At 38.3% G+C, this 132,991-nt stretch overlaps 2 protein-coding genes across 2 annotated transcripts; one reads left to right on the plus strand and one right to left on the minus strand.

The window, feature by feature from the left end:
• Positions 1-67,134: 67,134 nt before the first annotated feature.
• On the minus strand, positions 67,135-80,265 carry ANGPTL5 (angiopoietin like 5). Its single transcript, XM_084500093.1, has 8 exons — positions 80,111-80,265; positions 78,213-78,360; positions 77,086-77,189; positions 75,415-75,508; positions 74,396-74,496; positions 69,798-69,918; positions 68,562-68,747; positions 67,135-67,983 (listed from the first exon to the last, which is right to left on the minus strand). The coding sequence occupies exons 1-8, from the start codon at positions 80,207-80,209 to the stop codon at positions 67,664-67,666; spliced, it is 1,173 nt and encodes a 390-aa protein (XP_084356219.1). The 5' UTR covers positions 80,210-80,265; the 3' UTR covers positions 67,135-67,663.
• A 3,434-nt stretch (positions 80,266-83,699) lies between these two features.
• On the plus strand, positions 83,700-121,390 carry CEP126 (centrosomal protein 126). Its single transcript, XM_084506630.1, has 12 exons — positions 83,700-83,811; positions 84,783-84,908; positions 93,604-93,749; positions 95,121-95,226; positions 101,142-101,340; positions 109,881-111,666; positions 114,245-114,406; positions 115,055-115,176; positions 115,486-115,573; positions 116,092-116,301; positions 118,996-119,060; positions 120,975-121,390. The coding sequence occupies exons 1-12, from the start codon at positions 83,729-83,731 to the stop codon at positions 121,080-121,082; spliced, it is 3,201 nt and encodes a 1,066-aa protein (XP_084362756.1). The 5' UTR covers positions 83,700-83,728; the 3' UTR covers positions 121,083-121,390.
• Positions 121,391-132,991: the final 11,601 nt, after the last annotated feature.

The raw sequence follows: 132,991 nt of genomic DNA on the forward strand, positions 1-132,991 counted from the left end.
CAAGTCCAGTTGGAGGCCAGTCACTAGTGGCGTCCCCCAGGGCTCGGTGCTGGGGCCGGTCCTCTTTAATATCTTCATCGATGATCTGGACGAGGGCATCGAGTGCACCCTCAGTAAGTTCGCAGATGACACCAAGTTAGGTGCGTGTGTCGATCTGCTTGAGGGTAGGAAAGCTCTGCAGGAGGATCTGGATAGGCTGCACCGATGGGCTGAGGTCAACTGCATGAAGTTTAACAAGGCCAAGTGCCGGGTCCTGCACCTGGGGCGCAATAACCCCAAGCAGAGCTACAGGCTGGGAGAGGAATGGTTGGAGAGCTGCCAGGCAGAGAAGGACCTGGGAGTGATGGTGGACAGTCGGCTGAATATGAGCCAGCAGTGTGCTCAGGTGGCCAAGAAGGCCAGCGGCATCCTGGCTTGTATTAGGAACAGCGTGACCAGCAGGGCTAGGGAGGTGATCGTCCCCCTGTACTCAGCTCTGGTGAGGCCGCACCTCGAGTACTGTGTTCAGTTTTGGGCCCCTCGCTACAAGAAGGACATCGAGGTGCTTGAGCGGGTCCAGAGAAGGGCGACGAAGCTGGTGAGGGGCCTGGAGAACAAGTCCTACGAGGAGCGGCTGAGGGAGCTGGGCTTGTTCAGCCTGGAGAAGAGGAGGCTCAGGGGTGACCTTATCGCTCTTTTTAGGTACCTCAAGGGAGGCTGTAGCGAGGTGGGGGTTGGCCTGTTCTCCCACGTGCCTGGTGACAGGACAAGGGGGAATGGGCTTAAGTTGAGCCAGGGGAGTTTTAGGTTAGATGTTAGGAAGAACTTCTTTACAGAAAGGGTTGTGAGGCATTGGAACAGGCTGCCCAGGGAAGTGGTGGAGTCACCATCCCTGGAAGTCTTCAAAAGACACTTAGATGTAGAGCTTAGGGATATGGTTTAGTGGAGGGCTGTTAGCGTTAGGTTGGAGGTTGGACTCGATGACCTTGAGGTCTCTTCCAACCTAGAAAATTCTGTGATTCTGTGATTCTGTGATTCTGTGAGATCTCCCCTGAGCCTCCAAGTCTCCATATTGAACACCCAACTCTCTCAGCCCCTCCTCACAGGAGAGATGCTCCAGTCCCTCCATCATCTTGGTGGCCCTCCACTGTATATTTCCAGTATATCCACATTTCTCTTGTACTGGGAGGCCCAGAAATGGACACAGTGCTCCACATGCAGCCTCACCAATACTAAGTAGAGAGAAAGGATCACCTCTTTTGACCTGCCTTTGCCTAATGTAGGCAAGAACACCATTAGCCTTCTTCGTGGCAAGGGCACATTTCTGACTCGTGTTCAATTTGGTGTCTACCAGGACACCCAGGTTCTCTGCAGAGCTATTTTTGTGAGAAGCAACATTGTGTTTTTGCAGTGGACAATGTGAATGTAGAATGTTGTTTTTGCAGTGTAAAATTCCACTGAACTTGCATATTCAAAAGTGATCATGCATGCATTACAATGGCATAGCAGTGGGGAGAACATTGAGCAGATAAGGGGAAGGTTCCACTGTCCCAAAATAAGGAAGATGGCTAAGAAAAACATTATGAGCAGTGTAAAATCAGTAAAATAAATAAATAAATAAAAAATCACAGGCCCTCTAGTCACAAGAGAAGGAAGAAAGAAAGAAAAAGGAAAAGGAGAAATTAATGGTTGGTCAAATAAAATTGTACATACATGGTAAAATAATAAGTGTTGAGTAGTTTGTGAACCTGTAGTACCCAGCCAATGAGGAAAGAGGAAGAATCAAGTGTCGTGTAATAGGAAATATACAGTTATGAAATACTTTTACTGTGTGCTCCTATTTGCTGGGAGCCTGCCACTGCAATCACAAATAAAATAGCTTTACAGATTTTCTTGTTGTCCTTGACATACCTGGCTAGATTAAATTCTTACTGGCCTTTCCTAATTCAATCCCTTGCTGTTGGGACAATGTCTTTGTATTCCTCCCAGGTTACCTGTCCTTGCTTCCACCCTTTGTAGGTTTCTTTTTTGTGTTTGAGTTTGGCCACAAGCTCCTTGTTCATCCGTGTAGGCCTCCCAGCATTTTTGCTTGACTTCCTCTGTGTTGGGATGCTTTGCTCTTGATCTTGAAGGAAGTGATACTTGAATATTACCCAGCTTTCTTCATCCCTTTTTCCCTCCAGGGCTTTATCCCTCAGAACTCTACCAAGCAGATCACTGAAGAGGAGAAAGACTGCTCTCCTGAAGTCCAGGTTTGTGATCTTGCTTTGCACCCTCCTCACTGCTCTAAGGATCCTGAACTCCATCATAGTACGTTAATATGTTATCTTACCATCTTAAAATTTTTCTCCTGTAAACCTGTTGGTAAAGAAAACAGTCAAGTATTGCTTACTCTCAAACTTAACACTGGTAAGTTAATTTAGTCTATAGAAAGTCCTTACTTACAGTAATTTAAGATTTAAATTATGTGGTCTTGAAGAAAAATAGATCTGTATTTGAGGAATCATAGTATTCCACTTGTTATTACAGCATAAAAATACAATTCTGTGCCAAAAAAATAATTATTAAAGTAAAAATAAGTAAACTGTGTTAACTACTTGTGAATTTATTTAATATTACCATTTTAAGCAATTTGAATACTATATAAAATATAGGCAATCAAATACAAAGCCGACAGGTCCTAGCCCATGGTACATAGCACTTACTGCAATCTGGACTGCTTATAATTTTTGTAGTTCTAGATGTCTCCCTAATGAAATTGTAATCAGTTGTAAAAACTGGCTGTTGGCCAATTCACTGAGCAATTTCTTTTCAGGGACTCATGATTACCTTGTACTTTCCAGCACTAGAAGGTCACTGGTTGTCTTTAATCATTTAATTTCTAATTCAGTTTTGTTTTGTCCTTTATCTCTTTCTCATCACTGTTGTATATGAGAATTTCCTTTCCTTTCCCTGGTGCAATTTTTCATTGTATGCTGAATTAGACATGGACTTATATCTTCTTTTCAACCCCTTGACATTTGTGATACATGAAGAAAGGCTAAGCAAAACATGTCTGTCTTACATAGTAGGCTCAGTCACAGAATCACAGAATCACAGAATTTCTAGGTTGGAAGAGACCTCAAGATCATCGAGTCCAACCTCTGACCTAACGCTAGCAGTCCCCACTAAACTATATCCCTAAGCTCTACATCTAAACGTCTTTTAAAGACTTCCAGGGATGGTGACTCAACCACTTCCCTGGGCAGCCTGTTCCAATGTCTAACAACCCTTTCTGTGAAGAAGTTCTTCCTAACATCCAACCTAAAACTCCCCTGGTGCAACTTTAGCCCATTCCCCCTTGTCCTGTCACCAGGCACGTGGGAGAATAGACCAACCCCCACCTCGCTACAGCCTCCTTTAAGGTATCTGTAAAGAGCAATAAGGTCGCCCCTGAGCCTCCTCTTCTCCAGGCTGAACAAGCCCAGCTCCCTCAGCCGCTCCTCGTAGGACTTGTTCTCCAGGCCCCTCACCAGCTTCGTCGCCCTTCTCTGGACCCGCTCAAGCACCTCGATGTCCTTCTTGTAGCAAGGGGCCCAAAACTGAACACAGTACTCCAGGTGCGGCCTCACCAGAGCCGAGTACAGGGGGACGATCACTTCCCTAGCCCTGCTGGTCACACTGTTAAATGTTCACTGTCAATGTTCAATGAGTGAACAACATTTTTCAGGATTTAAGTCATAAAACCTGCTTAGTATTTCAGCACAAAGTCCCTGACACACCTGCAGAGGTCACTAATGTGAGAGCCTGCTGTGTCAATTCAGAATGAAGAGATTATTGTGATAGCAGATATAGCTTGTTCTGAATACATAATATGTAATCTTACATCATCCTGTTGTTATGTGTGAGTCTGATCAACAAAGTAGACCCTGAGGGACATGCTTGACATCCAAGGTTGCTAAAAAAAAAAAAAATGTATTCTTGATAAATTCAGCCTGCTTTTTTAAAGATGTTCTCTATAGCCAGCTCTACTCAGTCCTTGCTTTAAGCAATTGTCTTAGTAGGTTGCAGTCAGCTTCTTCACACACAGTGATCCACTGGATTTCTCTCTCAGTTTTAGACTTCTATTGCTACACTATTTCCAGTAAGTCCTTGCCTTAAATGTTGCATATTACTCTCCCTTTCTCCACATCCAGCCTCTTAATAAGTCAAATTCCCACTACACAACTGTGGTAATATCAATGCAGTTTATCTGCTCCTGTCAAAAATCCCCTTTCCTCTGTGTCACTCAAGACTTGCTGTCAGTTCTTCCACTGTCTCTTTCTCAGTTATTCCACTGAAATATTTAGTTATTGGACACTACTAATGAATCAATAAAAATATTTTCAAATCCCCCAAATTGACTGAAAATGCATGTGCTTCATGGTAACATAATCTTACTGCCTTAATCTTACTTCCCTTATTCACTAAAACTTCTCTCACTGAGATTTTATGCCTAAAATGATGGTGCAAGCTTTTAGGAATGGAGATTTCTTTAGGCAAGGAACTACACTATTTTCAAAGGCAAGGAAAGGTGATGAAAGGTGATGAAAGGTGAGGGGAGGAGAAGGGAAGGGAAGGGAAGGGAAGGGAAGGGAAGGGAAGGGAAGGGAAGGGAAGGGAAGGGAAGGGAAGGGAAGGGAAGGGAAGGGAAGGGAAGGGAAGGGAAGGGAAGGGAAGGGAAGGGAAGGGAAGGGAAGGGAAGGGAAGGGAAGGGAAGGGAAGGGAAGGGAAGGGAAGGGAAGGGAAGGGAAGGGAAGGGAAGGGAAGGGAAGGGAAGGGAAGGGAAGGGAAGGGAAGGGAAGGGAAATATATATATTGTAATTTGTATTTCCTTTATGACATGTCTGGAAAGATTCGTATTACCATTGTGGGATGAGGGAGGAGAAGTGATGTACTGCATTAAGTTGATATAAGGACCTGGCTCTCCTTTACTTGTGAGTCACAAAACTCATACAGCAGTGACTTGAGACTGAATCTAAGGTCCATGTGGAATCAGTCAGGCAATAGAAATATTTAGCCAGCTTTAACTGAACCATATTCTGCATGAGAAAAGATTTATAGAGCAAATGCAGCATATGTTGAGCTATAATTAGTTCCTCAACTGTTGGGCATCTTTCTGAGAGAGCTGCTACAATCTATAGTGCGATAGAGTACAGAGCATAATGTAATCACAGATTATTCTTGAATTTACACCATACTCAGTGAGTTTCAGGGCAAACAAGGTGAACATCTGGTAGCAGAGACAAGTATCAATGAACTTAGCACTGTATTTTGACTCATGCAGCTGTCCTAGCTAGCTGCATTAAAAGCTTTTGTTACTCCTGATGTCTGCAACGTATGTGTAAGAGTCTGTGGGAAAAAAATAAGTCTCACATCATTTGCAAGCTCTCTTCCTCTCATAAAATATGTATTCATTCAAGCTAAAAATACAGCTTCGTAAGTCACGTTCACATGACCTATGTACTGAGAATGTGCTCATGACAACAAAGTAGTAAATGTACTAGAGGGACTGACAAAGCAGTGATACCTGGCTCTACACCGATCATGGTCCCCTTTGACAAAAGATCTTTGTTTCCCTGTGAATACTTCTAATATTTTGCCCTAGGAACTGAAGAAATAAATTTTCTTTCTATTCCTTGAAAGTGTGATGGATTTCAGTTTGATCCAGGTTATGTGTTTCCTGCTGCCTCACTAAAAGTTAATGAACTTGCACAGTATGTATGTCAGCAAATAATGTGGAGGACAAATATAGTATGATTTATGTACATTGGACCCTTGTACTGATTTTGTGCAGAAGGACAAGATTAATCATATTAGCATTTTTCTTCTTCCCCAGACAGTGGAGGAATGTGTAACATAGTTTTGAATATACTGACCAGAGAAAAACAAATTGTTTTGTCTTCCACCATGATCTGGGTCTTCTTGATAGTACCATGTACTACAGAATGAGTTTTATCCCAGCCATTGCCTAGAGCAATGATTTTGCAGGGACTTATGGTTGGACAGCTGGGAAACCCATTCCTGATGTGCCAAAAAACTGCTCTAAGTTTGGCTGTTTAGATTTTGAACAAGAGATGAGAACGAAACAATCTTAAAAGTCTACTATTTAGAGCTTTCATCTCCCTACCAGTATGGGATTGATTTTAACTGCAGAATATTTTGTCCATCCTGGCTGTAAATGAGACACTTCACTGAGCTGTAGGCTATAGTATCCTGACTACAGTATTCTGATTATATTATTCTTATTTGTGATTGAAATGATTCCTATGTCTGGAGTTAGCAGCCTCCATAGCAGCTTTCTGCTATCCTGAAACATCTACTTATACATATAAAATAATATATTATTTGTACGTCAGTATGCATCAGTGGCTCCAAATCATTAGTCAGGAACTACAGCTGTAGGAATTGTACAAACTCATAGAGATAAAATGGGGTCCCTGAGTTTGCATTCTAAATCTAGGAAAGTTGTAATAACTATATATATATATATGTAATATATATATAATCATGTTTTATTACAATATATTATATATCATATATATATATAAACAACTACATATATATATGTATTACATATATATATATGTAACTACATATATATATATGTAATAACACATATATATAAGTATATATATGTATAGTTACAGACACGGTCAGGCAAAACATTTGTGATGTTATCTTCTTTAAAAAATCTTGGCACTTTTAACAAATGCCAGTCAGACACCCTACCAGCATGCAAACACCGAAGTTTTCTTAAAGTGTGCCTTATTGATATGGGATCTTAACTTCTTCAGATAAGGCGTTGATTTCCAGGTAAGATGCAGTCTTTAGTAATCAGAAGTTTTACAGCTGAAATTCAAGCTGCATGGAATTTTACTTGGGACTGAGGTATTAACGGCCTTGTTTAATAAATGCCTCTCTTGTGTGCAAGTCAGTGTAATTCCATATGTTAAAAATAGAAAATTACTTTTTGGGGACTACTATTGCTGTGATAAATATCCTTTAAAATCAGTGTGAATTTGTGCTTAGTACGTGCCTTTCTGAACTGCATGATACTTATGGTCCTGGGAAGAGGATTTTAATATCAACAAACAGGAAAATTGTCACAAAGGCAAGAGTCAGGCAGCACGTAGCCTCATTTCAGGAAACTTAGTAATGGTTGAGAGTTGCTATATGTAGCTGGGTTGCTATTGGAGTACTAGGCTTAAAACAGTGTGTTTTGTTAACAAAACCAGTATTAATTTCCTGTTTCATCTTTACTAATAGGCAAGCTAAAGCAAAATACAAATGCCAAGCTCTCACGTCTTTCCATGAAAAAAATACCTTTTGAAAGTCAACCAGGTTCATGGATGCAAGCAATAGTGAATTGTCCCATTGGACCTGTAGGCACTCCCCTTAAAGCATTTGGTAACGTGAATTCCCTGTGAGCACACAGGTGATTAAGCCAATGGCCAAAGCCACCCACAATACTAGAACTGAACAAGTATTCCTTCTGAGGTTTTATCACTTCTTGGAGGGAACTAACATTATATTTATAGCACAGCTGAGAGCAAGGTTCTAGGATACCATATTTGAAAAAAGTCATTACATGACCTTGTGCTACGTTTCCTGTCAATTAAGTCTCAAAACATATTATTCATTACTGTGAAATATGCTCCAAAACAGAAAGTTAAGTCTTTTGAATCAAGACTATTTATAGCTAATTACTGTGCTGCTCTGGTTTTTAAGTCTTTCTTGTCTTTGTGTTAATTTCCTGTTTATATGAGAATTCATCATTCTTTTCTACCATACATAACTTGATTCTCTGTAATGATTCACTTTTACACAGGATCATCATAAACATTTTTATATCTTGTTACCTGTACTGAGCAGTCACTTCTTCATTGTAATTTAAATCAGAATTATAGAATATCATTTTGATTTGAACCATTTTATGTGAAACATTTAATATTTAACTCTGCCATTCACTGATTGTATGTTGAACACTGCCAGTCTCAGGGATCTACCTAAATTAGTATAGAATTCTTTTATCTAGAAACAAAATAAATTAGGCAATTCTCAGGTAACCCAAAGCCATTGTTTTATCAAGTCTCATGTCAAATTAAAAAACAAGCAGAAGAAATTAGAAGCCAAATCTACATAGTCTGAAAGGTAGGGAAAAAGTGACTGAGAAGCAAAGTCATGGCAACCAGACTAAAATATTTCTAAACAACCAGTCTGTTCAATCTGATTTTCTCTTCTTTTTAATAGTTTTTAGAACAGGCTACACAGGTGTAAAGCTGGCAATGAGAGAGACAATATGAATGAAGGATGGGGATGAGTGGATAAGCTCTTGGATGATGCCAACTTCTACTTCAGGCGACTGGATAAAATGCAAGAGAGAAGGTATTGTAAATTAACTCTGAACGTATGGACAAGATGGGACTTGTAGATGAGCCTATCCTTAAGACTGATGTGTGGATGAGAAGGAAAGATACACCTGTAATCCAATAATGTGAATGATACCACTTTATAAACATAACAATGCGCAGAAGACTCTCCAGGCTCAGGGGAACAGAGAATGCTTTCAACAGCATGTGTTTCACAGGCATCCAAACTCATGTTTTGAATTAGTGACGTAATTTATTAATTTTAGTTCTGATTCATAATCAAGTGTATCAATGGAAGAGGCAAATAAATGTAATGTACTTGGCTAGAAATATATGAAACAATGTTAACCACTCCTTTTGCAATAAACCAATGGAAACAAACACTAAATAACTGTTCCTCTATAAAATAATGTGCATGTGTTCATGTATGTTTATGTGTGTGACTATGGCAAGCAGAGTTATAAGCATAATTTGGTATAATTTGTTGAAAGAATGAAGAAAAAGGTTTACAGATTGAAAAGAAAAAGATGCTTGAGAACTTTCAGTAAGTGCAAAGTCATACTTCTTTTGAGGTATTTTAATTCTTTACATTAATTTAATTCTGGTGACTAGTTAGCTTAATGATCACAACAATAAACAGTGTTTAATCTTAGAAAATTCATCCATATTGGGAAATCTGTGTAGTGGCTTGCTGGATGACACCAAGGAACCAAATCCCAGCACTGGGATGCACTCCAGCACCCCAGTTGTCTAGGCATTAATGGCTGAACTGCTACTTGAAGAATTAGTTGCAGGTGAAGAACTGCTGAATAACTGTTTTGCACTGTGTTTGCTTGTGTGACATATACCTTATTACCTGCAAAAGAATCTAATGAATAATTGCAAATTTCAAACTTCAGGTTTTTACAAGATGTTATTCACAATTTGCCTATTCAGTTTATGTTGAGTGATGAATGCTTGAAACAACACATGCAGTCATAAACAGTATAAGTCAAACCCCCTCGCATTTCAGACTTTTCTAGCTGTATGTCTCTTTTACTCATTACTTTTGACTATTCACTAAATTTCTAACAATCAATTTAATCAGAAAATTACCAACTACAATAGATCTGTATTAGCTCCAGCAATTATTGTGATTACTGGTAATAATCAGGAACATGCCCTGGCAATTTCTGATGGTTCTGGTTGCCAGGTAGGTCAGGAGCACCATGAGAACAGCTTCTCAAACTGCATTTTGAACCTTCCCTTTCTTGTTGTCTCTAGTAAACAAGAAGCACAGAGGTAAGCAAAACAAGTCAGAAAAGAACATGAGGATTTTTTTCAAGACTTAAAAAAGTTTTGGTTTAAGTCTGATGTGAAAGTTCATGAGACTTATCCAAAACATTTCCACCCTATTAATAGCCTTGGTTTAATATAGGCACGGAGCAAAGACACTGTGAAAACTTCCCAAATAAATCTGTTAATGCACTTCATTTGGGGGTTTCATAATTGCTTGATTAGTTCTAGAACCTCTTCAGAAGCCAAACTGTATTATGCAAAATTTAAAGTCTTCTAAACTTGGTTTACGGCAGTGCTGGATAAGATGTTTCCAACAAGAAACAGTGAGAAACAAGAAACAGTAAGAAAGCGAAGATATCAACTCAGTTCTATACCAGATTAGTATTGTTTTATTCACAAGACCAATTCACATGGGTGCAGTGCTAGTGAGTCTTTCTAACCTTTGGAGAATTCTAGAAAAATTACCACAGGAAGGTCATTTTTCAAGTGTGGCCTTAGCTTTGGAAGCTGCAGATGGTGCTACAGAGCTATGAACTCTTTCAAAATCTAGCTTAAAGGAAGAATCAAATTACTTGTAAAATTATCAGGCATCACCCGTCATGCAGTTGCCTTGTGACTGATATCACTCTTGGTCTCAGTTTTTCAGACATAGTAACATAAAGATCATTGCACTGTCACGCTTTGTAGTGAAAGTTACTGGTTTTGGCAACAGCAAAGTAGATGTTGAATGTTTTTTTTTAGCACCAGAGTATGCCTATGAGACATTTTGAGTTTTTGGCATATTCTGAACAGGGATGAAATGGTTTGAAATTTATGAGAGGTTTTAACTCTTCTGTTCCCAAATTAGCAACATTTTACTCTGAACTTTTGTGTGTTTTTTTTTTTTTTTTTTCCAAGTGTTCAATCTTTTAAGAGGGTAAATAAGTTCATTGGCTTTCCACTTATATTAAAATACTTTGAAAATTTCATTGATTTCACTGCTAAGTGCAAAGTTTTCTTTAGCCCTCCTACCAATCAGAAGAAATAAAATAGGATTTCAGTTAACGTTCACAGGCATAGGCAGGTGATGCTTCTGGGAAGGGACCAGAGAACCTGTGGCACAAGGAGGACAGTCAGAACAGGAGGAGACACAGGCACCCACCAAGACCCAGGGTGGGGAAAAAGGATACCCAAGGTGCAGAGTTTGTGGGGTCAACCACAAAAAGGGAAGGGCATGTGGAGGAACTATGTAATAATAATTTTGCTTTGGACATGAACTTAAATTTAGGACAATCTGGTAAAGGCTCTTCCAGTGCCTAACTTTCTGATTACTACTGGAAATGATAATAGATATATATTTTTTTCAGTGATTACTTTCAGTGCCAAAAAAATAAGGGATGAATAATAAACTTAAAATTTGTAAGGCCCTCAGTGACAGATGCTCAAAATGTGTCTCCTGGGGAGATATGATTTGAATGACCTTGACCTACAGTAGTCATATTTTAGCAATGTCCAGGAAAATGTTGTTACTCACAGAAAAGAGACATCTGAAACACACTGCCATGACATACAAATAAAACCTTGCTGCAAAGGGTCTCATATTAGGTATAGGAACCCAGAATGTGCTTTCATTCAATGCAAAACTCCGCTTCATGATCTCAGTTGAAAAATAACTGAATTTTTGTTTAACTAAAAAGGCGAATCAATCCCCAGATTCCAACATGTGCTGGAATGCTTTGCTAAACCGTGTTTTAACTATTAATACTGTTACATTGGATAAATATAAGTATAAATATACATGTACATATACATATAATCAAAACTGTAAGAAAGTTAAACAAACTAGCCTTGATTTCAGGGATAAGGTATAATAAAGCCATCAAAAATCACAAATAATAGTTGTGATGATAGGGATACAAACAGGCTTTTCCCTGGTATTTTGCATAATAGGCAGAACACTAGGAATACTAAATAAATCAAGGTCAGTGAAGTATTCAAAGCTTAAACATTAGAACAGGCTAACAGAAATTTAGAACTTGGAAGTGTATTGTAACAATCACAGAATGATTTCAAATGTTGGTACATCACTAAATTCTGAATTCTGCAGTTACTGTCATCGGGGAGTCCCAGTTAAAAATAACATCTTACTTAGCAGTTCAGTGTAATACAATCTCTGCAAGTAAGATGAAGGACTTGTAAAGTCAGCCAAGATTAGACTGCCCATATGTAACCTGCCCATAGGTGCTGACACCCTTGCTTGGGGATGTACCAACTGGTCACCTCCTCAGAGCTGGATGCTTGGAAGGGGAGGTAGATTTTCCTATGTACTCTGTCAAAAGTGGGGGGCACCACCAGGTGAGCATACAAAGGAATGCACCCCAAATGTAAACTCTTCCCTTGTTTGCTCTTGGGGAGCTCCATAAAGGCCACTGAGTTTTCATTGGCCCCAGAGGTCCTATCATGTTAGCATAATAAAAGATCATTGAGCATCCACAAAGAGCATCTTTAGGAAAATTGGAGAAAGAAAATTCCCAAGGCCTGGGAATCTGTTCAGTACTAAAAGTTATTTCCTTCCTACCATATAACTTCATACCATTTTTTCTAGTGTGGGAGGATACATTTGAAGAGACAATTTCTCAGTGATGTGGCAGCTCATTTTAAGGTTGGACTAGAACACAGGGATGTGAGAGGCTTGATGGAGGAAGAACCAAGAGGTGGAAACAGCCTTCACATCCAAACCTAACTATTGCAGGGACATTTCTAGGAGGGAATAATTAGGAAAAACTAAATTAATTTCAGAGAAAAGTGTGTGTTTACTTGTGGTGTCCTTCATCCTCGGATTTAGGTCCAAGAACTAGCTATAAGCTTATCTGATCATTCCTCACATCTAATTTCATGGACCTGTCACACTAGGGCAGGAATAAACACCAGTCATAGTAAGGAGTTTTTAAAATCCTAGAGTCTTGAAATAGGAAAAATATCTTCAAATTAAAGTGTTATAACTTCCAGGAAAGAAGCCAGTTATTTCAAGAGCAGATTAGAAATTATTTTCTGCAGAACAGAACAATTAGTGGAGTTACCAAATTCTGCCCTCTGCTTGAGTAATCAGATCTGTCTATATTCTCTAGCAAACATCAATTCACAGAATGTAATGCAACATTTATTTGGAACACAGTTCTGTTTGCTCTGGCTTTTTGATTGTTTCACAGTCAAGAGTAACAGAAAATAGATTCCCTATAATTAATTGTTCTTCAGTAAGGAGAAAAAAATAAATATATTGTACGTAAAAGCTTTTAAGCTGTAGTTTCTCGTGACAACACTCATCTTGTTTTCTAAAGCAATTTGGTCTTTGCAAGAGACTGCAGGCAAAATCTGGGCCATTGGGTAGTGGTGCTATGTAACATAAGGGATTCAAACAGATATGTAAGATCAATATGAGCAACTCTGAAAACACAAACTTTTTATTCCCACATGGAGCTCATTAGAACACACACTGAAATCCGCTTCCCCAATATTGATTTTAGTACTAACATATAATTTGATAAAAGGCAAGAAATGAATAGAGTAGGAAGAGGAAGAAACACCACAGTCTCTATCTCAGAGTATGTCAGAAGTGGCCAAATTCTGGAATTTCTATTCTGTGTGGCCATTTAGTTCTTTGGTGTTGCCTTTTAACAGAAATTGAAATTAAATGTCAAAAACTCCCATGAGGCTAAATTTCTAGAAGAGTTCACCTCAGAAATGTTGAATATTATCTGAAATTTCATTTCAATACAGACAAAAGAGTCTTTTCACTAAAGTTTTCCATGACAAATCCTAATATAAAAGTCAACATGATAAAGCCAGAACAAAGCACTTCATCTTTATCACAACACTCCATTAAGACCCTACTCACAACTATGCCAGCTATGAGAACTGACAGTTCCTGCAATAGTGTGACTTAATCTGATCTTTGCTTTTCAAATAGAAAAGTTTTTGTAGGTTTTAATAAAATAATATATTCATATCAAGATTCTCAAACATTCTCAGACATTAGTTCCTAAATTTGAAGGACTGGGTAAACATTTAAAAGTATTTTTAGAAGCATTTATTACTGTCCACAGAAGATTAATGTATCTTTTTTTTTTTTTTTTTCTGTTTGTGGTTAGTTTTCCTGTTTTTTTGTGTGTGTTTTTTTGTTTGTTTGTTTTGTGATTTTTATTTTTTTTTTCCTCTCAAAAAATGTTGTATGATAAAAGCCGGTATCCCTTCAGTCCCATAGAGCTCTACAGCAAAGCAGAGGCAGCTAGTGGACACTGCAGTTCAAGCAACAGTTTCTGGGCTCTGCTTTGAGATCCTGTACATTTTCTGGGAACTTTAACTGAGATTGTCAAGGGACGGCTGGGAGCCCTCCAAGGAACAGCAGGGTGCCTGCTTCTGCCAGGAAAGGTTGGCTGCAACTGCCCATAAGCTTTCAGAGATGGAGGAGGCCAGCAGCCAGTGCAGCATTGGAGTAATGAGGGCTCAGGAGCCCCAGCCCCAGATGCATTGTGTGGGATCTGCAGTGCTTCCGCTTACTGGGTTGGGAAATTGAGATTTCCACAACACTGCAGTCTGGTAGCTGGTGAACTCTGGCTCCTGCTCTGCCTGCAGATCTGCAGTTACAGAAGAGTTTCAGTGGAGCAGAGGAGGGTCAGGAGCCATATCCAGCACAGCTCCATTGGACTGAACCCAAGCTACATGGGAGTACCAGGATGAAGTAGCGAGTGATGGGCTGGTGAGAGATTCTCTATGGCAAGGGAAGTGAGACCCAACCTGTCACCTAGGCAGGTTTTCTGCTTGCTGGTGGTGTAGATCCGGGACATTGTTAGAGGTTGCTAAGGCTGTTAGACAGTTGTTACACAGCAACTCTCTGCTGCTCCTCCACATGGGCACTGATGGTATGGCCAGGAGTGGCTGATACACCAGATGGATGTGCTGTCAGTCAGAGGGACCTCAACAGGTTGGGAGAACGGGCCATTAGGGACCTCGCAAAGTTCTATAAAGGGACATGCCAAATCTTGTACATGGGAAAGCCAACTAGAGGCAAACTGCCTGGAAAACAGCTCTAGGTCCTGGGGGTCCTGGTAGACACCAGGTTGACCATCCATCAATATGCCCTTGCTATAAAGAAGGCCAACAGCCTTCTGGGCTGCATTAGTTAGAGTATTGCCAGCCTGTTGAGGGGTTTGACACTTCTCCCCTGCTCATCTCAGGTGAGACACACCTGGAGTACTGTGCCTGGTGCTGGGTTTCTCAGTGCAAGAGAAACATGGGCATACTTGAGGGAGTTTAGAAATGAACCACAAAGGTGATTAGGGGCTTGGAACATTTCACATACAAGGAAAGGCTGAGAGAGCTGGGACTGTTCAAGCTGAAGAAGAGAAATTCAGGGGATCTTCGTAATGGATATAAATATCAGATGGTGTGAGTAAAGAAAACAGAGCCAGATTCTTCTCAGTGGTGTCCAGAGACAAGAAGCAATGGGAACTGAAATAAGGGAAATTCCATTTAAACTTAAGAAAAAGCTTTTTTACTGTGAGGGTGATCAGATTCTGGGACAGTTTGACCAGAGAGGTCTGAAGTCTTCCTCATTGGGGATATTGAAAACCTAATTGGACAAGGCCATTTAGCCAGAAAAAGCTGACACTGAGCAGCTTTGAGCAGGGTGGTTGGGTTTAGGTGATCTCCAGAGGTACCTGCAAATCTAAGCTATTCTATATATCAGATGAAATTACTTTCAGTTTAGAATTGTGCCTTTGTGATTGCAATAATAATGTTTTGTAAGAAAGAAACCACATATACTGTCAAATAATTTCTAAGTGAATTTTTTAGTCAGCTTTCTATCACTTAACACTGTATCAGTGCCATCTCCTTCTCCTTGCTATCTCCACCCTATTCACTGCCAGACAACGTGTTTGATTTTTTCTGAATTACTGAATATTAAATGAGATGAAAATAGAATCCAATTTGAATAAAATAGGAAAAATACCATAATTTAATAGGAAGATTTAAAGTGATTCAAGTAAATTCTAAGATAACTATATATTTTATTCCTTTTATGAAATTAATCCAGTATCAACCTTTTGGCCCTGCTTGAGCAGAGGGTTTGGACCAGAGATCTATTCTAATTAGAATCCATTCTAAAGTGGATCTGTCCAGAGATACACTTTAATCTCAGCTATTCTGTGATTCTGTGAATGTGTCTCTTAGACATGATTTTTGCTTGGTTTGGTATTTTTTTTATGGAAGAGGAAAAAAGTGGCCTGACTAATATTTGTTTCATTTCCATAGTTTTTTTCTGACTTTTTTCATTTCCTGTACCTTGCATACATTATGGGTCATTTCTGTTCAAAAATCATATGTTTAAAAGGCAGAATTAATATACTAACCGTATTTTTATTTAAGACACTATTGGATGTCTTGCTCCATGGTGCAGATGAAGAAGTAACACCAAGCATTGATACAGCTGTTGCAGTAGAATGAAAACCTAAAACAAGGTAGTAAACAGCAAAAGGGAAAAAGGATGAAGTAGAAGGCTTGTGTGACACCAGGGATTATATTCACACTACAAATTACAGCTCATGCTTTGATCTTTCAATTTAAACCACTGCAGCCACTTTTCTGAATACCAATTGGCAAACATTGTTTTAGGCATAAAAGGTAATTTCACAGAATCACAGAATCACAGAATTTCCTAGGTTGGAAGAGACCTCAAGGTCATCGAGTCCAACCTCCAACCTAACGCTAACAGCCCTCCACTAAACCATATCCCTAAGCTCTACATCTAAACGTCTTTTGAAGACTTCCAGGGATGGTGACTCCACCACTTCCCTGGGCAGCCTGTTCCAGTGTTTCCTCTATAATATGCAAATGTCGGTATTGAGGCCAAAAAAAGGTCTGTCTAGGCAAGGATCCTCATTCTTTTCCTAGTCCTCTTCTGCTGTTAGAAAAAAAGCAGCTTATTAACATACAATTCTTCACTCTAATACTCTCCTGACTCATTTCTCATCTAAATTTAGACAAACACAACAAAGATGTGTACATCTGAGATAGTCACTTTGGGAATCCCACCATATGGAAAATGCATTTGGTGAAACTTGCCTGACCTACTTCAAGCATCACTATCAAAATGAGATGAATCATGCTCTAAAAATATTTACTTCTTCTTTGGCTACAGAGGGAACCAAGCAAGATTAACTCAGATATAAATGTCTTTGTAAGAGACAGATTAAGGTCTCTGAGATTAATCCCATTCAAAATGCCTGTAGTCAAACTTGGATTTGGGGTTTTAAAATAAAGAGGTATGGGCTAGGTCTCAGACCCATTCTCAGACCCACACCTGATGTAGCTATATTCCCAGGGAGCAGAAAACTTGTGATACTGAGATGTGTTCAGCAAAGTGGGAATGGCAACAGCAAAGCAGTGACAAGAAACAGTGATAGAAACAGCGGTCAGAAGCATAAAAGGAGCAGCAAGAGGGTAGCAGGCAAAGCAAGTAGTTTCAGAACAAGCTATTGAACTAACTAGGAGCTGGGCAATAAGCACGTAATGCGGCATAATCAGGGAATAAGGGCTGCATCTTCAACCACATCAGTAAATCTCAGTTGAAGGAATACTGTTATCAACATTTCCTTCAGTTGCAGGAATACTGTTATCAACATTTCCTAAAGACTTGTCCTTACCTCTTTAAACTCCATCAGTTGCTTTTCCAATATGCTTTTCTTCACATATATAAAAGAGGACCTTGATCTTCCTTAAGGCCTTTGTTTAAAAATATTATCTCTTTGTGACTGCTGTTCCCTCTGAAGCACCCCGGAAGGTGCAATTTAGTGTCTGAGATGGAGCATGGGCTGAAGTTGTTTTAAGCTTTTAATGGAAATCATTAGAAATTGAACCTATCCTTTTCTTACTGGTTAAACACATTTGACAGAAGGGTCAGGTCAGACCAAGATTGATTGGTGCTTCCAGCAAGGAAATTGTACAAAACAGCTTCACTCTGTACAGCATCTTTCATGCAAAACAAAGCAGAAATACCTTTAAAAGCAAGAGAGTATAATAGAATGATTGCTCTTAATGAAACCCAACAAAATCATCATCAAAAGCAAAACTAAACAAGGACAAAGCTAAGAAAATAATTATAAGAATCAAAACAAATTAAGAACAGGAAGGAACAAGAAAACCTGGTAGGTTATTTCAAAACAAGAAAAAAAAATGCATCTAGGCAGTCGTAGCATCAATATTTCACATTAATTTACTTAGCAAAATGAGACTGCAGCCTCCAGACTCTTTTTCTCAGATAGAATTTGAAATTCTAGCTGCCTTATGGTAAAATAGATTTGGTAAAATAAAGCTACAGAGGGTAAAACAAAACTCGGTTTTCTCAAGAAAACATGGTGCTACCAACCTCCTGTGACACTCTAAAGTTGGTTCTTATTTAAGCTCAATGAGCAAAAATCTAGTGTATCAATGAGAATCCTTATAACAAAATGTAACATTCTCATGATGAAGGTCCTCTGTCATCACTGTTCAAAATTTGGGGCTGGAAACGTCAGTCATCATAAAAAAAAAAAAAAAAAAAAAAAAAAAAAAAAATGCTGTAGATCAAACTTCCTTCTAATAACACAGGCTTTTCTAATCCCTCTTCCCACAGTTCTGCTTTCAAGACTTAGACCTTTCTTTCTGCAGGCCTTAGGGAAAATCACGTGAATCCAGACTCTTTGTCATAGATGCATTGTTTTTTGTCCAAAAAATAACTGTTTTTTAACTTCCAGCTGTTCTTATCCCACAGTCATACCCTCTGCTGTCAAAATAGTTTAATCTACAGTGACTGTTGATGTTACTTTACACTCAAATAAGGAGAAAAAACAACACCAACAACAACAAAGATAAAGAAAGGCAAGGCAAGGCAAGGCAAGGCAAGGCAAGGAAAGGAAAGGGTGCAGTCTACCACAGTAGTTCTGGAGTAATGAACCTCAGGTTGGAAAAAAAGAATTGTACACATTTTTTTTATGCCTTAAGTATACAAGTGTCTTAATTTTAGAATGAAGTATTGCAATATTGCTCTATTACAATTTTTGAATCAAAATAACTTCAAAGACCATTTACTATGCTAATATTTATTGCTGGTTTTCAAGATAGGTCATGAACAAGTGCACTGAACTTTAAAAGCAATCATGACAAATTATTTAAAGTAGAGATGCCAAGTGTCTTGACATCCAGACCACATGGCATTTACAAACAAAGACAGTGAGACAGAGTAGAATTGCTCCCTTGAGTAATATGGTCTTTGTTTCCACGACCTATGATGATCCTCTTGCTCAAGCGTGCCATACATTTCCTTTCTATGTGAAACACTACTATTTCCAGTTCATAAAATGATTTAAAAGGTCACTATCAAAGACTGGCTGCTCCAAGTGTTCTAAAATTCACAGGCTTACTCAGATTCTGTTGAAATTTTCTGTGGCCTATGACATAGGGATTAATGATGCTGAAATGGAGTCACTTGAAAAACTCACTTCCAGAGAACATGCTCTCCACTTGCTCCCAAAGCAGGCCAGTAAAAGTTCAACAAGTTCTCCTGGCTTATTTACTTGGAGCTTAAAAAATGGCCCAGATCAACAGTGCTCCATATTTTTCAGGGAATAAGGCAAGTATAAATAAGAATCTAACATTTTCTCAACAAAGGCAACACTTTTATTTGGAAGAACTGTGCCAAACAGGACTAAAACTTGTCTTCTTTCAAACCCAGAGTTTCCTCCAGACAAATATTTCTACATTTCAAAGTCTCTTCACCTCTCATGGCTACTTTTAAGCCTTGCACTTAAGAGACCATGGAGCAGAGTATGATGCCCTAAAGCCACCTAAATATCACTTCAGCACATTTGACAAAACTCAGCACTGAAATTTAGCAAATATCCTTCCCCAGGATATAAAGAGAGTTATCTTTAATCCCAAATACATATGGGTAAAAATGCAGGGAACACTGGTTAGACACCTCATCGTGAAGGACCCTCACCACCAGTTACTTCCCATCTCAAGCCTGGGACACAGGAGAGATTTCTGCAGTGTCATGAACTGCTGCTCATCAGCTGACCCACAGTCATGAATCATGTTTATATTCTCAGTCTTAGGAAAACACAAGGTGATGCACGCTGATGAAATGAGTTGAACCTAGTCCACATTATCTCACATTTGCAAGGAGCTGAAACCACCCATGCAGTCAGACATCGCTACTCCGTGATGCACAATAGTGTGTTAAGTCACGAAATCCTGATGGCTCAGACACGTTAAGGTCCAGCTAAGACAATCTTCTCTAGGCTACCTCTCCTCATTTGATACAGCTGCCTGAGAAAATTCAACACCACCAAACTGCACACATTATTACCAATTATTCCAGTGGCTCCCCATTTCTGTGGCTTTGGCAAGTATCTGAACCTTCTGCTATGCCAATCACAGAGTGGATTACTAAAGGTTTCTGGTTTATCTTGTATCTATATTCAGACAGTTTTCCAAATAATTTATGAATAGTTAATACCCAAAAAGAATAACTAAGTGGTTTCTGAAAGAGGAGATATCTATTTATCAACATTACAAAGTCCAATGGGCCAGTTCTCCACAGAATTTATTTGTATAATGTTTTTTCACTCCTTTTTACCCCAGTTATTTTATGTGGGAAACATTAAATGATTATTCTGTGATGAAATGAAAGGTAGCCAGAGTTCTTTACCTGAGATGTAGCAAACTAACAGCTGAGTTTAACGGCAAGGCATGTGCTAAGGTATGCCAACCCTACCTAAATGTCGAAGCCTAAATACCGACCACATCACAATACCCCATAACAATCCTAGGAAATTTAGGCCAACATTGGAGGCCAACATTGTACCTTTTAAGTCACTCTCTGTCTCTTGGTCATTGAGATGGATAAGCAAAACTGTAAATTGGTTAATGGAGAAGCCTTCATTAGCAAACTACATACAAACCATTAAAATGAAACAGGTGGCACTAAGGAGGATCCAGAAGGATGTAGGGCTTATATCCATCCTGGCCACTCATTGGCTCTTGTTACATTCTGGAAAGACTGGTGATGACATGTTGGTAATGACTGACAGAAGCCCTTCTCTGACCTTTTCCCAAACTAATGATGTTTTCACAAAGAGGCAATAGCAGTTATTTTCTGTTACATGAGAATTTATTATATCATACCATAGAATATTATTCTTCCTAAGTGAAGCTGGAATGAAATCAGAGGAAAAGAAATCTCATCCACTTGACAGACTAAAATCCTGCATTTGTTAAAAATAAACATGGTTTGAGTGGTAGGGACATTGTGTCTGTCTTCAGCCTCACATTTAGCTGCAGATTGTGAGCAGTGAAAGATCTGATGATCTGATGATCTGATGATTTTCTCATAAATTCTCCTCTCAGAGAGAAGTTCAAAATGAACTCTGTGGTTTCTACCTAACAGACAGATTCTAAAAACTGAAGACATTTGTAAGCATTTTTTCCTGAGATACTATGAGAGTTTCCGTATGCACAAGCAGTGATATTAATGCAAGTGCATAAGTTTTACTCAGCAGCTATGAAGTGTGACTGTTCTACAACTTTATACTGGGTCTTGCTGAACTACCAACTAGACTCAAGGCAGGCCAAACTGTGCTAAATTGAAGAGGAAAAGACTGACTAGAAAATCAGCTCCAAAGATCAAAATGTAACACTTGATTCCAACTTAAAAAAAAAAAAAAAAAAAAAAACAGACTTGCCCATTGCTGTTAGTTTCTTTTAATTGAAGAAAAAATTCTCTGTTTATGTTTTTGCTTCCCCAACAGCATTGCCTCTGCATGAAAAAAGACATTGATATGGTAATTCACAGCAGTCATTTGTATCTTTAGAACATCTGACAATGTAAGTTGTGCTTCATACTTCAGAAGTGTAGAATCAACAAAAGAAAAACTTAGAATGTGAAATGAGATAGAAAAAAAAATAGGGAAATTTTGGTGGAAAAACTAATGGGGATAAAATCATGTTCTGCTTCTGTCTCCTGGTGGTTTTGTTTCATAATTGTTTCATTGACATGTCTTCCTTACAGGAAAGAAAAAGAAAACAAAAAAAAAAAAAAAAAAGAAAAGAAAAAAAAAAGAAAAAGAAAAAGAAAAAGAAAAGAAAAAGAAAAAGAAAAAGAAAAAGAAAAAGAAAAAGAAAAAGAAAAAGAAAAAGAAAAAGAAAAAGAAAAAGAAAAAGAAAAAGAAAAAGAAAAAGAAAAAGAAAAAGAAAAAGAAAAAGAAAAAGAAAAAGAAAAAGAAAAAGAAAAAAAAAGAAAAAAAAAACTCTGCTTCTAAGTCTAATTATTTTCATTACAATAGTTAGTATATTCTACAAAGAAAATTTGCTACAAAGTTAAATATTTAGACGAAACATTAAATTCCAAGCAAAACTTTCTACTGTCCAAAACTGATGACATTTTTAAATCTGGCTAATGGAACCATTGAGAATTTTCAGGATAGTTTCAGATATGATTCAAATTTCTCAAAATTTGTTGTGAAGTAAGACAGTGATTTCCCCCCAGTCCTTAATATGTAACTTCATTAACAGTATTCTTGCTGCATTTCTATCGTTACTTTATTAATTGATGTTCTTTACATGGTACTTTTTCTAACAGATGATTTGAAAGAGAGTATTTCACAATGGAGCTGATTTGTCTTCATTTACATTTCTGTAAAGATAACCATTGATTTCTGGAGTGATATCATATTCATTATTACAAATAAGGGCAAAATCAGACTTCTTTCCAAGTCTTATTTGGGCTTGTAACAAGTTCCATGGAAGTGGTTTTATCAAACACTTTCTTTATCACAGTAATTAATTTGAAGTGACTTTAACAATGTTATAGTATTTCAAATCAGAGCAGCTGGCTGTAGTCATCATTAGGGCTGTGAAAAACTCAGTTTTTTCAGTTTGCAAAGGATCTTATGTTTTATGTTTTAAGTGTCATGTTTTGTTTTACATTGGCTGAAGTTTAACATTGGAATTTAAGGTCAAGCTAACTGAAAAATTTTCAAATGTTTGACTGCTCAGTATTGAACATGTTGGAGCTAAAATGGAGTTGGTCTGACTCCTTAAAACAAGCTTCTTAAAACTTTGTATATATCACCTTTGAGTAGTACAGATTCTTTGATTTAGACAAACTTTAGTTCCACCTCTGCACATGAAATGTGAAAATGTATTGAGTTCAATTGCCATGCCATTTATACCTTTTTTCCCCATGTAATGGAAGTACTAATTAAACTGATATGAGCAACTCAGTTATGGCTTTTGAGTTTTGTTATAAAACCTATTTGGAGAGTGAATTTTGCCATATTTTTGCCATATTTTTTCTTCTCTTTCAGACAGAAAGAGAAGAAAAAATGTTCTACCCACTTTCCAGCTTGAGCAATTATAAATTCATTGTTTTCAATGGTCTTATATCTAAGTCCTTTGTGTAAGAAAACCAGACTCTCCCCCCACCCCCCCCAAAAAAAAAAAAAAAAAAAAAAAAAAAAAAAAAAAAAACCACCAAGGAGGTTTTAAAACCCAGGCTTGTTGCTATTTTAAGATTTTGTACCTTGCAAATAGATTTCTTTTTTCCTTGAAATTGCAAACAGACTGTTTATTCAAAACTTTCCAACAGCAATTTAAAAAATCCCTGTACCTACCTTCCTGTAGAATAACCAGTTCTTAGGAATAGAGCACAAAGCAGCACATAAGTGCATCCCCTTCTGGGCATCCTGTATTCTGCAAGGCCAAAATGATTTTCTATGTTCAGAACAATTTGTCAATATTTTGAGGGATCAACCCAAAACTAGTAGATTTTTTTCAGTTTCTTTGATCAAGCTTCCAAACAATATTTAGAAAATTTGGAGAGAGACCCTCCATGTTCAATGTAATATGGAAATGGTCGTGGGAAGCAAAAGCTGATTGCTATCTAATCTGTCACATAGCTTTTCAAACTCTATTTTTAGTCTTTTATCAAAAGGAGGGTGTCCCTAAGTACCTTCTCAGGAAATGGAGTTACAATGCTAAGGTAATAAATCATCTATACAGATGTAAAATAAATGTATATCGTAATTCAATGCATTCCATTACTAATTTTATTAGATTTAATATTGTCTGACATGGTTGACTCAGCAGACATTAAAAAAATGTTCAATACAGGCACATGGGAATGTGAGTGGTCTGTCCACTGAGCTTTAACTCAAAAGTATACATAAGAAATCTGACTTTCTAAGTCAGTTTCTAAGTCAGTTTTCTAAGTGCAAAATGGAAAACTTTCAACTACTACCTTAAAAACCATCTCAATGACAACATATTTCCTAACCTCCTAAGTGATGAAGAAAAAGGCAAGAGCAAAGACCTCATCACCCAGTTTTTGTTTTGCTTTCTTTTATGAAGACTAACCCTTTCTCTAGTTTTAAAAGAGAATGATGAGAACTTATTTCTGGAGAAGGTCTTGGCCTGTAGTTCTCAGGCAGGCTCTGGGGATGAACACAGAGACTACTTGCCCCTGCCCTCCTTTGAGCCCTGTGCCTGTCCTTGGTGGGCACTGGGACCAGGGGTGCTTCAGGCACTGAGTCCTATGCTAAGACTTCACCAAAACTAAAAAACAGTGTGGTACAATGGAAGCAGGTTGGTAGGCAGGCACGCCTGGTTCCAAGGTCCCTATGTGCATGATAGATTCAGACAGGGAAGTTGAACTCCAGACTGGAACTAGTCTGGCCCTGGAAATTTAATACCCCTCAGTGGTCAGACTGCATTGTATGTGGTCTTGGAGCCTATCTCCCAGTTTAATTTTCTCCAGAAAGAACTGTGTCTGTGTGCTGCGAGACCAAACCACAACATGAACAGCAGCACTGTAATTATGGAACATCGGGATTCACTTCTGAAGTGCACTCCCAGCCTAAATTGAGAAGCTAGCATAGATGCAGTCTGGGATGCTCAGCCTCCTGCACTGGAAAGAGACTTGGTGCTGCATATAACATTACTAATATAAAGACAGAGAGTCCAGCAGCCTGAAAACAGCAGTATGTGGGGATCAGAAATCTGATAACAATGAGCTCACAGAGTTTTACCAAAAGCAATTTGCTTTTGGCCTTAAGTTAGGTATGCACCAACCAAAATCAGCTGGCGTATGTTACTAGACTACAGCACTAAGCAGTCACAGTGATCGCTCCCGACCTCACGTTGTGTGAACCAGTGGATTATACTCTTTGTAAGCCAGACAGAATCCATTTGGCAGAAACAAGATAATATCAACAAAAATAACTCAACTCAGAGGTTATCAGAAGCTTTTAGTGTTCAACATCACCATGAAGCTAGTGCGTGTTTGAAACAATCCGCTGACTGCGTCCTACTTTTTTCTCTTTCCTTCATTACCTTGGGAAGCCCTTTTCCAGGCAGTGTTCAGCAGTAAAGGCCATCACTTGCTATTACTATTTAGAAATTAAATCCTTCTCTGACAACTCAGCCTGCTGGAAAAAGCCAGCTTTTGCTTTCTTACTGCACCACTAAATGAACTAAATTAACTTCCAGAAAGGGCACAGGGCTCACTCTCCTGCATATTTCAGTTGCTGGCTGTCAACTGGGAGTTGCAAGTGCTCGGTTAAAAGATGTCAGATAATTTTGGCTTCTCAGGTACCTTGAAATGAAAATCTTTTTAAAAGCTATATAGTGCCTCATCTCTAAACAGACAGCTGAATACTCCAGCTACCGCCTTAGAGCATGGAGGGTGAAGGAGAAGAACAGCTTGTGTGCAAAAGGAGCTGGGCAGATATCTTTAAACTAGCACAGAAGGACTGGTCTGTGGAGATCCAGCTACAGGCTCGCTGTGCTTAGGTAGCACTTACTGTTAACACTGGGTCTTGGCATATATATTTAGCTTGATTGCAATTATTTTGCACAGCCGTGGCTACACTACACCCAGCCTCTCTCAGCTCATACTAAGCCACGTTGGGTGCCTTCACACGCTGTTCTTAGATGTGGTTTGCACTTGGTGCAATTGCAATGTCTGCAAGGGGTCCTCTGCTCATCTACAACACACATGGGCCATGTCTCAGCACTTCTCTTCTGTGCACACTCATCAACGCGCGAAAGCTGTGCAATTGTGCACCTCTGCTTTGAGAGGGCAGAGAGAGCACTGACCTCATTGCAGTGTCACCCCACATACTGTCACCAGCTCAGCTTTGACCACTGGCCCTCTGGAATCACTCCTGGCCTCTGATGCCAAGACCTCACATCAGCAGTGTAAACACAAAACTGAAATTTTCCAGCTGCCCACTAGACACTCTTTTTTACTGCCAAACCTAGCAATATGTTCTAGATGCATGCACACACAAATGCTATGACTATGGTCCTGCTCTCACCAAAACTAATGAAAGTTAACTTAATTTACATCAGAGGAGGCTGTACTCAATTCCTTATCAGAGAAAAATGGAAGGAGTGAACACAAAAGAGATACAATGCGCTTGCTAATGTACCCAGTACTGGCAGCAATACTAAAGCACTACCCATACGATACCACTTACAGCCAGGCAATCACTACACTCTGGGGACCCCAACACTCAGCATAGCATTAGAGCCCTCATTAGCAGCAATGAGATTTCATGCACACCCCCTACAAGTCCCGTTTGACGCACTGACAGTAAATATCAAGCCAACACGCTTGTGCACGTACCCATTAATGCAGTTAAAACTCAATGCAATGAACGCCTGATAACAGGTTTAGTACTTTGAATTAGCTTACAGGAAATGCAAGCTGGTAAAGCCAAGGCATTATTTCAAGCTTGTTATTTTAAACAAAGTTGAAAATAATTACATTTGCTTTTTGCCAGTTTATTCGAGGCTACAGATTTACTTCACACCAGCATCCAGTACTTTTGATCCTTCAGCAGTGGATTCACCTTCCGTTGGTGTTAGAAAAACAGAGCTGGAGACAAAGAAAGAGACCCCATGGCAGGAGAAAAGCTTTTAGCCTGAGGCATACAGCACTGAGGCACACAGCAATAGAAATGCTGACCTCAGAGCCAACCTGATGGTTGAAGCAGCTGAGGACAGAGCTGGCACTCAGTGACATTGAGTCTCAGCTCACAGCATTTCTCCAAGTTTTCCTCTCATCTCTGTATCAATTCACCTTCAGCTGCAGATCCAATTGAAGACTCTGTAGGAATCCACCCTCAGAGAGATCCCGTCCAGAAGAATGCAGGTTTATTACAGAATCACACAGAATCACAGAATTTCTAGGTTGGAAGAGACCTCAAGATCATCGAGTCCAACCTCTGACCTAACGCTAGCAGTCCCCACTAAACTATATCCCTAAGATTGTCCCAGAGGTTTCGTACTGGTGTGGACTCAAGCAAGCAGCACTTCTGTGGCTCCAGATGTGACACTGAGAGTGTGGCTACATCCAGGTCCCTGCCATCCCCTCCCCGCTGAAGGTGGCTGTACCTACAGCTTCCCTCAAAAAAGGGGTCCAGGTGGGTGTTTCCCAGTCTATTCAGTCAGAATAATCCAGACCCTTCATTAAAGTGTTTAAAAAAGTTATGTCTGAAGAAGAATGCAGGGAACATAGATTAATTTTTCTCCTTCAGGAAAAATTGTACTGTCTGTAAACTTCAGCAGGAGGACAGACATTGTGAACCCATGAAGCTGTTTGCTTAGTGAACAGCTCCCCACAGCCCTGTATTCTCTTCTTATAGGCATTGCTGTTCCAGTATAAAATGTTTTTTCTTAGAGGTTTATCACTTCCGGCTGCAGGAAGATTACTCCTTTAGATTAGCTTGTGTCATTCCACTGAGACAAACAATTTAAATATAGAAAAGTTCTCAGCAACCACTGCCTCTTCTTCAAATAATGAGTAAAGATCAGAGATATGCACTCTCCAGCTTCCTATGGCTAAGGCTTCAGCAGGGCAAAGACACATCAAAATGGAGTACCAGTAAAGGAACAGCTCTTTAAGGTACACATGCTCCTGTTTTACCGTTTTTCTTTTAGTATATGACAAATTTCTTCCTCTGCCTATTAATATGTTAATTTTCTTTGCTAATTGTTTACATCAAAATGTTGGATATGAAATATGAGAGTATAGAAAATTAGAAGCTAAATCAAATTATATGTCTCCGCATATTTGTGTTTTTCTTTGTCTGGATTTTTTGTATGTTATGTTCACCATTTGATTCTCAGGATACTAAGGCAGCTTTTAGTGTAGCGTATTGAAAGAGTTGTAAAATATGGAGCCAGTAATTTCCAACTGAGATGAGTTAATAACTAATAAAACAACAACCTACATATTTCTCAGCTAAAGATCTCAAAGCACTCAGATAAGCACGTAAAGCGTCACAGGCCTTTAGAAAACAAGTTATAGCTAAGAAAATTGAGTTATGAAAAGATGGCATGACTGAAATACAGCAATAGTGAAACTGAGAAAGACCTGATTCCTGTCAAATTTTACAGTTTTCAAGGGCAAGAGTCTATATAGATATATATTTGAGAGATACAGGTCAAAGGTAAGACAACTGTTTAACAAAAAAATTCATGGACTTCCATCATCTGGGAACAAAGAGCATCTTTTTTATTCCTGTAGTACAATCTGTGCATTTTTCTTTCCACATTATCTACTTCAAAAATGTACTGAGATGTTTCATGCCAGTTGCATTGCCATGCAATAGGTGTCTTTAAAAGGCAGGGGATGCCTCAAAAATACTTAATTTTGCTAGTATCAAACATGATGAACAATTTTTGCCACTAATGAATTCACTGAGCACTTAAAGTCTTCACGTTCCTTATGGAGGAGTGTTAAAGACTGGGGGCTTGTCTTTATGCCTTACATCTCCTATCATGGAAGGTTTTTCTTGCAATTTGCTAGTCATAAATAAATATTTTAGCCTGAACTGCAAAGTGATATCAGTTTTCTGACCCTAATGACCAATTATTTAGCTGAGTTCTGTTCAGCCACATACTCTACCATGTGCCTCCCTCTCTGTAACTCAGATGTTCAATGAATTTTCTGCCTCAGAGTTGTAGGTTCAGTTCATTATACCATGGAACTAATTTGAAAGTATTGGAAACTAAGTATTCTTTAGAATTTCATATACCTTTTAAAAATCATTTACCAGAGAAAAATATTACAGACATCAAAGAAAGATGTAGAGGCCTAAAGGAGATTTCTCTTTCATAGCAGTTTCTGAAACTTTTTGCTTCTATCTGTGAAGTCTGAGATCTTTTCTCTAAGATCTTTCTCACATCTCCTTGATATGAAGAAAAAGGCTGGACGTTATTCTCCATTCCTGCTGAAGATGGATGACTATGTGGCAATGACTACTCAATTCATAGGAACTGGGAATATACACCTGGGTCTGTTAAGCAGCTAGAAAGCAAAAGATCTGGTTTCTGGTGCCTACGTCCAGATCCTTTACAATTACACATTCCTTAGATAGAATGTTTACATAGCTCAGGTAAAAATGATTAAGAACAGCATTCACATGCATAGTTGAATAAATACCATGTCACTTGCTACAGAGGAGCACAAGTGTCATGGCCAACTTCAGCAGAGAGGGTGGAAAATATCTGTTTGTAGCCTAGATGGTAGCATTGTGGTTATTATCTCATGTAAGGTTATCATCTCATGAGGTTATTATCTCATGTAAGGCAGAAAGATGATCTTATGCTTAGGGCTTTGAATTCAGGACTAGATGAGTGTTCTCAGTGCTATAAAAGATAGACACCACCAGTGTCAAAAACGTATTTTCTAAGAAGCAGCCCTAGTGGATCAAGACATTCAGGAGATCCAACTCTTCATAGAGACTTACTGCAGGAGAGGTGAATTCTACTCCTGTACATCTGCATCAATTCATGGCCAGAGCTGCCCCAGCTAAACAGTTCATGGCTTTATGGGCTAACAGGGAATAGACTTGAAATAAAAAGGTGTTCTTCTTCATTAGCTCTAGATAAATCCCAACTAAGTTGTCTAGTTCAGGTGTAGTAGCAAAAACCTGATATTTAAAGTTCTGTGAGACAAATCCAAGTAATAACTTTGCACTTAAGTACCTCAATTACGTTATTAAATGGCCACATTCTCTGTTGAATTAAGTCCTTGGAGGATTAAGCTAGCTGCATCCTGTGCTGATTTGAAACATTGAAATTAATGAGTCTAGAGAGATTGAGAATTAGTCTTACCATTAATGTTCTTTGTGTTTATTATCAGTTCTAATAAAATCAGATTTATTGCAATTGCTGAGCAACTTCAGCAGTCGTACCACAGACACTGCAAAATTATGCAAGTGGAAATGTTGCCATAAAATACAGGCAAATACCATTAGCACCTTCTGAAAAAGCAAACAAAAAAAAAATAGATGCAATCCTAATAATATTTATGCATGTGTGGGAAGAAACATTCAGGTTTCTTTGTTTGTAAAATATTACAAAAGATTTCTGAGCTGTGATTGCAGTCCATCAGATGCAAGGTAAGATCCAATAAAAGTGAAAATAAAATTTCACCAGTTCAACATAAAAATCATCTCTTCTGCAAAATGTTGGTAATGGTGAGATAAAATGGATGTATTTTTCTATTTACAAACAGCAAAGAAAAGCTGAAGTTCACCCTTGTAATGGCTTTCTCGAGGAACACATAGTATGGAGCAATAATGGGAGAAGTATGGCTGGTGCTTCACAGAGATCTCAGCAGGTCATCACACTCTTCCCATCTAACCTTAGAGGGTCCAAGATCATAATAAAAATTCTCAAACACTTTCATCAGAGAAATCCTGAAATAAAAATCTGAGAAAATATCTTAATTGTTTGCATATTGTTGCAATTGAATATGTGTATATATCTACAAATTAGAGACTGCTGTGATGGGAGTGTTCAGAAGACTGATAAATAAGTCTGCATTACAGAACCATGAAGCTGAATCCACAGTCAGCACTAATTGCTATGGTCCTTGGTGATCCTAGTTACCTAGGCAGAGGTAATCAAGCCTTAAAGCTCCTTCATAAGGGAGGTTGGACCTGAAATAGACCTCATACTTCTCTCCTGTTGTCCTCAAATCTGAGATTTCCTTTTGTAAATTTTCAGTCTCTGGATGTTTCCTAGGCCTTTTACCCTTGTTCCTGAAGTACATATGGGCTATGTGATGTTTTGATGGCGTTATATTCCAGACTATAGCTGGTACCTTATTTTACAATTTAGCTGTGTTTTTTTTTTTTTTTTTTTTTTTGTTTTTGCTTGCTTGCTAAACTGCATCTTCTTGTCTTAAAGCAAAAACAGTCTTGTCAGATCTTACTATTGCCCTTCCCCTGTGATCAGCAGGTGACCAGTAGGTGACCATCAGCTACTTATTCATAGTTCTCAGGCCTCTCTTTTTAACCTGTGCCCATGCTTTCAAGGTCTCCACTGCTACCCCATGCTTCAGCTTCACACCGTGACTGGAGACACCCAGCACCATGTTCCAGTTCAGACAGCAAGCTCTCACCACAAGTTGGTAACAACCCTAGGCTGGGGCTTGTTCAGTTAGCATACAACAATTAAGCATAAGGTACAATGACTTTAACTGGGTCACTGTGTACAAAAATATTCATTTATTGGTTACCAGTTATTTATATTAATTTGTTTATGACTGAGTTCAAAGCAAGTTAATACTAAGTCCTTCTCAGCCTATTTCTACTTTGTGGGTACAAAAATCTGCGCTTAGGCTTCATTGTTGAGGTTGAACCATGAACAGTCAACAGGTCCTGCTGCTTTCCATGGTCTCCATGGGAGCAGTGGGTGGTTCTGCAGAGAAATGGCCCATTATTCATTCAGAATTAAACCCTTGTGCCCATTAGAGAGGAAAGAGTGATGTTTGTGGAGCATATGTTTCACTTTAAAAAATACTAGCTCCCAGCAGTCTTGTTGACATAATCCAAACTAATAAGCAAATGGGCTTCAGGGCAGCAGTTGTACCCAACAAACCTGCTCCCCAGGAAGTGCATTAGAAATAGGAAGGGACATGTCAGACAAAATGGGAAACAGCCACAGTCTGTGATAATGTAATTTTCTTTTTTGTACAAATCCAAATTGTTTTCAAACATACTTACCTTTTCTTATTATCAAATAACAACAATTTACTCTGGAGTGCAGGAGTTTCCTTGAGAAGGAACTATTAAAGCAATTTGATGGTCTTCTGATCTCTTCCAATCCCTTACTAATGATGATACTGGTTGCTATTGTGCTTGCTCATTTGTTTGCTAGTTCAAGGATTGTGTGACCATTAGTCTAAAACTTTTTCCCCTAGGAACAATCCCATGTTCCAGGGAAATGGCACTGGGTTGTTTCTCACTGACTGAAAATGAAGTGCCAAATTTCCTTCTCACCCTCTTAGGCCCCAGTGGGCCAGGCATGTAAAGAGAGCCATGCTGGTGCTTTTTTCTGCTGTAATGCATCAGGGAGAGCAGGTGAGGCTGCAGGATGAAGCCCTTTTTATATACTTCATATGTGAGAAGCTGCACACTAAACACTGTGAAAGCACTCTTGAGCTGCTTCTATGGATTTGAAAAAGTATTTGGGGCCTTCAGTGTAATGCTAAAGATGTAAAGAATTAATTAAATTGATTTAAATCAACACTGATTAAAGCTACTGCATCACTACTCGTGCAAGGTATTCCACCAGTGATGTGAAATGTGTAGAGCAGCAAATAACAGAAAATGTTTATATCTGCATCTGGTGCCCATCTGAAGAGCTGTCCTGCTGGGTGTATTCATGCAAGTCATTGGCTTCCAGGAAGAATATTGCATCACCATCTGGTTCAGAAGTTAGAAAAAAATGTCAACAATGACAGGATTCTGAATTATGCAGTGCAAGTTTTTTGTCTGTAAAAACTTCCTTAGAGTAAAATGAAAAATGTTTTGCTCCTCTGTTAATTGTGATGCTCTGTGTTGCTAGTAGGGAAGAGATTTTAAGAAAAGTGGATACGTACAGCTTCTGGTAGTTTTTTTCTTTTATACTTAAGGTTACACAACAATAAAAAGAGATGAATAAAAGTGGGAAGAGTAAACCTGCAATATTGACCTAATTTTGTGTTTATTTGATACTAAACTACTCATACAGAAAAATGTTTACATTTATGCTTTTAAAATCTCTTAATGTACTTGCTAATATTTGCATTTATTTTGTTTTAAAGACTGTAAATTATGGACTGTGTTAAACACTTCCTGTTAGGCCCACTTCTTAAAACTTTTGTGAATGCAAGTTGCAAGTTATAATATAAGTAGGAAATCAATATGAATACAAGACTTGCTGAGGACATCATTTCCTTCTACACACACACACACACACACACACTAAATAAATAAATAAATAAATAAATATTTCTTTAATAAAGACGTAAAAAAAAAAAAAAAAAAAAAAGAGAGAGAGAGAGAGAAAAATCTGCTACAGAATAATCTCTAGTTTTAGTAAATCTTAAATGAAAATTGTACACCAAAAAAATCTTTTTTTTTTTTTTAATGAAATACATTTTTTGGCCTTTTTTTAGAAATTCCAACTTGCTTCACCAGGAGCACATTTCTAGGAACTTATTCTTTGTGTGTTCTGTTTGTCACTATTTCTGTAGTCTGGTAATTACACCAGTTCAATAATCATTTGTGGTGTTAAGTAATTACCTTTCAAGTACTTTTACAGTCATTTGAATTTCAACACATGTATTCTGGATTGGTCTGAGTTAAAGTTAAAACAACTTTTTTACAACTGGATATTTTCAAGTAATTTATATGGAAATATAAGCATAATATACATATATAAGTGCAGTCCACTTCAGCATCCAAACTAGAACTTCTGAGGTCCCTTCCAACCACAACCATCTGTGATTCTGTGTTTTTTTCTTGCTAAAGTGAATCATCTTAGAACTTTGATCATGATTCTACCAATTTTCAACGTTACACTGCTGTAACTATATTTAAACTCTTCATGATTTACAGAAACCTATGTGAAAGACAGTCCAGAAATAGTATTTGTAGAAAATCATATCAAAGTAGTAATAATACAGCTGGTTATATAATGCCACACTCTAGAAAGATAAAGAAAGCATTTTATTTCATTTTTCTGGCCTCACACCAAAATAGTACAGGTATTTCCTACTGTCACATAAGTTCTGGATGTCAGAAATTATGCTGGGAAACAAACTGCATCTCAGAGAGCAGCTGAGGGCTGGCACACAGCTGTTTGTCACTAATATAATGAATCACCCTCTAGAGATTTGCATAGGGGAAATTAATAGACTAATATGTCAACTTTGTATAACATCAATAGAGGTCATTTGGAGATTGCTCCCTGTAATTTCTTCCCTGAACAAAAATGACAATTCACGTTGCTATGGAAGTATCACATAGTTCACTGTTTTTCCCAGCTTTGACCAACAAGTTTAAGTAACCAGAAATTTTGAATGTATGTTACTGATATGGAGAAGAGTTCTAACTGTATCAAGATAAACTGATCCTTCAAGACTTACCAAGTGACAATCAATTGCTTTCATTTGCTTTTGGAATGGGACCCCAAATTTCACTCCATCTTTGAGTAGGTCACGAAGTTACATCACTTGTCATCAGTCATCCTTTGCAAAAGTCCAAGAAGTCAACCTTCATAAAGGTCTAATGAGTTTTTCAAAAGATGAGAGTCATTTTTTGTCAATTGTGGGCAGCAAAAGTATAAAAAATCAACTCCTTTAAAGTCCAGTAGACCTTATTGGCCAAAAATCCTCAGCATATGGGGAAGAGGATTTATGAGAGTGAAGAAAAAGGCTCTCTGATCTATTTCCCCATATATCACTACCAACATTTTTATCAGTACAGTGGCAGTGCATTAGTTAGGGTTGGGATAAAGTGTTTGCTGCAGAGAAACATGCCTGTAGAAACTCATCAGAAGCCCTTCTAAGTGGAATCCTCACATGTTATCTGAATCATTCTCAGGGAGGCAAGCATGAGGATGGGACATATCAAACAACAGCTCCAGCACTGGAAAAATATACAAATTCTCTTTGAAGTTATTGGTCTGCTAACTGTAGGGAACAGAGAAAGCACCTCGAATTGTACCAGCCTCCAGGCTGTTTTAAAGCACATTAGACTTCATCTTCCAGTGCCCATCTTCAACTATAAGAGATGAATTTTTGAGATTTGCATTTCAATATAATAAGTCATGTAAATTTTACTCAGCTTTGTAGTCTTAAAAGAGATTTCATGATGGGTGACCAACCAAAGTGTCTTTTCTTCATGTAGCTGAGAACTTAAAACACTGATATTTGCCTGAACTTCTAGCACATCTACTCTCCACATAGTACCAAAAGTCCCTTCAGTAGTGTGCAGAGATTTTTATTATGAACTTGCAAGGACATTTTCAGAAAGTGGTAACACAGAAAGACTCCTCCAAGAAGCAGAAGAGTGGGAAGAAGACTTGAAACTTATGGTTGTCCACAAACTGAGATAACACTCCTACTATCAAACTGCAATAGCAATGATCACTCAATACTTAATGCTCCATACCTCCCCTTTTCTTATTTTCCTCCACATCATCCATCATTCTCCACTTTCACTATTACAGTCCAAAAGTTCTGTCCCCATGTTATACAATCATGTGAATGTGTGCATGAATGAATCAAAACATTAAAGAAACCAATCTCAAAAATAATCTTTAAAGAACTCCAGTGGTAAAATCCCCCAAAGCTGGCTCCCACTGTTTCAGCTCTAAGCATTTCCGTCTTTCACTTACTCAGTTAATCACGCATCTTATAATTTCCACATTAATCCCCAACTTCTTCCATTTAATGAATAATTTCCATGGTGACTGTCTGTCATATTCTATGCTTATGTCCAGATAGATTAAATATCACTTCTTTTACATAGTTAATAATTATTCTTTTCAAATAAAGATACTGAGTTAATGATGTACAGTGGACCTTTGGTAAATCCATGTATCATTTTGAACCATTTTCTACTCATTTGTATTACTTTGATAGTTATTTCCCTTGATTTGTGTTCTTAAGTCCATATATATTGATAACAGATTGAAAAGGTAGCAAATATTTAATCAACAAGACAAAAAGGAAAATTCTAACTTGAGTTAGTAACACAGGTAAGGAGAGAAAAAATCTTTTATGGAAGTCTTAAGAACTAAAGACTGGGTGTAAATGGAGTGGAGTCTATAAAGAATGCAAAAAAAAATCCCATCTGATTATGAAATAAAACTATGGTTAAAGTAGCCAGGAAGTGTGGGGATAAAGGAAGAAAGAAAAGGAAAAAATAGGGTTTCTGAGAAATGAGGATGAACAGGTAATAAATAATCTCATCATGTTCCCAAAATAACTACTTACATAGAGTTACAAAGTTTAGCTTGGGGGCAAAATCAGGTTATCCAGCGGGAATGAGAAGAAGAAAACAGAAATTACCAAACCTAAGGTAAAAGCAAATTTCAGCATTCGCTTAGTGGATTCTAACTGTATAAACAAGGTCATCTTTCTCAAACATGATCACTGGAACAAGCTGAGTATATTGCTATTGAAAGCAATGCAAAAATATTGGAAACTAAAAGAAAGCACATGGTAGGGACTGAAAGCAGAATTTTACTGGGATGGAAACACCCTAAAAGCCATCCCTTTTCCTGAATCTGCTGAGGTATTTTTCTTGGGGAGTCGGCAATAGGGGGCAGGAGCAAAACCAGGATGCTTGCTGTCTCTGGGGAAACCCCAACCTGCCAGGCTTAGAAGTCAAGCTTTCTCTTCTATCTGTCTCTGGCCCCATGAATCTTTCAATCCTCTTTGAACAGTGGCCCAGCCACTTCCGAGCAAGAGATTTTGCCAAAGGAATGAAGGGTATGCAGCAGTGAAGCTAGACATCTCTCAGGACTTACTTATGAGATTCATCATAATACTGTTCTACACGGTGATCTTACAAAGAATGTGAGTAAATAATAGGAGATAGCATACATTCACATGATCTTTACAGAAGCTAATTAACAAGAACAACTGTAGTAATAGAGAGACATAATAATGATAATCATAATAATTAAATTATTATTGTAACAGATGTCAGATTTGTATCATTCGTGAATACACACACACAGAGTTTACTTCTAATTCCTGTGTGTACGGTTGATTTTTATACTATGTCAGTATTATTTAAACATTTACACTAGAGATTTTTCCCACAGCTTGCCTCCATTTCCTGTTTGAAAACTGGTGACCTTAAATACCAAGAAGCCCTTTAAATAGCTCGTGGCGGGTGACACAAGCTCATGTTTTTATTTTTAATGAGAAAAGAAGCATATCTAACAAGGACCTATTCATGCAATATGAATCACAGGGGTAGAAATGTTCCAGTTTACCAACAACATAAAAGGAAGTTTATATTTTCTTTTGAAGTTCCAGCAAACAAAATCTCATGTTAAGAAAGTACATGTCTTTTTTATTGTGCCGGGAAACACATGTAGTTACATAATCTAACTCCAGTATGTCAAAATCTGATCTCAGTTCTATACATCCCCTTTATGTCACCTGCTAGAGCTCAAAATCTCTGGATAGAACATATCACGGCTTGCTTTTTGCTTTAGTCTCTATTGAAAAATCATTCACAATTTTCCCAACTTTATTTCCTTAATGCAAACAACTAATAAGCATTTCTATGCTAGTGTCTGCCTATGGAATGAGTTCTCCTAACTGATGTTCTTAATAGTCTTGCCAAACAAATGGAAAGCAGAATCTTGACTCAACAGGCAGCCACACCAATCTTACATCAATGTCTCTTCTTTGAAATTGTTGGTGTGAAGCCAGTTTAGTAGCAATTGAAAATCACAGAAATGACCAATTGTATTCCCATCATTAGACTATGCTATGGATCAAATGGTGCCACCAACATGTGTGGAAAGTGAGAAACTGCTATGCAACTGTCTCCTTAGTAGTGAATTCAGCAAAGTGGCCTGACTTTCCACTGTTCAAACAGTGACAAAATCAAAACAGTAGAGTTTTTTTATTAAAATGCCAGTGACCAGGCAAACTAACTACACATACCATCTTGCCTGTGCCCACACTGGTATCAGACACCAGACTGATGTTCCAGTAGTGCTTAATGATGGAAAAATGGGACAGGAACATGTTCAGTGATGTTACAGTTTGCCTGAAGAGGACCATTGCCCCCATCATAGTAAAGGGGAACAGGACAAATGACTCTCAGTTGAACATGAAATGGTTGCCCTAAGATCACCTGTCACACTGTGACTAAGGTATCATGTGCCAGCAAGAGGGATATGTTGTAATCAGAAAAAAAAAAAAAAAAAAAAAAAAAAAAAAAAAAAAAAAAGGAAAAATATGCTGCATGTAATAAAAGTGTAGTGAAATTTCTTGTTCTCACAGTCCTCCTGCACCCACTCTGTCCTTTCCTCATCTTCCTTACAAACCTTTTCCCTTTCTTTGTTTAGGACAAATAACAAATATCAGACAAATTCCTGTCTGTTTTTAGGCCTCAGAAGTGGTGTCATTAGGAGGTGGGTCACTCAGATTTTCTTTTACACCCTTTTCTCCTCCTCCAGACAGAATTGTCCATCTAGGCAGCCACAGCACACTGCTCTGCCTTTTGTGTCCTTCCCAAGGCCTGCCCTAGCTGGGTGGACCTGCTAAACAGCCTTTACATCATGTGCTCTTTTGGCAAGTCAGTAGAAAATAATTTTCATCTGATTAAATTCTCTCATTCTCCATTATGTATTTTACACAAAGTGCTAGAGGAAAGTGTTTTTTCTATTTTATTTCAAAAGCATACTAACTGATGACACATGAGATGGAAAGAGGCCAAGCCAGCACCCACTGATATGACAATCCATGGTGTCATACATAGGACAGTGACACTAATGCCATAGACATGAGTTATCATGTCTATGGCATTACAAGGCTTACAATGGTCTTACAACATCTTAGCTTGCAAGGCTTACAAGTTCTTACAGTGGTATTACACTATTATTTTTACACCATTAGCTCATATATAGCTGCTAGTTCTAGGCAGTGTATCCTGTTCTGCAATGTTGGTGCTCAGCTCTTCTTTGTGAGTGCATGGCATTTCACTGTCCATACCTCAGTTGGCTTGCCAGTCTTCCCCCTTATTCTGTCTCTGTCCTTCTAAAATTTCAAAACCTGTTGGTCAAATTCAAATTCAACAGCAGTAACAGTCTCACAGGTATAACAATTTTAATCAGCCAGGGAAATAAATCTTATTAGAACTCTCATTTCTGTGATAATAAGTTCTAATTGGAGCTTATTTGAATATATTAGGCCTTCTTGGAGCTTTCTATAATTCCCATTTCTCTCTGTTGAATGAATGACTACAGGCTTGGTGCCTCTTACAACTCTGAGAATTCACACAGGAGCTCAGCCTCCATGCACAATTTTGCATCACTTTCAGCATGCATGGAATGACCTTTTAATTTAAATCTATGCATAATATCCAAAATCTGCCAGTAAGCTGAATGAGGAGCTAGGATTTAACCAAATTGCATGTCTCCCACTCTTTGGGGCAAAATTTGGTCTGATGATCCAGTGGTAAATGCATGATGGTGAGTCTGGAAAAAAAATAATAATCCTGATTTCTTGTCATTACCAGAAGTTCCTAATGAGATGGTAGGTGAATCACTAAGGGCCATGGTCAAACTGCTTCAATTCACAAAACTGATTTCCTAGTTGTTTGGCTCTAGTTGGTTGGATAGCTTTTACAGATACCCAGTAGATGATACTAAGAGCAGATATTTAAGAGAAAATTAGAAAGTTAAGCTTACCAAATATATATATATATTTATATATATATATTTTTGTGGTTCAACTTACCAATTTCTAAACTGTAGACAACAGCATTCATCTGTTTTAAAGGTATGAGAAAATATATTAACAACTCCAAGGCATTCAGATGTTGTCCTGGCAAGGAGGGCCATATAAATGCCAACAAACCATGAATAGTATTCCCAGTATTAGTCAGTAACAATGACTTAGTTTGATTCACTTATTTTTCTTCTGCATTATAATCTCCCATTCTGACACTAAAAATCAAAAAAAAAAAAAAAAAAAAAAAAAAAAAAAAAAGATAAAAAAGAGCTAATATGTTTGCTGTTCTAACATCGGTCTTTCATATTTGGGACAGAAAGACTATTGTCAATTTCTTATATTTTATGTGTATAAAGTAGCTTCTGTGTATCACTTCCAGCATTATGTGAAGCTACTCTTTCCAGAGGAAACAAAAGAAAGCATGCTGCTTGTATAAATCTTAAAATAATTCACCATAAATCAGAATAGTTATTATTATACAGAGTTAGAAATTGCCCAGTTTACTGGGTATCAGTCTTTGTAAAATTACACTATTGCTACTCTTGTCAGTAAGTGAAAATAAAGCTCTTTTGTACTAACTCAGTATGTTCAGGAACTACTTATCAAGAAATGGAGCCTCATTAAGGTGTTGACCAAATTCACAAATAGAGTTTTTCATTATTATGATGAAACTGAACAATGGTCAATCCAATATCATTTATTGGTTAAGTAAAATTTATAAAAGTGTGAGATCATCAGGCTTACCCAAGAGTTTAGAACAAGTTTAGAACAATCTTGTGCAAGTGACCTTGTAAAGCAAAAAACAAGTAAACCAGACATGAACTGGAAAGAAAATTCCATTTCATCAGAGCACACAAAAAAAAAAAAAAAAAAAAATCTCAAGACATTACCAGTAATCAAATCCTACAACTCCCAGAGGGTCAATAAAACTTTCTTAAACTTTTAGCAGCTTAGCCAGTAAAAACTCCAAGGGTTGATCTCCTCTTAAATTCCTGTAAAACCAACAAAGTTCAGAATCATGCCATGTGTACTTCCACAGCATACACAAACAAATCGTTACAGCAGATCTATCAAGCACAGGATAGTTTCAGATGTTTGCTCCGCCTACTGTGCATCCCAATGTTAGGCAGGGCAAAGTTTGGATCTTGGATTTATTTTCATGGAAACAACTCAAAACCCCCTTGTTGAACATCGCACTGCTCTAAAAGTGCTACCAATGCATTTACTGGGGACTTGGTACCCTGCCCTTACAAGAACTGACTTAGATTCTTACACAAGGAGTAGGAATTTTCAATTGGGGTTATGCAGCTGAACAAACACTAAATTCAAGTTTACGTATATGTTTATCACTGCTCTTCCTTTAAATAAGTTACCAGACTGAGTGAAATCACCCATAAAGGATGCAACTAAAAACTAAATACTGTCTGGCCCCACCGAATATTGTCTATGTTGTCCCATTATGCAGCAACAGAAAAGTAATCAAATGATGTAGAAAGTTGTTCCCAAAACTATTTAAATGGCAAGGCTCACGTTAATAGAGTTAGTCATCAAAGATCTGATAAGGGTTCATGCTCCTGCTGTGTGTGGTGATGATGTGGGGCCATAACCAACTTGGAACTATAAGACCCTGGGCAGCCTGAATCTGTTCCACAGTGCTCCTGAATGGTCTCATCCATGCTTAGAGATGCTTATTGTTGATTGCGGTAGCTTGGGTTGATTTGGTGGTAGAACAGAGAAGTACCCAACGCTGCACAGAAAACAGAAGAGGTAAACAATTGCATCCCCGCATCAATTTACTGATATGAGGAGGACAAAGACACTCACAAGCAGGAACCTTTATAGGTTCCAGATGTAATGAACTAAATGTTATTGAACATTATTAAAGCAACAAGTCAGCAGAATCACTCCTAGACTAAATGTGGATTTGCCATCCATCTATGTTACACACATGGTATCACAATGCTGAAGCAATTCACATAAATCATTTATCTTTAGATTAAGACAAAAATCCCCTTTTCACATTCCTGCTCCAAGTCTATTAAAGCCAGTCCGTTATGCTAAGATCCTATCTCTCTGTACAAAGAATGTTTTATATCAGTGAAATGTTAAATGACGTTCCTTTCTTCAGTGGCTACTGTGTTCCAGCTCATTTCTAGCACTTGCTTGGAAGCCATGTGGCTGTCATAGCTTTGTTGCAAGGCCTGGCCTAGAGGAAATTGTACTCCTCTCATCTCCTACAGAAATGCCCTTGCAATTCCACATCTTTATTGCAAATATTTTCTTTAATGAAGCATAATCCAGTATGAATAAATAAATGTGTTATAAATTTACTTGGGACTTTTACAATCATCTTTCCTACACTTTCCCATTTCGCTTTATGTCCTCCATAAAGGAGGACCACTCACATGTCTTGTCTGGTCTCCATTATCTGATTTACCATACTTCTGGACTGCATGTGATCTTTTACATCTGGCAATAGTGGCAACCCAGGTACACAGACTTACACAGGGCACAACTGGAGGATGACAATCCTTATTATTATCACTGCCATATGCAGCAGATATTCAAAGCAGGAACACATTCTTGGATGAATGAGTTCGAACTGAAACAAAAGCCTTAATGAAGTATGAAATGTTGCCTTTGAGTATATATCATCAAACCTAATCATTTGTGTATGAGCCAAGGTAGTGGAAAATATCACCTTGATGCCTCTCAGGCTGGAAAGTGAAGCTTATTTTCAAGAGCTCTCTAATCACTTGAGTTGCCCTATAAAAAGCACCTGCCACTGGGAAAACAAAGTATGAGCTAATTTTCTACAGTTCAAACAACGAAAGTGCCCAAATCAGAGATGTGATTTCAAGCTGTGACTCCCAGTCTTATATGGAAGAAGGTGAAATGTTCAAGTTTTCCCATTTTCCACCCCTATGTTCAACAACCCTTCCTTGTGATATACACCAAATGCAGATACAGATCTGATGCCAATACCAATGCAAGGTGAGTAGCATGTTATTTCTGTCTAGCATTAGTATTAGGGCTTTTCAAACCTTCCTTTGGCTTTGATACATGCACTTTCTGACAGTTTCAGAGTGCTCATGCAGTTGTCCTGACTCCCTTCCTCCTTGCCCATGGTCCCCCCTCACTAAATGCACTGCAGGAAAGAAGCAGCAGGGCTGGGCCAGTGATGTTCATTATAATAATAATAATGAATGGATGTTTATTATAATAATAAATCATTTATTGACTGCCAATTTGATTATGCCTGACTAACCTAAGATAAGATATTCATGAGTGGTAGCTAAAAGGTAATTTTCTTGTTTTCTGGATACCTGACAAGCAGCCCCGGGGTCAATTTTCTTGAGGTACCAAGCCTTTCCATCTGTGTTGTATAATATGAAGCATATTTTGAAAAGTCTCCATATTTAGAAGATATCGCTGTGTGCCTCAGTTCCCAAGATGCACAATGGGGATAAAAACAGCCCTTCTTCTCACTGTGTTTTTTGTGAAAATAAATTAGTATGTTAGAAAGTCTTGTACTCCACACAATGATTGCCATAGAAACACCACAAGGAAAGGATTGGTTTTATTTTCAGAGAAGCATATAGTAAATAAAGGGCTAGGCCATAGCTTGAACAATGGACATTAAAATAAATAAAATAAAATAAAATAAAATAAAATAAAATAAAATAAAATAAAATAAAATAAAATAAAATAAAATAAAATAAAATAAAATAAAATAAAATAAAATAAAATAAAATACTGGCCAGTGTAACACAGTCCATCTTGTGCACTGAATGAGGAAGCGTACCTCTGTAAAAAAAAATATGTGATCACATCATGAACATTTACATGCGCACATGTTTTAAAGTGTTTTGCTCTATAAATTCCCCACTCTTTGATCACTGGAAAAAGTTATTTATCTCTTGCATACCTGTGTAAAGAAGTTTGTGTGCTATCTGTAAGAATACTTCATAAAATCTTTGCATTAATAACTTCTAACATTAAAAACTACCTGCTTTTTTCCCATTTTAGATCACTGCTGTTAGTACACCAAAAGCTTCCTCTGCTGGAGCTCATGTGCAATGGCATTCCTGTTTTCATGCATCAGCTCTGCTTCTTTTCAGGTGAGTTCTAAACACAAATCTTCTGTATGTTTTTTTTGTTTTGTTTTGTTTTGTTTTGTTTTGTTTTCCTATAACATTTGAATAGTCAAATGGAGAAATGAACATCACAATTTTTCTGTTTCACCAATCCTTCAATTAGGTTGTGTTATTTGTTTGAGTTAAGAATGAAACACATGAGGAGTAAGTATCTTCAAGGCACCACTGGCATTTCAGGAAATCAGTGTTAGATGGGAAATCTTTAACAGAATCCTCTGTTCACGTCATCTTACTGTCTGGGGAGTTCTGGGATCTGATGACAGCTTTTGTTCAAGTAAATTAGTGAACAAATTCAAGCTTTTATTTACTGCAGGCATAGATCTGGTGGACAAGGCAGAACAACCCCTCAGGGAAAAATGACAATGTCAGGAAACTCCATCCCGGGTGTGTAAAGTCAAATAAGAACTCATAAGGAATATTATCCCAGCCTCAATAATTTACAAAATCGCAGCTTGTTTATCGCACAAAACATATGTAAGAGAAGTATAACACGGTGTCACTTAACTCAGTGTGTGACAAACTACAGTTAACCATTTCCATGGCAATGCATGCTTGGCAGCTAAGTTTTGATTTCAGAGACAAAATTTGTTTGTTTCTTTTTTGCTCTTATCTAACCACAACTATAAAAAAATCTTCTCCTGCCTTCATGCACTGGCATCCTCTCCACTTTTGCTACAGATTCAAACTTCTTTACCTCACCTTCTTAATTCTTCAAGGATGATGGTGTCTGTAGCCTGGTCTGCCTCATCCTCCACCTCTCTCCATCTCTACCTTCCACTCACTCCTCTCCTCAACCACCTCTGCTCCTCCTCCTCTCCTTTGCACCTGTTTTCTGCCAACAGATCACCAACAGTTTTTTTTCCTTTCTACCCTCTATAAAAGAGATGGGCTTTTGTTTGGTAACAACACTCAGCCAATTGCTACTGAGTACAGCTAATTTTCCTGGAGCAGAAAAGCACATGCAGGTCTATCTTGCTACTGCTGTGCTTTTGCTACCTCTTAAACAACTGCCAGTTTCCTCTATGCCTAACACTGGCTCCCACTCCACATGCTGGCAGAAATTTTCAGGTTTCCTGTGGGATCTGAAGCTTCTGAAGAGCTGCTGAAGACTCCAGCTGAAAAACTCACAAATAAACAGAAACTGAGACAGCAAACAAGCTTCCAGTAGCTTCAAAAATGGTATTTTACCAAAGAAAAATGTTGGTCAGGAAACTTCTGACCAGTTCCACTAAATTCACTTATTCATTTCCCCAGCTGTAAAATAAATTATTTTTCATTTCTCCAGGAACAATGTAGAGAAGTTCAGCTAAGAAGCAAACACCTTGAAAAGCTTTCAGTATTTCTGGAGAAAATAGTTGCATAGATGTGGAAAATCAGAAACAAGGAGATATATTGTTACCTCAAGGATTTAATCAACTCGTTATGCTCACAGCCATAAAGGACTCAAATGACAGATACTTTGTAGAACTGCCCTGAAAAGTTTACATTGCCTTTTTTTTTTTTTTAATCTAATGAACTGGAAATTTTCCACCAATCAGACTCTACAAAAAAGCCTTATATAATTTATAAATATACCTGGTGCAAAAGGATCAGCTGAGATCTGCCTACCTATTCACAATAATAATCACATATTTCTATAGCAGACCTGATTCCAGAATAATACGGACCATTATCAGCTACAAAAACAACCATGGTCTACTCTCAATGAAAATGTTTTTTTGAAGGTTCTTTTTCAAAAACTAAATAAAAACTAAATAAAATAGAAGTCTTTCAATCTAAGATTACACACCACAGTGCACTGCAAGGTTCTCTACTTTTCCAGTCAGGAAGCATATTTAATGTGTTTTTGTTTGTTTGTTTGTTTGTTTTTTGTTTGTTGTTGTTGTTGTTTTGTTTTTGTTTGGGTGGGGTGGGGGGGGGGTTCTCTCTTTCCCAGGAGGATTTTCAGAAGAGCTACATGGCTAAACTCCATTTGTCCACAATTACAAGTTTTCAGGAGCATCCTGTGATATGAGAGCTCACAAACACGCATCACTTACATCTCCAGGAATTTTCCTACAACAAGGAGACTGAGTAGGGATACAGGAGTCCTCTTCCTTTAGGTAAGTGGGCTTGCTCCATTACGCCTGGAAAAAGTTAGGTATCAGCACCATCTGAAAACCAAAAACATCATCTAAAGAGGTACCTAATTTAGGTACAGGAACTACTGGAGTTACTGGGAACTCGAGACCAGGGATATGCTTTCAGGATCACCAGGAAAGCCAGAGGAAAGGCCTGACTCTCAATGCACAGTGAGCCTGCACAAACTGATGGCACGATATGCAACAGGGACTAATTTGGGGCATTTATTTTCTCAAAGGCCAATGAATACTAAGCAAAACACACCTATGTCTCTGTCAACCTAGATTTTTTTCCAGTAATTCTAATCAGAAATGGTACATACTTAGTTTGATGCAGTGATGCATATTTGCAAGCTTTCCTCGCTTGTAGCTGGCTTCTGAAAAAGTTGAATCCAGAATTTGAGTGCTTCCTTCATTGAAAAAGCAAATTTGTAAATAATCACAAAAGCTTCTGCTGCTGTTGGCATTAATTACATCTATTAATATAGTCATAAATACAGTGGCTCTCCTCAGTAACTTTGTAAGTAGTGATGTAGGAAAAGACAGAGATTTTGTAATGAAGAGCACCAACTAGTCAATAAAACTATATTTGATTATCTGTGAATTCACTGTGGAATTTTCCTGTCCTTTTATATGTTCTTTCCTTACAGCCCAGAAAATAAAATAACCTGAGGCTTTCCTCATCTTAAATGTTATCCACAACTCACCAAATCAAAGTTTGTCATATACATTTTTCAAAGGCAACAGAAATATATGGCCATCTAGGTTTAAAATTGTTACATACCTACTTCAGTGAATGAACTTAATCACAGCTAATTCAACTCAATAGTATTTCAGGGAAGAGCATAAAAAGGTTTCACTCTATAACAAAGCAGAAATACACTCTATAAATGCAATTGAAGAGAATGTCTTGCACCAATATGTTAAATACTAAATTTAATTAAAGATTTCACCTAAAAAATCTTTAGCTTGATTGTCTAATCTTGACTCCTAAACTAAGACTTCAGCTTGGATTCAGGTAAGCATTTAATTAAGGTAACATGCAAGTACTTTAGGTTGGGGTGCCCAAGCTGCAGGAGGCAATGGTAGGGCCCTGGGTGGGCAGAGGGGAGATCCATTCCAAGGCCCAGATAGAGAAAGTTCAGGTGTCCCCAGACTCCCTATATAGATGTATCCAATTAAAGGAATGTATGGCTCCCCAGGTACATACCTTCCTCTGTCAGAGCCCAAAGCATGCCCAAAAAGCTGCCTCTCTGGCTGTGGTTAATATCCTGATTTCACTCAAGTTTCCATTTCCTTTTAGGAGATTTGGGCTGCAACAGCAATACAGCAAAAACACTTAAGAGTTACCATATCATACACTTACTCCCCCTCTTTTTCTTTTTCTTTTTCTTATTTTTTTTTCTTTTTGTTCTGCATTAAAGGTGAAGAGAAAATCTTAGCTCAATCAGAGAAATTAACAGCAAGCAGGATAGATTAAAATCTAAAATTATAGCCATTTTGTCTCAAGACAATAACATAAAAAGTGTTATTTATTGATCTCTCCAATTAATTTTTATATGTGTAAATGAAGGGGTTACATTTTGAGTGCAGTTGGCTTCGGGCTTTGAGTATTTTCTATGGTTAAATAACATTTGTCACAGAAATTAAACTGAGGCAACATGACGAAATTTCCACCTGTAGTTATAGCAAAATAAGTAGACAAAGTTTTTGAACTAGCTCTTTTTTAGTGTTTATTTATCTGTCATTTCCAGCACATTTCATATCCATCTCCAGTTTTCTTAGTGGTATGGAAAACAAGGCCTAAAGCTATTCCTTTTATTCTTTTAAAAAATGTAACTTCAATTTAGGTGTTAATATCCTATCAATTGAGACTGTTCCCCCTGCTATCCTGGCTTGATATCTTCAGATTTTGCACACAAATTATGATGTTTTGCCAGGCTTGAAAATGCTGCAGGTGTTACTATGCCCACCACAGCAGAGGACGATTGCTTTTCTAGTCTGAGACAGACCTCCCTTCACAGAGCCTCCACCCCACATCCCATCCCACACCTGTGCTGCTCTATCTCCTAGTCCCACTGTCCCCTAGTGTTGGGGACGCTGCTGAGAAATGATATGATTCAGTGGAGATGGCTTTATAAAGCTTCTTTGACTTGTGTTGCATCTTCCTGTGATGACTATTATAAATAAGTATTACATGGGAAAATAAATTAGTAGAATCCTCCCGGTCATGCCAATGCAAAATGGCCTTAAAACCTCTCCATAATCACAGACTAATGGGAATGATGCTAAAAGGAGTTAAGACAGGCTAACTGGGAACACTTTTGAGAAAAATTCTCATTTAAAAAAAAAAAAAAAAAAAAAAAAAGAGCTATCACTGAGGAAAAAAATACAGATTTACTGGGGTAAAGATACACAGATAAAATCTAAATTGAATTAGTATTTCTCCTGTTCCTCTGGGTTTTATGTTTTCAATTTCATTTTAAAATCCTACTGTGGTTAGGAATGGACTGCTTTTCCATCTTGAATTTACTTGGTCTAGTCCAGTGGACATCCTGGAAGCAGACCTCTCCCTAGTTCTTACAAAGACTTATAAACTTCTCCCCAGACATTCACCTTTCACTTGGGATTAGGGATGGGATTAGGTTACTGATCTTTACCCCTTCCAGTTGGTTTAGAAACTTTCTCCCCTTTGCTTTAAAGTCCCCAAGATCTCAGCTTGTCTGCTCTATTACTGGGACCTTGAGGGTTTGTAGAAGCAGCCAGGCTGTACGCACTGACATCTCCTCATTCAGCTTTTGCATGCATGCAGAAGAGGATCCAAAAGAAGCATTCTCATTTCCTACATCTGTGGAGGAGCTCAGGGAGAAGGAACAAGCCCTTGGGCAGCTGGGGAGGGCAAATTCCTTGTGCAGCATCCCCACACCTTGTATCTTCACCCTGGAATCCAGCACCGAGTCCTCCAAGGGAGCATCCCTGCTCAGGAGCAATGTCTGCAGCAGACAGTGGCACACAGCCCTGCAGTAATAATCCCTGTCATACCTAACCCTGCAAGGATGCATCAACCTTCAGTCATCAGCCTTCCAGTCTCCATGCACTGATGCTTGGCATCTGCACGCAGGCTTGTCCAATAGCTCTTCAAGGGTCGTGAGACTGGACCTTACATGATGATTTTGTTTCGAAGAGAAACCTCTGAATTAAAAGAAGTTTCTTGAGAAGATGGCAAAATGATAAAGACTTGCACATGATTAAACCCACACTGATTTACAAAAAAAAAAAAAAAAAAAAAAAAAAAAAAGATTTCCAAACTAGAAAGGTTATAAGTAAAAGGACTCAAGCATCTCTCTCACACATATTTAGAGGTGGATTAAGCGTATTTTACCCCAACATGCCTATCATTACTGTGTGGGTCCGGACAGACCATGGGGAATTGTTCTGCTGGAAGGGTACATGCCCCATGGAGGACACTACTTCACAAATCCAAGCCCGAGAGCAAAGCCACCCCCAGACCTACCCCAGCTTGTCAGCAGTCAGTGGTTGCTTGTTATACACCATGGAAAAAGCACCATTTTGTGCAGGAGGTCAGACTTGAAATTCTTTTGAAAAATCTCTAAGTAGAAGGTGGTTAAAAATGATAAGCATTAATCACTCATTCATTGTCATTAGTATGAAGGAGTTATTTCTGCCTCTGCCTTCTAATTACTAATTAAAACGGACAGAAAGGAAGTGGGGGGAAATCATTTAAGCATCTAAAAAGACATTAGCAAATGGACATAAAGCAAAACTTAACCAAAAATGTCTGAACAATTAGATAGCTGGATTACTTCAAATATTTCACCCGAAAAAATAGAGTATCCCTTTTCTTCTTGATTGCAATTTTCTATCAAGAAAAAAGGTTATTAAAACTGTAATATCTCATATGCTTTGTGTCAAAATATTCTTTTATATTACTTGGACCTTTTCAGCTTTGGTGCGGTGGTCTGCTCAATTCTGTTCTATTTATTTCTCTACGTGGACTATCAGTCTATGTAGTCGGATCACAATTAAATCAGAGCACTAGAAAGGTTTGCAATATACATAGACTTGCAGGACTTTATTGAATATTATGAGGCAAAAACAGTTTTAAACATAAAAAGGAATCTACTGTCATAGGCAGAAAACATGCAAAATGAATGCTTTTTTAAAGAAACTTTCATTTCTGAGTTCTCAATTTCATAGCTTGTATTTACTTTTGCTTACCAAAAATGTAGAAGAAAAAAATAGTTTCAATTTCATACCTGCTCATTGGAGAAAACTAATTGATGTTATTGACATTTTTATCTGCAGCTATTTGCCACAAAATAGCTGAGACCTAGAAACCACTGCTGTATTTTAACATGTATCATGGTTTCCCAATCCCTGGTTCATTTTAACAGCTTTGTCAGAAGTTTGCTGTGAACTGATTGTTGAAAGAAAATATGAAAATAAACTACAATCTGGAAGGATAAGGGGAAAATAGAAAACAAAGACAGGAAGAAATTATTTCATTAAGAAAATGTTTTCTTGTGTCCATTTATAAATTTATAATTGCAATATTCACAGCAGTTATGAGACAACTTCCTAAAAGTGACCTCTGCTTGCACTGGCAATTAAACTGCTTCCTTATTTGCCATTCAAAGGCGGAAAGAACATATCAGCTGCTTCCTAAATTCCTAGCTCCTGTAAATGTACAGAAGCTTTTGCATAAGCCCAGAGCTGGCAGCCTGAGCTGTACTGTAACACTAATGAAAATTAAGAGACTGTTGTCTCAGAATAACATGTCCAAGTGTCCATTTATGGGAACTTGCACAGTCAAACACACCAGAAACAAAGGTGACTCTGAGAAGTGCTATCAAGAGGCCTGACCAAACCCTGACACAGCTGCAGTTGGCAGCATCTGGACAGTGTTCTCCTGCAGGCTTGGCCATGTGGTCAGCACGCAGAGATCCAAGCACACCCAACTGCTCTGCACACCTGCACAGCACTGCTCTTCGCACAAGCTGCTGACTTCCAACATAGAAGGCAGGCTAGAACTGGAACACTGAAACAGGGACCTACGGTTTGTACGTGGTCTGGAGAAAGAGTCCTGAGCAGGGAGAGGGGTCACTTTCTCCATCTGTACAGACACATGGCTGCATGGTGGCCCCTGAAGTCCTGGTCTGACAGCTGCTCTGACCTGGTCACAGCATGCTGTACTGCCCACCTAGGAAACACCATGTAATACTTTTCCATGAAAACTTAGTGCACAAGGGGAAGAAGTGTATGGCATGCACCCAGGCACGAGAAGAGTTATGCAGAAGAGGAATTAAGCCACTGTCAGACTTACCTGTCCTAGAACTGTTTGTCTGAGTCTTTCTTGTGTCATTTTGCTCAGCTCATAACTCATAGGTAAATTTCGGGACTGTCTACAATGGCCATCGCCACAATGAGTGGCAGAGGGTCAATGAGATGAACTTTGAGGTTATTGGACTGCCTGGCTTGTCCAGGGGTTCTGCTTGGGCTCTTAGAAAGTTTGGGGTAACTTTATTGTTTTCTTGGTATTTTTTTTTTGTTTTTCTTTTTGTTTGTTTGTTTGTTTTGTTTTGTTTTGTTTTTGTGTGTGTGTGTGTTTCGTTTGTTTGTTTGTTTTGGGGGGGAGTAGTTTGTTTTGTTGTTGCTTTTTCCCCTGTTTTATCTGTCAGATTGCCTACAGAAAACCATGAATTTCTTCCCAGTCATTCTAGCACCTGCCCTAAAGACCCATTGCCCATCCAGAAGATCGTAATAGATGTCTCCATGCCATCCTGTGGATGTACCCTAGGAAGTTGCCTTTGCAACCCTGGTTACCACAGTTTGAACACAGTGCAGATATCCAGCGCAACTACACTTTTGTTTTCTGTTTTACTGCTTAGCACCGGATGTCTGCACTGTACCATGTGCAGAGAATTCAATGTGGTCACTTTTAAGAGTGGAAATTTATCACCACGAGCCCCTCATAAAGCACCCCTAAATTATCTCAGACTGCATAGAGGAAATATAAAATAAATAAATAAATAAATAAATAAATAACCACAGTAAAATAAAGGGAAATGCATAAAAAACACAACACGTAGGAGCTGTGAGGTCAGTGTGAGCTATAGGGGTTTCCTGACGGCAGAGCACAAACACAGGGAGCCCAGCACGGGCTGCCCTTCCTACCACCACCAGCTGTGGTGTGAAAACAGTAACTTCCATGCAAACTGGGCTGAGGTGCAGTCAGGTGAGGACAGCTGATGTAAAAGCTGGAAGATAGCGTGTAAAAAAAATAAATAAATAATTCTTATAAAGCGGAACGAGGGAGGCTGGGAGGTACAACATCTCCCCTGGCTCCCTGAGAAAGACCGTCCCGGCGAGTCGCCGCGGAGCTGCCTCCGAGAGGGGACGGGGAGGGGACGAGGCCGGTCCCGGCCCCCCCTGGCGGCCTCGTCCCCTCCCCGTCCCCTCACGGCGACATGTCCTCGGTGCTTTGTCGCCCCCTGCCGGGTGGCACCGAGCAATGTTGCCATGGCAGCGCCTGCAGCCCGCCCGGCCATGTCTGTGGCGCTGCCCCTGGGCGAGGAGCGCGGCATAGCGGGTGTCTGTGCTCTGCCTGTGCCGGGTTAGGTTGAAATTAACCACGGAGGCTGAGCTGAGCAGGGAGAGAGCAGCTCCCCCCACATAAATCCATAAAACCCCGGGGGAGAGAACAGCCCCCCCAAAAAATCCATGCAACCCCCCGGGCCTGGTCATCCCCTTGGCTTTCACCAAGTTTGAGTCTGTCCCCTCAGGATTTGAACATCAAGTGGAATGTAGGTGCTTGGCAGTTTTCTGTCGCTGGCAAAAGGAAGAGGTGTACCTGGGAAAACTTTTCAGGTTTTGGATTATTTTTTTTTTCTTTTCTTTTCTTGCCTGAAAGCTGAGCCTGGTGATTGCTTCTGTGGGCTTGATTTTGTTACAGACCTGTCTGTGTGCCACCTTTCAAGGACAGTCTTTGGAAAAAAAAAAAAAAAAAAAAAAAAAAAAAAGTAAAAACATCAGACCACATATGCCTGGAGAAACGCTCAGGCGATGGAGAAAAACACGTGGAAAATAAATGCAGTCAAGACAGTTTTGTAGTGATCTTACCAGGCACCTCTTTCATTGAGCCTTACAATAGAAATGCCTGGGTATGTCTTCACACGTGATCACTATACACATACATACACAGACACACAGCTAAAATTCAAAATCTTGAAGCAAAGAAAGTTTAATGGAAGGACTACTCATTTAATTACATGAGTTATGTCTTTATGAAATGCTACACACAATAGAGAGCTTTGCAGTGTTCCATGTGAGGATTTGTTAGAGCCTGTTGTAAAGTAAGAATTAAACTTTTGATTGATGACTAATCACAGAACGTAGGAAAATCAACTGCATCCATTGAGAGCCCAAGATGTACTTTTTCCCTCAATTTTAATACATTTTACAATGAGCTGCAAAACAAAGTACAGCCTGTCTTTATTGATCAGCACATGCGGTGGATCAATACCCAGCCTGGAAGTTGGTGTGCATGTTTCCAGTATCCATTTTATAAATAACTTCTGGTCTCCATACAGTCATGCAAACACAAATCACATGGAGCAGCTCTCCTACACCGATGGATTATCCCTGCTGGTTGCCAGGCTAGTACTGAGACCCACACAGGGAATGCTCCAGAAGGAGTGCTGCAAAACAAAGCTAATGTCACCGCAAAAATTTCTGATTCACTGGATCTAAATATAAAATCATGTTTATTCTTCACTGTTAGGTGCATTACAGTGGCTGCATGTAGAAGGATCCACATCAGAAGTAGAATTGGCATATATGTAACACAGAAACAGAGTATCAGGAATTGGAGGGGACCCACAAGGACCATCGAGTCCAACTCCTGGCTCTACACAGGACCACCCCAAAATCAGACCACATGTCTGAGAGTATAGCCCAAACACTTCTTGAACTCCAGCAGACTCAGTGCCATGACCAAGTCCCTCGGGAGCCTGTTCCAGTGCCCAGCCGCCTTCTTGGTGAAGAACCTTTTCCTAACACCCAGCCTGACCCTTCCTAATTAAAAATGGCTGAATGCAGTTTGCCAGATGGAAGCTCATCTCCAGGAACGGCAACAAATACATCTATGGCAGCATTTCTGGTATGAACCACCACGGTGGAGACTGAAAGAGACAACAGATCATGGATCTCATGGGATCTCAAGGGGAGGCAGAGCATTACTTCCTTGATGACCTGGTTCATTCTGGCATGCCCTGTCAGACGTCACTGACAAAATTATTTCTAACTTCTTTTCTGCCATTGCTAACAGTCAGGCCTCTCTTTCTGGGAAAGGTTCAGGTATTGCAAGCCAGCTGAGGTGTCCCTGGGTATCCTGCCTGGCATATACTCCAGCTCCAGAGCAGCCAGTGTCTACGATGAAATTTGTGTGGGACACTTTGTGTGCAATGATATTTCCAATAGCTCCAATGCTTCTGCATAGGCAGATTAATCCCTTTCTAAAGGTTGCCATGTTCACAGGACTTGATTTGTCCTGCTAAGCTCTAGGTACCCTCCAGAGCTCAGGTAAGAAGCGCAGGTTTTCTTTGCTCCCTGTGCAATCAACAGGGACAGTATGACTTTCCTCAGGGCAATTTAAAATCTGGATCAATCTGTTAATATGCATGTCTTTTGCTGATAAGATGGGGAGCACTGAGTAGCTGAACTCCCTAGTTGAAAGTCTCAGCATGTGAGAATTTATTATTTTATTTTCCAGTGATGAGGCCAATGTAAAAACCTGGCTGCTTAGATAGCTGCCTAAGCAATGTACACAAATTCAGAAAGTAAGCTGTAAGGATTTCAGGGCACCTGCAGATGGAAACCTCTGCATAAGCACAGGCTTGGTACCAGAGGAGCACTGCTTGGATGCAGATTCCTTATTTTACTGACTTATCACTAACACAAAACAGAATCATAGAATGGTTTGGGTTGGAAGGGACCTTAAAGATCACCTAATTCCAACTCCCCTGCCATGAGCATGGACATCTCCCACTAGAGCAAAATAACCTTGGTCTGTACAGAATCATGAGCTGTAAGTAATATTATTTGATCCTGATGTATCCAAATTTATACTAAGGCTAGCTTTCAGATCTTTGCATGTGGAAAGTATTGGTTTATTTCTCTCTTCTGCATCTTATCTGCAATGTTTTTCAAGTCATCATATTTCCCACTAACCTAATTAAAGTTAAGCTTAAAAATGCTGCCTGTTTTTATTATATTGGGGGAGCAAATAAATACACAGCAGAGAATGATCTTACTATTTTCTGTATCATTTTTTCTGCTATAAAAGACTAAGACTAAGTGTTAGGGCTAGCCTCATCATACCACAGTTCTGAGCAAAAATGTCATGATTTTATTCTCTGTTTTAATCTTGGAAAAACTAGTGTTTTTTTATTCTATGATCTCCAGTTCATTATATGTAATGACTGTGTGTTTATTATATCTCACTTCTTAGGGAATTCATTCTTTTTGCTTACAAGGAGAAAGACCCAAACTTCAAGACTTTCTTACCTACCACAATCCCTGAATGCCACTTACAGTTTTATTTTTATTTCTCTCAGACAAGGACCTTCCATGACAGCTTTCACAAATGTGTTTCAGTCAAGCCACAGAATGTGGTGACTTGGCTGCTTTGGTCTCTTCCATTTGTATTTAATTATAAATTGCTCAGTGTGCACAGTTACCCTTCGAACTCTCCCTACTTTCATTGATTTCAGATCAAAAAAAACATTGGCTTTGTGGTCCTTGATTTTTCTCCCTCACCACGTGTTCTTGTTGTGTCTGCAGTATCTTACTTATGTCATTGCTTTCTGGTCAAGAATTTCACTTATTCCAAGAAAGTGTTTGACAACATTGATGCCTACTTCTCCTTTTGGAAGTTGATTCTTCATTAGAGGTCTTTTTTCCACTGCAAGTCAAAAATGTCCACGACTCTACTATGCACTGAGCACCACACCCCAAGCACAGCTCAGAGATGTACCTGGCCTCGCATCACATCTTAGACTTGGCCTGCAGTGACTGTTTCAGATGCTTCAGGAATCAATGTGAGATGAGAGCAGTTAAAGAGTGACTTCTCACTCATACCTACCCACTTTCTTTAAGTCTGGTATTTAGGAACCTCCTGAACTGGATATTACATTTGGAGTTTGCGTCATGTTTAGCAGTACCTAAAGGGTCATGATTACGTCTCTTCTCATCTTGAACACACTTGTATTTTTGGCATTCACAATATATGATGGTAATATCCTACATTTAATCACAGATTATAACGAAAGGATTTCCTGTTTGTATAGAGGCAACTGTTATCAGATTAGACTGGGAGCCACTTAACAAGGATTCCTCGTCCCTGTGCCAATAATGGTTAATCACAGATTTCCTTCTTATAATTTTGTTTTTCTAACCTAGAAAAAGTGTCTTTAGTTTACCTAATATTTCAGTTGCTCTTGTCACTCTTGTTTGTACTTTCTTCTTACCCTACTGTGACCTTTCATAACTGGAGTGGCCAGAACTGTATGAATGCAGTGTTCAAGATGCAGGCACACCATTTAAATCTGCATTATTTCTTCATCACATAAACTCTTTGTTAGGATTCTTGCTGTTGATGCGCTTGAGAAGTTATTATTTATTCTTTTTCCTTTAGCGTGTTTCTCCCGAAAGTTGTTTTTAAACATAAAGCTACAAATGATTGAGCCAAACCACTAAGAGTTGTATTCCATTCAATTTTCATCCATGCAACACAACTTCAACTTTTATTTGTTATTGGAATCTCCCCTGAAATTTCAAAACAATTCAAAGAGGATACCAGTGCCATGTTCTTTATCTGCAACTGGAGCATGCTTTCAGCAGTGGAAATGATCCTGCCAAAGAAGGAGGATGTTATTAAACACTTGTTTTCTGCCTATATTCTATTTTGCAGCATCTAGCAAGTTCAAAGCAGATGTTACCCATCTTTCAAAATATACTTGTCTGGGACTGTGTTGCATTTCTACATATTATAAACTGCAGAGTCAACAGAAAATTAGCCTAATTTCTCAAGACTCATGTCAAAGTATTCCATGGCACATAGCCCTTTTTTTTATTATTTTTTTTCCCCACAGTTCTAATATCTTTATTCAGACCAGCAAAATGCTAGCAGACAGCATGCATTCTTTCCTTCTTCATCACGTCAATCTCATTTATATCACAGGAGCTGGAAACAACTTGTCAGGGTCATTAAAGAGGTGCAAAGCCTCTGCACAGTTGTTTACTAAATGTCTGCTTTAGCTGTTTAAGTCTGAACTTTCTCCTTTGTGCACTGGAGTCTCTTAAAGTTTCAAAAGCATCTATAACCAGGGAAGGTTTGCAATGTTCTCTTTTCTCTTTTTTACCTATTCTAACACTGGTATATTTTTTATTCTCTTACTATCGTCTTTATAGTCTTACTCTTGAATATCTTTCATCTGTGGGAATTCTGTGATTATCCCTCTCACCCATTTATCAACTTTCTTGTGTGACATTTCAACTACCACTATGGGAATATTCTATACTATAACTTTTTATGCACATAAATCTTTCCTTAAGTTTGAACGCTGACTCAATTACTGAATCATGACTAGACATGGACTGGTAATACTCATCATCAGAAGCCAATTATAATTTTCCTTTGTAGAACAGAAACACATAATTGGTTTAAGATATGGTTTTACGAAACCTAATTCTGCCTACCACTGGGAGTGAAATCACCTAATGTAGCTCATCACTGTATTTTTCAAAATCCAGCTATGGATCCAACTATCAGCTCAGAAAGTATTATTTTCTACCACTTTTTAAGAGATTCATTAAGCATTTTGTTAATGGCATAGCTGATCATGGTAGCAACTATCTTCTGCCTAACAGATCAGTGGTTAGAGCAGCCACCAAATGGGACATCTGATTTTAGGCAGACAGAAATACAGCAGAACTGTGTCCTTATCTACCAGACTAATGTCTTACTGAAAACAATCTCTACTCCTAATGTGGAAACCTGGAGTTACACTTTCATCAGGAACCCAAGTGTCAGCAACTTGGGAAAAAAACACATAAAACAGAGAATTCAGGTGTGCCTATCTAAAATAAACTTCATTTATACTCTAAGTAGCAAGCAAGCCTTTCTCCTGTGAGCCAAGGTCTTTCATAGACGGTGTCCTTGTCCCTTGATTCTTATCATCAAGACTGTTGAGTGCCTGTTTTCAAAAAAAAAAAAAAAATACACCCTAGAGCTTATGGCCAAGGTAACCTGCTATATACAGTGATCTGTTTTAAACTCTAAACTTGAAACTGATCTATACCCCTACTTAATGGCAAAATATTTTAGACACTGAAAACTGTAATCTGTTATGCAAGCAAGGAGCATGTTCTTCCACTTTGATTATCATTTTTTTATGAAATATAAATGTATCCACCCAAAAGGGAAAGAATTACTGTTTTAATGAAGGCACAAATATCTCTCCTTTTTTTTTTTTTTTTTTTTTTTTTTTTCCTGTGTTGTCAAAGAAGGGAATAAAACATTGGAACTGTCTCCATAGGAGTTCAAAAGGTGGACCTCTGGTAAGTAGAAGACACTTTTATACTGAGGTGCTGGTTGAATGCCTCAGGAGATTTCCCAGAGGGGTTCTAGAAACTACAGTTCGGGAATACTGGAAACACAGCAGGACATGGCCAGTCCTGGGCAACCTGCTTTATGTGATCCTGCTTGCACAGATGATTTTGAGAGTTCCCTTCCAACTTCAGCAATTCTGTAATTCTGTGATCTCTCTCCATTGATTTGAAAAACAAAACAAAACAAAACAAAACAAAACAATTTTTTTTATTTTTGTATTTTTTTTTATTGTATTCATGAATTTATGTATTTATGAATATTGAATACAATATTCATTGTATTTTTTTTTTATAGCATTGTATGCTCTAGGCTTATTGTTTTGCCATTGTCCCATTACTGAGATGAGAGTCATCTCTCAACTTTGGAAGAAGGGAAGAAATAAAATTTTATGAAGAAGTTGCAAGGCACTAGTTTTAAGTTTGAGGAGAATGATCCTATTCTGTTGCATTCCCAGGAAACTTATTCACTCTACTATTATGGCAGGAAAAGCTGACGTGTATTTCTCTATGCATTATAGACTTCTTGCAGAAACTTGACTTTATGAAGGAAAAATTTGTTATTGTTTGCTGTTGGTCTATAGTTCTGTAACCAGGATGATGTCACCACCTTAGTAACAAACAATTGCACTGCAGTGAGCTTGGAGAGTTTCTTACATCAGATTTAGTATGTATATATGCAGAGCCAGATTTTTCTCCAGAAAAGGGAGCAATCAATTCTTAAAAAAGTAGAGGTCTTGTAGCGGAAATATAGTAATGCACTCTGGCCCAAGTCTGTGCTCTGTTATATTACTTGCTATTGAATAAATAAATAATCTTCAGAGAGCTTTAGAATATAGATAAATACCCCAAAATGCACACAGATATCTGTCCATTTCACAGTACAAGAAGTAGTGAAAGCATGGAAGTCCAGCATGGATGGATGTGGAGTTCCTGACTGAGCTCAAACACAAAAACGAAGGACCCAGAAGGTGGAAGCAGAAACAAGCTCTTTGAGAAGAACAAAAAGACATTGCCTCCAGTTGTCCAGTAGAATTTGCAAAGCCAAAGCTCAGCTGAAGGTGAAACTAGCAAGGGAGATGAATGTCAACAAGAAAAGGTTTTATGAATACACTGACAGCTAAAGAAAGGCAAGGAGAAGGTTGACCCATTGCTCAAGGGACAGAGGATCTCATAACCAGGGACATGAGAAAGATTGAGGTACCTGACGCCTTTTTTGCCTGTTTTTGCTGAGCCTTGTCCTTTGGCTTCCTTGGTCCCCCAAGCCTACCAGCAGAGTCTATGGGAGTGAAGCAGCACCCACAGCAGAAGAACAGAGAATTAACTTAACCCAGTTCAGACATATACAAGAAGACAGAGGCAGTCCAGATAGGACAATAGGCAGCAAACACAAGCTGGAACATGGGAAATTCCAATCAGATGTTAGGAAAACAAATCCACCATGTGGGTGGGCAAATGCTTGAACATATTGCCTGGAGAGTTTGTTTCGTATTTGGAATAGAGGAGTCTATGAGCAACCTGATCTAATTAGATATGCTGTTAGCAGGGACTTGGACTAAGTGAGCTTCATAAATCATCAATGATTCTTCAATGACCTGTACCTCATTTTATAACCCCATATAATGAAAACATCTGTCTCTGAGTTATTTACATGGATCATGGCAAAATGCAACTAGAACAGCTAGAACAGATCTATAGTGAAGGCACCCAGAAAAAAAAAAAAAAAAAAAAAAAAACATCAAAATGTATTGAATGCCATGCATGCACATACACAAATTTTCTTAAGGACATAAGCTTTTTTTTTTTTTTTTTTTCCCGTATTTGTAAAGCCTGAATGGAGTCTAGTTCCTTATACTGACCCAGCAACATCATCTGACCACAGCTACTGATGCCTATTAAAGGTTTCTGTTAAAGGCAAAGGCAGATAAAAAACATCATCTTCTGGGGCTGTTATTTCTGGATGACTTGTACAAAGCAGGATCACTATTTTCTCAGAAGATCAAGACAAATCAGGACTGCCTCTGTTTTATTGGATCATCCACCAGCTTTGGCTGGGGAAAATGAGAGCCCATGCTTATTAGGTTAGCTGTGGGCTTAATTTGTGCACTTTTACATAACTAGGAAAAGGAAACAGCTCTACAGACACCAATCACTGAACAGTTTCCATATGAAGCTGAGGTTACAGAACTGGGCATTTACAGGATGAAGTGTATTTAATATATTGCATATATATTAAATATAATATATATATTCAATATATATAAGCTATATTTGCAGCCTTCAGTAAAAGAATAGTGGGCTTGGACATTCAGAACAAGCAGAAGTGTCAAGGATCATGCTGCCAACATTTGCAGAACACCCAACACAATAAATTTCAAGCAAGAGTTCTTGATTCTTGAGATGGTAGTTTAAATAAATGCATATTAATTGTGTATTATATTAGTGATCCCTAAATAACTAGAAAAAATTATGTAAATTGTTGAATGCAACCAACTAAAATTTAGAATCAAGCTATGCATCAAAGTTTCCAACTTACAACTTGGAGTACTGTATGATGCACATAAACACCATATTTTTAGTGAAGCATAAATACAGTATATATAATGTTAGCATATTTTTTCTGTAGATGTGGTCTGTAACAGAGACCGCTAATAAAACCAAAATGTTTATTCAAGTTAATGAAACACGGCTGATTATAAAGTTTTAAATTAATACCAGAATTTACAGTTAAAAAAGAGAGGGAAAAAAAAAAAAAAAAAAAAAAAAAGTAATCTAATAGTTTAGAGGATCTTTTACTGTCCGATTAAGGTCTTTCCAAGTGGAAAGTAAAATGCCTTTGGTTGTACTGTTTTGTTATTTCCAGATGTCTAATACACTAAACCCTGCACTGCCACGTCAGTAGTACTCAGGCTATGGAAACCATGTTGTCATTTGTTTATATTACTGTAGCATCATAAACTGGGTCAAATCATTTGAGTTCACCAAACTAAGATTTACAAATTGAAGACATACTCTTGGAAAAAGAAAACAAAAGAAATGCTGTTTCATAACATCAGAGATTACTTGTCCTTTAAAGACGATTTTTCATAGTCTGGAGTATCATTCCTGGAATAGATATTAAATGTCATTTAACCAAGCTCCTTTTTATTTGGAGCACTCAATCAGTTTCTTTAAATGTGCTACACCATACAGGTTCCTTATTTAGTTGAAACAAGTCTGTTTGGGTAGTAAGTGGCTCATTACTAAGTCCTAAATATATGTTGACAAAAATCTTATGTATGGGTTTGGAAACCACAGGTTGTAAATACTGAACACAAGGCCCCAAAATCAGTTGAATGTCCTTGTAAATTCTCTGTACTTAAGGAAAACAATTATTTGTTTTCACGGTTGTTTTATTCTAAGAGAGGAAATAGAATAAATCTGAAGGCAGTAGACATCTATCACACAGAAAATATTCTATTGTCATTGCTGCATTTCAGATTTGCACCAGGCAATTTGCCAAGTCATTTCTGGCACTCTGCTTTTCTAAGCATAAACTGAACTCTAAAGCAAAAACAGGCTATACCAATACCAATATACTACATTTCAGCACACTCACATGTTGATGGACTATGAGAATCCCATGCTCAAAAACTTTTTATCAAAAACTTATTCAGATCTTCTCAGCTGCTAGACTCCATGAAAGGAATGAAAATCATTACATGCTATTAATTATTATCTGATTAATTGCTGTAGACATCAGAGAAGCAATAAGTGTGATCATGACTAATTGATAATATGGGAAATACAAGAGGAGAAAATCATAACAATCTATTTTCATGTCTGTTTTTTAATCTGAAAAAGGACTAAAACATTGTCTCTCTTTTGCTGCCTGAATTGTGCCTGCATGATTTTAAAGTGTTAAAATGTAAGTAGTATTTGTAAATTGGACATCATTCTGTTTACAGATTACATTGCAGATCCTACTCCTACAGCTCAACACAAGTCAAGCCTGGAGTAAAATTGAATCATTTTATCTACTGTGCTGATTTTGGTGGGTATAGAGTTAATTTCTTCATAGTAGATTTTATGGTGCTATGTTTTGGGTTTGTGGCCAAAACAGTGTCGATAACACACTAATATTTCAGCTATTGCTGAACAGTGCTTACACAGCATTAAGGCTTTTCCTGCTTCTCACCCAGCCCCAACAGGGAGCAGGCTGTGGGTGGGCAAGAGGCTGTGAGGGGGCACAGCAAGGACAGCTGACCCAGACTGGCCAAAGGGATTTCCCATATCATATGGCATCATAACAGATGGGGAAGGGGAGATATTCAGAGTTATGGTGTTTGTCTTCTCAACTGTTCAGTGTGATGAGACCTGCTTTCCTGGACATGACTGAACATCTGCTTGCCAGTGGGAAGCAGTGAAAGAATTTCCTGTTTTGCTTTGCTTGCACATGCAGCTTTTACTTTATCTATTAAACTGTCTGTCTCATTTTAAATATTCTGATTCTCTTCCCCATCCCATTGTGGGGGAGTGAACAAGTGTCTGTGTGGAGCTTAGCTGCCGAATGGGGTTAACCCAAAACATTTACAAAGAGAAGAAATTCTAACCTACAGAGAACACACTGCCTGCCTGTGACCTTGCTAATAAAACAGTATTCAGTGGTATTAAAGCATATTTGCTGAGCACAATACAGACTCTACAAATTGTCTTGGAAATGTTTTTATCTTCTGAGGAATGGTAAATATTCTCTTGCTCCCCCAGTACAGATTTTGAGTTTTTTGTTGTTGTTGTTGTTGTTGTTGTTGTTTTGGTTTGTTTTTTTTTTGGTGCAGTTTTACAATATGACATAGATTCAGTTTTCACTGTCTGTTTGTGAGAATGATCTTTCAAGCTTCAGCTACCTCTTCAGGCTCATCTCCTCTGTGATTTATTACTACCAGCTAATCTAAGAAATGTAGACAAAGGAGAAACTAAACTTGGTAATTAAATATGGTAATATCTGCAAACACAGGTCTACTGTCTTCATTTACCACCTTCATTTCTAAGCAGGACATCTTATAAATTCAAAAGGAGTCTCAGGGTGTCCATAGACTCTAGCACTATACTTAGCACCCAGATTTCACAGAATCACAGAATCACAGAATTTCTAGGTTGGAAGAGACCTCAAAATCATCAAGTCCAACCTCTGACCCAACACGAACAAGTCCTCCACTAAACCATATCCCTAAGCTGTACATCTAAACGTCTTTTAAAAACCTCCAGGGATGGTGACTCAACCACTTCCCTGGGCAGCCTGTTCCAATGCCTAACAACCCTTTCAGTAAAGAAGTTCTTCCTAACATCCAACCTAAAACTCCCCTGGTGCAACTTAAGCCCATTCCCCCTCATCCTGTCACCAGGCACATGGGAGAACAGACCAACCCCCACCTCGCTACAGCCTCCTTTAAGGTACCTGTAGAGAGTGATAAGGTCGCCCCTGAGCCTCCTCTTCTCCAGGCTGACCAAACCCAGCTCCCTCAGCTGCTCCTCATAAGACTTGTTCTACAGATCCCTCACCAGCTTCATCACCCTTCTCTGGACTCTTTCAAGCACCTCGATGTCCTTCTTGTAGTGAGGGGCCCAAAACTGAACTACTTAGACTAGATTTCCTACTTACACTCTTTCTTTCTTCTCACGAGCCTGGACCTAGTTGTCAGCACACAGGTCCTACTTTCAAATTTTCAGGCTTTCATCAATACCAAAATTTCATCAATGTCAAATCTGTCCGCGGCCATTCTCCACTAGGCTTGTTGTACTGCAGCGTGGGGACTCTTTCTGACATAACAGCCCTAACAGAGTAACAACATCCAGGCTTGCAGCCAGAGTTCTTACTCTTTAAGCAGTGACATATTCCTCTAATGCTTGTTAATCTTAATGTGGAAGCTGTTTCATTTTAGTATCTGCCTTTATAGGTCTGCTGGGTCCACATTGTTGTTAGAAAGAGATTGTTTTCCTGATAAACCTGGAGTGGAAGGGAGCAATAAAGAAGGTGTACATGCCCTCTTACCACCTCTATCTCCGAAGACTACAGGAAGTATATTAGGTACTGCAAGGAATTATTCAGACTCTTACATCCTCTCTAATCCTCATCACACCCCCCGCAGGGTCTGACAACAAAATACCCCGTGCTCAGAGAGTTCAGTCTCTGCAAGGAGTGTCAGATACCCTCACTCCCACAATCCCTCTTCAGGGCCTGTGATACTTTTCCTCAAGCTACTTCCAACCATGCTTCTGCTACAGGGCTCCATTACTATAAGGACAGTCCTCAGTTTCTCTCCAGCAAAGACTAACCTCCTTCTGCTCTTAGAAACTTTTTAGCTCCAATTGTTTAAGACTAGTCAGGCACAAAAGACAAAGAAAAAACTCTTCTCTCCCTTGACTTTGTAGCATTACATAAAACCTAGCAGAAGCTTCATTTCTTCCTATAACTGCATATAATTTTGGAAAGTTCTAAAACATGGTAGTTCAAACCTGAGAGTGGTCCCTCACAAAAGGTAAGTAGTCAGGCAAAAATACGAGGAGGCCTGGGAGGATAAGCAAGGAGCTCCTGGCCAAGAAGGAAGCACAGAGAGAGTGGAATCAAGGATGGGTAACATTGGAGGAACACAGAAACATTATTCAAGTGCCCAGGGATTAAGTTAGGAAAGCTAAAGCTTATTGAATTGAATCTGGCCAGGAATGTCAAGGACAACACAAAGGGCTTCCATAACTTCATCAGTGACAAAAGAAAGACTAGGAAAAATGTGGTCACACTGCTGAATGAGATGGGAGACCTGGTTACACAAGGAGAGACAGCTGAGGTAGTGAATGCATTCTTTGTCTCAGTCTTTATGAGTAAGACTGGCCTTCAGGAATTTCAGGTCCCAGAAACCAGGTGGAAAAGACTGGAGCAAGGATCAGGTGACTGGACACTTGAGCAAACTGTATATTCCTAAGTCCATGGGCCCTGATGGGATGCACCCATGAGTGCTGAGGGAGCTGGCAGATGTGTTTACGAGGCCACTTCAATCTCATCTTCAATCATGGTGAAAGGGAGAAGTGCCCAAAGACTGGAGGAAAGCAAATGTCACTCTGATCTTCAAGAAGGTCAAGGAAGACCTGGGGAACTGGATGGTCAGCTTCACCTTGACCCCTGGGAAGGTAGTGGAGCAGCTAATCCTGGAAAACAGTTCTAGGCACATGAAAGAGAAGAAAATCATCGTGGATTCACCAAGAGGATGTCATTCCTAACCAACCTGATAAGCTTCTATAAGGAAATGACTAGCCTGGTAGTTGAGGATAGAGCAGTGGATGTAGTTTACTCAGACTTCATTAAGGCCTTTTACACTGTCTACCATAAGACTGTCATAGATGAGCTGGATGGGCAGACAATGAAGTGGATAGAAAACTGGAGAAATGGTGGAGGCCAGAGGGTGACACAAAATCTGGTTGAAGGCCAGTTACTAGCAGTGTCAAATAACCAAGGGTCAATACTGTGTCCGGTCCTGTTTAGCATCTTCTCTAATCATCCAGATAATGGAGCAAAGTGTACCCACAGCAAGTTTGCAGATGACACAAAACTTGCGGGAGAAGTGGATACACCAGAGGCCCATGCTGCCATCCATAGGGATCTCAACAGGCTGGAGAAGTGGGCTGACAGGAACCTCGTGGAGCTCAACAAGGAGAAGTACAGAGTCCTGCACCTGGGGAAGAACAACCCCAGACACCAGGACATACTGGGGTGCACCTAGGTGGGAACCAGAAGATCAGAAAGGGACCTGGGGGTCCTGGTGGGCACCAAGTTGAACAAGAGTCATCAGTGTGCCTGTGCAGCAAAGAACCCTGACAGCATGCTGGGCTGCATTAGGCAAAAGTGTCACCAGCAGGTCCAGAGAGATGATCCTTCCCCTCAAAGAAGCACTCTTGAGGCCACTCCTGGGGTCCTGTGCTCATCGCTAGGCTCCCCAGTACAAGAGGGACGAGGAGCTACTGGAAAGAGAGATTCTGTGATTCTGAACTGAAGACGGTTTGCAGTCACTGTCCTAATGCTTATAGAAAGTGTGAGACAGTAAAAATGAAGACTATATTTTTTAACTGATTTAATTCCACATGTTGCTACAGAGCTAACCTGCTGAAACTGAAGCAGAAATGAAAAACACTGTGCTCAGTTTCTACAGAATAGGTGCTGAGTTCATGAAACACTGCTGTACAGACAATATTCACATTTTTATTGATATTATTCCATTTTTATTGATAGGAATTCAAACATTTCACACTGCTTAATTTAAAATGTATTTACACTACTCCGATTTTTTGTTCATTATTACATTAACATTCACAAAGTAAACACCAATAAGAATGAAAAAGACAAGACTGTGACCATATATCCAAATATTAAAATTCCAAAGGTTACATGAAATGTTATACATTTTCTTTGAAAACAATTGTCCATTTTCAGTGAACTGTGAAAGAGACAAATCATAACGGAAGAGTAAAAACCCAAATATGAAACACGTTGACTATGAAACTTAAGTATAAAACAGACCTTGCACATCAGGATCTACCTTACTTGTATAAAAATCAGATCTTGAGAGTACAGAGTGCTCAGGGTCCATACAATACTCTCAGGGCCTGATTTTTATACAGATAAGGTATTACAAGGTATACAAGTAAGAAAACTTACATATGCTCTGACATGAGCCAGTGTAATCTTGCTTGATAAGGAATATAGAAAGAAGAGCTGGTTATGGAAAATAAACCTAAGGTGAAAAAAAAAAAAAAAGGTATTTTTACAAAATATGATTACTAGAGTGGCAGGTATATGATGCTTTAAAGAAAACTTCCTGCAATTTCTTGGCAATTCAGATATGCAAAGAGCATAGAAGAAACACATTCAAAAGTCAGAATTACTGTCCTTATTATAATTTTTCCACTGACTGAGATTGCATAAGAAGCAGCTAAACAAAAGCTGACAAGCACTAAGCTTCATCTTTTTTTCTGAAAATCCTTTTCTTAGGGCCTTCTCACTCAAGTGGGAACACTACAAATGCTGACATTTCATAATAAAAGTGAGTAACTGTATTATGCAAATATCTAATAATGTTTTAAGACTGAACTGTTTTACTGAAAATGAAAAGTGTTAATGTTGCAGTGATACATTTTCCCACATAACTGCAAGAAGAAAGGCATTTCTATTTTCATAGGTTAATTGAAATATGGATTAAAGGTTCTCCGAATTTTCATTGAAACTGATTTAATTTTGACAGGTTTGTTGTTTACTGTCCATGTATCCCAGTGAATCCCAGTTGCAAGAAATCTACCTGTGTAACGATGAACACCATTAAGATTTGCAAGGCCACACTGGTTGAACCACCATCCAGTGCTCTCACTGAAGTTACTGCAGCTCTTTACGAGCTGTTGTTTAATAGTGCACACTGGCCTACACCCATCATTATCAACATCAAATGTGCTGAAAGGCATTGAATTCTGATTATCTTCTTTTCTGTATCCTCTAAAGGCATCACCTAAGTGCAAAAGATAAAACAGAATGATGATAAAGGAGTTATTTATGGAGAAACACTACAAACTTTTCCTCTAAAATTACCAGAAAAACAGATTTCCTCAAAAGCAGTTCAAGACAGCACTAATGAATCGGTAATGTGTTGAAGACACAGGAAAGGAAAAATATAAAATACTCAGAAGTATGGAAGAGGTGATGGAACACCTTTACCTTCCTGTTGCTCTTAGTGATACACACTAGCTCTGAAGGTAAAGGCTTCTGTCCTCAAAGACAGTAAAAAAAAAAAAAAAAAAAAGATAAAAGAAATGAGAAGAGTTGTTAACTGAAGATTTTCCAGGAATGTGCCCAAAGTTCCAGAGTGAGTCATGAGATGAAACTGAATTGTTTAAACACAGACGTCAGTGATTACTGGTTCTATTATCTTACTAAAAAATAATGTTTCTTACAGGCAGAATAAGGCACCAACAGTTTCAGAGAATAACTAATACTTTGATAATAAGTGAATATTCTTGCATTTTAGTAAACATGAGTCAAAACAAAATTAGAGAAATCTTTAAATGCATTAAATAAGGAAGTTCTTACCAGCATTTCCCGAATAATGCCCCAAATGGATTTTAAAAGAACATGCTTCATCCTCTATCCAAAATCCATCATACGCTGCATAGGCATGCTTGTCATTTTCCGATTCCAAATCCACATAAAGACTGAAACTAGTTGCTTTTTGGTTTACTATATGAAAAATCTTCCTCAATCCAAGCCAAAATTCCCCTAAAACAGGAATATAATGTATAGTCAATAAATTTCTAGAAACAAAAAGTGTAGTGTCTTCTAGTTTTCCTATTTTTGTTCCTGAACCAAGTGTAATAAAAATTGTCTGATGGGCATATGTCCATTTGAAAGACTAATGAGTGGTCTCCGTACTTCACTGGGAAAATCCATGAAAGAATTCATATGCCTGCATCATTGCTTTCCTCAGCAACAATTTTAGAACACTGTACACATGATGACTTTCAAATGTTCATCTCCAGCCTGCTTCAGAAGAGCACAAGAACTAGAAGTGCTAAAGGTCCTCTTGACTAAATAGAACTCAGTAGTGCTCCTACAGGCAATACCGAGAAACAAATGATAGAATTGTATGAAACGCAACAAAGCTCAAACCCTGTTCTCGAGATTTGCTGCCCCTGTAAATCACGCTTTTTTCCATGAAAGGTTGCTCCATGTGACTTGAACTTATTTCTATAGTTGAAAATGTATGTGTTTCATTGCAATCCCAGACAAAATCCCGAAAAAGCAGCTGTTTTTAGGCTAGCTGGATGAGAGGTGGCACTAAACAAAATAATACCACAATTGTGTTGGTATTAGCTACTGAAATATATCCATTCTCTTTCTAACCATTCCTAATGGTGTAATATTACTGGGTTTTCTTTCCTTCAGGGAAATATTTTGCAAGCATTATTAAAACCACATAAGGCCTTTTTAAATCTGAAAAAAAAAATGGGGAAAATGCAACTTATACGTATTTCAGGATGAAAATATTGCAACATATTAAACACTTCTTGTGAGCAGAATACAATGGTTAAAGATTCCTGTAGGGTGATGTCATTATTGAGAAGATTAGAGAATAGATTTGATGGAGAGGGAAAATAAAACAAACAAACAAACAAACTCTAACTAGAAGTATAACTAGAATACTTCTTAAGAAACAAGAACTTTATTCTCCATACTCCTAAAAACCATACAAGTCAGTGTAAATGTAGCTTACATAAAGACAGCAAAAACACTGGATCCAAAGTACTTAAGAGTATCTAAAATTAATACCAGATAGGTCACCAAATCCATCCAGATATTCAGACCATGTTCTCTGAAATGTAATGATTCCATCGGTTCTTTTCTGAACTACAGTCCATCCACCTCCTTGAAAATCCATGTCACACAAAACCTAACATAAACATAGATACTATTAAGTATTCTTGAAGCAGCTATAAAGAAGTAAATAACATTTAAATGCAATAAAGGTGGACTATTCTGATTCTTGCTAAACAATGTACCTTCCAATTATTTTAACGAAAAATCTTGAACAAAATTAAGTAATTAACCTGGAGTATTTTCCTTTATGTTCTTGTTAGTCTGCTGCATTTGGAGACTTCCTCAACCAGTGCAAACTGTTGCATGCAAGTGTCTGTTCACATCAGATGTAAAAAATGCACTTTCATAATTGTTAATGTATATTAATAAAACCATGAAGTGGAAGCAACATGCAACAGCATGTATTGCTTATGCAAAAACTTACAGATAGAAGCACTAATACTGAATATACCTTTATTTCAACAAAGAAAAATAGACAATACTTCTTTTGTGTTCTCCCCTACCATTATACCTTCCTCCCAAGAAAGGCTGTCTTTGTGATCCCTGGGAGATTCAGAGCCCTTAAAAGGTGAGGGAATGGAAAAAGTGATAGTGATAAGCCAGTATATAATCATTTATGCTGGAACAGTGGAAGACTCTACATCAAAAGGGGCCCCAATCCAGGAAAGTCTCAATATGAACATTTAACAGCCTGTAACTGAGCAGTCCCACTGAATACACCAAATTGACTCTCAAATTCTTTGCTTTATGAGACATCACTAAAATTTGTGCCCAATGGTTTGTGATTTTTGTGCCCAATCAAATGGCAATGGTCTACCTGTTCTCTGCTCTACTATGGAGTATCACATTACGTGGCACATTTTCTCCTCAGCCCATTTAACTTTAGACATGTAATTGAGTTCCCTAAATTGGGCACCTAATTGTGCTTGTCTCCCCTCTAATTCCCCATCTAGAGAGAAGTGGCATTCATACTGTGGCTCTGGGAAACCAAGATCTAAATCACCCTCTGCAGGTGGCAGATACCTCCTACAGTCTACAGAAAGGGTCCTTAGACTCTTGGCTGCACTCTATGGGTTTCACTAAAGTGCCCAAAGTTAAGTGCAATGCATCACAGTCACTTTGGATATTTTTCATGTATATCCTCAGTGCCAGTGCTTCACCAGGCCTAACAGGAATTAAACATTCTTGACATCCTAATATAGAGAGGTACATATTGCACATTTAGACAGTGCAACCACCTAAGGAGCAGTCTGAGTTTTGTATGTTGCACCCCCATGGTTTGTACCACTCAGACACTTGGCATGAAACCAAAGACTCTTCCCTTGGCAGGAGTACATCAACATCATACTCAGACCTTCTGTGACTTAACATCTATGAAAGACAGGCAGGCAACAAAGCTGCAATTTGATCTAATTAATGCAGCTTGTGCAGTCTTGGATTCTCAAGCAAGTCAAAGCCATTGGATGCTTTGAGCAATTCTTATAACCCAAATATTGAATGAATCATAGTAAAGGTCATGTGCGTGGAAGTACAGCTGGAAAATGATTGGCTTTACTCCCTGGAGAATCATGTGTTTATTTCAGTCACCCAGGGGAGGTGGAACTGGAATAAAAAGAAATATGTATGATTCCAAAATGAGTGTTTAGATACAGATACCTAAAATGTATTAAAAATAATCCTACTAACTCATCTATTGTCTTGAGAAGAGGATTGCATGCTTGGCTACTCCTCTCACTATCAATCAGAAACAGAAGAGGAGCCCAGTTAGTCACAACATCAAGCTCTGATCCAATATAAATCAGTGGGAATGGTGATAATTCTCAGAAGGAACTGATTTGGGTCTACATGAAAGATCATCAGCCGATTATTTAGATATGGCACCTAAACATACTGCAGCTAAGCAAGAATATGAAATAGGTACACAAAAAATTGTCATTGCAGTATTTCTTAATTCCTTATATGCTGGAAATCATGTGACAGCTTTCTTTCTTAAAGCCTTGTAATCATTAATCCACTTTACAGCTTGTTTTATGTCCCATATCATGCAAGGTATCCAGGACATGACTGTGACAGGTACAATTTCAACTAAATGACCAAGAAGTTGCTTCTACTGAATATTTTCCCTTTTCACCTTTAGTGTGCATAAGAAGTATGTTACAAACAACTGTAGTTTCACTGACTCACCCTGGAAGTGTCATCAATTAAAATTTACTCACAAGGAAAGGAATCAGAAAGTGAGAATGATTCAATTTTCCAGAAGAGAAACTGATTTTAATTGCCTCGTGTTTGGATGCTCAGACAAAAAGCCATTTGAGACTAATTTTCTGAGATGACAAGAACCTGCCGCTCACACCAAAACTGCATATTATTACTCCCTGAATTCAGTTTTAAATTAGTTCAAGTTAAACACCTAAAACATATGCTCACTTTTGAAAACATGCCATTTCAAACATGAAGTCATGAGATCATGAGAAATTTTTAAAATAATTTTCTTCATTTATCTATATATGCAAATTATTCTAGAGAAATTTTGTTTTGATTTCAGATACATTTAAGGGGCAGCTAATTTTCCATTGCTAAAAAGGTCCTAATTTAAACAAATTGTTTCATACTGTCTTTCTTTTCTGTTTTTATTATTATTATTATTATTTTCTTAATGATTTCTTATATGATTTTCTACCTGTTTGTATTTTTCTTATTTTGCTAGTCTTCAAATCTTTCAAAATGCATGTGTATCAACCTCTTAAAAGCATTACAATTTATTGTTTATATTTTAATTTCTTGATTGTTTTTGTTCATCCAGAATTTCTCTTGTACTCTTTGTATGCTTCAACACATGTTAAAAATACCTGAAACAGTTTTCCTTAAAATAACATTCTGTAGGGAACACACCACATCCTTTAGATATTTTTCTCTGAGAATTTTTGGCACTATCTTTTAATTTCTGTGTAACATCTACCAGACAAGAAATGAGACACTCATTTCATGAGTGCAGAGATTTCTTATTATTTATTGTTACCTTGTGGTTTTAATCAAATTATTATTTTTCCTTTTGTTTCTTGTTCTCCTTAGGGAACCTTTCCACATATATAACTGATTCTTGGTTCCTTAGACACTGGCAGTAACTTCAAATGTGGAAAAATGTTAAATATACTTTTGAAGTGAAAGGAGCTTTACCATTTCACATGTATTTGCCAAAAGCTATGACTAGACCAAGAAATCACTTTTCTCACATAGACAGAAAAGTCATACCATCTCTCAGTAAAAGTAATTTGGGTGACGTATGAATATTTCCTCAACATGATACCCCTCAATCCAGAAGAAAGCAGATGCATTTTGTGCTATGGTTCAGCAGAGGTGAGGCAGAGAGTATTTTCTGCATACTTATAAGTGTGATTATTCTGCAAACACTTCTATGTGTCTTTGCCTTTATTTTACCTGGAATGAACTTGCTGATGAGCTACAGATATTCGCCTTGAGCTCACTGCATTGTATAGAGCAAGCAACAGGCTTTTCTATCAGGGGTCTACAGAACCAAATCCATTATGTCTTTTGAGATCCCAAGATACTTCTGAAGCTTTTTCATAACAACTCTGAGCTCTTTTTCATAGCATTTTGTAGGTTTCCAGCTGGCTAGAGATAAAGGGATTCATCCTTCCTTTGTTATATATAAAGGAGGACTTTAAAGTTTGATATTAAATTTTGCTATTTATTAGCTGGCTAAAACTCCACATATTTTTTTCTCCAAAAAGTAATGACCCCAGAATGTACTGCAAAATTGAAAGTTTGTAAGTGCCATATCTGCCTTCCCACTATGCATAAGGAATTCCTAAGTAGAACAACCCAAAACAGAAATAAACTGACAAAAAAAAAAAAAAAGTTTTCCTTATGGTTTCATGGATCTGGTCATAGGAAACATGACTTCATGCTGCACTTCATTCTTTTTTTCTTCATTTTAAGTATGTATGTCCTACAATGACTGGATATGAAGACTATAAGTTTAGACGCTCTCTGCCTTAAGACTGAGTAATAATGATGCTCAGACAAAAGCTAAGCACCTATTTCTCTAGCAATGTACATCAACACCTACATTAAGATGCCCGGGAAATATCACACTCCAAGGTATAGATACCAACATTGCCTCTCAAGAGAAGGCGACACTATACAGTTGTCCAGCAAAGCAAGAAGTCCAATTTCAGGTCCAAATGGATCAGACTTTTGGCTCTTCACTTTCTACCTCTAACATAGAAGAGAACAGCATTTTTCAATATCCAAAAAGGAGGCTTGAAATTTTCTTCAATTTTTCTCTTCTGTATATTTTTCACCGTATTTGAAAACTGATGATGGGATATTATGAGAGATTAAATTTCTTTGTAGATACTGAGAAAAATTTCCAAATTATAGTAAAGGCAGGCACATTTGGATGTTTTAATAAACTTCTTATTCATATGTTGGGATATTGTCAAGGAAGACACTTTAAATCTATTAAATATATTCTAAGTGCATATTCTTAAGTAAATTGTGACTATCGTGAGAGATAAATTCATTACCTCAAAAGGATAGTTTGATCCTTCTGGATGAATAATGTACAGACCAGTTGGAGTTTTTGAAACAGAACCGATGGTATCTTTAATATCAGTGCAATCCAACCCTAGAGAACAAAGTATTTGATGAAGCTTGTTAGCACAACATGTTAAAAAAATACAGCTTAAGCACAGAAATATTAATTTTGTTGGGAATTTATGAATGACATAATCGCTCAAATATTGTCATGAAAACTTAAAATTATGTTTTGTCATGAATTTACCTTATAAATGAAAATTCTTTGAATTCCATTAAGCTTGGAAAGAAGAATAAATTGCATTCTATTGAGAAAGTTCTATCTCATCTCAACTGATATGATACAGAAAGTAAAGATTTTATATCCGGGTCTTATTTTACAGATTGTATTTGGGCAACACTTGTACAGAGTAAAAACACGAATTATCCAGGGAAGAATGTCTTCTTCCTGGAAATATTTGTATCTATATTTATAAAAGCTTTCACATCATAATGTTTATATAAAATGTCCTTTGCTTCTAAGTGTTAAGCCAGGTCTGTGTTAGACTCAAGGAAGCAGTTCCTAAGGCTAGGAGGAGTGCTTAGAGGTAACGTTTCCTGTAGTTGGGCTAGACACTATGAAGATGAACAGTGTAGAAATGACTTCCATTTCATTTGAAAAATGGGTATTGCAAATGCTGAGCACAATTATTTCATTACAAAAGAAAGTACTGTTTAGCAACATAAGACATGAACTCATGAACTGATGATCATGCTTGTTATTTTGCATAAAAATCAACAAGATGCTAAAAAGAATGCCCACAATTATCAGCTTGCGAATTATTTAAACCTGTTCTTACATAGATTCTTACGTAGTTCACAAATTTTCCAGATTTTATGTGTGCATAGTAACACAGAATAAATACTGTACATGTTATAATTGTTTGGTTTTGCTTTAACTTGTTCTCTGTTAAAATACTCTCACAGATAAAAAAAGAGGAGGTCAAGACTAAATGTGAAAAATACTTGCCATGAGATTGAACTGCTTTGTAAGGAAGTGGATCCAAATGCTTTCTCAAAACTTCTGCATTCAAAATAAGAACTCTGTTCATGAGTTCATTCACCTGCAAGTTTAAATAAAATATTTTTAAATATGGTGCAGTGAGAAACTTTATATTCATAGGAAGCTCTTTTTCAAAGAATCACAGAATTGTCTAGGTTGGAAGAGACCTCAAGATCATCGAGTCCAACCTCTGGCCTAACACTAACAAGTCCTCCACTAAACCATATCGCTAAGCTCTACATCAAAACGTCTTTTAAAGACCGCCAGGGATGGTGACTCCACCAGTTCCCCGGGTAGCCCATTCCAATGCCTAACAACCCTCTCAGTAAAGAAGTTCTTTCTAACATCCAACCTAAAACACCCCTGGCGCAACTTTAGCCCATTCCCCCTCGTCCTGTCACCAGGCACGTGGGAGAACAGACCAACCTCCACCTTGTTACAGCCTCCTTTAATGTACTTATAAAGATAAGGTCGACCTTATAAAGATAAGGTCGCCCCTGAGCCTCCTCTTCTCCAGGCTGAACAAGCCCAGCTCCCTCAGCCGCTCCTCGTAGGACTTGTTCTCCAGGCCACTCACCAGCTTCGTCGCCCTTCTCTGCACCCGCTCAAGCACCTCCATGTCCTTCTTGTAGCGAGGGGCCCAAAACTGAACACAGTACTCGAGGTGCGGCCTCACCAGAGCTGAGTACAGGGGGACGATCACCTCCCTAGCCCTGCTGGTCACACTGTTTCTTATGCAAGCCAGAATGCCTTTGGCCTTCTTGGCCACCTGAGCACACTGATGGCTCATATTCAGCTGACTATCCACCATCACTCCCAGGTCCTTCTCTGCCTGGCAGCTTTCCAACCATTCCTCTCCCAGCCTGTAGCTCTGCTTGGGGTTATTGCGCCCCAGGTGCAGGACCCGGCACTTGGCCTTGTTGAACTTCATGCAGTTGACCTCAGCCCATCGGTGCAGCCTATCCAGATCCTCCTGCAGAGCCTTCCTACCCTCGAGCAGATCGACACATGCACCTAACTTGGTGTCATCTTCAAACTAACAGAGGGTGCACTCAATCCCCTCTTCCAGAAAATGAGGGGATCCCCTCATCCAGAAAATGAGGAGATTACCTCTAATAAGTATAATCTGAAGTTCATTTTTGTGATATGTTAGTGATTTGTAACTTCATTGTATGAATTGTTCCAACTTCTCACTTATTGCATCCAAAATCATTTTTAGGCACAACTCTGGTTAATTCAAGAAAAGTCCTTCAGTTAGATTAGGCCTTTTTACCTGTATTGAGTGCACAGTGTTTGTAAATTACTACCAGAGTTAATGATGATATAATGTCATGCGCACAAATATACTGAGACTGAATAAAGCAAGCAATATGCAGGAATGGGCTGTCACCCTACTGCCATGTGTGCCCCTAGGTTATGTAACAGGTAATTATATATAATCAATATATAATCAATATAAGGAGTGCTAATCACACCTTATAGAAATGGAACTCACACCTTACCCAAAGTACAAGTGATGGTGATAGAGATTCTAATTCTACTGTTCTAATGATAAAATAAATAAAAAATATATTTTTCCTCCATAAGACAATAAGTGTAGTGCTAAATAATAATAAAAATCCTTATGATAAAAAGTACCTGATTAGAAAGGTAATCCAAGGAAGACTGTTGATCATCCATCATGTTTCTCACCAACTTTTTTGTGCTTCTTGCATATTCAACAAGAGAGTTCTGTAAATTTCCTTTGAAAGAAATATGTTCACCTACTTCATTAGCACAAATTAGAAATATTCTTGACCAAATAATGGCATGCTTATTTATGATATCTAAGTGAATATTGAAGGTGTTTAACCTTAGGGTACCAAAAAGTGAAATTAAAGTAGTACAGAGACCAAAGATTAAATACAAATATGCTAATACCTCAGCCTCACTTGTTGCAGTGCAGACATCTTAAGAAAAGATGACTCTTCATAAGGTTTAAAGAATTTCATATTTTCCTACTCAGATAACCAGTTAGTGGATACAACAGAAATATAAATGTACCTGATAAAGGATAAACATGGTTTCCTGCCATTCTACAATTTCATTCATTCACTATGCTATTTACTCATGCTCCTGCTTTTTGCCCTGATGCTAAAAATAAAATACAATAAAATAATAATAATGATAATGATAATGATAATGATAATGATAATGATAATGATAATGATAATAATAATAATAATAATAATAATAATAATAATACAACTTGCCAGATAGTTAATAGTACATATTAAAAATCATATGAAAAAGACAATAATTTTGACTAATTTTTCTGAGGATGGATAGATAGCATCCGTTGATATGTAGTTTTGTCTAGGTATCTCAGACGTCAAGCTGAGGTACAATTTCTTCTCACTTAATTTCAGACACCTAACGCTGGTATTTAAATGAGGGACAGACACCCTAGTCTTCCTCTTTAAGGGAGAGCTACAGACATTCAGAGGACAACACAGACTTACATGGAGCAAATTGTTGCCTGGATGTGCTTGTCCCCATCAATGATTATAAAAAGAAACTACTACAATAAACTTTGTCATCCCAGCTGCACACAACACCCCAAATCTTTTGAACAATATTCACCTTGGGTAGATGGGTCAAAGTCTGTCACATGTGCTCAAGAAAAATAAAAAATAAATTGGCGCAGCAAAGCATAGCATAGCAGAGGATTGCGTAGCATGGCATTGCATAGCTTGTTGTTGAGCGTATTCTTTATGAATACATACTGCACATGTACTGTTTTTCCCCTCGTAAAATTTTAGCTTGAACATCACATGGTACAAGGCATTGTTCTTTTTGTTTTGAAATATCTGCGGATTTATTTTTCTCTTCTGCCTTGAGTGGTTCGTCCACAGCTCCAACATTCCTTGTGCCCTGTTGTACCAAACAATGAAGGGGGAAACAAATTGATCATAAATGTATGTTAAATAGCTCAGTCTGCCAAAATGAAGCAGATTACTCCATGGATCTTCCTTTAAAACCTTTTTTTTTTTTTTTTTTTAATGCTTTATCAAGCACTACTTGACAGAGCTGAGACCTAGGCCTATGAAGTATCTTCTGCTTAGCCATACCTCTCAAGAGTATCAGAGGCAAAGAATAACCTCTATCAATTTTAAAAATACCACCAACATTTCTGCTGTGGTATCTCTACCTGTGAGTACTGTGAACTGGAGGCTACAGCTCACAAGTGCTTTCACTTAAGACGACTACATCCACCACTCCCAACAGACATCTCAAATGCTAACAAAGTTAATTTCACTCAACAGGAGAGGGCTTTGGGACTTACCACGTACTACCAAAACACTTTTACTCTACAAAGTCCCTAAATCCATGACTTAGACTCTGATCATGGAAATACTTCCACAGATTATTAATTGCACACGAGTAGTCCAAAACAGATTTGCAGACAAACCCAACATTTAAAATATTTTAAGTGCTCTTTCAGAGGAGAGAATAAAGAGACTGTATTTACAGGGATAAAATATCTGAAATGGTAACAATAAAAGCATTGGTAAAAGTAGTTTCAAACTGCTGCACCTATAAATGTTATTTTAAAACAGTACTTTCATATATAACATTTTTTCCTCCACGGCACCAGGTAATATGATATAAGTGAATGTCTCTGATTCATCACTTAAAGAAAAGCTAAAAGTAATCCCTGAAATATGTGTCATTGTATAAAGGCTAAGAAACATATTTTCCTTTGTCTTTGTTTCTTAATTCCATAATCTCAGAAGGCACTGTGGCATGCTCCTATGCTGCACTTTCAGATGTAAATAGGACCCATAGAAATGCAAGGATTTTAATGAAAAAGAAAATTTATTTAGACTTGACTGTATCTTCAGCATACTTGTTCTCCTTTCCTGCTTCAGGTTTCTCCTTCTGGTTTTGGCACTACACTGACACGTTTTTTTTCCTATTTTTGTGTCCTCAAAGTGAAAATAAATAAATTAATTATCAATACACATTAATAAATAAGTAAAGAAATTAAATTATTAACAAATATATTATAAGAAAAAAAAAGTTTCTGAAATATTTTAATTGCTTTTTGTGATTAGAGATAAATAAATGCTAGAGATCTAAAATAATATGTTTCTTTAATATAGAAATAAACACAGAATAAAGGAAGAAAAATTCTATAACAGTTATAAATAGATCAACTGAAACTTACAAATAGGTTGCTTGAAACCAAGTTTTGTTCCAGGGCTTTACCACAGCTACTCACCAGCTGTTCAGTTAAATACTGTTCAGAAAATATTTTAATCAATAATTGTTTTTAAAATGCCAACATGAAAGAGGCAATTAAATCTAACCTCAGAAATTCAAGTGAAAACTGTGACGCTGCCAAGACCAAGAGGTACTCTGCCTTTACAGTGATATAGATGGGATAAAAATATGGCCTAACCACTGAGCTGTGATAAAAGACATTATGACAACTTTTTTTCTCCTAATATACTGAATTTCTACAGCTTCTTTTCTCTATCTGAAAATAGCTGATTCTTTTGTATTTTCATACTTATCCTGAATAGAGCAGTCTATATTTTAAAAAGCATCAGCCACTTTTCTGAGAAACTATTCAGTTATATTCATTATCTTATCTCAGCATAGTAATTGAAAATCTTACCTTAGATGAACAAGGTTTGACATTACTTATGACAGTCTCTCCCCAGCTGACCAAAAAAATACTAAGAGATATCAATGAAGTTACCCTAAAGCAGTTCATCTTTTACTTGAAGAAATGCAAATGTTTTGACGGGTTTCAAGTTTCTGTGGAAAGGATTGTACACTATGAAGTCCTGAGCTAACTATTCGGGAATGTGTAGAGCACAAAGAGCAGCCAACACATCACTCCTCTAATGCCTGCATTTAATAAAACATATTTCAGTTGCACAGTAGGTTTTATATACTACACTGTTTGTCTCCTGAGAGCAATTACTGCTTATTACCTGTAGATGACACATCAAACATACATTGTCATTGTGGCAAAACTGTGACAGATTTCTTATATGACAGAAATCTTCTTCAGAATTCTTATGTGACAGATATCTTATATGCTGTTTTTGAGAATTGGTATATTCGGTGCTGAGAATCTGGGGCTAGTAGAAAGGGGAGGGGGAATTAATCATCAATTTTCATCTTTTTACAAAGGTTTTCATTATTAAAATGAAGGTGTTTACATTGGTGTGATAGCAGAGCACTAGAATTGGCTGCGGAGCGAATTTTAGAATATGTCCCAGCAGCAAATTCTACATAGAAAAGTGAAAAATATTACTTTAATACTTTTTGTTATGTTAAAAATTACTGAGAAGATGCTCAGTCTCACTGGTAGACCATCTTTGGCAACAGTGGTATTGAGAGTGGGACAATAATTCAAATACAGCAATTTTTACCCCTGAAAAATGTCAAAGAGAATGTCCTGAAAAAAAAGAAAATTAAATTTAGTCCACAGAAACTTAATTAAAACTATGCAGCAGGCGCTTACAGTTTTCACACACTCAAATACACAATTTTTGTATCTTAAAAAATTAGATCTGGTATTTTAACCAGATCTGGTATTTTAACCAGCCAGATCTAAAGGGAAATTGTTTTGAAAGTTCTTGAAGGTCCAAGAGATTTCAGCTACGCATGAACATTAGAGAATTTAAACTGTTTGTGATCTGGCTGAACAAATGAAACTTCAGCTCCTAGCTGGGATATATATTGTCTAAAGGACACTGAGACTGTTCAACATCACCTTATGCTAGTACAGCCAGTGTTCTAAATTTGTCTCAATGCTGTGGTTCATCTCCATCCCTGTCTGAAGTTGGAATACACTGGAAATTACATTGGAAATAGCCTTTACCATAACAAGATCTGAAAGCAGTTGCAAGTTGTGGGTTAATCCACTGTTAAATCCAGATTTTAATCCTTTTTCTAACCCAATGTTTTGTTTCGAAATTAATAACTGAAGGACACTAAGCACCTGCAACTGGTGTCTTCCTGAGAGGAGCACATTCAACTGCTTGTGAAAGTTCTAACAACTTTGGTTTTCCAGTAACTTACTAAATCAAATTTTTAATTTGTTCTGAAGTACCACAACCCACATTATAGTTTTCCAAGATAAGAGTTACGAGAATTTTACAATTGCTTCAGTGGATGCTGGCTTAAAAAAAAAAAAATGCATGTTATGATCCATAGTCAAGCCTTGTATGAAGGTGAAAAGATTTCCATTGCTAACCATAAACGACATTAAGGGGGAATGACTATTCCCCCTATACACAGAAATGGGAAGAGGAGGCAAATTTTGGAAGGGAATAGTTAAAATGGTCAGAACCTTGGCTGAACTCCTCCCATGCAGTCACCTACACAGATAAACTAAAGCTTGGACGAAAGCTAAAGGGCACTAGCAGATTAATCCCCCCAGGAACAAGGAAAGAAAAATGTGTTTCTGCACCAGCATAGCTGTGCTCAGGTTTCAAATAGGATTTGTAATAAATTCAGTCTGTCCTGCACATATTTAAAAGCTGATCTTGTCACTGGAATATCAGTCTCTAGCTCACATTAAAATTTATAAAACTTCTTTCAAATAAGCTGCCAGAGCAGGACCTTCCATTTTGTAACCACTTGAGATCAGGCTGCTCGCTGTCTCAGAATAATCATACAATTCTCTAATACATGGTCCTCAGCTTGTCATCTTTTCATCCAACAGTCTGAAAGATGTGAATTATTAATATAACATAATCCTAAATTTCAGGAAGTATCCAAGATGAAGCTGTGAGTTTTGCTAGTTAAGGTCAAAATTTGCAGTAAGTTTAAAGAAAGATGCTCAAATTCTGTAGTTGTTTCACAGCTCTGATGCAGTCTTCTTTGGGTGACTCTGTTCTCAATACTGATCAAGTCTTCTAAGGCTTCCTAAGTGAAATGCTGAATTTTATCAGGATAACTGGGATATTCAAAGTGTGAGTTGAAAAAGCATGTGAAAAGTACCATCTAGAGGCAGAAAAGTGACAACCAGTTTTCCACCTACAATGCAGAAAAGTTCAGACTGGGCAAGGAGGTGAATGTGGGGCTGTTTTGTCTGAACTAGAGGTGAAACTAGAAGACTTCCATTTTAGGGTGTTTTCAACAGTGATATCTGGGATATTGTAAACATGAAGCATTTTTGGCAATCTGAGCATCAGTGGTCTTGACTGTAAAATGGCAAGAGAAACAACTACTTCATAAGCTGCTGCAAATATGTGCAGGGGTGTCTGTGGAGAAAAGTATTTTACAAATGCAGAGTACTATTTTTACCCTCCTGGTCAAAGACATAGAACAGCTGCACACTGAAAAAGAGAAGAATTGGTTTAAGCTCAAATACAACAGCCAAGAAACGTCTCGCCAGGAAATCACCAAGGCATTTAGCCTTCTGCTGACAACTCATCCAAGGCATGGCAGTATCCCAAGACAACACACCCTGCTTTGCCTGAAAAATAAAATGAAGACTTTTCATAAGAATTTTTGTTTTTGTTTTTGTTTTTTTTTTCTTACTTTGCAGATGTATGTACTTTTTAAAATAAAATTTATACATATTTTAATGTATTTGTACATATGTTATTTTGTTGAACTACATTTTTAATAAAATGTATACAAAAATACACATTTTTACTTATCTTATTGCTTTTATTTATTTACATGTCTTTTTATTTATTTTTCATTGCGTTTTTTGCATTCTGTGCTTTGAAAAAGTGTTTATCCTGTTCTTGCCATGTCTTCTCCACCGACAGACTCCACATACATCCCCGGAGAGATCTGCAAGCCCATCAACAGCAGCAGGCTCAGGAATGCGCTTCGTTGGCCCTGCAAAAAAAAAAAAAAAAGGAGAAACGTGGTTTTTCGAGAGACCGGTTTAAAATAAATAAATTGATAATCAGGTAGCATCCTGCTCTTTGTAGAGAGGCTGGGAAGCCCAGTGGGACCTCAGAGACCCTCAGATACACTCAGGAGGTGGGCAGGCACCCGGGGGAGCCAGGACCAGCTCCCGGACACCTCCATAGCCCAGCCCGGCCCGGCCTGGTTTAGGGCCACCCATGGCAGCACCTGCCAAACCGCCGTCCCCTCAGCCGCTGCCCCGCTGCCCCGCCCCGTTGCGAAGGAAGCGGCGTCGCCGGTTGCTACGATGGCGGCCCTGTTGCCGGCGGAGCGAGGCTAAAGTGCCTCAAAAAAAGAGCCGAGAACCGCTCCCGGTCCCCCCGGTAGGGCGGCAGAGGGCCCGGGTCGCCTCATGGAGCCCGGCGGGGCAGCGCTCGGCCGCCGCCTCCAGCGCTGGGCAGCGGGCGAGGGGGATGCCATGGCGGATTCCGGCACGTATCCTTCCGCCGCCGCGGGGCCGGGGTCTGAGGTGGCCGGGGGAGCCCTCAAGGAGCCCACCACGGAGGCGACCTCAAGGGCGGCAGCGGGGACCTCTGCTCGCTGCCGAGGTCGTCGGGCTGCCCGGACCCCCTGTGGGGTGGTGGGGTTATAGGGTGGTAGGTATGGGGTGGTGGGGTATGGGTACAGGGCGGTGGCATCCCCGTCAGCATCCCCCCCGTCAGGGGCTGCCTCAGAGGTGGCTAAGGGTAAAACTCCTCCGCCGTTGTTTTTAAACAACTGTAACAACAAACTACCAAGTCAACTTTTCCATAATACTCTTCCTTCTTTTCCCTCTTCTCAGAGATACTGCCCTTGGGAATTATGTTTTCCATCCTCACTGGGAAATCTGTGTTTTCTTCAGTTTTAAGTAATGGTGTAAGATGTACTGACACAAGTTGTCAGCTCTGCTTGTACCGTACTACTTAAGGCATTATTTCAGTGAGGCGTGACTCTGTGGAGAGTTGTTATTATCCAACAAAAATAATTTCACCACGTAAACAACTAATCCTTTATATATTGGGGGGGGGGGGGGGGGAGGTATTTTTGCTCTTTAAACATCTTCATTGTGATACAAGCATCCATATGGTACAAATTTAGATAAGAACATCAAAATGTATCTGCAAATAGACTAAGGTGAGATTTTTCATCTGCACATATCGTAAAAAGTGAGTGCAAAGCATCAGTTAAAATCGCTGGAAGTAGTAAAATGCAATTAAATTTTTTCTCTGGATGAACATTGAGTGAGATATGACCATAATATATATTTATGGGACCAACTGTTGCATAGTTAGTAAAATGGCATATCAATTTTGTATCTTATGGATAAAGTTTGCCCTCTCCCAAAAAGACATGTCGAGTCAAACAGGCTATCGCATCTGGTAACGACCTCTTGGATACGGTTCCCATTGTCCTTAACACAAGACTAGGGACGGAGCTTTAACATTTCGTTTTGGATGGGATTTAGAAGAAGAGCGCTGGGCATTGAAAGAAGATCAAAAGCTGTTTCGGAGTAAGGCACAGAAATATCTGATAGAGACAAACAGAAGAAGAAGGTAAGTAGCTAGGGCTCCTTGGTTGCAGATCATAAAAAACTGAGTCAGAAGTTTGAGACAGGTCAATATGTTTCTATTGTGTGCATATTCACTTTGCCAAGCAGCCTCAGTGCTTTGATCAAGAGGCATCTAGGCCTTTTTTTTTTTTTTTCTAAAGGACAAATAAATTATAAAGGGTGAATATTCAGAGGTACTATTCTTTGGACAGCCAATATAGTCACCTCTTATTGTATAAAATACAGGTAACTAGGTAACTATCAGGTCCTCTTGTGGCTCTGATTTGCATTTATTATACACTTCCATTTTTTATTAGTTTCAGTTGTAACACATGAGCTCAGATATACGGTAAGAGCAGGCAGGCCATTGTTCCTGCTTACTAAAGTGTATGCAGTGAGTGCATGAAGCAACAGCTGGACAGCCTCCCCTATGGGATGTGGCTTTGTAATCCCACTGCCCAATGAATGCAATGCTAAGTCTCCCTAGTTAAGCAGTATATTTTTCACCAAGTTATTATGTACTGATATTTTGAATGGAACTTTGAATATCCTGCGTTTCCTCATACATGAAAATGAAACGTCGTGAAATATTCTGTGACAAATAGGTGAAGTAAATTGTACACTGAGATGTTTCAGTGCAGAGGTGTGGGTAGTTTGGTAGGCACAGGGGGCTTTTCCCTAGGACTTAGGTCATACTCTCATATACAAGGGGCTGATGCTGTGTGCTCTAGAGACAGATGGGTTCCTCCCTGAGACATTTCAGAGCCAGCCCCAGCCTCAGACCAGCTTTGTCTGCCTAGTGTTAACTCTCTGAAACACTTATCCCACATAGTACCCATATCAGGTGATTTGCTGTGCAACATTTATTTATTGACATGGGTTGAGAAGTCATTAGAGGCAGTAGATACTGCTTTACTGCTGTTTTTGCCTCACAAAAGCCCAGCATAATGTGCTGTCTGCATATATTTTGAAATATAAAGAAAAATGGAAGAGGCAGTAGTATCACCTGGGAGTGATTAAAGACCGTGTGCGATCCACAGCCTTTGCAGATAATAAACTGAGCCTCAGCTGAAAGATCGAATATCTTGTTTAGTGTTCTGGAACCATACTCCTGTAACACCATGCATCTCAGACGAACACTATTTATCATATGTTGGGCTTGAAATATTATACTCTGATGGAAAAGCAAGCACTAGACAGCCTGCATATTTTTGATGGACTGGGGTAGCTAAACTAATGCTCGTCGATACATAAATACATTTCCATATGAATTCATTGTGGCCTTAAGAAACAGTATAAATCCAAGTTACCCAGGTGAGCCAGTTAAAAATGTAGGTATGGTATTCATAGAAGGAAATTGTTTCCATTTGTGGTAACTGAAAACAAGTATCATAAGCAGTTCAGATGGAAATCTGTGGTGACAAGTCTTCTGCTAACTGCAAATGAGTTAGTTGTCTAATGTTAAAAAGGTAGTGAGTGCATACAGTATTAATAAACTGTGAAATATAATTCAAAACTTCGGGCCATTGCATATATGATGGAAAGCAATTTAGAAGTCAAAAGTTCATTGAAATTGAATATTTTTTGCCAAAACTTATGGAGGTAGGAAGTGATTTATCTTCTGATGGATCAGCCATCAGGTTACATCCCAAACCTGTGTATGAGCTAAGATCCATTAGCTTTGTAACACATTGTAAAGGTGTTAGCTATGATGATGGTTTCTCAAGGGTAGCATGACTTCTTTAAGGTCCGCATTCTCACCTGACAGCATCCTAAATTCTCCCTGACAGGGCTCTCAGGCATGTGTCAGAAGTTATTCTTGGCACAGTTGCTTTATAATTTCAAAACTGGAATTTTCTCTTGATTTTTTTTTTCTTTCAAATATACAGAGGAGACGGGAATGCACTGTTTAATATGACAATTTGTTTTCTACTTCTAACCTTCACACAGAATGGCTGGGGTAGGAAGGGACCTCTGGGTCCATCTGGTCTAACCCCTGCTCAAGCAGGGACACCCATAGCAGGCTGCCCAAGACCATGTCCAGACAGCTTTTCAAGATCTCCAAGGAGGGAACTCCAGGATACTGTCAGGGTTCTTTGCTGCACTGGCTCTTGTTCAACTTGGTGCCCACCAGGACCACCAGGTCCCTTTCTGCTTTTCTGGTTCCCACCTAGGTGCACCCCAGCATGTCCTGGTGCCTGGGGTTGTTCCTCCCCAGGTTCAGGACTCTGCACTTCTCCTTGTTGAGCTCCACGAGGTTCCTGTCAGCCCACTTCTCCAGCCTGTTGAGATCCCTATGGATGGCAGCATGGGCCTCTGGTGTATCCACTTCTCCCGCAAGTTTTGTGTCATCTACAAACTTGCTGTGGGTACACTTTGCTCCATTATCTGGATGATTAGAGAAGATGCTAAACAGGACCGGACACAGCATTGGCCCCTGGGGAGCACTGCTGGGTGCCATGGTCACCATCCTGTCATCGGCTTTTCAGCCCCCTTTTCATCCACCTCGCTGCCTGCTCATCCGGCCCATACACCAACAGCTCGTCTACTAAGATCTTATGGGAGACAGCGTCAAAGGCCCTGCTGAAGTCTAGGTAGCCTATCCACTGGTCTCTCCTCACCTGCCAGGCAGACTTTTCATTGTAGAAGCTTATCAAGTTGGTCAAGCATGGCCAAATTTAAGGTCACCCTTAAATTTACAAAGCCTCTCCTGAAAAGCAATTGCAGTGAATCTCCTCTTACAAACAGACCTAGGGAAGAAATAGCAGAGCCTCTGCTCTGTTCTTAATCTTGTTTTATTTAGGTTCTTTCTCCTTGTGTTGCACTGTGAAGAAAAACTTACACGTTTGGGTCTTTTGTGTATGTGTATGAGTTGGTTTGTTGGGTTCTTCTTGGAAGAACCACCACCAGTCTATCTTTAAACATGCTTATACCAAGTATGAGGCCAAGTGTGTTAGCCTCTAGTGCCCAACACTTTTTAAGATAAGGAGATCTCCATATGCAGAGAGGTTGCAAATTGAAGTTTTCAATTTTTGTTTTGTTTTGTTTTCCACCTGTTCTAAATGGACTTGTAGTGAAATTTTACCTGACAGATTGTATTGACCTGTTGTCAATACATCTAAAATGCAGCAGCTTCAACATTAAAAATCATCCACTTCTGACAAGATGTGCTCAGTTAATTAATGTATTAGTAAGGAAAAAAAAATCACTTGCACCAAAAAAAAGCAGGTGTAGCTTTGGAAAGCAAAGCCTCAACAACTTCAGTCACAGATCTTTTTCAAGGTGAATACTTAAAGGAACCCATGCTTGCATCCTATCTGATGCTGTCAGTTTCTTTGCATCCTTGTACAGACCAAACTCCTTCGTTTTGTATTAACAACAGTCCTTCAACATAATGAACAGCCACACAGATTATCTTCACTTAAATTGCCTGAGTCACTCCTCGATTGTCGCGCTAATACGTAATGTTGCAATTTCAAGACCAGTTTAAGAATTAAATGAGCTCTGGGGTAGCAGCTGACATATTTTGTTTAAATAACAGTATTTCAGAAATAAGAGCTACTGACTAAGCACATACTTTATAGAAATGAATAGGAGATCATATTTTGTGTTTCTACGCACGGAACTGCAGCCATCCTGCTGGTACTGCTCTGCAAAGTGCGTATCCCATTTCACCGTGAGGTTACTGGCTGCAGGTAGATGGTTGGGTCAGGAAGCAGAAAATCTTATGCAATTGTGTGCGTGCATTTTTAAATAAACCCCGCAGTCAGCTGCCATGGGTCAGTGTTTTGAATTACCTTGAAATCTGAATAGCTAACCCATCTGTTGTAATTGGGGAAGGAAATATTTTCCCAGTTTGTATCAGTTTTCAATCTAATCACTGCTGCTTTTTTTTTTTTCAAAAAAGAAAATAATAATTTTCAATGTATGCACAAGCTTTGTGCTCCACCTACTGGCTGATTATCACTGATTATTTAATAAAAGCTCTTTAAGTTCAGTTTTTGATAGAGAAACACAAAGGTTTTAGTGCCAGAAATGTGAGGGAACTGTTAGCACCTGGCAAGCAGAGGAGACCAAGTGTTAAGAATTTGGTATTGCTTTCTACATGAGAATGAAGCTGCAAAAAGCAGCGGTCAGTGCAACCACGCTGACCTGTAATCCAGCGCTGCCACCACTGCAGACGGGCCACAGGATTGTGCTGACTTTGCAAGGTCTCAGGCTGGGGGCTTGTCAAGTTTGCTCTGTCTAAACTTCTCGTGACCTGCCTGCAGCTTCGTTTTGCTTGGTTTAGCTGGGACAGCAATTTTTCTAATTGACCAGGTATCTGCGGCTAATTTATTTCACGTTGTTTGTCTTTTTATGGTATGAGCATGGTTTTATACAGATAGCAGTAACAAGCAGCTGTCTGTGCAGGATGAAGAATTTACGACCAACCTGATGACACAGCTCAGAGAAGCACAGGCCTGGTACAAGAGCAGAGGTCTCAGGATCTGGGGGCGCAGGTTGAGGCGTAGAGGAATGCAGGCTCGGGATGATAAGAGCTGGCACACAGGCTTGGCACAGGAGACCCCGCAGCTATAAACAACTCACCACTAGTCAGTTAAAGAAATGGAGACCTGGAGATGGCAAAACTGACTTTAGGGGTAACAGAGAAAAACAAAATGGCATGTGGTACATGTAAAAGTCTCCCTGTGTGGACTGTTTGGATGGACTGTGGGGCTGCAGATGCATGAAGGAAGAGCAAAGGTGTAAAAGCATCACAGCAAACAAAAACGCTCCAAGTGGATCCTAAGGTGAGGGAGAAGAAAGCGTTAGCACAAACATCGTGTTGCTCCTGGTGAAGGGACTCTAGATGCTGACAACTCACTGCAACAGCCCAGGAGCACCAGAATTGGGACCCAGAAGAGAAAGAGAAGAGTGAGCATAACGTCAGAAAATCGGAAGGAACTAAGCATGTGAATAGCAGTTTCAACTATTATTACTATTGTTGAGTCTTTATCTGTATGGAAATATTCCAACTGTGTTATTATTTTTCAGTAACAATTATATCTGGGCTAACGGTGTCCAAATTAGTCCCTTAGGAACTGAATTATCCTAACAAAAAAAAATCCTGGCTCATATAAGGTAGGCTTCCTTTTCACTGATAAAAGAGATTTGGAGCACAGCAAATTGGTGGATAGTGTGGGCATCTCTGCTGTGGACCCTTGGGGCATTTTGGAGCACAGCCCCCTGTGAGCCCCAATGGTCAGTCCTTCTGAAGCCAGTAGAGCACTTTGGGGCTGTCCCTTTTCATTCAGCAAATCTTCATCACAGAAGATGACAGAGTACAGTTAATGTGTGTTCCTATGACCCTGGCGAGTATTTCATTTAAATAAAATAATTGATTTACGAGCAACCTCCATGAAACCTTTTAATGATACGGGGCATTTCCTGTTTGCTCATGGATAACATTTGGATTGTGACACCCCATTCTACCCTTTCCTTGATCTTGCTGTAGTCATTAAGTGTACAGATACCCTTCCGCATCAACTTTAAATTATTGTGCACTGGTTTGCAATGAAGGTATGACAAAGGATATTTGTATCTTGATGAATATCACCACCTCAGTATCAAAAGGTTCATTTCATAGCATTCCAAATGCACTCTCTCTCTTTATATATATATTGTTTTGTGGTTTTTTTTCATCCAAGGCAGTAATAAGCATTTAGTCCACCTATGACTGTAGCATCCATCACTTCACTGTGAAGGTAATTTAATAAAATTAACCAGGAAATAGTTTTACCATCTGGTTACACTGTTTTTAGCATGAAAATACCTTCCACATAATGTCTGTATATGCTAAATCTTCTAAGGTTCATATTCCAAATTTGCTATAAACATTTTGGCAGCCGTTGCAAAAATTGCTGCACCAGCGGATTGTTTATAGTAGACAGAAAAACCAGGTTAAAAAAACACCAATCAGGAAATTCTTCTGCTAACTCCCCATCTTAAAGCCATGCTCTTTTGTCAATATTACATCTGCGATATGAACCAAAGTTGGTGGCTTCATCTGGTGGATGGACAAACATTTGTTTTAACTGGTTTTCTGTAAGATGTCGTTGTGCATTTGTGAAATGATTTCTTTTACATAATGCACCTGGGTTTCCCAATTTACATTCTGTAAGGTCAAGAAGTTAATGATGCAGGCTTCGTTGAGTATCTTTAAAGATACATTTCCTTCCAATTAAAACAAAATACTATTTCTCCCTCATGTCTTACTCCAGACTGCATCAGCAGTTGTACCTTCCCATTTCCAGCTATATGGAACAAGAGTATTTTTTTAATTCCAGCTGTAAGGAATGTGGAAGAGCGCAGCTATGTCATACTCCAAAATCCCTTTAAAAATAAATAGTGAAAGGCTCTGTCAGAATTTGCTCATTCCTTTTTGGAGTTATACTCTGGAGTTATTCCAGGTGCGAAGTTGTAGAATTTCCCACATGTCTGAATTTAACAGCTATAGTTCAACTAAAGTCTTTCTTGAGCAGCTTCTAGAAATATTAAGGAGATGGAGAAGAATGTTTTTAAAATACTTTCTGGGGTAAGCATGTCTGTTTCCTCAATTGTGATTTTCCTATACTTTCAGTCAACATAAAAATTATATAATATTGCATATTTCTCTATTTAACCCAAGTGAAACACAGAAATACTGAAAGCTGAAAATAAACTCTCATTCTGTTTCTGAAATTTCTAGATTATATGAACAACTAAAGTTATGTGGGTATATTTCTCTGAAGGGTTTTTCTGGTTTTGGATAACTGCTTGTCCAGCCTCATCTCATGCCTCATGTCAAATTATTCCTACTTGCAGAGAAGAGGTATTGCAAATGAAACCTGCAGTGATGGGATCATGTTTTAATACTATTTCTGACCATCAGAAAGCACTTCTGTGCTGTGCAGGTGAGGGAGCCCTGGCACAGGATGTCCAGAGTGGCTGTGGGGTCTTCTTGGAGATCTTCAAGAGCCACCTGGACATGATCCTGGGCAGCCTGCTCTGGGTGTCCCTGCTTGAGCAGGGGTTGGACCTCCGGAGGTGGATTCCAACCTTACATATTCTATGATTCAGTTTCGGTTTGCATAAGTCAGTCTGCTGTCTTGTTCTTCATTTGAGCTATAGAGCTTTGTAATTCTTCATCTCTAGAAAAGATTAGGTGATCCTGCTCAGCAGTAGGGTTGGACGAGGTGATCTTCAGAGGTCCCTTCCAACCTCAGCCATTGTGTGATTCTGTGATTACCTTGAATTACTTAGGAATTCCTCTGGATTTTTGAAAGCGTAACTTTATTAAGTGTTACTTGCAACATAAGTTTTGAATAGCTGCATGGAAGCCCTTTACAGTGCATTTCCACTTCAAAAAATACATGTTTTGCCTTCACTTGCTATTAATGCAATAATTGGTCCATAAAATTGGGAAATGTCAGACATTAGATTCAGTGGGTTTTGACAACTGTGCATATCTGTGTTTTCAAAATAGCAAAAGTTCCTTAGGTATCTACTACTCTTTGGCTTTCGGGTGTAATAAAGTGGATATGCCTGTAAAAGTTGTATTTGGGAATTAGTTGGATATTTTCCTATTTTTTTAACTACTGTGCACTTACTGCCTTTAGACTTCCAAAACCCTACTATTTCAAATTACTTTCCTGTTTGTTTTCTCAGGTGAAATGGCAGCATTTTGAAGGGATACTAGGGAGTTTAAAGTTGAATATTTGAATTTTTTCCCTAGAAAGAAAAGGGAAGAATAAATCAAATAGCCTGAGTTACGGAGTAACTCTGTTGAGGAGCAGCTTTGCTTCCAGTTGTAGTGATTGCTGCATGGCAGACTCATTAGAAGTTGTGTATTTAAGTATTGCTTTGTCTATGGAGGCACTGTGCCAGTGAGTTTACTGATAGAAGGTATGTTTTACTCAAGGAACCAATTTAAGTTTGTCAGCAAAAGTTGAGGCTTTTGTCAGCAAGAAGAAAAATTCCACATAGCTTCAACAAACCTGTGCCTACAGAAGAAGTTTGTGATTTTTTTTCAATCAGAATCTGCATTGCTTTCCAGCTGGTTGAAGGACACATTTTAAATGTATATGATATTAACAACAGATTCAGTCAGTCATAGTTTCACACCACTCTATTATCCCACTTTGTGCTACTAAACTGATTGTTTTTCAGGAAGTTTCTCAACAATTGGAAGCTGATACTAACTCTTATGCATTTCTAGGTTAAAGCTGTAGTTCTTGTATGTTATTTCTGAAAACACCTCTTAAACTATTTCCTCAACAGCTCCTGAAAGGCACGCACACACAGTATTTGTAGTTCACCTTCCTGTAGGTTTGCCCACTGTGACAGACTTTGGCGGTAATGTAAAGAATGTAGTGAAAATGACACTGGCGACAAGAACTGTTTGAGTATGCATGTTAATTCATGTATAAGAAAGAATTACATCTCTGGTTGACGCTAACAAAGTAACAGGATTATGGTGTGTCTCTTCTTCATAACCCACTGTCCCATTTAGGTTCAGTCTAACCATAATAATCCAACTGTGCTGAAATTTATCACTTTTAATTTGTGGACAAGCAAACTTCTGTTCCAAAACCACAAAATAATAAACTAGATGCTGATGTTTCTGTAAATGTAATTAGAAAACATGGGTATCATCTACTTTTGCTTCCTAAATACAGAGCCTTTGAAGAAAGATGGAAGCAAAAAGAAGACAAAGAACAGAGACTAAGAGAAAAAGTTCTGCAACAGAGGAGGATTAAACTTCAAGAAGCAACTGAGAGGTTCCAGCGTGCTCATCTGCCTGCTTCTCAGCACAAACAAATAGGTTTGTAAATTAAAATTTAGATATTATTCACAATACACGTGTGGGTTTTTTTATGCTAATAAAATGTAGTTAAGGCAAAACAAAACAATTAACTTAATTCAAATTAATTGAATTAATAAGCAAAACATAACTGACAAGAAGCACAGGTCTGATTCTTATGACAGAAGTGGTAGAAGGAATGAAATAACAGCATGTTTGTTTTTTTGTTTGTTTCTAAATACTATATTGTGAGATATTTCTTTATATTCCAATCACAGCATGTAATAAGCTCCCAGGGATATTGTGTTTTCCTTTTTTTCCCCCAATTTTTCACTGCAGTGTCCTCTGCTTCTAATACTGCAATTTCAAAGTTGTGTATAAGATGTTACAAGGCCATTGAAAGTTACTGGGATAGTGTGATAATCCCCTGTGTGAAGCCCTGAATGTGAAATATTCAAGAATATGCATTTTGTTTATCATTAAGTAAAGGCAGTCCTAGTGTATATTATTGTATTACATAACTTTTGCTGAATTAGTCAGCTTTTTAAGCAGTTCTTTCACTGCTGGGAAGTAATGATCGAAGCAATGCAGTTCCTGCTTTCTGAGTTGGAATCAGGGCAGATTGGCAGGAGTTCTTAACAGCTTCAGCCAAGTCTGACTTCCAGTCAACTTTCCAGTGTTGAAACTCTGAAGATGTGGAATATTACTTAGAAATTCTTCAACAGATTTACTCTTCCAACTGCAATTGCGCCAGCTGTGAGGTAATGTCTCTGACTTCAAGATCAAATGTCAGATTAAAATAACAAAATAGAATGGTACTGTTTTAGGGCTTCTTCTTCATAGCCCTACTGACAGCCCAGACTGTGCAGCAATGATAATGAATCATAATTTTTTTCTTGGTTTTCCTTAATAGCAATTCTGTCTCTGCCACTTCTATCCTATGTTTGCTTATTTGTATGAAGCAAAACCATGTGCCTGTCTGGACTCTTTCTTTCTCCACTGATTCAATTCCTAAGTCACAATTTGGCCTCTATAAAACACCTGCAAGTCATAACTTTGGCTTAGTGCATGGACATAATAATCACGATGTGAAAACAAAGTTAGTGCTGGATTTTTTAACCACCCACTTTTTCAACAGTGCAGTAGAAAAACAAATAGAAAAACTGTTGACTAAATGCATTGCAATAAACACTTAAATAGACTGGGTTTTATTTCAGAGGAACATGAGATGTTCCGGCATGCCTAACAATGTTAAACCACTTTTTTTTTTTTTTTTTTTGTAACAGTCTGGGTTTAGGCTTCCAAATTTAAGAATCTAAACCAAAACATGTATGGTAAAATATTCCAATTTATTTTTTTTTTCCGTTGTGTTTTTTATCCTGATAACTCTAGTCCAGACAAAAGCAGCTTTTCAGCTAGAAGAAGCTCTTGAACAAATTAAAGGATCAGTTTTAACATCAGGATTGTACTTGCCCAGCAGAAACAAAACCACCTTCAGGTAAGCATTTTTGTTTATTCTGATGATCAAAAGAAGTAAATTACTTGGTGTATTCAATAAACAGCAGATGATTACTCTCTCAGAAATTGCAGGCCGTCTTTCTGTGGCAAAGAAGGCACTTCTGTGAAATGTTCCAATGAAAATATTATGAAACATCCTTAAGCTGTTTGCGTGCAGTAGGTACAACAGCAGAGGAGATGATACAAACCTTTTCCCTTCAGGAGAATTCTGGGAATAGTCAGGGTGAACCTGGTCCCCGTTCAGTTGTGCCTGACTCAGACTGTCATGGTTACCAAGCCATCTGCTTGAAGTACATGAAGTATAAAGTACTCTGTCAAGATACTTTCTTATTCTCATCCATATTTTTCTCTTTTGACAGTCAAGGATAGTGTTGTTTTCATATTCATCCCATGATCTTATCTTCTTTCCAGCTGTTGCTCCTTTCGATTTCTCATCCCTTATATGTATCTTGAACATCTTGATAACAATTTGCCCTGTAATTTTTTCTTATATCACGTACAAGTTGAATCCCAAACTCTTCACTCTACCTGAGCACTTTTTCTAAGATGCATTGCCTTATCACAGAACATTTCTACATGTATATTTTATCTGCTGTATTTGATACTCTTTCCTGACTATCACCTTTCCAAACACACATTTCTTCAACTATTCAGTTCAGTGTTTTATTTTTTCTGGTTGCTGCTGTTGTTATTACTATCATTATAATTATTTTGCACATGCTGTAAATTGTGCAGATGTTCAGAATAGAGATAATGTTTGTGTCCAGTGGATTGTAGCTATTAAAAAACAACAACAAAAAGGAAAAACTACCTGCCAAATACAAGTTGAAATTATGGTAAAAACATGTAGATATTTCTGAACACTACAGAAGCACCCATTCCTTTGTCTCATTTCACTCAGGCTTGGCTTAGGACAGCAACTCTGTGTCTTCCCCCTACTATCAAAATTTCTTTATTTATTTCCCAACTTTCTACAAACTTCTTGTGCTTCAAGCGCTCACAGGTCTCTCTCAGAACGTCTTCAAACCACTAACTCTTTGCTTAATTTCTTACAGGATTACATTGCTGTCACTATATTATAATGTATCATTTTTAAATTCGCTATCTTATAAGAACTGTAGTGCATTCTTTCCTTGATTTTCATTTCTGTAACTTGATTTCTTATAGAAATTAAGTTTATTTGTTTGTATGGAACAGGCTACACAGAGAAGTTGTGGATGCTCCAGCCCTGGAGGTGTTCAAGGCCAGTTTGGATGGAGCTTTGAGCAACCTGGTCTGGTGGGAGGTGTCCCTGCCAATGGCAGGGGATTAGAATTAGATGATCTTTAAGGTCCCTTCCAACCCAAACCATTCTAAGATATTTCTTTACAGGCTGTAATCCCCTAGTAACCAAATCCAAGAGAGAGATAGAGAATCTCAAATACAATTTTACTTCTCTGATTTTGAAAATGGAAATTATGCAAGGAAGAAACTATTCAAAGTGACCCCAGCATGAAAAACACTTTAAAGTTGTGTCCACATTGACCTATTTTGATTAGCGGGTCACAAGCCAGTCAGTATTGGTAAGACAGCACATGAATATCTTGGAACCTGCCACAGAATGTGCTGCCTCTTCTCCAGCTAGTAACTGGGAGACTTGGGTAGTAGCCATATGAGGTGGGTGAAGGAGGATGTGGACAATGTGGGTACAGAAATAACAGAAAAAGAATTAAGTTGTCGCCATAAAGGTTTCTTTATAAGGGGCAAAGTGTGCAAATTATTATGAAATAAAGCTTTGCTTATTCTAATGCTAGCATAATTTATCTTTCTTCCTTGTGACAGAAAATACAGTAAGCATTTTTGTCTGCATCTCACACAACGCCTTACCCACTGTAAGCACTGTGATTTAAACTGAACAAACGCAATGCAGCACAGATTATTTTAGTCTGTTGCAGAAAATGTTAGCACTGGGCAGTTCCTGTTCATTTTTGACTGGGAGCCATAGTTCTCTTACTGTGTGGGTCACAAAAGTAGCATTTCTGTGTATTCAGACTTGGTTCCAAAAATTGTGTAACATTCTCTTAGAGGTCAAATAGATTTCTTCCAAAACAGTAAAGCAAAGCAAGTTTTGATACAGAAAAGCTTTTTCAGAAAGTAACCATTCACCAGTTGTGAGATGTAAACCTTTAAATATGTATAACAGTCCCCAAAATTTGGGGATAGCAAAAAACTTACTCAAATGAGGCAGTAGATCCCTTTCTATATTTCTGTCTATTCTTACAATTCTGTAAGCATTTAAACCAATACATATATATATCATCATTATAATTTACCCTCCCTCAGCAACAGAATGCATAGAATTCATCAAAAGTCCTCTTCTAAAGAAAAAAAATGAATATTGTTTTAAGCATGTAAGACAAATATGGCTGCATCGAGAATATCCCAAGAATATCCCAAGTTGGAAGGGACCCACCATCATGGAGTCCAACTCCTGGCTCCACACAGGACTACCAAAAAATTAAACTATATGTCTGATGGCGTTGTCCAAACGCTTCTTGAACTCCAATAGGCTCAGTACTGTGACCACTTCCCTGGGAGTTGTATTTGATTATGTTCAGTTTTGGGACAGAAACTAAAAATGACAAATCAAAACTATTCCCTGAAAAAAAGCTACCTACAAATTTTTATAAATGTAACTGATCTAAACATTCAAATAGATATCAAGAAACTTTACCAAAAAAAGGAAAAAAAAGATTTGTGTCCACATGCATATAAGTCTGGTCCACAACAACAAAGTCTTCAACAGACAATAGGTACAGGTTTTTGGTTGACAAGGATATCTCCCGTTCAGAAGAATGCAGAATGCAGTTTTCAGAGTTCTAAAAATAAATTTGAGAAGTTGTTCTCCCTTTTTACTATCAGCCATGTCATCAGAAATAACAAATTCCTTCTCAGACTTTGCCAAACATATATTCTGACTGGGTCAGTGCAGTTAAGAGAACCTTTTGGAAGAGTTATATAAAATATTCTCAAGAAAGCTCAAGAAATGGAGAGAAAAGAAAGAAAGGGATTATTGAGTTTCTGTACATGTATTAGGCATGTACAGAAACAAGAAACAACAGAAAGGATCAGTGTCAATTGCTAGGGAGTTCTACCTAAGCAGTCAAGCAACCAAGTCAAGCACTCAAGCACAGCTGGCAGCCTGCTAACAGTTATACTTCCAAAAGGCTAGAGGTTGGTTAGCCTGCGAGTTGGTGGGTTTTGGGGCTTGGTGTTTTTTGTTTGGTTGGTTAGTTTTTTGTTTGTTTGTTTGTTTGTTTTGCTATTTTAATACCTTTCTTATTGGTTAAAGCTACTTCACAGAATCACAGAATTTCTAGGTTGGAAGAGACCTCAAGATGATCGAGTCCAACCTCTGACCTAACGCTAGCAGTCCCCACTAAACCATATCCCTAAGCTCTACATCTAAACGTCTTTTGAAGACTTCCAGGGATGGTGACTCCACCACTTCCCTGGGCAGCCTGTTCCAATGCCTCACAACCCTTTCTGTGAAGAAGTTCTTCCTAACATCTAACCTAAAACTCCCCTGGCTCAACTTAAGCCCATTCCCCCTCGTCCTGTCGCCAGGCACGTGGGAGAACAAACCAACCCCCACCTCGCTACAGCGTCCCTTGAGGTACCTGTAGAGAGTGATAAGGTCGCCCCTGAGCCTCCTCTTCTCCAGGCTGAACAAGCCCAGCTCCCTCAGCCGCTCCTTGTAGGACTTGTTCTCCAGGCCCCTCACCAGCTTCGTCGCCCTTCTCTGCACCTGCTCAAGCACCTCGATGTCCTTCTTGTAGCGAGGGGCCCAAAACTGAACACAGTACTCGAGGTGCGGCCTCACCAGAGCTGAGTACAGGGGGACGATCACCTGCCTAGCCCTGCTGGTCACACTGTTTCTTATGCAAGCCAGGATGTCGTTGGCCTTCTTGGCCACCTGAGCACACTGCTGGCTCATATTCAGCCGACTATCCACCATCACTCCCAGGTCCTTCTCTGCCTGGCAGCTCTCCAACCATTCCTCTCCCAGCCTGTAGCTCTGCTTGGGGTTATTGCGCCCCAGGTGCAGGACCCGGCACTTGGCCTTGTTGAACTTCATGCAGTTGACCTCAGCCCATCAGTGCAGCCTATCCAGATCCTCCTGCAGAGCTTTCCTACCCTCAAGCAGATCGACACATGCACCTAACTTGGTGTCATCTTCAAACTTTCTGAGGGTGCACTCAATGCCCTCGTCCAGATCATCGATGAAGATATTAAAGAGGACCGGCCCCAGCACCGAGCCCTGGGGAACACCACTAGTGACTGGCCTCCAACTGGACTTGGCTCCATTCACCACGACTCTTTGGGCCCGGCTATCCAGCCAGTTTCTAACCCAACGAAGCGTGCGCCAGTCCAAGCCAAGAGCAGCCAGTTTCTTGAGGAGAATGCTGTGGGAGAAGGTGTCAAAAGCCTTGCTGAAGTCAAGGTAGACAACATCCACAGCCTTTCCCTCATCCACCCAGTGCGTCACTTTGTCATAGAAGGAGATCAGGTTCGTCAAGCAGGATCTGCCTTTCATAAACCCATGCTGACTGGGCCTGATCGCCTGCTTGCCCTGCAAGTGCTGTGTGATGACTCTCAAGAGGATCTGCTCCATGAGCTTCCCTGGCACTGAGGTCAAACTGACAGGCCTGTAGTTTCCCGGGTCTGCCCTCCAGCCCTTCTTGTAGATGGGCGTCACGTTTGCTAGCCGCCAGTCAACTGGGACCTCCCCCGATAGCCAGGACTGCTGATAAATGATGGACAGTGGCTTGGCCAGCTCCTCCGCCAGTTCTCTCAGTACCCTTGGGTGGATCCCATCCGGCCCCATCGACTTGTGCACATCTAAGTGCCGTAGCAGGTCACCAACCAGTTCTTCATGGATAGTGAGGGCCACATCCTGCTCCCCATCCCCTTCCACCAGCTCAGGGTACTGAGTATCCAGAGAACAACCAGTATTGCCGCTAAAGACTGAGGCAAAGAAGAAAAACTTATTTCTTGCTTTTGTCATCCTTGATATCTACTTATTTCTCACTTCTGGTTTTTCACACGTTGGTTCCTATTCCTAGTGATCTTACCCAGTCAAGTTCCAGTTCTCTTCATTCTTGAACATATCTTGTTACAGACTCCCTGCCTTCCTAGTCTCTGATTGCTCATTTTCCTTGTCATTTGGCTTCCCGTGCTTTCTGGCCTCTTTAATTCCTGGGTGTCTGTCAGCCCCATGGTTCTGGATAATTCCTAACCTGTGGAAACCTGTGATTTCCTCAGTCTTCATTTGGGCTCACTGTGACCACAGTGCACAGCTACAGTAGCAACTCTGAAGATATTTTTTTCAGGTAGAAAATATAAATTCTTTCATGTCCCACAATACTGACACTACTGGTCATCACTAGAAGCAACATCTAGAAACAACAAGGCCTTCGTGCTGTCTGAAGTAAGGGAATATCTGACAGAAGCAGTATATAGTCATCCTCTATATAAGCCAGCCTTATGGAAAAAAATAGAGGTCATTTTCCTTCTTAAAAAAAAAAAAAAATTCCATGTTCCCGTCCTGTAAATGACCAAACTGTTGGCTGACGTTTTCTGGAATAATCCAGCCTGAGGCATTCACCCAACAACCCAATCAGAAAACTCTGACAATTTATAAATAACAGAAGAGAACGTTTAAAATGGAAAGTGTTGGAGAGTTTTAATGCTAGACAGTACAAATAGCACCACCTGTAGTTACGTGGAGTTCAGCTTTCCTTCACATGCCAGGCATTTGTTGGTGATGTATACTTTTGGAAAGGAACATGTTTGAAAGTGTATCATTGACGCATAGAAGTAAGCCAAAATAATAAGTTATTTGCTTGCATCAAGAGCCACAGATGACACTTCATCCTCATCAGCATCTAGAAACGGTTATTCCCATCAGGAGCAGATTTCAGCAATGGTTGGCTACGATAACACAATGCAGGAGAGCAGTACAACAGGCATGGATAGTAACCAACTTCTATTCCAGAAAAATCTGAAAGAAATGCAGCAGCTCCTAGAAAAACAGCATCTCAGCAACTTGGAGGTACGATATTTTCATGTGATTCATTGTATGATGTTTTTTAAATGTAATTCTTGAAAATGATATTCTTGAATATGATAAAAAAGAAAGACTGTTAAGCACACCTTACAAATTAGACAACACCTAGACACACTGCACTCTGCCTTACTAATAGGTTATTTATAGTTAGAGTATACATATTTTCAGTAAGAAATCAGAAATCTTTAAAAATGTTTGTAAGGATATTTTCACAAAAGCCTCAAAGACATCAGTTATGTTGTCTTTCTTTCTCTGAACCTAAGATTTGACTGCTAGAATTCTTGGCTCTGGAGTAGCTAGACATTAGTCTATCACAGGAGTCTTGTGCTAGCTCCAAACTTAAACTGGCAGCTTCCAGTAATGCACTTAAGTTTCTGCTTTGCTGATTGCTATAGCTCAGCACAAAAAGCTATAGCAATATAATTATGGTAGGTCAAATGTTGAGTTTGTTTTTGTTTTCCCTAATGTGCGGTGATTTCCTGGGCATTGACTTCAAGTCTCTTGAGATTCTACGTCCTTTTTTGTCATCTTTGGAATATATGTAAGTGTTCTAGTAACAACCATGGGTACGTCTTAATTCCATGTCTAAATTAACTTCTGGACCCCAAATCAGTTTCAAAAGGCACCTTAGAAACACAGTGAAAATCCTGAAGAACTGAGGTCCAAAGTGATTTCCTTCAACTGCACCTTTATGTCTGATTTTAGGTCAGTCAGTGTTGTCTTTGATTTTGGAAATATCTTTCTTTAATATTATATTTTTTTGCAAACAAAAGGACATAATTTTGGTCTCACTCATATTTCTGTAATACTAAGTATGAGACTCATGATGTCTGAGATGACCTTGACACAATGAAGCAGCCTTGCTTTTACTCTGGAAATGACTAGAGGTCATTGATTGACAAGAATTTGTCCAAGAACTTTTCCTTAGGAAAAAAAAAAAAAAAAAAAAAAAAAAGCAAGGACTTTTTCTTTTAATGCATCGTGATGCATTAAAAGGACTTTTGAAGGACTGTGTGCTGTTCAGATATATTTGGAGTTCTTTGATATTAATGTTTCCAGGCACATTCATCTCAGTCTTTGTACCCACTTTGTTCTGGTGGGGATTCATGAGAATCTTGAGAAGCCGATGGCTAATACAGAAAATCTCACTCAACTGAAGTAAATTTCAAAAAGGTTGAGGAGACAGAAGGAACATTTTGTACTGGCAAGGCTGTTGATTAGTATTCATTCTTTTATATAATAATCAGCTTTAGATGCTGCATATAATATAGAAATTTACAAATTAATGTGTTTACAAATTAATGTTTTTGAAAATGCTTTGATCCTATTAAGATTCTCCCAGAATATATTTTTCTGCTGCCACTAGGGGTTGCTCATCTTCTTCCCTCTGATAAATAGTTTAAAATTATAACTATTTATACTTGAAGCATTTGACTTTCTTTCTTGAAATTTCAAGCTTTGGACTCTGATTAGAAAAATAGTCAAGAAAACTATCGTTGTTGTTCTAAAGCCTGAGTTTGGAAGCTTAATTCTTGGATTGGGCTAGTGTGTATGTGTGCTGTGACTTTCTGTGATGTGATGCAGTATTTATAATACTCTTACTAAGGTTACTGACATGAATAGTCTTCAGTGGTCTTGTTGCTGTCTGTTGTCCAAAGTCATTTCAGCAGCGCTTGCCTTTCTGAAACAAACGTCGAAGTATTTCAATGTGGACATGCTTTGCAGTCTAACCATCCATTGAGGTCCTTTAACCTCTCTTGGGTTCTGTTTTTACAGGCCTACCAGGATTATAAAGATTCCTAAAATTCTTTTCTCTCCTACAGAGCAATAAAGTTCTATGTAGACCTCACCCATAGATTTGGTGTGTTCCCTGCTTTCCAACCTTAAAGATTTGTGTAGTTTCAGCAGTAAACCAAGGTTTTCAGTGACCCTTTTAGCATTCTCCAAAATTACTTTGCTTAAAATATTGAGAGCAATAGATTTTATTTTGTACAACAGTTGCATCTGAGTCAGTACATCAAATTATTATGCCCATAAATAAACTCCACTTCGAAGAAATTAATGTTGTTAACTTCATTCTCGATCAAAGGGGTTTTTTTGCACAGTTCTTTCCTGTTTGTATTGCAGGCATAAATAAAATCAAGGTGGAGCTGGTAGCACTGTCTTTAGCTAAAGCTGCATGCAGCTTTTGACCAAAAGACATTACCCACAATTGCATATCATTTTGCCAAATGTTATGTGTTGAAATTTTCTATTTCTGGCACCTGCCTGGAGCTAAATAATGAAAATTCCCATTAAAATGGCTCAACTATGTCAAGGAATAATATTATTCATATAACTTTTTGTTTTTTTCTTTCCATCATATTGTCAACTCAGTGCCCATATGAAACTGTTTTGGTCAATACAATACTTTTATGCTCTTCCAGAAAAACACATTAGGCTTGAATTAAACTGTTTGATTGACTTCACATTTTATCTCTATTGTTTCATTTTTTTAAACAAAATAGTTGGAAGTAAGAGCAAATTCACAGACAAAATAGCTATAGATTACAACATGGAGACAGTATTTTCCTCTTCCCTCCTCTGCATAACCATAATTAGATTATTCAAGTGGTATCTGTGAAATCCAAATTTAAATCCTTTTTCTGATTGATTTGAAACAGGAATTTTACTTTGGCTGTCCTTTTGTTTTAAAGCATATTGTGCATCAATCAAAGTACTTATTATTGTTATTTCTGTGGTTCCCTTGCCATAAGTTGAGCCAGGGGAGTTTTAGGTTAGATGTTAGGAAGAACTTCTTTACAGAAAGGGTTGTGAGGCATTGGAACAGGCTGCCCAGGGAAGTGGTGGAGTCACCATCCCTGGAAGTCTTCAAAAGACGCTTAGATGTACAGCTTAGGGATATGGTTTAGTGGAGGGCTGTTAGCGTTAGGTTGGAGGTTGGACTCGATGACCTTGAGGTCTCTTCCAACCTAGAAAATTCTGTGAAATTCTGTGAAAGGTACTTCACTGTTTATAGAAGCAGGGGCACAGGTATCATTTCTTAGAAACTGCAACCCAACCCAAGGGGTTGGAGGGTTTTTCTTGTATTATCTCTAATATAATAACATTTTGTAGCCTGTTATAGGGTGTGTGATTATATATTCTATGTATAGGGTAAATAGGCATCTGGGAAAATACTGAAGAATACTGAAGAATATTTCTTAAGTGATGTTACACTGAGTGAAAGCAGCAGATACTGCAAACACGTAGGTATGGACGTTGCCTTAGTTGCATGAATGAGTGGCCAGTGTGACTGTTAGCTCTTTGTATTACTGGGCTTCTGAGTATGGACTGTGTCTATGAAATGGAAATGTGTCAGGTATCTTGCAGAAAAACTGAATTAATTTTCAAGTGCATTCCTATTATGACTGGAATAAGTTAAACAAAGGTTCCTTTTGCAGAATGCATTGTATCATTCTAGCTCTTCAGAGGCATAAATGAGACCAGCATGGAAAAAAGGAGTGCCAGTATATGAAATCTCTCCCAGGAGTCAAGAAATTTTAGAATGGTCAGGGCTAGTTATTGGGAAAACAGATTTCTAAGGGGAGGGCATAAAATAAAATGGGATTTGAACTGAATTCAGATTTGATTTTGAGAAGACCATTCAGGGACTGGAAATGCGTTTCTGTGGTCACCTTAAACCAAAAAAAAATCTGGTCATCTTTGACTTTTAACTGTGAATGTTAACATCTTTTATGTTGATCACTTGAATTTTATGACAAACTCAAGTGACTTCCTTACTGCTTTTCCTTTTAGCAAGATCAGGGAGCCTCAGCTTTTGTTGGCTTTCAACCAGTATTGCAACATACCACTATCATCCACATTATTTCACTAATCCAAAGCAACTTCACATTTGCTATAAGGGTTACTAATCACATTGAAATTTATCTCCAGACTAATTTATTTTCCTTATTTTAATACTCAGACTTGCTTTTGTTATGTATTCCTCAGAGTAGTCTTTTTTAAAGTAAATTAGCATTTTATTCCAAGACTGTGCTGTAGAAAATGACATTACAAACTTTGTGTCTGACAATCTGGATGTTCATTTATTTGAAGAGCACTTTGCGTCAATTCAGAGCCCCACTTTAGCAGAAGATCATATAGAATTGAAGCAGAAACAGCATTGACAGTACAAAAGATTTTGTTTTACAGGTGGATGAATATGTTAATAAGACTTTTCTTGTGAAAACATAACAATTGTTACATGTACAACATTGGTCACAAAGCACAGAAAAAGGGAAATTGAGAACTGTCATCTAATACATACCTGTTCCTCCCTTATAAGCATATACTTTTTCATAAGAACTGCCATACATATTACCATGCTTCCATTTTTGTTTTTATATTCATAAACATATATCCATATATATATGTATGTATATATGAAATAACTAATATAGCTATGCACTAGATTATTTCTCCATTTCTTCAGAGCTGTTTTTGAAGTGACTTGTTTTATTGGAACAGAATAAAATGTTCATAAATGCAGCTAAAGGGAAGGAAAAGAGGGAAAAAACAACAGTATATGATCTCTTCTTTACTGTGGTTATGGTAATAATAAAATGTTTGCTTGCAGAAAGGGAATGGAAAATAATAAAGTTTCTGCATACTGATCTGCCAGAATTTTATATTATGATAACTTGGTCTTGTCAGAGAGAGTATATACCAATGTCTCAAGGGGAAGTTGGGAAATCTATTGCTTTCTCACCAAGATTAAAGTATCTCTGTCTGGAGTAATTCTGCCCTTTGAAGATGTCAGAGCTGTATTTTGTTTTGTTTTAAGAGATAAACCTCTTTTTGTGAAGTGGAAAGCAAAATAAAATTTAACTATTTTTCTTCAAGTATTCCTCTTCTGTCCTAGTAGGCTCATGGTGGCTGGGGAACAGAAACATAGTCACCTCTTTCAATTTTATGCAGTATTAATTCTTATCAATCCCCAGCAGTGCTTCTGTAGGACTTTGCAGCTTGATCTTTGCTGTGCAGTTAATGCCTGATACTGGCACATCTCTGTAAAGAAGTATGGCTCACCAACTGGGAAACCGAGCATTAATCCAGACTCTCAGAATTCGGACAGGAACAGGCAGGGAACATCTGGGACCCAGGAAACTCACAGATGTTGTAACAACCAACTTAATTATGCTTTCAAATAGTGGCAAGAAAAGCATATGAATGTCAGCTTTACATTCAGTAGGTTTTTAGGGGAAGGTGGATGTAGTAGATGTATGTATAAATCAAAAAAAAAAAAAAAAAAGAAAAAAAAAAAAGCAGGTAGGAAATAGGAAACATCTAAGAACTAGGAAAGACAAGGGACACCTCCACAGCTTCTTTGGTGGGTTTGGTGGAATGTTCTGGGTCTGTTGTCTAACAGAGGAACTAAAATCCTGCCTCAATAGGATTTGCTTTCTTGGCTTGGCCCAAATCATCTGAGAAATCAGCATTGTGTAGTGCCTGAATTGTATGTGTTTACCAAGCATGCATAGACAATAGTTTGCAAGTTTTCTAATGGACATTCCCATTCCAAAGACGGTGAACTCAAAACCAGTAAAAGTGTTTAGGTACCTCACTGGCTTTGAAAGGTAGCCTTGTGTCTTTATGAACATCGGTGTCTTTTACTCCACAACAAAAGTGAGAGAGAGCATTATTTGCATATAACACACAAAGAACTCCTGTAAATAAACTAAAAATCAAAATCAAAATTCTCAAAATTAGCAAATAGTGTGAGAAGACAGGAGCCTGGGTTTTCAGAACAGGTAGCATTTTTACAGCATTTGTCGTCAGAAGAGTGTTCTCATTCATTTCTTGGAATTGTGAACAGTCAGCACTTCTGCAGAAAATGTCAAAGACGTATATGGCAGCTCTTCGGTGTAATGGAGCTCTGACAGAGTCCGTTGGCAGAAAATTCTCTTGTCAGTTTCTCTTAATATTATACTTATTGCAATGTTATTCTTTCATTTGCCTCATGAAAGGTTTTTTAGGCTTATGTTTTCTCTTTGTTTGAGTGCTTTGCTGAAATGAAATGGCTTAACACAGCTGTTCTAAGTCTTAAGACATGTAAGCGACCTCTTTAACTCCTCAGAAATATTCCCTCTCCCAAAGTACCAAGTATGTGGACAGGCTGGGTTTAGACTTTGTGTATTAGGGACATAAGAAAATGAAGGCAACAGGCAATACAATAAATCGTATTTATGTAACAGAAAAGATATGCAAATCTAGAAAATAAAGGCATAATACACTCTATGAATATTTTTGCTGCCTTATCACCCTATAATATTCCCAAAGATCAAAACAAATGATTGGGATATCCAGGTTTATTTCCCTGACACTATTGACCACTAAAGGAATGAATAATTGCTGAATGCTTTTTGAGGTCTTTATGCATAGTACTCTTTATGCGTTTTTAGAAGAAAATGTGACATTCACTTTCATTACAAAGTCCACTAGAAAAGCAAAATAAAACATGTAAATATTTAATGAGAATGATAAGCAGCCTTCATGTGTGAAATGATTAAATTGCATGCTACAACAAAATAAATGTATGTGAGCTAAATTTGCATGAACTAAGTAAAAGTGATTATGCATTTAAATGAGGACACCTTTATTCTTTCATTTCAAACTTATTTCTGGAGGTTGCCTCACCTGAAATCTTTTGTCCCCATGAGGTTCTGTTGTACCAGGACAGTAACATTACATATAATGTGGGATTAAATCTGTTTTCAACTTTTGAACCAAAAATATTTGAATTGTTTTGATTTTAATTTTTAAAAGTTGCAGCTTTTCTTGCATTCTACAAAGCAGTTTTAAGCTAACCTGCTATAGAAGCAGGGTTGTTTTTTTAAGTCAACCATTACATTTTTTCCCCTATATTTAACCTAGTCATTTTAGAAGTGCATGGTTAGCCATACAGGTGCAGTCTCCAGTTCAGACGAGAAGTAAGCCAGACACCTCTGCTTTCTTTTTACTGATGGTTTGCTTTGATTTGTTTTGCTTTTCCCATTTGAAAATTTCAGAGTTAGTTCTTAAATTTGGCCTGGTACAGAAACCTACGAGCATATGCCTTTTCCTTGTTTGGTTAAGTTCAAGCAGAGGTTAACAATACAATTTAGCCAAACATAAGGTTAATAAATAACTAACAATGCATTATTTATTCTTTTCTATTAGAAAGACACCAGTTTGTATAGCTTTAATTTAAAAACGTTCCCTAAAGGGATCTTTCTCTACACTTGGTTCTTTGTTCTTGTATTTAGTTTATCTCAGATCATAACTATAATAGAAGACTGTACCAACCTCTCAACATTTAGGGCAAGATAAGGTTTAATTCAATCATAAAAAGTCTTTCAGGACCCACTCAGATTTTTATTTTGCAATTTAAAATATTTGTACAGCTATAAACTATGCAATATTGTGGTATTTTTTTGTTAGAATAAACAGTTTTACTACAAAAATATGTTCTTATTCTCTAATTTTATGCACACTTTATTAAGTTTTCAAAATGCTAATTCTATTCTAATTTCCAGAGGGATGCATAATAACTCACCTAGGTGAACAGATTTTGCCACTTGAAACCTTTCTCTTTTAAAGCCAAAAAAATGGCATTGCTTTATGCCTAAGGCAGTTCCCCTTAGTTTTTCATCACAATTTTCTCCAATGCATAGAGTAAAATTTAGCAGCTCAGTTATATGTAAGTGGATTTAATAGCACGTAGAGAGAAGAATACTGGAATGTGAAAGCAGATAATAGGCATGTATTCCTTGACATTTATGTGCATTTTCAAATCTTGTACTTAATAAAATATGTATTTTCAACCATGTCAGGCATCTGAGTGTCTAGATGGAGAAGTATTAGTGAAGAAAATACCTGCGTAGCACATAAAGTCACCCCACTGGCAATTTGGATGGTGCCTGTTGCTCTTATTCATCACTGCATTATGATGAGGAGGTTGGGGGAGGGCATGGAATCCCCTATACCCTTGATAAGTCCTGATCGAGCAAATGATATTTTCCACTTTCTGAAAGATGAGAAGAGGGAGTTAAGGAGTGTGAGTATGACAGCTGTCGCATTTGCCATGACAACATTTAAATGCGCCTTACTTGTGGAGCTCTGTATGAAACAAACAAACAAACAAACAAACATGTTTGGTCTAGTGTTGTGGAATAATTCTAGTTTGGAGAAGAATTAATATTGAATCTGCATTTTCATGGATTCTCTTTTGTTTTGTAAACTCCATTTCATGTTAGAGTACAAGAATCACAGTTCTTTCCTCTGAATTTGATCCCGAAAGCAGATCATTTTCTTTTGCAATTAAACACAGGTAAATTTTGACTTGATGAAAACATTAATAATGCTATGACCCCAAGTCACAAAAACATTGGGCCAATATTAATTGTACTTTAGCCTAAGCTGTAGTGTTAAAATGAAAAACTAGTATCAATGAAGAAAAAAAAATCTGATAAATTTAACAGTCTGGTTTTATGTCTGTATTTCAGAATTTTCAAGAAGTTGAGAAAACAGATGATTCAGGAAGTTTATCAAGTCTTGACAGTCTTGAGGCTGGGGAACAAAATGGAACTTGCAGACCACCAAGTGAATCACCTTTGACTATGCAATGTGACTGTGCCCAGTATAATCCTGGAAAATCACAGACCAGGAGCAATTATTTGATTTATACAAATGAAAACACTTCTAAAAACATACATCTAAATAATTGTCAGAGAAATTTAGATTCACAAAACAGCCACAACAACTTACCTGTTCATGATCTTTTAGCTAAACATAATTTTCTAACTCTTGCTGAAGACGTAAATAGTTTAGAAGAGGAGTTACCTGTTTCTCACAGATCTGAAGAAAATGCTGTAGAGTTCTTTACTTCTGGTAATCAAGAAAGCTCTGTAAATAAAGCATTTACTTTTCTGAAAAATATAAAAGAAGAAAGAAAGAATCCATCTTCTGGAACAGCCAGCACATTGGCCACTGGTCATCCTGCTTTCAGTCCTTGCAAAGCCTGGGCCAGCCCTGCTTCTATTCCAGGAGAAAGAATTCAGGATCTGATGCAAGAACAGAGCTTTAAAATGACCCCACAAAATAGAAGTAAATCTGTGCAAACCTTCAGTGAACCTATTGCAACATCTGGAATCTTATTTCCTAATCAGAGGTGTTCCACTGGCGTTCCCAGCACAGCTGATACGTTGCCAAAGGACAAAAACATTAGTAAAGATTTTTTTAAAAATACTTTGGGAAAAGTGATTGAAACAAAAGGAGAAAGCATTAGATGTGTTGATGACCTTGACCAAGGATCATCTTTATTTCAGGATGCTTTAGTTCTGTGCAATATTAAGCAACAGAATAACAAGGAGAAAGAAAAGGCAAATGTGGCTGAAACTATGTCACTGGTGTCTGATACAGAATTCAGTTTTGGCATCCCTGCAGAGCACAAAACCCTGAAAAACAATATTTATGACAGAAAAAGAGCAAAACTATTCAGAAGTATCTTAAAGAAGGAATCTAAATATGAACCCAGTCATTTCAAAGCTGTGGTTATGAACCATGGGATCAGTTTTGGAACTCGACCTGTGTCTTCTATCAGAGACAGTTTGGAACTGGCAAAAATGAAAAAGAAAAGTGCAGAAAATGAAAAAAACAATAGGAAAATAAGATGGTGTGATCAGATTAACAAGATAATAATGGAAAATAATGAAAAACGCTATGAAAAAAATACCAGTGAAATATCTTCTGCACAGCTGCAATGTCTTCAAAATGCAAGTGATGCTCCTTGGACTAATTTAAATATGGTTGTTCACCCTTCAAACACTAGGTTCACAAGAAATCACCAGGAAAATTCTCATATATCAAAACCAAATGTTAATTCTGGAACATCAAATAAAGAATGCGTGTCTCTCAATACGTTTATGTCTACTGGATCCTCTTTTGCTAAAAAAGCTTGGATGGTATCAAAAGATGAAGAAAGCAAACCCCCGGAATGTAATAACAAATCTAAAATTCATAAAGGTAATCAACATGAAAATAAGCCAAAAATAACCAGAAGACCAAGACCTATAGGATCCCAGCTGGGTTTTATGCTGAAGAACAGAAGAGGCACTCTGGTCCAACCGCAGTCAGCCTCTGAAGCCAACACAGTTCCAGCAGCTCGAGGCAGGGTGCTGGTACCTCACCCACCATCCGCACCTACAACAGGAAACACAAGTGGCAAAACCATGGTCAGCCTGGGGTTTCAGCCACGGCCTTCCTCTGGTCTTCAATCTGCCACTACAAATGGTAATTATTTCAATGAAAGGCATGTTTTGTTAGCAGATCAAGCTTTAACGAGGAGAACTAGAGCACACAGAGAGAGCATTACCTGTAGTTCTGACTTGGCCACACCTTGCTGCAGCACGTCCAGATACGAACCTTTGGCAAAAAAATACTTGTTCTGTAAATAGTGGTCAGACAAGTGCTTGTCAAGATCATTCAGTAACCTGCACTGAAAGAAGATCTGTTAATGCAGAAAATGGATTACATCCTGATCATATCCCAACAGCTGAAAAAACAAGATGTGCATGGAAAGGAGTGCATGCTGCCCTAGCTCCAAAGGACTCTGCTGGTGGTTTAGAGTCATATGTCTGGGCTTTTGGGGTGGGGGACATTCATAAGAACATACTTTTAAATTACATCACAAATTTGTTTTCAGTTAAAACCTTCAGCCTTTCATCCATTCACATAATACTTGGTTTTAACAAGTTTTCAGCAGTTGTAATTATCATTTCTATTCTAGTGGTGCCCAGAGGCCTCTCAAATGCGGATCCCCATTTTTATAAGCTCTCTACAATATTAAATGAAAAGGAAGTGCTTTCCCTGAGATTATATACCTGACTAATGAGCAGATGTGACAGGTGGTCTAAATAATGATATAAGAGGAAGTGAGTTTATATGAGCAATTTTTACAAGGTAACTGGGAGTCATAGCTTGTTATCCAAGTCACTGCCACCTGAAAGTGAAAGAAATGTAGATCTACCATGTTTTTAAAATGCTGACACTGCAAATGCCTAAAATTATTAAGTCTTAGTCTCATTAATACAATTAATACTCAAAAAAGATTTAAACAATTAAAAACTTCTACTAGACAAATTTGCTGTTCTTCAAAATGTCTGATTTGTAAAGATCTTTAAGATACAAATTTTTAAATTTTAAGAAATCTCAGGGATTTTTCAGAAATTTCTTGCAATTTATTCGAAAATAACCTTAGGAGCAATACGATGCAGAGGGTGTTTGGTAAGGTAAGAGAAAAGATGTGTAAGAAATTTGGAGAGAATAAATTTTAATCTATGGGGTTTACATTTCAAAATGTTTCATACTTTTTGATTTAGCTTTTTTCTCCTCTGCAACCCAGCTATATGCTGTACTTTCAGGCAGTGATGGCATCCTTCTGCTGGTACTTTCTATATTATATGCTGCTTTGCTTTCTCTTGAGGGCTGCAGCTGGAAGCAGAGCTCCTGAAACCAAGCTGTGCTGCAGGTACACACAGCGCTCCAACCTGCTGACTGAGCTATCATCAGCCATGCAGCTCAAAGAGATTTTCTAGCAAAATAAGACATTCTGGTAACTTGAAAAAAAAAAAAAAAAAAAAAAAAAAGTTTCTCATTTTATCTACACAAAATTCATAGTTTTAATGATGGGAGCAGAGCTAGATGATTATTCTTGGCCTGAAGGAGGTGGACAAAATGAGAATTTTTTTCTGTTTCTCCATTCCAGTTCAAAGGCAAACAGATGAGCTTAAGATATGTGTGATTTAAGTTAGCCTATTTGATTTTACATTGGAAATGAATGAAGTCTGCCATTACCATAAGTGACTCCAGCAGAGCTACTTGCCTATTGATACCCTTATTTGCACATCAGATCAGTGAACAGGCCCCAGTGTCATAGAGCTGCAGCTCTTTTAGAGGAAGAGCTGAGCAACCTCATTTTAAAATTGGGGTGGGTGGCCCTCAGTATCTGCCTACATTTTGTGCTTGGAAAGTCTTCTTTATTTTAAATACTCTAGATAAGTCTTAACGGGTGGCTAGTATTTGTTCTATTGCCTGCAAACGCATGTATATCACCATGATCTTTGTTTTGAAGGGCTTGATAAAGAGACTGAGTACTGTGTTGTTCTTGAGTAAATTATCTGCTGTGGCACTATCACAGGGCTCAGTAAGGTCTGTGAGAAAATGTGATCTGCACTGTGTGGCCAAATGTGTGCTACAGAAAGTGAGAATAAGCTGAAGAAACAAAATTGTCGTAAACGAGGACCGTCCTCTAACTGGGGTTCCAGGCTTGAAATTGTGTATTGTCTGGCTGACACAAGCTATCCTCTGTTGCTGGATAGTAGAATTATTTTAACTTCTTTGGTGTTCAGCCAGTAAAATGCTTTAAAAATGTGTTTAACATTCAGCCTGAGACAAATTGTGCCTCGTGGGCACAGAACAGGACAAGGTATAGTGATGGGATTCAGTAGGTCAGGTTAGTGGTTGGACTTGATGATCTTGAAGGTCTTTTCCAGCCTAAATAATTCTGTGATTGTGTGATAAACACGGGACTAATTCACATGCTTGGAGTTAAACAGACATATCTCAGTACCTCATGCCCTTAAACACACTACTGCTTGTTATATTTTGTATTAAATTTCCCAAAGGAGTCTTTCCTAGTCATAGATCTAATCTTGCAAACTGATTCAATTAAATGTTGATGTATCAATAGAGTAACTTTGGAATTTATTTTTCAGAGAAAGGTTATGTGATTACTAATATAAGACAGGGTTTCTTCTTTGATTCTTTCCAAATTTCAATATTACACAGTCACATTTCTCTTTCTTTTCAGGTGCTATTCAGCATCATGTGTCACATTACAATAATTCACATATAACTAAATGGCAACCTTTTAAAGCTCCTGTATCCTGTATTACTGCTGGTGAGAGAAGCCAGAAGACTATTTTCAAACCTTCTTCTAGGATGAATGAATTGTTTTCTTTCTCTGCAAACAGTAAGAATTCTGCTTTGTTGAATATCACTATAATAACAAGTAAAGAACTAAAATTCTGTCAAAATCACTAAAAGACTCCTTGGCCTTGTCCTGAAGTTCTACTTATAAAGCTGTACATTAAATTTACATGGTATTACATAAATAAATAGGTGATTTATATTCCCAAGAAGAAATCAAATAACTGTATTTACAAATGAGAATATATCTCCTCGGATATGTAGATCCTGACTTGCAGGTGAAAATAGCGATTTGCATCCTCAGATTGCATGCATGGAATTTTAAAGTAGAACTTAATTTTCATTTTGAAACCTGATGGTTTGATTATGAAAATGTATTGTTACACCAGACAAAACTGAGATAAATTTGAGGTACAATATCTAAGTTAGGCCTCTCTATCTGAGGGAAAATACTATACAGTGCATATAATCCACATCTGGATTTTATAGTCTTATCTAAGATTAAACTAAATATGCCTTAGAAGCACCTGTTTTACTCTTCACCATAGGAAAATAATCTAGAGAGATCTGATGCAAACATCTATAAGATAGACATTTAAACTTTGACAGAGAAATTCATTCACCATTAATAGTTTTTCTTTATCATATTTTTACATGTGTTTATTTTATTTTTGTATGCATCTCACTTAAGGTGTTGTTCCTGTTACAAGACAAAAACAGATTTTTGACAACTGTGAGCATAAACACAGAGCTTTTTCAGAACAGAGAATCCAAACTGTGGCATCTAAAAAGACATCGACTCATCATACACAGGTAAATATTTGATGCTATTAAAAAAAAAAAAAAAAAAAAAAAAAAAAAAGCTTATTTTTCCTCAAAATTTAAATAATTTCAGGTGTATCAAAAATGTTCTGTCACAATTTTGAATCAATGTGCTAAGTCAGCTTGCTGTCACTACTAATGAAAATAATTAAATCAACTTCAATACATCTACTGAATTAGTATGCACTAACATTTTTGCACTTGAAACATTTAGTAATATGAAATAATAAATTAAAATGTTCAGGAAGTAGTACAGTAACCTTAAATTACACTTAAAATAGTTTTAAAATATTTTGATAGAATTCGTTACGTGCTGTCCAGCTGAGTCCTATTCAATCTGCATTTGATCCAGCACAAAGTATGAATAATACCTACAAGTCTGAAGAAGGTATAGTAACACATCTCACTTCAATTCTTTGTTATTCATAAAGTAGTGACCTAATGTAGGCACTATGTAACATCACTTGTGTCTTTTAGCCTCAGTGATTCTAGTTTGTTGTCTAGACCTATTTTTTTTCACAGAAATGTAAAATACAACATTATATGTTATGAAATTGATGGTTTTATAACTTTTATTCTTTATGCATAAGAACAAATAGTCAAGTTTAATTATGTTCCTCTTTGTATTTAGCTGTATGTATCATACATAACAGTATGATAGGGACAGGTATTGGTTTATTATATATTTGCAAGACTAGTAGAACTTGCTCTGGAACAAGTCATCCCCATTGTAAAACATATTAGTGATCTTAATTATATCATTTTCTAACATATCATGCTTCTTGACTGCCATCTTTTTGATCTTTTAAATGTGAATTTAACACAGACCCATAGTCACAAAAACAAGCAGTATATTTAAATGTCATGAGCTCTTCTCGCTTGAGTTTACCCCTGTAATCTCATCAGTTTCAGAAAGCACTGCTCAGTTTCTTATGGCAGAAAAACTTGCAAGTACACCAGCTGCAGAAGATGAAATCCTGGCAGCTATGGAAGGTATGCAACCAGCGAGACAACCCTTTCTGCTTAACAGGGTTCCATGTCTAGGCATGAGTGCACTTTCAGTAGAAGAAGAGAAGATTTTCCAGTCTCTTGATCGTCTCAATCAAAGGCTACAAAGTAAGTTTGATAATAAATAGGATCCTACATCAAGTGATTAAGTAACTTTATGTTTTGTTGTCTTGGATTAGGTTTGATTAAAAACATTAATCTCATGATAGAAATCTCTTTTCCTCTTACTTTCTTGTTATTATTCTTTACTAACTGTAGCAAACAGTAGATCAAAATCACTAAACCTTCTTATAGTCAACAGAACTAATTTAAAATAATGGTGACTTTTCCTTTGTCAAAAAAAAAAAATCAAAATATGATTGGAAGACACCTTCAGAAACTAGTTCAGCCCTTCAGAAACAGTAAACAGAAACAACAGTAGCTGTTGTTTGTAATAGGTGTTTCTTAAAACTGTTCTTTAAACAAGTACAAGCCTCACTTAGGAATCTCTTCTGATGCTTATCCATCCTGTTTTTTTTTTCAATTATATTTTGTCAAGAATTACTCTTTATTATATACTTTATATTTTCACATATCTAACCCTTTATAATGAAAAGGTTTTCATTTTCTTTATTCTAGTCTTTTGGAATGTTCCTCTTTTCCATGAATTCTTAAGGATCACAAATGCAATTCTGAGATTGCTGCAGCCAAATCTGAATGTTTGTGTGAATATCACTTGCACAAATACTCTTAAAATGTCAGACTTACCTGAGCATTCTACAACCTGTTCTTTTTGTATACCACCTTTATGCCAGTGTTTCTTATATGAGCTATTTGATCACAATCGACATTTTGTTGAAGAATGTTGAGAAAAAGTCTCTACTTGTTCTTGCTATTTTTTCTCTCCAGTGGTTAAACACTTTCATTGGTCATCCTATTAGAACTAACACACGTAGAATTAACTTACTTTTTAGTCTCTTGCTATTGTATCTTCTGGTTAGTATTTGCTTTGACCTACGTGACGGAATTGCCATGCCTGGAGCTGTTTAAGAGACATGGGTGTGGTGCTTAGGGACATGGTTTAGTGATGAAATTGGAAGAGTTAGGCTGATGGTTGGAATTGATAATCTCAAGGGTCTTTTCCAACCAAAATTATTCTATGATTCTATAATCATGCAGGTCTTTAATAAAAATTCTCAGTAGTTTTACAGTTTCTGCATTTTGTGTGTTTCATCCTTTCCAAGATAACATTCTCAGACATATGGTTTAATTTTTAGGTAGTCTCCTGTGGAGCCACGAGTTGGATTTGATGATCCTTTTGACCTTATGTCCCTTACAGCTTGGGATATTCTATGATACCATGATACAGTATTGGAAATCAATGGGGGACCTTGTGACTTGGTCCATGTGGTCTGTTCATGGTTTTCCACATATTGGAAAAACTTCTGCTTGTCATTTTTGCTTTTTATGGAACTTCTAACTCTGCTGTTTTTTCCTTTCTGCTTGGATTTGTTTCATTTGAAATTTTACTTGCCAATTATTCAAGTTTACAAGAGTCTGTTTTCTTGAAGTCCATTGATTTTATTTTACTGTTCTACTTCCTTTCCTAGTGGACTCCATTACTTCGTGGTCAGTTTACCAAAGTTTACCCCGATAGTTCTTGTTGCCTGGAATCATACCAGACCAGGACGTATTTTATGGCATTAAACTCCAACACACTATCCATATGTTTCCACATCAAATGATGGATTGCTTGACTTTGAGGGAAAAAGTTTCAGTTTCCTGTAAATTGCAACAGCAGGATAAAAGAACTTTGCAACCTCTTAGAAACTTTCTGTAACTATAGCTTAAAATTCTTGCTCCCATCTAGCTGTGATTCAAAATTTCCTGACACTGTACCTCATTCCTCTTGCTTCAAGGCAAATGGAAGTAAAGAAGGAGAGGAGTTTTGGTATGATGTGCTCAGGTTAATAAAGTATACATTAGGGAAGAGAAATGCAAGAAAATACAAAAGAAATTACTGTATGAATAACAGAGAAATTAAAAAAAAAAAAAAAAAATTTATCAAAGAAATTAAAAGCAATAAAGCTGAAGTTTGCCAAGTGTGAAAAAGAAAACTGAGGAAACTAAGAAAAGAACATAAGGAATATTAAAGTATAGAAGTCAATGGATTACAAATGAAGTGACTGTGCAAATTAAAATAATACATATATGTATGTATTCTAAATTTAGCTTGCTTAAATATTTTGGAAATTGGTCATAGGAAGTTGTGAAATTTTACAGGTAGACATATGACATGTAAGTACATGGAAGTATGTACCTCTAAGTTAGTAAGTAAAGTGTTATAAGTAAAGTACTTAGATGACATATAAGTACATGGCATTTTGAAATATCTTTATTCACCTTTTTCAGCTTTGTTTTCACACATTACCAAGTTAAGTGCCTGAAACTCTGTAGGTTTGGGTGTGTTTGTTGTTGTTGTTGTTGTTTGTTTGTTTGTTTAATGAATAACAGATAGTCACTAACCAATCTGTCTGAAAGTTTTGTTGCCAGCTTTGACCACCTGACACACTTTTCTAAAGATTTAGATTTCTTTATAGACACAGTAGATTTTTTTTTCCAGAAACCTAGCTGAATTTTTTTAAAATACAGATGTGTCATATACTTCAACAGATATCAGTAAAGGAAAAAAGAACAGTTCTATTAAACTACATTTCCACACTCTTCACAAAGTTTTGTGCTGAATATTTGATTGTGAATCATATTTCTATCCTAGTATTTGGATTAAATAACATTTGTCATATACTTTGATTCTGTTTTTAGATGTTCAAGAAGCCATTACCAGAAACCCATCTGCCTCAGGTGTCTTACAGATAATCACTCCTTTAGTAAGTATATAACTTAAATAAGTTCAGCTTTATTGCTATTCAATTTTATTTCCTACAAATTGACCTACCTTCCTACAAAGTGGCTTATTTTATAGCAAAAATATAATTGAAAATATTTACCTCAATCTGTTTAACTGACTTGCCAGACTTTCAGCTTTCTATTTATGTAAAAAGTAATACATTAATGAACTTTGCATTACTGTAATCGGGCTGTGAGAGTTTGTACCTGACTCTCCTATCCTCTGGCTTCAGTTTCCCTTTTGAAATCTGAAGATGCTTGCAAAGTCCAAGAAGTTTCAAGAACTTCTCAGGAATAATAATGTAGCAGGATCCATTTGAACTATATATAACTCATAATTAATTTGTATTTCATAACAATTTTGAGAGGAGAAGGAGAATGATGTGTGGTAGTGCATAAAATAATTGGTAATACAATGAATTCTTACTTGGACCTGCAGATGTAAGTGATAGATATTACCTTTCTTCAGGAAGTGTTTATGTTTTGATTTATGTATTCTAGATCTTGTCAGTTTGAAACAAAATAATCATGACACCTGCCATATAAAGAACTGAATAGGGAAATAAGTGCACAATGTGCAAAATTTACATTTACATTTTACAATTTACATTATCAGTTTGTAATTCAGAAGTTAGTATTTATGTTTCTGTAATATCAATCTCCTCCTTTAATGTATATTTGTTAGGAAAAGTATATTGTATATTTTGAAGCTAGTGTATATTAATGTTTATTAACTTAGGAAAAAAATATAGCCAGATGACTGTATACTTCATATACTTTTTGTACTTGTACTTACCTTCACATACTTCATACTTGACTGGATAAACTCTAGAGTTTATAAGCTCTCTAACAAAAATGTTATAGAAAATACTTTTTACTCAGAAGTCTTTTGCCACTTACTGAGTTTGAAACTAGAAGGAAAAAAAAAAAAAAAAAAAAGAGAGAACATTTTTGAGGCCCCTAAATTCAACGTGGTTGCCTAGATTTGAAGTGGAATTGTGTAAAGCACAATGTTATCTCTGTTCATGTGGGCCTCAGTATGTGTGACCTGGAACCTCAGTGTTGTTTCCTCTGCCTCCTATCTTAAGAATTTAATTCCTAATGGACAACAACATTAAAAATGCTATTTTTCAGCAATTAGTGTAGCAATAAAATTACCTTTATTGCGTTTAACTGTCTTTTACTATAGCATTTTTGAACCTGTGGGTTTCTCTGGGGATTTCTTCATAGCTCATTCTACTTTAAAAAGAAAAAAAATAGCTGCTGTCCCCACCAATGCAAGTTTCTGTCATCCAGTAGTCAGTCCTTTTGGTCAGCTGATCATGAATGAACAAACATTTCTTCCACTAATCCTTCATCTACAGCATTTTTATTGCATGAATAAAATAAAAACACTGGTCTCTGTAAGTTCACTAATTGGCATTTAAGAGCTTTTTTTCCATATGGTTATATACTTGATCATTTAAACAGGAGTGTGTACATGTAGATACAGATCCAGATCTCAGGCACTGGCTTGGAATTTTTCTCAATGATGAGTGAACAACTGTTGTGCAAGTTCCCAGCTGCAGAAAAAGAGCAGAAAACTGAGGTTAAATTCTTATGCTATGGGATGAGATGAAAAGTCTTAATTTTTACTTCACAGGGAGGGTCACCTGCTTCAGCTCGTCTAATTTCAGAGCATCCAAATAAAGCATGTGTATTCACTCAGTAATTCATATGAATGACATCGTGCCCTGTAATACCAACCTCTAAATCCAGATGAAGTAGCACAGTTGTTCACATATAACAGAAAAGAGGTCACATCAATATCATCAAATGATGGTTCTTAAATGTTACACATAATTGCATTTCTGGTTTTGCACATATACATCTCATTATTCTCCATTTTATTATAGAGTATTCAGCAATGTATATCCTCCCCTTTGGTGAATACTACAGTAACCACCCAGCAGTACCAGAATGCATCAGCTAGCAATCAGTTGCAATTGCACAGGAAATACTGATATTCTCCTTAAAAAGCTGCTCCAGTATATTGCAGCATTATGTACTTTTTATGTGTGTATTATTTGACACTATAAAATTAGCCATAAAATAAAGATGAAAGCAGTAACTCGAGTAATGAATGTCAATTGGCTGTTAAGCATTTTTAGGATAATTAAGTCTATTTTATTATGCACTTTATTGTAAAACACTGTATATTAAAGCAATGAAAATACCTCACATTTTTAGCATTTATATTGGTAGTGTAAATTTCCTGTACCTGTAATTAAAGTGAAGAAAAAAAAAATTCACTACTTAGATTATGTGTAAACCATTTCTGTGTTTTTTATGATTTGCTAATAGATTCTATTACATTTGTAAATGATGCATTGTAAAAGTGATTTGATTATCAGTAAATAATGCACGGAGTTTCATCTTTTTTCTTTATTATCAATGGCTGTATTGCAAATTATTGCAGACTGTCTGCAGTAATTACTACCTTATTCAGTAGTTACATCTGATGGTGCTGAAACTGACTGCTCCCAGCATCATACTTCTTCTGCTTCTCCTTCATACTTCTACTGCTTCTTCCTGAATTTGTTGGAGGTTCCAGTTCTCCAGCTTTCCTCAACGTTTTTCAACATTTGCACTTAAAAAGCAGTTCTTCCTCAGCTCCTCATGTGAAGGAACCCAGGCTGAAACTGGCAGGAAATTGGAAAGAAAAATTCCTGGGGAAGGACAAATACAACAAAGGGTATGTAGATGCACTTTCACTGAAGCACATTGGGGAAACCTTTATACGTCAATGGCAGTTTTGGGCTAAAATAATTATTCTAGAAACACAACACCATAAGCACTCAGCTAGCTCAACAGCAAAATGTGTTTTTTGTTTTTTCTCATGAGCTTTACCTTGGTAATCCACATTACACAATCTCCACATAAGGACAGTTACAAGCAATCAAAGTGGGGACAACAGGCCTGGAGAGGAGGACTCCATTCCTGTCTTTAAGATACACAGATGGAGCCAAATAATAACATATTCTGCATAAGGGTATATATATTCCAAGAACATGACTAAATGTCTCTCTGCAGAGCTTGGTGCACTTGCAGTTGTCATTGTAAGTGGTTATTTTGGAGGGCAATTTGGTTTTGACAGTCTTGGACTGACAGATTATACATTGGTCCTTCAATTTTAAGTTCACCTGTTGCATGACTATTAACATGTCAACAGATTTGTTTTGGTGATAAACCTGTCTGCATTGTTACACCAGTTCTAGAGCAAAGGCCTTTTGTTAGTTAACTAGCATGACACCTAAATCTGAGATTTGATAATTTTAAGGAGCAGTAACTTTTTAACCTCCTCTCATTTTCTCTTCCTCTGCTGTTTCAGTGCAAAGTAGATAAATATTGCAAAAAGCTGTAGAAGCCATACACAATGCACAGAACCGGCCAACAAATCTAAGCTAGTAACCATCTTCAAGAAACAATAAAAGCAATTCACTAAATCTCTGAATGTATAATTCCCTATTACATATCTGATTTTCCTTTTATTATCTACACAGTAAAAATTGTGGGGTTGGCTTTGGGACATAAGCACTCGTATTTCCATTAGTGCTGCCTAAATGCTACACAGTGTTATTGCCAGCCTTTGTTAGAGTGGGAGCTTAGAAGAGTTGTATTTCAGGAGTGGGCCAAGTGCTCTACCAGTGCAACCACAGAAACACACACTCAGAAGGACATAAGCACTTCTCTGGATAGAACACATCTTCCCAGAAGAAGCAATCAAAAGATATTTGGCAAAAGTATTTTTAAAACTGTTATTCCCAATCCTACCAAGACCATCACACCAGTACCTTTAATTAGTGCTGCCATTGCAACCTGTCAAACGGAGACAAAAGGAAAACAAGTGCCCAACACAGAAATGGAAAGTTTATCAGGAAATTAGGGCTACCTGCTGGTGGGTGATATCAGCCACAATTAAGACCAGTTTGTAGCAAATAGCAGCAGAAATTTTACAAAGGAAGTTTAGGGAAAGATTGTTTTTCTCAAAACAATGTTTTGAAGAATGGAAGGGTGCTAGCTTTCTCCTCTAGCTAGGCATTGCAACATCTTTGGGGGAAAATATCTGATAGACTTGAAAGGGCTGACGTCAGTCTGGAGCCTGTTAAGATACATTGTACTTAAACACCAAAACTGCAGAAACTCGGAGTCCCCTTCTGATTTCTGTTGCCATCTGCCCTGTCCCCGCCGCCAGTAGGGGGAAGCTGTAGCTGCAGCCCACAAGCCTAAAGGATTGCAATGTGTGTCAGCCCTTATAGGGTCTTTGGTGCTCAAATACATGTTAAATACCCAGCAGAAGACATTCATGTATCTTCAGAGCAAATGAACAAAGGCCTTCTGAGTTTGACTTCAGAATTGGTTTGCACTGAAAAAACTCAGCCCTCACATCTCTGTTTGTATGCAGTATGCTGCAACATTCCAGTACGGTGAGGATTTAATATTTAAATAGTGAGGGGAAGTTTCCCCACAGAGATTAAGAGACGGAAAGCAAATAATCCAAATACCAGAGGCCATGGATCAAAAACAACCCTTGCTAGTCAGCAAGCCAGAATGTCAGCTTAACCAGGTTTCTTCTTCCATTAATTGGTTTAGGTGGCAAAAGCAAAGCCAGAGAGTCAGCTTCCTTTTGTAATTACACAGTGAGATTTTTCAAAGCCAGGTGCCTGCATTTAAGTTTCTAGGAAAATATTTTCAAGTAGGATACTTGATTTAGGGTTACAGGCTTCAACTCAAAGAAGATAACCTTGTTTCTTAGATTGCTTTGACTCCTTTGACAATATTAAAGTATAGTTTTTGTTTAGGTGTCTCAACAGTGTGATTCTCAAAAGTAAGGAATGTGCGTTAGGGCAGCGAGCCCAGGGGCAGCTGCTGGATTCTGAGCACTTCAGAAGAGCCAACGAGCCCTTTTGCTCCCATTACTTGATGGATTCTTCAGATTGATATCTACAGATCTTTCTATTCATCACATAGAAATAAATAATGACGATGATGATAAATAATAATAAAGCAGATAACTTAATTTTTCAAGTTAACTGCACTAAAATCAACAAGATTGGTTTAGACAAACATTAAAATTTGGGTACCTTAGACTTCCTCCTAAAACTCTTCAGTCTGCCTGCCATTTTTGTTGCTTTAAAAAAAAAAAAAAAAAAAAAAGTCCATATTCTTTCTAAAATTAAATTTTAGTATGAAAACATATGGAAAACAGGTTAAAAATTATGGTTTCCAATACAAGCCTAAATGCTCTCCTTCAAAAATAACCTTGTATCCTCAGTACCTGTCCTTCACCATTTGGTGAAGTATGCTTTAAGCAAAAATCTGAAGTCCAACATGTCACATGAAGTCATACAGGGGAGCTGGAGCTCAAAAATTAATTCTGCATTGCTGAAATTAAACTTCCACTTTTCACAGAAAACAAATGTGTTTTTCTTTTTGGAAAGAAATTTGCTGCTTTACTCTCCCTCTTATTCCAATTTGCTCCTTGAGGCTCAACACTGGTTGAATTGGCCCATACACGAATTGTGGATTTGTAAGGGATATTTACCTGTGGTGTAACATTGCACTAACACAACTGCTTACTAATATAATATTTCACTAATGCTACTCACAATATTTTACTACTACTACTAAATACTATACCACTAATGCTACTACTACTGCATAGGCAAACCCAACTGTGATTGTTTTAAGCCTGTCAACTAATACAAGGCAGCAGCCACGGAGAACATCCCAAACAGGTCCCAAACATCAGCAGAGCAGAACTGGATGTAGGTGTCATTGGAAAGCAGCCTCCCACCAGGAGAAGGCTGGGGTTAGGAGAAAGAAGCTGAGTTTAACACAATCCTGATGCCCACCAGGGATCTGCAGGGCATGAAAGCACCTCAGGCAAGGTGCCCTTCTCAGGGGCTGTGGCTGCTGGTGGTGCCATGGAGGCAGTAGCTGTGGATGTGAGGGGTGGGTGAAGCTGCAGGGACGTGTGCTGGTGGGAACAGGCAAGGAGATGGGGCCTGGCTGGGTTGCTGCCACAGCAGCCCGGGGTTTTTGGACAAGACTCTGATTCTCCATCCCCTTCTGGCATTTTCGGCCGTCCAGGGGCAGCAGGTGCCTTGCTTGCTGGTGAGGCCTTGGTGGTGGCAATAACTGCAGTGGTGAGAGGAGGCAAGAGGGGGCTGGGAGGAGCCAGAGACCTTCCTCCTCCAGCCACTGTTCTGGCTAATTTGCTTTCATAGGGAAAAATTATTTTCTGCAGCTTCCAGATTCAGAGGATAATGGACCTGCAGCATTGTGAAGGGACTGGCCAGCTGTACTCCATGCTTCAAACGTTTTAAATGCTATGTTTACTGTCAAAAGGAGCACACATAAACCTCTACTCTAATGATGTTTGAGGAGCAGCCAGCATTTGTGTAAAATGGCACTGCCTTTCTATATACTGCACACTGTTAGGATTGAGGGTACCTCGAAACCTTTGAGACTAAAAGGCCCTCTTGAGAGTTGCATTTACTGGTCTTAGTAAATGTGTATGTAAATGTACAGCATTTAGTACACAGGTCTTTGAGTTGTATGGCAGGAGCCATGGTAAAGCTCCTGCTGTGGACGAGAATGGGACTGATGCTGTCAAGTTCTGCGAACAAAAACAGAATGACAACGCGCATTAGAAAACAAATCGGCAAACGATGGACAGACTGAATATGGGAAGCAACACCAAAAACATGTGGCTGTTGGTGTGTGGGAATGATCAGACTCACTTGTCATCAAGCACAATGAAACACTTAAATCTGCTCAATCACATATAGAGAGGAGGTTCCACATTCTTTAATCATCCTTATCATAATATTCATAATAGATGGCTCATAATGAGTCCTGCTCTAACACCACTGCTTTTATAAGAGAGAATTCACCCAGGGTGAATTTGATCCTATATAACTAGAGATGACTGCACAATGTTTTTGGAATTGTGTTTCAAATTGTAGCCACAGGATTCCTTCAATATTGAATATAAATCCCAAGCCAGCAACAATGGTGGCACTAATCCAGGTGACAGAAGTGACTGTGGGTGACACAAATCTACATATAATCTATTATTGTATATATTACTTCTGTGTTTGAGAAGAAAGGAGTTGTTCAGCATTTGTATTTAATTTGTATCCAATAGTCCATGATCTTTCAGAGTGACAGGGAGAGAAAGAATAAAGAAAATTGGAAGAGGAGAGGAGAGGAGAGGAGAGGAGAGGAGAGGAGAGGAGAGGAGAGGAGAGGAGAGGAGAGGAGAGGAGAGGAGAGGAGAGGAGAGGAGAGGAGAGGAGAGGAGAGGAGAGGAGAGGAGAGGAGAGGAGAGGAGAGGAGAGGAGAGGAGAGGAGAGGAGAGGAGAGGAGAGGAGAGGAGAGGAGAGGAGAGGAGAGGAGAGGAGAGGAGAGGAGAGGAGAGGAGAGGAGAGGAGAGGAGGAAACCGGGAAAGGAGAAGGAGAAGGAGAAGGAGAAGGAGAAGGAGAAGGAGAAGGAGAAGGAGAAGGAGAAGGAGAAGGAGAAGGAGAAGGAGAAGGAGAAGGAGAAGGAGAAGGAGAAGGAGAAGGAGAAGGAGAAGGAGAAGGAGAAGGAGAAGGAGAAGGAGAAGGAGAAGGAGAAGGAGAAGGAGAAGGAGAAGGAGAAGGAGAAGAAGGAAAGACCCTGTGCCCTTTTTTCAACTTTCAGCAACATCTGTTCATATTTAGATTTTCCTACTGGTGCTGGGATGAGACACTAAAAGATGCTGAATCTCTTTAACATTGTGCCCTTGTACAGTCAGGTAAAAATGCCAATAAAATGGACCATTGTCTGTTATTTGATTGCATTTGAAGAACTGTGCCATTAAACAAAGTCAAATAAATGAAAATACTTATTTCTAAAGGAGGTGATCCTGAAATACTTCATATTCAGCAAACAGTTTTGGTCAAAGAAAAAGATCAGAAATGTTAACATATTTCTGTTCATATTTAAAAGTCTGTTATCTCACTTCAGGGTAAGGTGTTGAGACTAAAAGTAGCTTAATCAGATTAGCTGGAAGCTATATGAAATGGTTAGTTTCAGGTCTATTTAAATACTTTATTCATGTCTCGCCAATGGAAATTATTTCCCCTTCTAATTTCTCAGTTTGGCCCTCTAATTAAAAGCAAAAATTATTTGTGCTATCTGCTCAAGATGTTTAAACTCTGTTCTTAGGTGTAGGCAAAGGGCTTACACTGGAGAACATGGCCTTAAGAGATCATATGGTCGGTTTGCTGGAGTTATTTTCTCTTGGTTATTCACATTGCACCATGGATTTCGGTGTTTCCTGGTCAGCCCATGCCCACAGTATCCCTTTGGAGACCAGAGATATTGAGACAGCACGGCAAGGTTTCAGCTGGCAGGTATATGGAGGCAAGGATGAGTACTTGCACAGAGCTTTCAGGATACTGCTCTTAACAGCAGAGCCAGGGAGGCAGACCCCAGGTTGCTCTGGGTGAAACTTTTTCCATTTCCTTCCAGAAATGAAAGGAGACTTGGCCGACCAGAAAGGTTTAGGTTAAGTGTATAACAACCTGCATCCAGTGGAGCTGAAGGGTGATCTTGGGATTTCCTAGACAGCTCCTAAGCCAGTAACAAACATTAGTAAGTCTTCCCTCTTTTTTCTTGGGTTGTTAGAAAGCTGGATGAAAATGTGCAAATGATTATGTTCTTCAGACCTCTCAAAATTGCTGCACCATCCAAAGCTTGTGACTGAGTCCCTCTCTCTGGTGGTCTGAGCTCTACAGAAAGGATCTGCTTTCTGAAGCAGATCATGCTGTAAGGTCTTGTGGGATGGCAGAATGGCAGAGACTTTGCACACATGATATGCCTTCGCAAGCACAACTGAACCTTCCAGTGGAATGATCTTATTATACATATGAGGATCCTTTTCTGGAGGGATAGACATATATAGGGTATACATAAATAAATTCTTTATCCTTAGTAGTTAGCACTGCTTGCAAGAGTGGTAGAGATAATAACTTTTTTCCCTACTCTTTTTAGATTTCAGGATGTGGTGTATGATAACGCATGCTTCTGTGCGGTTGCTACAAAAATACCCTGCTGGCCGGGAGGGGGGATCTGCCTTCATTTGAGGGGGTTTTGTAGACCAAATATGGCCCAAGCCTGTTTGATAGTTCTCTCGTAAATGAAACGATGACAATCCTCTTGTGACTAGGAAACATTCCAGAGCCAGGGTGTAGGGTTACACAATGGTACAGTGTCTTGCCCCTGATTTATAATTTGAGAAGCAGATTGCGTTCAGACAGAATGCAAGCTGAACAATGAGGTTTCTAGTCCTGATCTCATTAACTGAGATTTATACCAAGAGGCTATTGTATCTTGTTCTTGTGGTTTGCCATGCCAGCAAACATTCATAAAGTTATTTAAAAAAGAAAGCTTCTGTCACACACACGGGTCAGAAAGGTCTCAGGAAAATATCTAGTCAAATATCAAGTGGTCTAAATCTGCACTTACTATGCCTTATGTTTCTGGCCTTAATAAGACTCAGCATGATTACTGGATCAAACGTCACAGTCAAGCCCATTAGACTAAAAGATTTGTGGAGACACGGCCTAAAATACTTTTTCACATATTTATGTTGGTTCACAGCTGAGTCACTCTAAGATGGCTTATTAGCTGCAAATCATACATAATGGCTGCAGGAATTTTCTCCCCGTGCTGAAGAAACATTTTTGGGTGGAATAACAACACCCCAAAAGCCGCTTTCCCTCCCGCAGCCCCCAGGGCCACCGTGCTACATGAAGGGTCTCGAAGACACCGGCCCGGGGTCTGTTCTGTGCTGACAGGCACAAATGAGGATGCCCAGAACGTTAATTAATTCATCAATATTGCTGCTGGGCAGTAAGAAGGAAGCAGAGGGCCTGTCCCAGCCTCGCTGTGACAGAAAATGGAGCAGGCCGGACCAGCCGTGTGTGCTGAGGGCACAGCTCGAGGCCTGCAGGCCTGCTCAGCCCCTCAGCAGGACGCCCTCATAAAGCACCATGCAGAGCCCAGTGAACTCCAGCATGGCTCTGAGGGGATTAAAGGCCGGTCTATCTGAGTGCAGGCAATGTCAGGCTGCAAAGTGCCACCCAGCTGTCACCACCGCTTTCCATGCTGCCTTGAAACAGGGGCAGGTTATCATTAGCACGGCGTGTGACTTCGCAGCTCCGCCTGCACGCCCTGCCGCGCTGTCACGGGTAGAAATAAGCATGCAGTGCCGTCAGCTCATGGCCTGGACAGACACCGAGCACTGAGGGAACACTCCTGTAAAACACATTTTCTCAGACAGTCGATGCCATGTCAGATGAAACAACATCCAAATACAAACTCTGTGGCCAATTTCCACAAATTAAATAACTGAGAGCAGGTGAGGAGCCAGGGCAGAAGAAAACATTAGGCAAACCTTCAGACAGTAGCCAGCTCCACAGCATGGAAAACTGCTGATAAATAGCACACACTGCAGTAGAGAGCAGGGATCTGCCCCACCATACGTAGTGTAACACCGCAGGGGCAGGGGAAGGTGGGTGTTGTGAATGCACACACCTGCACCCGTGGTATGTGCAATTCATACGGTGAAAATAGGACACGTTTCTCCCCAGTAAAGGTGCAGCAGATGAGTCTTTACATGCCGAATTAACAGTAGAGATCATCCTCACATCCTGCTGTACCTTTTGGTCTCCTCTGCCTGAACTCTGACTATGGATCAGATGAAATAATGCAGCATCTTCTCAATAAAATCCTGCCTTCAGTCTTATAAAGAAGAGCCACAAAGTATTTTTAGTCTTATTTTTTTAATAGATTTTGAAATTGGCTTAGGTTATCTCAGCTTCATATCATGTCCCTTTGCTCTCTGGTGAGCCCAGGGAAGTAGGAACATCTTGCTCACTTTTTTTTGTGCTATTCGTTGTTTTGCAAGCTTTTTCCAGAAGAGCAGACTGTACTGCAATCGCAGCTTTTCTATCTTGCTAACGACTTGTCGCTGAATGCCAGACAGCCCAAATATGGACTAATCAGGATAGTAATGCATGACATTTTCTAGGCAATATGTGAATGATAAGCTTTAACTAACTTAGACTGTCTTCAGCTTAATCCGTACCTTTTTTTCTTTGGCTGAATGTTTGGTGTTAAGTGACAGAAAAATGTGAACTGTTCTTTCTTTTCTTTCTTTTATTTTTATTTTTTTTTCCCAAATGTATTAATTTCTCTTTATCTCTTTACTTCGCATAAATTGTATTTCCCATCAAGGAAGTTCTCCTTTATAAGTTTTCTATCCAAGTGCAGCTGATTTCCAGTATTTTATGCCTCCATTAGTACAAAAAGCTGGAAGAGACAATCCAGAGAGTTTCCTCCAGGTACTAAATACTAAAGTTCTCTCAAAGTTCAATGATCTAACAAGGCAATACTTAAAGCAATGAATCATTTGTTAAACCTTTGCAATCCAAACCCCAAAGTTTTCAACTGCAGCTCTGTGTTTCCCTTCTTGGAAAGCCCTGCCTCTGAAAACTGCCCTTTTTGTGTTTCTGAGGACCTAGGTCTAGAGTGAGAAAAGCAGGAGGATGCTATGTAAAAGCTTCTGGCTGCAGATTTGGAATCAAGCCTTGGACCTAGGACTGATGCCCAGACAGTCTGTTAACCCAAGGCAGTTCTGTGCTTGGGCGGGAGCCAAACTTTGGGCAAGGGTTTGGCACTGGGCCATTGTCCTGACCTTACTTATCCTTAGACATGTGCATGTCACTCTAAATGTTCCCACAGGTTAATATCCCTCAGAGAACTATGTGATTACCCCAGGCTTCTAGTCACTCTATAGACACAAACAGTCACAGTGGTTGTGCTGTCTCCTCACAGATATTATCTGAGTGAATTAGGACATGGAAGAGGAATATAAAAGACTTCTCCAACCTTGTCGAGGTTAAATGCTACTCTATACAGCTGCCTCCAGAGTATTCATTTGCCATGAACAGGGCACCTTGGGGCCCTGACTCACAAGGCTTGTCATGGATAGTACTGGAAATAAAAACAGTATTTTGGCAGTACTGTCTGCCAAGCTATCCCCACATGGTATTAGACAGGGGACATTCAAAAAAGAGGTAACTGGAGAAAAGATCTTTCCTGCAAAAGGAAGCTGCCCTGTTTGCTCTCAATACCCACCCACCTCCCCCTCTTTCAAGGGACCTGGTAGATGTCTCACCCTCTTTCTGGCCTTCAGTGCATGACAGCAAAGGAGAGGAGGTAGCACTGAAATGGACACAGGGACCACTTCCAACAGGGAAACTGCACCTGGCACTGCACATCAAAACTGTGGCTACAGAGACATATACATGTAGGTGGTGTCCACGTGGGTGAACATCTTGAGGATTTCTGACTGCAGTTAAAAGCAGCTTGTTTTATTTTCAGTGTAGGCCTATTCCTTCCATTCTGAGAGTGGCTCATTTCCATTCATCCATTACAAAAATAACACTGCAACCAGCTTGAAGTTGTTCTGTTTCTTCCAGTCATGAGGCACCAGAGACCCCATACAGAAGAACCCCCCCATACTTTCAGTCCAGCACGAGATCAGCACAAGGAAACACTGGTACCAGCTCTCTTCAGAGGGGCTCACAGGTATATTGTCTCCGGCCCTATCTGGGCTCAGTTATTCCAACAAGAACAGTATACTAAGATGCTTTATTTCATCTCTGCTTGCAAGTGAGTTTTGGCTTGTAGAATTTATACAAACAGGCTGCTCCAACAAAGGACATTTCAAGTTCTTTATTCTTCATGTCAAAGATTCTTAAAAGGAACTCTTCCTTTCCTTTCCTTTCCTTTCCTTTCCTTTCCTTTCCTTTCCTTTCCTTTCCTTTCCTTTCCTTTCCTTTCCTTTCCTTTCCTTTCCTTTCCTTTCCTTTCCTTTCCTTTCCTTTCCTTTCCTTTCCTTTCCTTTCCTTTCCTTTCCTTTCCTTTCCTTTCCTTTCCTTTCCTTTCCTTTCCTTTCCTTCAGAGAAGATTAAATAAGCTATTTAACATACTGAAAGGAATAACTTTTGGACAGTGTTATAATAGTGCAAGGCTTTAAAAGGTAGTTTCAGAAGTGTGTACTGACCCCTGATGGGAGTAAAAGTTCCCATTTATTTTAATGGAAATGGGGTGTTCATATTTTTCTGAAAGATTTTAAAATCTTAGGTATGATTTATAAACCAAGTACAAACACGGTACTTGAAGAGCACCTTTCCTCCGAAAGAGCAATAAATGTACAGAGCAGACTGCAGCAGATCAAGGTGAATCCAGTGGAAATGCATAGTTCAGTTCCTGAATACCAACGTGTAAATCCTTTCCAGAAGTCATATAGGAGAGACTTTAAAAATAAAATAATTCTTAAAACTATAAAGATTTCCCTGCCTCCATGGGTCAAAATTCTCCTCCCATGGTTCGCAGCTGCCAGCCACGTTACCCTTCCCCTGAGAGCTTACTACAAACACATAACTTTGGGGCACAGCACTTAAAGCTCTGCACAGTGCTGTCAATTTAGCTTGGCACCGCATGCAACATCTGGCCCATAATTAATACAGCACTTTAAGATCCTCCAGGAACTATTAAACTCAAGGTATATTAAACTTAATGAGTCTAAAAGTTACACTTTTATTTTTTTTCCTGTGGAAGAGAAAAGCTGAAGGGTTAAGGATGATGGAGTTATTAACATATTTTAAGAAGCAGGAGTACCGTGTTTCACATCTCTTCCTGCTCCTCAGATCTCTTTTTTCCTTAATAAGACAGTCCTTGCACATCAGCATGCGGGGTATCGGATGGCCCTTTTGTCCTTAACCATTTCCCATAAAGAACATTACTGCCACGGCTGCTCTTGTTTCCTTT

Source organism: Aythya ferina (genome assembly GCF_964211825.1).
Source record: "Aythya ferina genome assembly, chromosome: 1".
Lineage (NCBI taxonomy): Eukaryota > Metazoa > Chordata > Aves > Anseriformes > Anatidae > Aythya > Aythya ferina.

Bases quoted from the DNA above. Each gene is read 5' to 3' on its own strand.
- ANGPTL5 (XM_084500093.1), bottom strand. From the start codon at position 80,209: ATGAACTGCTTTAGGGTAACTTCATTGATATCTCTTAGTATTTTTTTG. The intron at 77,190-78,212 runs GTATGTATTCAT...TTTCTTTCAAAG, and splicing joins GGAAAAACAGTACATGTGCA to GAAATTTACAGAACTCTCTT. The intron at 69,919-74,395 runs GTAATGAATTTA...TGTTTATGTTAG, and splicing joins GATCAAACTATCCTTTTGAG to GTTTTGTGTGACATGGATTT.
- CEP126 (XM_084506630.1), top strand. From the start codon at position 83,729: ATGGAGCCCGGCGGGGCAGCGCTCGGCCGCCGCCTCCAGCGCTGGGCA. The intron at 111,667-114,244 runs GTAATTATTTCA...CTTTCTTTTCAG, and splicing joins TCAATCTGCCACTACAAATG to GTGCTATTCAGCATCATGTG. The intron at 115,574-116,091 runs GTATAGTAACAC...TAATCTCATCAG, and splicing joins TACCTACAAGTCTGAAGAAG to TTTCAGAAAGCACTGCTCAG.